General features: G+C 44.0%; 2 protein-coding genes across 3 annotated transcripts; one reads left to right on the plus strand and one right to left on the minus strand.

The window, feature by feature from the left end:
- The first annotated feature begins 8050 nt into the window (after positions 1–8050).
- Positions 8051–22416, plus strand: LOC115207948 (phosphatidylinositol 5-phosphate 4-kinase type-2 gamma). The gene is made up of 11 exons (XM_029775593.1): positions 8051–8773; positions 8866–9021; positions 9128–9225; positions 12574–12670; positions 13217–13366; positions 14725–14871; positions 15697–15735; positions 15874–15987; positions 16226–16499; positions 19470–19573; positions 19768–22416. Exons 2-11 carry the CDS (start codon positions 8872–8874, stop codon positions 19846–19848), a joined length of 1254 nt encoding a protein of 417 aa, XP_029631453.1. The 5' UTR covers positions 8051–8773; positions 8866–8871; the 3' UTR covers positions 19849–22416.
- Positions 22417–33306: 10890 nt separating this feature from the next.
- Positions 33307–118560, minus strand: LOC115207949 (arf-GAP with GTPase, ANK repeat and PH domain-containing protein 1). 2 transcript variants are annotated; one of them, XM_029775594.1, is made up of 19 exons: positions 82279–84992; positions 51623–51681; positions 51040–51127; positions 50675–50760; positions 50328–50469; positions 49588–49722; positions 49264–49385; positions 48870–49034; positions 48508–48594; positions 48201–48305; positions 46655–46820; positions 46193–46312; positions 45866–46003; positions 45383–45442; positions 43709–43860; positions 41338–41428; positions 39296–39518; positions 38640–38991; positions 33307–36998 (listed from the first exon to the last, which is right to left on the minus strand). In XM_029775594.1, the coding sequence occupies exons 1-19, from the start codon at positions 83456–83458 to the stop codon at positions 36768–36770; spliced, it is 3702 nt and encodes a 1233-aa protein (XP_029631454.1). In that variant the 5' UTR covers positions 83459–84992; the 3' UTR covers positions 33307–36767. The 2 variants fall into 2 exon arrangements, with proteins under 2 accessions (XP_029631454.1, XP_029631455.1); XM_029775595.1 differs by lacking the exons at positions 45383–45442; positions 82279–84992 and adding an exon at positions 118180–118560.
- Positions 118561–144179: the final 25619 nt, after the last annotated feature.

Below are 144179 nucleotides of genomic sequence, written 5' to 3' on the forward strand. Positions count from 1 at the left end.
CCTTCAGAGCTTTGACGACAGCCAACAGCTCCCGGTCCCCCACGTCATAGTTTTGCTCCGCCGGGCTGAGCTTCTTCGAGAAGAAGGCACAGGGGCGAAGCTTCAGTGGCGTACCCAAGCTCTGAGAGAGCACGGCTCCTATCCCAGCCTCGGACGCGTCCACTTCCACTATGAACGCCAAAGAGGGATCCGAATGGGCCAGCATGGGACAAGAGGTAAACAGAGCCCTCAGGTGACCAAAAGCCCTGTCCGCCTCAGCCGACCACTGCAAACGTACCGGGCCCCCCTTCAGCAGTAAGGTAATGGGAGCCGCTACCTGACCAAAACCCCAGATAAACCTCTGGTAGTAATTGGCAAACCCTAGGAACCACTGCACTTCCTATACCATGGTGGGAGTCGGCCAATTACGCAAGGCTGAAATGTGGTCACTCTCCATCTCCACCCCCGAGGTGGAAATGCGGTACCCTAGGAAGGGGACGGACTGCTGGAAGAACAGGCATTTCTCAGCCTTGACGTACAGGTCATGCTCCAACAGTCGACCAAGCACCCTGCGCACCAGGGACACATGCTCGGGGCGTGTAGCGGAGTATATCAGAATGTCATCAATATACAGCACTACACCTGCCCGTGCAGGTCCCTGAAAATCTCGTCTACAAAGGCTTGAAAGACTGATGGAGCATTCATCAACCCGTACGGCATGACGAGGTACTCATAATGCCCTGAGGTCGTACTGAACGCCGTCTTCCACTCGTCTCCCTCCCGGATACGCACCAGGTTGTAAGCACCCACCTGTAGCACGCGCTCCAGCAGGTATATCTCTCTGGTCACCCCTAAAGCCAACTCCTCCTTTGGTCGTCTCTCCTTCCAGTTCTCAGCTGCCAATGATTGGAACGAACTACAAAAATCTCTAAAACTGGAAACACTTATCTCCCTCACTAGCTTTAAGCACCAGCTGTCAGAGCAGCTCACAGATCTCTGCACCTGTACATAGCCCATCTTTAATTGAGCCCAAACTACTACCTTTTCCCCTACTGTATTTATTTATTTTATTTATTTTGCTCCTTTGCACCATATTATTTATATTTTAACTTTTAACTTTCTTCAAACTACAAATCTACCATTCCAGTGTTTTTTCTTGCCATACTTTATTTACTTTGCCGCCATGGCATTTTTTTGCCTTTACCTCCATTATCTCACATCATTTGCTCACATTGTATATAGTCTTATTTTTTTTCTACTGCATCATTGATTGTATGTTGTTTTACTCCATGTGTAACTCTGTGTTTTTGTATGTTGTCGAACTGCTTTGCTTTATCTTGGCCAGGTCGCAATTGTAAATGAGAACTTGTTCTCAACTTGCCTACCTGGTTAAATAAAGGTGAAATAAATAAAATAAAAAAGCACTCCTGAGATCTAGTTTGGTGAAGAAGCGCGCCCCGTGCATTAACTCAATCGCCGTGGCGATAAGAGGTAGCGGGTAACTGTATCTCACCGTGATCTGATTTAGGCCTCGGTAGTCAATATACGGGCGCAGACCTCCCTCCTTCTTCCTCACAAAAAAGAAACTCGAGGAGGCGGGTGAAGTGGAGGACCGAATGTACCCCTGACCCAGGGATTCGGAGACATATATTTCCATATGTCACATGTTTCCATATTCCATACATCTCCGCCTGTGAGAGGGGATACACGTGACTCCTGGGAAGTGAGGCGTCTACCAGGAGATTTATCGCACAATCGCCCCGTCGATGGGGTGGTAATTGAGTCGCCTTCTTTTTGGAGAAGGCGAGAGCCAAATCGGCATATTCAGGGGGAATGCGCACGGTGGAGACCTGGTCTGGACTTTCCACCGTAGTAGCACCAACGGAAACCCCTAAACACCTCCCCGAGCACTCTCGCGACCACCCCGTTAGAGCCCTCCGTTGCCAAGAAACAGTGGGGTCATGACAAGCTAACCAGGGTAGGGCTAGCACCACGGGAAACGCAGGAGAGTCAATGAGGAAGAGACTAATTCTCTCCTTGTGACCCCCCTGCGTCACCATACCCAGAGGAGCGGTGGCCTCCCTACTCAACCCTGACCCTAATGATCGACTGTCTAAGGCATGAACGGGGAAGGGCACAGCCACGGGAACAATGGGGATCCCTAATGTCGTGACAACACCCTTGTGAGAATGCTGTTCATTGACTACAGCTCAGCGTTAAACAACAATGGTGCCCTCCAAGTTCATCACTAAGCTAAGGAACTTGGGACTGAACACCTCCCTCTACAACTGGATCCTGGACTCCCTGACAGGACGCCACCAGGTGGTGAGGGTAGCCAACAACACATATGCCACACTGACCTTCAACAAGGGGGCCCTTCAGGGGTGCCTGCTTAGTCTCATCCTGTACTCCCTGTTCAAAGTTGACGATGAGAAAGCACTTGCAACTTGCAGACTTGTTTACGCTGATGTGCGTTTTTGTTGCCGTTTTTACTTTGCTACCTGACGGTTTTTACTTTTTCATTACCGTATATTTTTACTTTTTCCCTCACTCAACTTTTTTTTCATTCAACTTTCCTACCCCGGAGGTTTTATCTGGACATGGTTCGTCAGGACTTCAAACAGCCGAAGCTAAGTAACATTAACATGATGCCTTCTAATTGCAGTCGTTGTACTCATAATATACAGGAGAACGATCGCCTTACGGCAAGGATAGCTGTGCTGCAAGCCCAGCTTCAGACGCAATCGTTAGGCAAGGGTCATTTCAGTGTAGGAAAGGATGAAACAGCGTCCGTGCCACCAGCAAGTACAGATAGTAACGTTAGTATAAACCCCCTCGCACGGTCCCCGCAGCCGGACATCTTTCTCATGGCGTCTGGAGGGAAACGCTGTAGGAATGCTCAACCGGTGTCGCTTATTCAGCCGACAGAAACTTTCAACCGGTTCTCCCCGTTAAGCGAGTCGGAGTCGGAGGCCGAGACTTCTCTGGTCTCTGCTCCTCCCGTTGTGGGGTCTGAGACGCCGACGGCTCCCACCATTAGCTCTGACAAATTGAAAACCCTAGTCATTGGCGACTCCATTACCCGCAGTATTAGACTTAAAACTAATCATCCAGCGATCATACACTGTTTACCGGGGGGCAGGGCTACCGACGTTAAGGCTAATCTAAAGACGGTGCTGGCTAAAGCTAAAACTGGCGAGTGTAGAGAGTATAGAGATATTGTTATCCACGTCGGCACCAACGATGTTAGGATGAAACAGTCAGAGGTCACCAAGCGCAACATAGCTTCAGCGTGTAAATCAGCTAGAAAGATGTGTCGGCATCGATTAATTGTCTCTGGCCCCCTCCCAGTTAGGGGGAGTGATGAGCTCTACAGCAGAGTCTCACAACTCAATCGCTGGTTGAAAACTGTTTTCTGCCCCTCCCAAAAGATAGAATTTGTAGATAACTGGCCCTCTTTCTGGGATTCACCCACAAACAGGACCAAGCCTGGCCTGCTGAGGAGTGACGGACTCCATCCTAGCTGGAGGGGTGCTCTCATCTTATCTACAAACATAGACAGGGCTCTAACTCCTCTAGCTCCACAATGAAATAGGGTGCAGGCCAGGCAACAGGCTGTTAGCCAGCCTGCCAGCTTAGTGGAGTCTGCCACTAGCACAGTTAGCGTAGTCAGCTCAGCTTTCCCCATTGAGACCGTGTCTGTGCCTCGATCTAGGTTGGGCAAAATTAAAAATGGCGGTGTTCGCTTCAGTAATCTTACTAGTATAAAGACCTCCTCCATTCCTGCCATTATTGAAAGAGATTGTGATACTTCACATCTCAAAATTGGGTTACTTAATGTTAGATCCCTCACTTCCAAGGCAGTTATAGTCAATGAACTAATCACTGATCATAATCTTGATGTGATTGGCCTGACTGAAACATGGCTTAAGCCTGATGAATTTACTGTGTTAAATGAGGCCTCACCCCCTGGTTACACTAGTGACCATACCCCCCGTGCATCCGGCAAAGGCGGAGGTGTTGCTAACATTTACGATAGCAAATTTCAATTTACAAAAAAAAAAACAATGACGTTTTCGTCTTTTGAGCTTCTAGTCATGAAATCTATGCAGCCTACTCAATCACTTTTTATAGCTACTGTTTACAGGCCTCCTGGGCCATATGCAGTGTTCCTTACTGAGTTCCCTGAATTCCTATCGGATCTTGTAGTCATAGCAGATAATATTCAAATTTTTGGTGACTTTAACATTCACATGGAAAAGTCCACAGACCCACTCCAAAAGGCTTTCGGAGCCATCATCGACTCAGTGGGTTTTGTCCAACATGTCTCTGGACCTACTCACTGCCACAGTCATACTCTGGACCTAGTTTTGTCCCATGGAATAAATGTTGTGGATCTTAATGTTTTTCCTCATAATCCTGGATTATCGGACCACCATTTTATTGCGTTTACAATTGCAACAAATAATCTGCTCAGACCCCAACCAAGGAAGATTAAAAGTCGTGCTATAAATTCTCAGACAACCCAAAGATTCCTTGATGCCCTTCCAGACTCCCTCTGCCTACCCAAGGACGTCAGAGGACAAGAATCAGTTAACCACCTAACCGAGGAACTCAATTTAACCTTGCGCAATACCCTAGATGCAGTTGCACCCCTAAAAATTAAAAACATCTGTCATAAGAAACTAGCTCCCTGGTATACAGAAAATACACGAGCTCTGAAGCAAGCTTCCAGAAAATTGGAACGGAAATGGCGCCACACTAAACTGGAAGTCTTCCGACTAGCTTGGAAAGACAGTACCGTGCAGTATCGAAGAGCCCTCACTGCTGCACGATCATCCTATTTTTCCAACTTAATTGAGGAAAATAAGAACAATCCGAAATTTCTTTTTGACACTGTCGCAAAGCTAACTAAAAAGCAGCATTCGCAAATGGAGGATGGCTTTCACTTCAGCAGTAATAAATTTATGAACTTCTTTGAGGAAAAGATCATGATCATTAGAAAGCAAATTACGGACTCCTCTTTAAATCTGGGTATTCCTCCAGGGCTCCATTGTCCTGAGTCTGCACAACTCTGCCAGGACCTAGGATCAAGGGAGATACTAAAGTGTTTTAGTACTATATCTCTTGACATAATGATGAAAATAATCATGGCCTCCAAACCCTCAAGCTGCATACTGGACCCTATTCCAACTAAACTACTGAAAGAGCTGCTTCCTGTGCTTGGCCCTCCTATGTTGAACATAATAAACGGCTCTCTATCCACCGGATGTGTACCAAGCTCACTAAAAGTGGCAGTAATAAAGCCTCTCTTGAAAAAGCCGAATCTTGAACCAGAAATTATAAAAAACTATCGGCCTATATCGAATCTTCCATTCCTCTCAAAAATTTTAGAAAAAGTTGTTGCGCAGCAACTCACTGCCTTCCTGAAGACAAACAATGTATACGAAACGCTTCAGTCTGGTTTTAGACCCCATCATAGCACTGAGACTGCACTTGTGAAGGTGGTAAATGACCTTTTAATGACGTCAGACCGAGGCTCTGCATCTGTCCTCATGCTCCTAGATCTTAGTGCCGCTTTTGATACCATCGATCACCACATTCTTTTGGAGAGATTGGAAACCCAAATTGGTCTACATGGACAAGTTCTGGCCTGGTTTAGATCTTATCTGTCGGAAAGATATCAGTTTGTCTCTGTGAATGGTTCGTCCTCTGACAAATCAATTGTAAATTTCGGTGTTCCTCAAGGTTCCGTTCTAGGACCACTATTGTTTTCACTATATATTTTACCTCTTGGGGATGTCATTCGAAAACATAATGTTAAATTTCACTGCTATGCGGACGACACACAGCTGTACATTTCAATGAAACATGGTGAAGCCCCAAAATTGCCCTCGCTAGAAGCCTGTGTTTCAGACATAAGGAAGTGGATGGCTGCAAATTTTCTACTTTTAAACTCGGACAAAACAGAGATGCTTGTCCTAGGTCCCAAGAAACAAAGAGATCTTCTGTTGAATCTGACAATTAATCTGGATGGTTGTACAGTCGTCTCAAATAAAACTGTGAAGGACCTCGGCGTTACTCTGGACCCTGATCTCTCTTTTGAAGAACATATCAAGACTGCTTCAAGGACAGCTTTTTTCCATCTACGTAACATTGCAAAAATCAGAAACTTTCTGTCCAAAAATGACGCAGAAAAATTAATCCATGCTTTTGTTACTTCTAGGCTCGACTACTGCAATGCTCTACTTTCCGGCTACCCGGATAAAGCACTAAACAAACTTCAGTTAGTGCTAAATACGGCTGCTAGAATCCTGACTAGAACCAAAAAAATTTGATCATATTACTCCAGTGCTAGCCTCCCTACACTGGCTTCCTGTTAAGGCAAGGGCTGATTTCAAGGTTTTACTGCTAACCTACAAAGCATTACATGGGCTTGCTCCTACCTATCTTTCCGATTTGGTCCTGCCGTACATACCTACACGTACGCTACGGTCACAAGACGCAGGCCTCCTAATTGTCCCTAGAATTTCTAAGCAAACGGCTGGAGGTAGGGCTTTCTCCTATAGAGCTCCATTTTTATGGAATGGTCTGCCTACCCATGTGAGAGACGCAGACTCAGTCTCAACCTTTAAGTCTTTACTGAAGACTTATCTCTTCAGTAGGTCCTATGATTAAGTATAGTCTGGCCCAGGAGTGTGAAGGTGAACGGAAAGGCTGGAGCAACGAACCGCCCTTGCTGTCTCTGCCTTGTCGGTTCCCCTCTTCCCACTGGGATTTTCTGCCTCTAACCCTTTTACAGGGGCTGAGTCATTGACTTACTGGTGTTCTTCCATGCCGTCCATGGGAGGGGTGCGTCACTTGAGTAGGTTGAGCCACTGACGTGGTCTTCCTGTCTGGGTTGGCGCCCCCCCTTGGGTTGTGCCGTGGCGGAGATCTTTGTGGGCTATACTCGGCCTTGTCTTCGGACGGTAAGTTGGTGGTTGTAGATATCCCTCTAGTGGTGTGGGGGCTGTGCTTTGGCAAAGTGGGTGGGGTTATATCCTGCCTGTTTGGCCCTGTCCGGGGGTATCATCGGATGGGGCCACAGTGTCTTCTGATCCCTCCTGTCTCAGCCTCCAGTATTTATGCTGCAGTAGTTTATGTGTCGGGGGGCTAGGGTCAGTCTGTTACATCTGGAGTATTCTCTTGTCTTATCCGGTGTCCTGTGTGAATGTAAATATGCTCTCTCTAATTCTCTCTTCTCTCTTTCTTTCTCTCGGAGGACCTGAGCCCTAGGACCATGCCTCAGGACTACCTGGCATGATGACTCCTTGCTGTCCCCAGTCCACCTGGCCATGCTGCTGCTCCAGTTTCAACTGTTCTGCCTGCGGCTATGGAACCCTGACCTGTTCACCGGACGTGCTTGTTGCACCCTCGACAATTACTATGATTATTATTATTTGACCATGCTGGTCATTTACGAACATTTTAACATCTTGACCATGTTCTGTTATAATATCCACCCGGCACAGCCAGAAGAGGACTGGCCACCCCTCATAGCCTGGTTCCTCTCTAGGTTTCTTCCTAGGTTTTTGGCCTTTCTCAGGAGTTTTTCCTAGGGAGTTTTTCCCAGCCACCGTGCTTCTTTCACATGCATTGCTTGCTGTTTGGGGTTTTAGGCTGGGTTTCTGTACAGCACTTTGAGATTTCAGCTGATGTACGAAGGGCTATATAAATACATTTGATTTGATTTGATTTGATATAGGGAGGAGGGCAGTGTGGTGCCAGGACAACAACCTCTCCCTCAACGACAGCAAGACAAAGGAGCTGATTGTGGACTACAGGAAACGGAGGGCCCGAGCACGCCCCAGTTCACATCAACGGGGCTGCAGTGGAGCAGGTTGAGAGCTTCAAGTTCCTCGGTGTCCACATCACTAAGGATTTATAATGGTCCAAACACACCAACACAGTCACGAAGAGGGCACGACAACTCCTCATCCTCCTCAGAAGGCTCAAAAGGTTTGGCATGGGCCATCAGATCCTCAAATAACAAAGGAAAACAATTAAATAAAGGATAAAATAAAAAATATAAAATAAAAGTTATTGAGCTGTACCATGCATGACTGGCTGCATCACAGCTTGGCATCACTGGGAAGGAGCTCCCTGCCATCCAGGACCTCTATGCCAGGTGGTGTCAGAGGAAGGCCCTAAATAAAAAAATTAAAAAACTCCAGCGCCCAAGTCATAGACTACACCAAGTATGGAACCAACAGGGCCCTGAACAGCTTCAACCCCCAAGCAATAAGACTGCTAAATAGTTAAATAGTTAACCAAATATCCGTAGTGAGCCTTTTTGCAATAACTTTTTTTGACACATCAACTCGGTATAGCTACCCCTTGTATCCAAGTTATTGTTACTCATGGTGTATCTATTATTACATGTATTATTACTTGTTTTACTTTCTCTAGTTTCCTTCTCTCTGCATGGTTGGGAAGTTCCCGTAAAACATAAACTTTTTACTGTCAGTCCACACCTGTTGTTTACGAGGCATGTGACGAATAAAATTAGATTTGATGTTGCTGCATTTGTGGGCGGAGTGCGCGAGCGCTGAAATCGTTGCGCACCTGTCAACTGGACACTGGGTAGGTGATGCCAGATGATGGCGAGTGTCTTTAATGTGATCTGAGTTTGTTTTTCGGCGACTATTTGGGCAACAGAGTCACAAGGAAATAATTAAACCAGGGAGTCATTGAAGGAGTTTGTCGTGGCACCGTCACAAACTTGGGACCGAATAGCAACATCAAACCTAAGGTGAATTCATGTAAACAAAATCAATAACGATTTTTTGTTGTCCTCTGTTCTTCATTGCAACCAACTCAGACTGTTGTTTACTGTACTTTAAGCGCGCAATGGCTTCTCCGGGTGCCACTTCGAGCCCTTTGAGTATCCTGGCTCCCAAAACGAAGACAAAGAAGAAACATTTTGTACAGCAGAAAGTGGAGGTGTTCCGAGCCAGTGACCCTGTTCTAAGCGTCCTTATGTGGGGAGTCAATCACTCGGTACGTCGATTAAATCAGTGTTTTTGTTGTTGATGTTATTGTTGTTATTATTAGCATTATTATTATTGTGTGTGTTCTAACAGTGTAACGTATCCACTATATGCAGATTAATGACCTGGTCCAGGTGCCTGTCCCCGTCATGCTGCTTCCTGATGACTTCAAAGCCAATACCAAGATCAAAGTCAACAACCATCTCTTCAACAAGTAGGCTACTTTACTAGACTACATACAACTCCGTAAAAAATAGATATATTGATCCTTGCTCAAGTGGAGAGTTAATCATGTCATCTGATTATAAATCCCCTTGACTCAATTGTTCCAAATTTGTCACACAATCTCTGCCAGGGCTGGCTCTAGCCTTTTGTGGCCCAAAGCAAGATTTGGTGGTCCTTGTAGTTTTAAAGTTAATTTCCTTGAATTGTACACATTTTTCCATGGGGGTGTAGAGTAAATGGTGTTGTTTTAAAGGCCTAGTGCAATCAAAATTGTTATTTTACACACTGAGGTTAGAATAATACTGTGAAACTGAGAACATGATGATAATGGCCTATTAGTGTTTGAGAAGACCGGCTGAAATTTCAGCCTGTTTTGGTGGGATGGATTATTGGCCTTCCATTGTGACAGCACCATGTGGTAAATTAGTTAATAGACCAATAAGAGTTCCAAACCTCTCTGCCAATAATAGCTAATTTTCAGTTTCCCCCTCCCCACCCAGACCACTCCCAGACAGTCCTAGCAAAATTATTGCGTGAGAAATTCAAATAAAATCAAATTGTATTTGTCACATGGGCCAAATACAACAGGTGTAGACCTTACAGTGAAATGCTTACTTACAAACCCAAAACCAACAATGCAGTTTTAAGAAAATACCCCCCAAAAGTAAGAGATGAGAATAACAAATAATTAAAGAGCAGCAGTAAATAACAATAGCGGGGCTATATACAGGGGGCACCGTTACAGAGTCAATATGCACCGGTGGGGCACCGGTGTCGAGGTATTTGAGGTAATATGTACATGTAGGTAGAGTCTGTGTAGCCATTTGATTAGATGTTCAGGAGTCTTATGGCTTGGGGGTAGAAGCTGTTAAGAAGCCTCTTGGACCCAGACTTGGCGCTCGGGTACCGCTTGCCGTGCGTTAGCAGAGAGAACAGTCTATGACTAGGGTGGCTGGAGTCTTTGACAATTTTTAGGACTTTCCCCTGACACCGCCTGGTATAGAGGTCCTGGATGGGAGGAAGCTTGGCGCCGGTGATGTACTGGGCTGTACACACTACCCTCTGTAGAGCCTTGCGGGTCAGAGGCCGAGCAGTTGCCATACCAGGCAGTGATGCAACGATCAGGATGCTCTCGATGGCTTTTACTAAGAAGCTATTTTTGTCAATGTTTTAAATTAAAATTTAAAGAAAATCACAGTAAGGTACTTAATTGTTACCCAGAAATGATTTGATAGTGAGATAAAAAAAAAAAACTCCATCGGACCTTTTTCAAGGCAAGTTTTTACCCAATTATACACATTTTGCCATGGGGCAGAGAGAAAACATTGCAATTTTCTAACACATTTCATGCTGTTCCACTCATTTTGTCAAGGGGCAGAGAGCATACAATTGCAGTTACTGCTAATTTCCTGCAAATATACCTATTTTGCCATGGTGTGGAGATACATTTTTGCAAGTTTTAAAGCAAATTTCCTGCAATTCTACAAATGTTGTAGTGTCTTGTGCCATGTTATTATGATATCTGAGTGAAAATGACGAACAAAATCAATGGGAGCCCCCTGGAGCGTGTACTGCGTGCCCAGTCGGTATTCGGTCATAATTACTCCAAATGTAGATCGTCTAGCCAGCTAACTACCAGTCTAAAAATTGTTTGCGGACATGGCTAATTGAGTGACAGTCAGTGACTGACATAACAAGAGAAACTGCTGATGCACAACCAAATTTTGGAATTGCACACGGTTTATTCTACTATTCTTAGTAAGTTGAGACCCCGACTGAGTTCCAAAAAAAATTTGGTCAAGGGCCCCCGGTCGCAATGTGGACCTAAGGGACCGTTAATGTTGCTTATGCCTGGAACCGGCCCTGATCTCTGCCACAAACCAATTTTCTGTTCTTGCAATAATTGCATATTACAAGATAGGTTTGTCTATGTTTATCTGAATTTCAAAGGCGAGCACTACCTATGAAGCTGCATTCTGTGCAGAGATGTGAGAGGGAGTGTTTGTGGGAAACACTGCTACCCAAAGCATTGTTGAGAGCTTTGGAGCCTTGCAGGTTTTGTAAGAAGGAGGATTTACAGTAAAGTGCTCATACTATTCTAAAAGAGAAAGAAATGTCCTGTGTGTGGACCATAGCAGGGACTGTTTAATCTCTCAGTGCAGCTCAGCTCACACAAACACCATGACGCTCAATGGCTAAGTAGACAGCGCAATTAGACTCACGATGACATGTCCACTGAAAGGAATGTGAAAGGTATCGGACACAGAGAGAATGTGTGTGTGTGTGAGCCACACACAGAAGTGACAGAGATGAGTCTAATTAAAAAAAAAGTGTATTCTTGTATTTGTCAAAGGCCAGAGATTGGCTGCTCTGATGTCTCATTTTGTGTTGTTATTGTACAATGGGGTCCTGCATGTTTCCTAGGCAGAGACCGTAAACTGTATAAACCTCAATGAGATTTGGTAGATTTTTCCAATCCTTTAATCTGGTCAGGAATTCAGGCCCTGGTGAAGGATTGCTCCCACTTTACTTTGTTTGGATTCTTTTTAATTTGCACAAGAATGAGAAAGTCCTTTGAAATAATTTTGGAATGATAGGCACAGTGGTTCAGATATTGTAATATCAATCAGATGTCCTCAGAAATGCCTTCCTCTATTATTAATCCAATTATTATTGCAATGATATTTTTACAGTAGCCCTTGGACTGCAAAAGCTACTCAACCAAAATGGCCATTGCACGGTGGTGGTTGCAACAAGATAATTGATTTGAGCTTGTCCTCCGATTATTCTTCAATATACTATTCACCATATTAATCAGTTATTGAGCTCAGTTGTACAAGTTGCTCATTCCGATCCTTGTATTTACAGTCTGTTCTCTTCTCTGCTTTCCTCCGTAAGTTGTAGTACACAGCTGAAAGCACTTGGGAGAATGATTAGAAGCGTGTTGTCCCGTTTCTGAACAATGAAGTGTGAAATTCCTGCCTCAAGTAGGGAGAGGAGAGGGAAAGAGAGAGTGAGATGCAAAACAACATGCAGAATAGAGGCCAAATGATATCCATGTCCTCGTGGTTAATAGGTGTAGTGCATCAGGTCATTAAGTTGAAGTCTGGTTCTGGTGTTTCTCATGTTTGTCTACAAGATGTACAATTATAGTCCTAATGTTTGTGAATGTTAAATTCATATAGGCCTAACCTTATGAAATCCATAGAATTACAATGAGTAGAAGAGGCATTCCCATTCGTTCTACTTGTATGATCGGTAATCCCCAAAAAGAATATAAAGCTGTAATAAACATCAATAGTTACACTTTTGATCTCTATTATTTGTTTCTCTACAGAGAGAATCTTCCAGGACATTTCAAGTTCAAAGAGTATTGTCCACAGGTGTTCCGCAATCTCCGAGAGCGCTTTGGAATCGAGGATCTGGATTATCAGGTATGAATACCCACACACAGGCCAACATGGTGAGTCTTTATAAGCTCTGTGGCTTTGATGGCCTACTAGAAAGGGGGTAGGTCTGAATGGGGCAGTTTTAAATTTGCATGAGGTTGGCATAATATTTGCATGGATTGGTTGGTAGGTAAGGTCTGTGTGTTCACTGCATGTTCTCACATAGTGGTGTCTGTTCATTTTCATAGTCACAGGTTATGTTGCATTAATAGGGGCTCATGTGTGATTTGAGGAAGAGTTTCCATTCAAAGGTGATGGAATTTTACTGGTCCGATGCCCGTTTAATCAGTCATATCCCAATTTTCTTCTAAGAGATGCATCTACCATCTGTTTTGATGCTGTGTTAGAAAAACATTAACTCCACATTAATTTAGGTTAGTGTCATGAAAACATCTGTCAAAGTTAGATTTTGTGGTTAACCATCCCCTTTATGTACAGAGATGTTTTTGTTATAGAAAACATTTTACAAAGGAAAAGTTTTAAATATTATTGGTGGCTGTCTCCTATCTCCATATCACCTCTGATTCCCAGGTTTCTCTGGCACGCAGCCCTCCAGTGAAGGACGGGGATGGCCACGGAGTGGGGCTGCTGCTGACATCATACGATCGCACCCTGAAACTCAAACAGATCTCCAGTGAGGAAGTGGAGGACATGCACAACATCCTGTCTGAATATCACCAGGTAACAACACTGGCACCCTATTCCCATCTGGCAACCTATTCCCTTTAGTACACAACTGTGTAACAGTGAGAGTGCAAAGCTGGTCCTGGAGACTCTGGAGATGGGTGTTTAAGCTTTTGTTCCAACTTAGCATTAAAGTGATACTTCAGGATTTCAGCAATGAGGCCCTTTATCTACTCCCCCAGTCAGATGAACTCGTGGATACCATTTTTATGTCTTTGTGTCCAGTATGAAGAAAGTTGGATGTAGTTTTGGGAGCCAATGCTAACTAGCATTAGCACAATGACTGGAATTCTATGGGTGTCTGCTAGCATGCTGTACAGCTGATTCAATTAGTGATTATTTCAATCATCAAATGAAATGTATTTATAAAGCCCTTCTTACATTAGCTGATATCTCAAAAGTGCTGTACAGAAACCCAGCCTAAAACCCCAAACAGCAAGCAATGCAGGTGTAGAAGCACGGTGGCTAGGAAAAACTCCCTAGAAAGACCAGAACCTAGGAAGAAACCTAGAGAGGAACCAGGCTATGAGGGGTGGCCAGTCCGCTTCTGGCTGTGCCGGGTGGAGATTATAACAGAACATGGCCAAGATGTTCAAATGTTCATAGATGACCAGCAGGGTCAAATAATAATAATCACAGTGGTTGTCGAGGGTGCAACAGGTCAGCACCTCAAGAGTAAATGTCATTTGGCTTTTCATAGCCGATCATTCAGAGTATGTCTACCGTTCCTGCTGTCTCTTGAGAGTTGAAAACAGCAGGTTTTGGACAGGTAGCACATCCGGTGAACAGGTCAGGGTTCCATAGCCGCAGGCAGAACAGTTGAAACTGGAGCAGCAGCACGGCCAGGTGGACTGGGGACAGCAAGGAGTCATCAGGCCAGGTAGTCCTGAGGCATGGTCCTAGGGCTCAGGTCCTCCGAGAGAGAGAGAGAAAGAGAGAGAATTAGAGAGAGCATACTTAAATTCACACAGGACACCGGATAAGACAGGAGAAATACTCCAGATATAACAGACTGACCCTAGCCCCCCGACACATAAACTACTGCAGCATAAATACTGGAGGCTGAGACAGGAGGGGTCGGGAGACACTGTGGCCCCATCCGACGATACCCCCGGACAGGGCCAAACAGGCAGGATATAACCCCACCCACTTTGCCAAAGCACAGCCCTCACACCACTAGAGGGATATCATGTGTTTTAGTGCTGGGCTGGAACAATGCTCTGCACGTCCTGTACTGTAGTTGAGAAGCAATCTCATCTACAGATGCAGCATCACAATTAAATAAAATAACGGCATACTTTATTAAGCTCTTGATCACCTCACCCACATCGTCCCTGGTTCTCCCTCTCCGCCAGCACATAGTGACGTGTCACGGCAGCACGCTGCTGCCTCAGTTTCTGGCCATGTACCGGGTGACCGTGGAGAGTGAGGACACCTACCTCATTGTTATGAGGAACATGTTCAGCCACAGGCTCAACGTTCACAGGAAGTACGACCTCAAGGTATCAATCAATCAATCACATTATTTTATAAAATACCTTTTTGCATCAGCAGTAGTCACAAAGAAAGTCCTATACACTTTTTCAATACATCATGTTTAGGATATTTTGAGTGCAACCACATTTAGTTTTTTGAAATTATGTAACATCATTTAGCCCATATATTCAGGTCACTCATCACTGTTCTATGATGTTCCATGTTGTGGATATGAGGTATATTACTGGTTTGGGCTCAGGATAAAGTTAGTCTACTTACAATAATGTGGTTATATTGTGATTATGCTCTCACACAGACGGACCACTAGACGGTGTACTGGTGTCGTTACCCATTCTGTCCACAGTAGTTTTGCTCAGTTCCACCATAGATGTAATGGGGTTGGTTCTGAAAGGTACAGGGAAAGGAATAATGAATATAAACATATAGGCTACAATGACTATAGCAGAGTAACAAATGGGTCTGAATGAGCTTCAACACTGTAATGGCATAGAACTGGAATAGCTCAATATGAAGGGCTGTATATGATAATACATTGCAGTGATGAGCAATAGCAATCATAGCTAATAACTGTATATGATAATAGATATAGTCGGCTATTACAAAGTAAGGCACAACAACGACTGTAATCGACCAGTAGATGGTGAAGGTTATAACACAGTAACAAATAGATAGTAAATAGGAAACAAGTAAATGGCCACTAATAATTGCAGAGAGCCAGTCTCTGCGGTGTCAGCCAGACATAAACAAGTAACACAAGCTGGAAAATAGTCCTACAGCGCCCTCGGCAGGAAAATTGGAAGGTTTGTAAACAGAATGTGTTCTTTTATCAGGGGTCTCTGGTGTCCCGTGAAGCGAGTTTAAAGGAAAAGGTAAGATCATAGAAAAATCTCCAAATTGATTTATTTTCAAAAGTGAGTTGTGGGATATTTTGAAATTGATCAACACGTAGATCCAAATTGGTTCTCTTATTGACTTGCTCCCTCCCCTCTTTCTCATTGTGTTTTCAGGAGAAAGAGTTGCCCACGTACAAAGATGTGGACTTCAGGAATAACATGCAGAAGGTTTATGTGAGTGAGGAGGAGAAGGAGAGGATCATGGACAAGCTCAACAGAGACGTGGAGGTGAGTGTCCGAGACATGGCACAGCATCAGTTGCACAGCAGTACAATATGCATCAGTGCAGAGTGGCTGGCTGAGATGAATGCCCCAGTGTGGGTTGAGAGGGAGGAAAGATGAACAGACAAATGTGACTGAGCTGTTGTAAGTGGCTAACTGTACTGTACTATGTTTGTCTTTTCTTCTGTGTGTGTGTCTCTGTTTCCCTTTCTCTCTCTCTCTCTCGCTCTTTTTCTCTCTCCAGTTCCTGGTGCATCTGAGGATCATGGACTACAGCCTGCTGCTGGGGATCCACGATGTGGGCCGGACTGAGGAGGAGGAGATGGAGGAGGAGTCGTATGATGATTATGATGCGGAGGACGAGGAGGAGGAGGAGAACAGCCTGACTCCTGCTCCAGCTGTGGGCTCCTATGGCACCTCTCCCGAGGGCATCGCTGGCTACATGAACTCCTTTAAACCCCTGGGGCCCGGGGAGTTTGACCCTTATGTAGACGTCTACGCCATTCAGAGTGCTGTGGGTGAGTCCCCATAGATTTTTAGGCATATTGCTAGGATGACAATTTACATTCTAGTGTTCTATTTAGTTCTGAGCCCCAACAAGTGAATTTTGTAGCTGAACAGAACAATGATTCAAAGAGGAATGGTTTCTTTTTTGATGTCTTGGATGTTTTGTATGGTCATTGATGATTTAACTGTTGGATACATTGATATAAACGATGGTGTAACCGATGTGAAATGGCGAGTTAGTTAGCGGTGGTGCGCGCTAATAGCGTTTCAATCGGTGACGTCACTCGCTCTGAGACTTGAAGTAGGGTTTCTCCTTGCGTTGCAAGGGCCGCGGCTTTTGTGGCGCGATGGGTAACGATGCTTCGTGGGGTGTCAGTTGTTGATGTGTGCAAGGGTCCCTGGTTCGAGCCCGGGTTGGGGCAAAGAGAGGGACGGAACCTACACTGTTACAATGGCATTGTTGAATACTTGTTTCTGATTGTCTTGAAGGGCATATTTCCTTTTATACAAATGATGGTTCTAATGCTGATTAGTTAACCTCATTCTAGCCGGTGTCTATTCCATGAGTTACCACCGGCTACATCTATGACGTTAAATGCCTATTTATTCTGTTCCATCTGACTGCGCAATCCATTGTCTCATCAGCCCAGAAAGGCAATTTCTAAACTTGATCATCACTATAAAACGCATCTAGACATTACCTCACATTTCTTTTAGACTAACATTTAGTTTTCAACAGCGGACATTTGTATAAACCTTGTTGTCTGTCTCTTTGACATTTGCAACATTGTTTCAGTATTCAAATTCGATCTCCAGCCGTCCCATAGTAATGAATGTGTCGGGAAATTACAGACAGGCAGGCACTGTTTCTCAGCCAGTTGAAATCATGAATCAGCTGGCATCATTTTTATGGATGTATACAAAGAAATGTCAATTGAAAAAAGGTAAAAAGAAACAAAGTTTGCAGTCTTTCCAGCTTCAGTTTGAAGTGATTGTGTTAACTGTGTTGTTGGCTAGCTCCTCTGAACAACAGTGTCCTGATGAGAGAGCACATTTTCTATGTCAGGTGAAATCGCACCTCATTAGCTCATTCTTATGGATGTATCTAAATAAATGTCACTAGAAAACAGCTTAAACAAATGCAAATGCAGCTAATGTTGTTATTCTGGCTGCACATTTTGACGTGACTGTAAGTTGGCTAGCTAGCAAGCATGGGATAAGAACGTTGCCAGCCAGTATGGCAATAGAACATTTAGAACGAACGACTGGGTCGCGCCCATAGATACAGAACAAAAAGACTGAACGACTGGGTCGTGTCTCTGGAAACCGAACCGATAGAACGAACAACCAACCGGCTTGGGTAGCAACCCTAGATCTGTGTTGGGCCTATATCTTGTGGAAGGATGAAATAGTATGAATAAATTCATAAAAATTATGTTTTTAATGAAAATATGTCAATCATTATTTGAATATGTTGGTAATCCGTTGAATTAAAGTGATAATGCCCTCGAAGCTGGTGTTTAGAGGACATATTGCCAACTTTGTCTCGGGCCTAACAAAACTCGTGTCAATATCTCCTCCAAACACCGGCTTCTCGGGCATTATCACTTAAATAACACACAGTATATTTGCACGGTAGAATTCAGTGACTGTAGTTCATTCTTATGTTCTATGTTTGAGGTGCTTTTGAAAGCAAAAGTCGAATTGAAAACATTATTGGCCTTGTTGAATTAGATTTGAATAATAGCAAACTAGGAGTGATGGTTCGGTTAGCTAAACTAGCAAGTCTGTTTGGTTACTAACTACTGTCGCTATCTAGTAAACTTGCTAGCTACTTCACATTTCTAGCGGCAGGGTCATTCCTAATATGCGGTTCCTTTTCTGTCCCCAGGAAATATCAGTTCTTATTTAGTGTAAAATGTGGATTTCAAAAGGCTTTAAATATAAGGTCAGGTGTCCTTTACCTTAACACCAAAATATGGATCCTGAAAGGGAATTTTCTGCATTTGAAACACTTTTTGTCAGTGGATGTAGACATTTTTGCCATGTCTCCAGATGTTATGTATCGACTTCCACAAGAAATATAAGCCATAAAATATTTCTTCATTATTTTATAGTCCTAGTTAGTCTCTTTCATCAATAGTTTTTTTTCATGATTATTGTATTTATTATTTTATTAAAAATGTTCTGTGTGTCTCTATCACTTTCCACCCTGTTAGTTTGTTGTAATTCCCCATTTAAGAAATCGACCCCTTCCTACAATGGCACCACATTCAAGAAGTGTCATCATTTCTTTGGTGGGAAAACTATGGTGCAAACCTAGACAACTATAGTTGTATCTATTTTTCCATGTTTCATGTTGTTAGTCTGTATGTCCCACTCATAAATATCCACCCTGTTAGGCTAAATTATAGACAAAATATGTTTGATAGAGAAGTAAAAATCCTGTTCAAGTGTTCACCGTTAAGTGCCTAAGCTTGACCAATATGTTTTTCTGAAAGTCAAACGTAATTTTTCTGATAGAATACAAAACAAAAAGGTAAAATATATATATTTTTTCCTAAAGTTGAGGTCCAAATGCCACCGCATTGTAGGAATTGCCCGGCAAATGTGTTAAATTATAGCCATGGTATAAAAGGGATAATCAACTTGTGGCTCTATGCAGCTCCTTCCACGTCGTTCATTATTTTCCATAGAACGCATACACTATTGTTGATTACCCTTTAGACACAGTGATGATGAATAATGAACTTGTGGGCACAATCCTAACCTGAGATACCCATGACTTACTTACTTGATACTGCATCAATGTGTCAATGAGAGATTTGTGTGAAAATGTATCATGTGCATCCAAATCCAGTTAGGATTTGTCTCATGCTGTATTAAGCCGTATACAATACAGTAGCTACATGTATACCTCAGTCAGTAGGGGAGTGATGATCATCTATCCACTGTGTGATAGCCTTGTCTTGCTGCTGTAGGTGCACCCCAGAGGGAGGTGTACTTCATGGGTCTGATTGACGTCCTGACTCACTATGACACCAAGAAGAAAGCCGCTCATGCTGCCAAGACCGTCAAACACGGGGTGAGTGACACACTGATGTGTGCATGCCTGCAATAGAGTTGTGAGTATAAATTCTGAACTGTACTTTAGAACCTTTTAGGGGGTAGGAAATACCCACATTTTTCAATTGTTTTTCAAGATGTTTTCTATCTGAAAAGTTAGTTGTTGGTTTATCAATATCTGTATTTGACATGTTGTGTTTTTGTGATTCCTAGTCTGGAGCAGAAATCTCCACCGTTCACCCTGAGCAGTACGCCAAGAGGTTCCGTGAGTTCATTGCTAAGATCTTTGCTTAGCTTACCAGAAAACAGCTACATCTACAGTTCCATGGCTGACTCAATACGAAAAAACTCCCCATTTAGTACCTTGTTGTTACAATTCATTATCTAACAGATACTATATTTGATTCTAATATTTAACTACACTGCTTTTTGATTTCATGAATCAATTCAAGTAGATGATTTTGTATATAGATAACTACAGAGCAAATATACAGTATATTAATTAAGAAATATACTGTTTTTTAAAAGCTATTTATTTAATTGAAGTTAAAAAAGACTCTTGGTACTAGCTTTGCCACCTGTGGAACATGAGAGAAACAACATCGTCACATGCCTCGAGTTCTGGTTTTCTGGAATTTTGGAGACCTGGCAGAGTTCTATTCGCTGTGGAAGTCTGACAACAGAGTGCGTTTGAATGGCTTCCGTGATGATGGGAAGAGAGAGAGCATTGTCTTTGTGGCATGCTCTTCCAGCTGATTCTCTGACTGGATGGAGGCACAAAAGGACAGAGTGGCCGTAGCGATGGCTATTAATTTATGGACACACGCACTGGACTGGTATTTTAGAAAGACTGATCGATGTCCTTCTTTGCCTAGATTTCCATAAATCAAAACAAGGTGAAGAAATGCCTTTATTTATTTTCAAATCACTGATGTATCTTAATATATTGGGAGTGGCTCCTAATCCGTGAGCGGATCTTTTATTTCTGAGGCTCCGTATCCGTTAGTGCGTAAATTCTCGCAGTATGTCTCATTCATTTTCGCATGCCGAAACCAGATTAGATACAAGGCTAGTTAAATCAGAATTAAATGGCAAAAAGATGATAATCGCAATGTCACTAAGAAAAAACAAAACCACTACAATGTCAATGATTTTGTCATGTGTTCAGTACAATTTGCTTGATTTTGCGGACCCATGACTAAGGTTTATCGTCATTAGCTAGCTAACGTTAGCATGCTAGTGTTAGCTAGCAAGCTCTAGGCAAGTCCATTGGAAACTGATGCAACCCTGGTGGCTACATGGCTAGCTAGACGACCGGTGGTGACAGTGAGGTCCATATCAGAGTCAAGGCTCTAATAAGTGCCATCGTGCACAGAAAATACTGTTTGATGAGCTAGCTAAGTTAGCTAACAAGGTATACCTGTTATCATGTTAACTAGCTTTGCATGCATGGCAGGACCAGTGTTGTCCAAGATGGTAGATCGTCACTGGTGACGTGTCAACATTACAATCTATGGGACGCAAACATTCCTGCACATACACAGGTATCAGATAAAAATAAGAAATATTTCTCAATATATTGCATATTTAGTCCACAATTTCTCTGACATTTGCCTTGTAGTTCTTGCACAACAAAGAAGTAGAGACCGTTTTCAGGGACCTACCCAATCAAAACAAACAGTGAAATTATGGTTAGGGAGAAATCAACCATACGACCGCTACTCGGTGTCATTGTATTCCCACAGATCAAATTGATTTCAACAGTACTTAGAGTCCACTAACTTGCTGCACTGGTGTAAAATGTCACTATTGCACATGATTTGTATATTGACATATCTGGGACATTTTGGAGAACACTTATGGATCTGTTAGACACATACACACATCTATGTATTTTCTCTGTAAACGGATTTGCATTTCTTGGGTGAGGTGGGGCTAACTAAATGAGAAATGACAATCCAGGACAAATGGAAATACAGCCTGCTTTGTGATATCAAATGCCTTCTTACATTTTAAGATAGGGTATGCAACCAAGCACACATGAAACCATTCATGAAGACAAATGATTTGAAGTACGCACCTGCTGAGTTTAAACAATAAAGATTATTATAGATGCCCCAAAATAGATTGAATGGGCTTGTAATTCACACAGTACTGATGAAATATCAAGTGCATTTGATGTAAATATAGGTATACAAGGACATCTAGTGGTCAGCAGGTTTTTCATCCTCAGTCACTAGCTGTCATAATTGTGTATCCCTCCTTCACAAGCTTGATGTTTAATATGCAAAATAAAAAAATGATCTAGAAATGTGATGCACTAGCATGCAATGACGCAGATATTTACTTTGCAACATGTATTGTCATTGACTAAAACAAAATATAATTGTATGAGAAAGCGTAAAACTTCAATTAATAGCCCGGGTGTTTATTTTATTAAATCACTGAACACAACTGGCTTTTATTAGAGACATGCTTCTATTTGAGCCAGGCATCTATTTCCTTAATGCACACAGTTTTTGCAAATTTTCATAGTTAATTGTTTAATTCCAGCATTCACTTCCAGCATTTTAATCAATTTCTTAATTTCCTGCACTCTGTTGTCATTTACAAACGGTGTCACGTTTATTTTGTGTTAGTATGCCTCTTTAAATACAACTTTTTTTAAACTTGACAGAATTTTTCTCCACATTGCTGTGCATTTTCGGCAGTTCTTGCTTTCATCACTAGAGACGATTTCTAGGGTTCTGTGTTCCCAAAGTTGACTGTTTTTGTGCTTGCCAGTTAGCTAGCAGTTCTCAGCTGTTAGCAACCAATGGCTAGCAGTTTCTTTCTGGTGATAAAAACAGATGATTACCATCATTTCTTCGAGTCATTACTGAATTATTTAACGTAACGAATCAAACATTAAACCTCAAACAATTCATGGTAATCTCAAACAGGCAGTGGTGGAAAAAGTACCCAATTGTCAAACTTGGATAAAAGTAAAGATACCTTTTTAATAGAAAATGACTCAAGTGAAAGTCACCTAGTAAAATATTACTTGAGTAAAAGTCTAACAGTATTTGGTTTTAAATACACTTAATTATCAAAATTAAATATACTTAAGTATCAAAAGTTAAAGTATAAATCATTTCAAAATTCCTTCCTCACATTTTTTTATGCACACTCACGGATACGGAGCCTTAGAAATAAAAGATCCGCTCACGGATTAGGAACCACTCGCTAATATAATTTGTGCATATTAAATGTTTATTTAAATCTATGTTTGAGTTGATATCTACTAAATGATCTGTGTTACATTTTTGGAAGTTCTGTCTCCCATAAATCCAGATATCCTAATAGGCCTACAGTAAGGTGAGTCACAGTATCATATTTTATCAGAAATGGAATTTAAAGAATAGACATAGCAAATTCTCCAGTGTTAAATCAACACTGACCGTGTTAAATTTAACACTGGGCCCATGCCTACACGGGTCCATACTTTTCAGTGTTAAATTAACATTCATGGCCATTTAGCTAGCTTGCTGTTGCTAGCTAATGTCCTGGGAGAAACACTGTTTTTTAGGATTTTTTTTACCTGAAATGCATATTGTCCTTTTTTTGATGGATCTTTGTTAATTTTGAGTCATAGAAAATTGTGTATTCTCTACTTCGACAATTAATCCACAGATAAAAAGGGAAACCTAGTTTGTTTTCTTTGGTTAATCTCTTCTCGTTTATCTTCTTTGGATTTTATATGGCGGTTGGCAACCAAATTTAAGGTGCATTACCGCCACCAACTGGACTGGAGTGTGGACCTCGTTCATCTTTCAATCACCCCCATGGGTATATGCTCCTAAAAACTAATGAGTATATAAGAGAGGTGGTACTTGCAGCGCGTCAAACGTCTAAAATAGAGCGGGCTCATATAACCAAGTTCTATTTTAGCGCCTGGCTACGCAGATGCCCGCGAGCAGTTTGGATTCAATTATTGAATATGTGTAAATCACAGGGGGTTGGTGGCACCTTAATTGGGGAGAATGGGCTCATGGTAATGACGAGTGGAATGGTATCAAATACATCAGATGTTTTGATTCCATTTCCTCCGTTCCAGCCGTTATTATGAGCCATTCTTCTCTCAGCAGCCTCCTATGGTGTATATTTATTTTTGCAACGCTCGCGCACGTAACGTGGCCGGTTTGGTCAGCATGTAACACAGTGGCGTTAGGAATATTCTGGTTTACAGGCCACATCAGGCTTGCAAGTCATATTATGTTGGCTTGCAAAGTCATGTATACTGAACAAAATGCAACAATTTCAAATATTTTACTGAGTTACAGTTCATATAAGGAAATCATACAATTGAAATAGATTAGGACCTAATGAATTTATCTTTCACATGACAGGGCAGGGGTGCAGCCAGTGGGTGGGCCTGCAGGGCATAGGCCCACCCACTGGGGAGCCAGGCCCAGCCAATCAGAATTATTTATATTTTTACCCACAAAAGGGCTTTATTAGAGAAAGAAATACTCCTCAGTTTCATCAGCTGTCCGGGTGACCGGTCTCAGACAATCCTGCAGGTGAAGAAGTCAGATGTGGAGATCCTGGGCTGGCGTGGTAACACGTGGTCTGCGGTTGTGAGGCAGGTTGAACATACTGCCAAATTCTCTAAAACAACATTGGAGGTGGATTATGGTATATAAATTAACATTAAATTCTCTGGCAACAGCTCTGGTGGACATTCCTGCAGTCAGCATGCCAATTGCACGCTCCCTCAAAACTGTGGCATTGGGTTGTGTGACAAAACTGCAAATCTTTGTCCTTTTATTGCCCTAAGCACAAGGTGCACCTGTGTAATGATAATGTTGTTTAATCAGTTTCTTGATATGCCACACCTGTCAGGTGGATGGATTATCTTGGCAAAGGAGAAATGTTCACTAACAGGGATGTAAACAAATTTGTGCACAATTTGAGAAAAATAAGCTTTTTGTGCATATGGAAAAATTCGGGGATCTTTTATTTCAGCTTATGAAACATGGGACCAAGACTTTACATGTTGCGTTTATATTTTTGTTCAGTATGTAATTCCTTTTGGAATCCAGCCAGCGTTAGGACATCCAACAGTTGGAATTGTTTAATCACCTGCAATAAATCTAACTGATTGGATTAGTTTAGAAAAATAGGTTATTTATCTTTGTAGCGTAAGATTAATCAATCAATCAATGTGCATTCAAAAACACAAATATAAGAACAATCCTTAACATTTCCACCTGCAGCAGAGCATGCTGATAATGGTGGACGTGGTTTTGATGGGAACGTTATACTCTCCACAGAGTAAAACTGACACAATCACACTCACACTCAACACTGGTTATTAACACCAACACTGGGGTTATTTTACACCACTGAGTGTTAATTTCATATTTACAGAGTTTATTTAATTCCTGAGTCAACAATAGAAATGTTATACTGAAAAATAAACACTAGGTAACACTGGACAATATTCTGTGTAGAGGAAAATAGTAGTCTTGAACATCTGATATGGATGTCATTAACATGTTAATGCCTTCCAGTAAACCACCAAATCCCACACGGCAGGCAATCACAGTGCAATCTAATTAACAGTGTAACAGGCTGATTTACTACAGGGATAATAAGGATGGACAGACATTTCCTACCCAAAGCATTAACCACCCACGCGTAGTGTTGATTGGGGAGGCACCACTAAATAGATGGAATACAGACATTGAGCCATAAAAGCTTGCTTGGACAGAGAGTCAAACTGACTCACCATGTCCTTTTCCCAGATACCCCTCCCCTCTCAAGCTTCCTAGAACGATTTAATTATGTATTTGTGTGTGCCATGTAACCAGCGTCCCAATGCTTGCTTAGCAGCTTCGCTTTCTCGCTCAACTTGCCTCTCGACTGGGCTTGAACTAAGGTCGTCTGTCTCACAAACACTTTCTATTACATGTACATTGTTTTTGTGTGCTTTGACAGACATCACACAAACACCTTCATGGTATTTAGTCCTTCAGTGTAACATCCTTTAGAGGGGGGTATTTCCTTTAACATTCTCCTCAGAACAGCAGGCCTAGGGTCAGAGGTCACAGCTTTTTTTGACCTCGCCTTGTCTATCATAAATCTGCTGACACGTTTTCCTGTTGCACTAGGGAAGATCAACAAAATAAGTAGGTATGGGGAACAATGGGAATCGCTGAGTGGACACCGAGAGGTACACAGGGGTTTGAAAAGGTGAGGTGCTCTTTCTAAGAAAGAGATTGAAACAAATCCAAGATAAATATCCTCTGCGTCTGTGTGACCTGAGAGAGATATGGGATGAGAACTAACTTTGCTACTTTCTAACAAGCACTGTTTTAATTTCATTTATTTGCACCAAAGAAAACAAGTGAAAGACAAAAGAGTACAGATAAACTGGTCAAGATGGTGTGCAGGTGAGGTTGGAAACCCAAAAGGGCTTATATGAAAACCACACCACAAAAACCAATATACAAATATAAGTACAAATAAAGCTTGTTCAATCAGTTAAACAGAAAATGCCAATTATAAATATACATCATATACTCAGTATACTTTACAAGAAACAAGCACTGGTGTCTATCATTGTGCAAGCTTTATTGTAATTTAAAAAATGAAGTTTCAGCAGAAACTTGTTCTTGAAAAAAATCTGTATACTCTTTACGGTTGCTGTCAGTTTAAACTCTTAAAATAAAATGCTGTTTTGAAACTTCAGAATGCACTCTGTAAAACTGACACAATTTAATGGTTATAGATGTTAAGGTGGGAACATTATTTCAGGGGTTATAGAAGACAACAATAGAGGGCAGCAGTATTTGAACTGGGTTTGGCAGGATCTGAAATAGCCTAACATAGCTGTGGAATAATAGTAAGATGAGCAGTCTTCGAGTATCTTGTGGTGTTGGGCGAGACATACTGTAGCTGCTATGTACTGGATAAATTGGTTTGTGGATGTAAAACTTCCATAGCACTATGTCCTTCTCACGAAGACACCAGTAAAGACTCTGTAGAATTTCAAGATACTTCATCCATTATTTTCTAAAACTCAGTTGCAGTCTTGGTTAGGGTGACAGTCTTTGAAAACGCTAAGTATCTCCTCAACCCCTGATTCTTCCCTCTCAGCACAGTTCTCTTCTGAAAGCACTGTTAAAGGTCAACTTCCCCTTAGAACCAGCTTCTGATTTTGTGGCATCGATAAGAGTCAGAAACGTAAATTAAAGTGTAAGAATTGACTACAAAGTCCGTCTCGTCCAAAGCTGAGCTTTGTAAGTAAGTTTGTCATGACTTACTGAAGGGTTGGGTATGGATTACAATCATGCCCGCTGGCACAGTGCCAACTAACACGAGAGAAGCAGTTGTGCTGATTGCCCTCTATTCAATCATAGCAGTCAGATCTTCCAGACAGTGAGACAGACCTGCCCATTACGCAGTGCCTCAGACTTGGTTACATAAGACTATACGTCGCCCATGTTAAAATAACTCTAAGCTCTTTATGGAATGGCCACTTGCTGATGTGTTTGATAGCGTCAATCACTCGAGTCTGCCACTCTTTGGGGCAAAATTAGAATTGTGACGATCAGAGCAACTTGTCAGAATTGAGATATATCCCAAATTGTCAACATTCCAACACCCATTCATGAGCATCTTGTGTCCCCCCCCCCCACAACCTGTTTTGTAACAATTCCTTATGAAACATGGCCAGACAGATGCACACTCTGGTAATAGATAGTGAGAAAGTTCGAAAAACGAAAACGGCACTGAAGCACACACGTCACCACTCGCCAGTGTCTTGATAAGCTGATCGTGACCTGGCTGCTCAATGTCTCTGCTACCTACTACTTGCCATCTTTATTGACAAACACAGAGTAGCAGCAAGCAGGCATGTATTCAGTGATGACAGATGAACAGTACAACTTTGTAGATTGTGATTGACAATCAATCGTAGTATTTGCATGGATGAGATTAAGTGTTAATGATTTATGTAACTGAGGACTTATTTAATGACACAATGCTTAAGGGCCAAATTATTCATGTTTATATATACAGTGAGCTCCTAAAGTATTGGGACAGTGACACATTTAGTTTTGGCTCTGTATTTCAGCACTTTGGATTTGAAATGATACAATGACTATGGGGTTATAGAGCAGACTGTCAGCTTTAATCTGAGGGTATTTTCATCCATATCGGGTGAACCATTTAGAAATTACAGCACTTTTTGTACATAGTCTCCTCATTTTAGTGGACTAAAAGTATTGGGAGAAATTCACTTATGTGTATTAAAGTAGTCAGAAGTTTAGTATTTGGTCCCAAATTCATAGCACGCAATGATTACATCAAGCTTGTGATTTTATAAACTTGTTGGATGTTTCTTTTGGTTGTGTTTCAGATTATTTTGTGCCCAATAGAAATTAATGGTAAATAATGTATTGTCATTTTGGAGTCACTTTTATTGTAAATAAGAATATCATGTTTCTAAACACTTCTACATTAATGTGGATGCTACCATGATTACGTATAGTCCTGAATGAATTGTGACTAATGATGAGTGAGTTAGATGCACAAATAGTTTGATGCAAAGTTCGATGCACAAATATCATACCACCAAGACATGGTAACCTCTCACCAATACAATAACGGGAGGTTAGCATTTGGGGGGTATGATATTTGTGCATCTGTAACTTTCTTACTTATTATTCATGATTCATTCAGGACTATCCGTAATCATGGTTGCATCCACATTAATGTGGAGGTGTTAAGAAAAATTATATTCTTATTTACAATAAAAATGACACTACATTATTTGCCATTCATTTCCCAATACTTTTGGTCCCCTAAAGGGGGGGGGACTATGTACAGAAAGTGCTGTAATTTATAAATGGCTCACCCGATATGGATGAACATACCCTCAAATGAAAGCTGTCTGCTGTGTCACTGTCTCAATGCTTTTGGAGCGCACTGTATAATTGTTTTTTATGGAGGGTTTATTATGAGTTGACATGATCATTAGAAATGATTCAGGGCCCACGCAATGTCAGATAGGGACTGTTAATCCTGGGGTGAAAAATAAACCGTGGACTCCATATGTTCCATGCCTAAACTTGCAACTGTTGTAAAGTGTGTTGGATCTGTTTTGGTTCCCTGACCTCCCTGATTGAGGTGACATTGACCTTCAGTGACCTCTGACCCTCACCCTTCTATGATAGATTTTGGCTCTTGCTCACAACTCTCCTGGTAGTCTCAAGTCTTAATAATGATTTCATTTTAGCCCCTTTAGTTACATCATAATAATGAACTCAGGGTGGCTCAGTTATGTGCAAAAAAAAAGTATTTTCTTTTCTTTTTGGAGGCTTCTTTCCTCTGTCACGTTTTTATCTCCCCCTCTATGTTGGTCTGCTCATCCTCTTGCCAGAATGTCCCCCAAAACCCCTCCATCCCCTCCTCCCGCTCCAGCGAGGATATCCTGTCCTCCTCTAGCTGGGTGATGTTGACTCAGGGCTGGGGAAGTGGTTGTGGGGAAGGACTTTAACTGTGAGGCTCATGTCTGTACCAGCACAGTGGTCATTGTGGAACACACATAGCCAGTGCAGCCAGGACTGATCTCGCTCAGCTGCAGTGGATCCTATAGGTTCACCACTCTGCTCTCTCGCTCCTGATCTTGTCCTCTCATCACTGCTCAAGGTAAGCCTCCTGATGTGAAGTCCTCTCTTACTTTCATCTCTCAGGCTGCTTCCTAAAGGGCACCCTATTCACTGGCGGCAGGTAGCCTAGCGGTTAGTGTTGGACTAGTAACCGAAAGGTTGCAAGATCAAATCCCCGAGCTGACAAGGTAAAAATCTGTTCTGCCCCTGAACAAAGCAGTTTAACCACTGTTCCTAGGCAGTCATTGAAAATAATAATTTGTTCTTAACTGACTTGCCTAGTTAAATAAAGGAAATATATAAAAGATATTGCACTACTTTTGACTAGAGCCCAGGCTATGGACAAAAGTAGTGAACTATGTAGTGAATAGGGTTATTCTCATATAGGCTTATTTCTCATATAGGCTCTTTCCATATGGTCAGGTAATTATCCAGCCATTGTTACTTAGCTGTTAAACTTAAGTTTAGCTATGATATCCACAGCAATATCTATAGATTAGAAGTACCACAGATTTGCAGCATTGGATCAGTCAAGTCTCTGGTCTGACTTAATCTGGATCTAATGTTCTTCATGGGATTGTTTGATATGTGTAACAGTCAAGACCTCTTGTGATCCTTTAATATTCTTATACACTTCCTCTGATCCTCGCCCTGGGGAACACATGAATTCAGTCCATTCTGTAACTGCCTCATACCCAAAGTTCCGGGATGAGATATAGGAAAACATGGTTTAGAAATAAAATTGTCACATGCGTCAAATACAACAGGTGTAAACTTCACCGTGAAATGCTTACTTCCAATCCCTTTCCCAACAATGCAGAGTTAAAAAGTAAGACGTGCTAAAAAAATAGTAACACAATAAAATAACATGAATGAGGCTATATACAAGGAGTACTGGTACCGAGTCAATGTGCAGGTGTGCGAGGTAGTTGAGGTAATATGTACATGTAGGTAGGGGTAAAAGTGACTAGGCAATCAGGATAGATAATGGGTATTTGGAAAGGAATGTAATTTGGGATGAGTCCCGAGATGCGATCTAGCGCAAACATCCTTTTGTAATGACGTCCTCAGTGGGGTTTTGAACTTGGCTACAAATACACACAAAAGGTAATGTAACATCCTGTAGTTGTGGTCACCCCTGATGTTTGTCATAGAAATCCTTATGACACTGTATTTATTTCTGTTTTTTTCATCTGGATACACTACCGTTGTCCACCTACAGGTCATGGACGAGCACCCCACCTCCGCCTCAAACGACAACAACTACACAGATTCTGCCTGGTTCATCCATGAGTGCCATGTGGACCTGGACAACACCTCGAGGCGCGTGGCGCTCTTCCTGCTCTACCTGCTGTTCTTCATGGCTGGCCTCACGCTCAACTCCCTGGTGGTGTGGGTCAACTGGCACCAGACCTGGACTAAAGCATCCGCCAACTCCTGGACAGTCTGTGGTGCAACGTGGCATTGGTGGATGGAGCGAGACATGATGTCCCAGATGTGCTCAATTGGATTCAGGTCTGGGGAATGGGCGGGTCAGTCCATAGCATCAATGCCTTCCTCTTGCAGGAACTGCTGACACACTCCAGCCACATGAGGTCTAGCATTGTCTTGCATTAGGAGGAACCCAGGGCCAACCGCACCAGCATATGGTCTCACAAGGGGTCTGAGGATCTCATCTCGGTACCTAATGGCAGTCAGGCTACCTCTGGCGAGCACATGGAGGGCTGTGCTGCCCCCCAAAGAAATGCCACCCCACACCATGACTGACCCACCGCCAAACCGGTCATGCTGGAGGATGTTGCAGGCAGCAGAATGTTCTCCACGGCGTCTCCAGACTCTGTCACGTCTGTCACATGCTCAGTGTGAACCTGCTTTCATCTGTGAAGAGCACAGGGCGCCAGTGGCGAATTTGCCAATCTTGGTGTTCTCTGGCAAATGCCAAACGTCCTGCACGGTGTTGGGCTGTAAGCACAACCCCCACCTGTGGACGTCGGGCCCTCATACCACCCTCATGGAGTCTGTTTCTGACCGTTTGAGCAGACACATGCACATCTGGCACTACCTGAGCCACTTGTGTGGGTTGTAGACTCTGTCTCATGCTACCACTAGAGTGAAAGCACCACCAGCATTCAAAAGTGACCAAAACATCAGCCAGAAGCATAGGAACTGAGAAGTGGTCTGTGGTCACCACCTGCTGAACCACTCCTTTATTGGGGGTGTCTTGCTTATTGCCTATAATTTCCACCTGTTGTCTATTCCATTTGCACAACAGCATGTGAAATTTATTGTCAATCAGTGTTGCTTCCTAAGTAGACAGTTTGATTTCACAGAAGTGTGATTGACTTGGAGTTACATTGTGTTGTTTAAGTGTTCCCTTTATTTTTTTGAGCAGTATATATATATATATATATATATATATATATATTTATATTTGTTTAAATGCATCTATTTTATATGTATTTACAAAACAAATATAGGGTATTGGAAATGATGCAGACAATTACATTGATGGAAGCCACAATCTATCTGCAATATTAAAGCTGACCTACCCCCTTAAAAAAAGGTGCCTTGCACAAGGGCACATCGGCAGAATTTTACCTTGTCGGCTCTGGTATTTAAATAAGCAACCTTTCTGTTACTGTCCCAACACTCTAACCGCTAGGCTAACTTCCACCCTAGCTAGCGGTTGCTTCCTTTTCCTCTGCCACACACTTCCTGTTTTTCTTTATGTTAGGTTTCTTGTTGCCTTGATGAAGGGCCCCCCAGTGGCATGACATTTCCAGGAAGGGAATATCTTCCATGTCCTATGTCCATAAACACTGATCGAGGAATGCAGAGATGGTTTAAAGCACAGGTCAAGAAAGTGGTAACTAATTCAAAATGTGTCAAGTTTGGTTAGATTAATAATAATTGACAGCTTATTTTGACAGTCTTTCACTCAATGCTTTTTTCATACATTTTTTTCCTTTACATGTTTGGTTGTAAAATCGTAACCTCCTGCTATAATCTGTTAATTAACACTGTGTTGAACAAGCTACGGAACATACGTGATAAACCAGCTTCAGGATGTGGATATATAAAATACCAATTGTCTTCTTTTCTGTTAAATGTGTTGGTTTTCAATCACAGCCTCCTTGTTTTCACATATGAACAAACAAGTTATTAACCTCAAAATGAATGTCATGCACATTCTTCTCACAACCACGAGAAAATAAAGATGACAACTCTTAACTGTCAATAGTTTTGGTACAGGTCAGGTTTAGCATCAAAATAGACATTATACAAGACTACAAATTCCTACAAGCCATCTCTGACACCTATGCTAACAGGTATTGTGTCAATTTAAAACTTGCACAATACAGATCACAGAATTGTCAATTTAAAGAAATGTAACCAATATTTTTCATTACATTTAGCTAACAGATTGTTAATCCAGAGATTCTTACCTTTGCCTCGATTCGGCAGTCTCGTCCATATCATCATGGCATTTGTAGTTCTTTGTTCGCCACATTATCAGCTAATTAGCATTAAGATTTTTTTTGGGGTGGGGGGAGGGTAAATACAGTTGAATATATTGACAAGGCACCTTGTCCTGGAAAGATTTATAAGGTTATCAAAACGTCATGCCAGGGTAAGCCTACACAAAACACAGCCCTTATTTTAAGTGTTTCTAAAATCTCCTATGGGAAAAATGAATGGTGGAAAAACAATTGGATCCATTTCCTTGTTTGACCGGTAGGTTTTATGGGTATTATGACAAACACTGTGGTACTCTATAGGCCCTGTCAAAAGTAGTGCACTACATTGGGAAATGGGTTATTTGGGACGCAAACCAGGATTAATTAGCAGGTTTCTTTGGCTTGGCCTGAGCCGACACTACAGAACTCTTGAATGATCTCTCCTGCCTCACAATCTACATGCTGCCTCCCCATGGTCAACACTGGAAATGAGTGTTTCAGGTTCACTTGTTGATTTACCCCCCCCCCCCCACACACGCAATCTTGCATAGCAAAAAAACAATACATGTAGAGAGACAGATCCATGCCTCAGCTTTATATATCCCTTCATGTCAATTCATTCAAATGACAAAATACCCAGAATACAACATTTTTATTGTTGCTTTGTTGTATGCTGTTTTCACTTTCCTTTTTTTAAGCAGATAAAAGTTGCACATTAAAATATGAAATACTCCCCAAATATATAAATAAAACCACAGGTTTGACAGTAATTGTATTGACAGCTAACTTGAATGAGCCATGAATCATATACAGGAGTAGAAAAACACTGCGAAACAAAAGAGAAGCATACACAATTTACAGACAAATTTTCATTTTCAGTAAAAAAAAGAAAAGAGGTATGATCATACTGCAGTAGTTTGGTAAGTCCCAATATAAAAGCAACATGGTCCTTGTGGTGTTATGATAACGGTCTCTAATGTGGCCACTAGCAAACTTTTCATTATCAATACAAGGCAATTAATTTCCCTTCCTAATAATCCTTTTGTACAGTTGGAATAATAATCGAGAATGACGTCTTGAGTTTTGGTTTTGAACCCCTTTTTCTTTTGTGGGTGTGGCAGTGCACCAAAACATTCCCAATATTTGCAATACATTCAATCAAACTGGAAGGCATTTAATTTGTTTCACAATACAATGGTGTCTGGCAGTAACACTGTTGAGCTAAAATAGGACATAGAGCAACTGCCCTAGTGGGTGGGTGGGTGGGTCTCTCTCTCATTATTGAAACACGCATTATTCACACACATTACAAGTCTCCATCTTGGATCTCAAAGTGACGTCAGGGAGCTAGATAGCGGACTGCCAAATAAAAGAAATCGCCAAATCTGTCACAGTTTTGTATCTCTGAACAGCTAAGAGTAACCCCTGTGTGTATTAAACAATAACCTACCATACAAACTTCAGAACATACATTAACATTCTTGACCATGAAGTACTTCTCAATATTGATAGTATAGTAATAATGTCAATTTCATATGTCTTTCTATACAATTATTATTTTGACCTAAATTCTTAAAATACAAATCCTATATCTGTTGGACAGTATTTCTTTTGAATTTGATCTCAGCTGAGCATTGTTCAGTAACTGACCATTTTGTCTGACCGTGGTACAGTGGTCCTTTAAAAGTGGTCATTATAGTTCCAGCACTGGCCATTGCTGTTGGTCTTGACTCCACTGTTAAGTTTCTGTATGAGTAAGTACAATGTCATTCAGAAGATTCAATGAGCCCCCTCATACTCCTTTTATCATCATACTGAAGCATCTTTATAGATTTAGCTGCATTTTAAGTTAAGCTGCTCCACGTCGACCTAACCATCAAAGCACAGGAGAAATGTTCATAATGAATTTTAAACTGACATTCTCCGCTGTTGAGAGCGGAAACCATCTTCCTGTCTTCATACTATATAGTCTTATCATGGGACTTCAAGCATCCAGAGGTACAGAAGGGCGAGAAAGACACATCCATTGTCTCACACTGGTAATTCAATTATTGCAGTTCTGTACCTCTGGTTTGTTTTCTTCTCCCAACCCTGTGGTTTGAGAGATGTGATTGGGCATGAACCCAAGTCAGTATACAGGACAGGCCATCAATTTGGCCCCAGAGCTTGACATTACATTATCCCTGTCTGTCAGTCAGTCTGTGTTAGTGAGGCTCAGGGTACGGGGTACTGGTGAAGCAGTAGCACACCTTTTGGCAGGTTAAAAGGTCCAACAGAGCAGTGGTGAGGTGAGCCTGGAAGAGTATATATGATCAGCGCCATAGCGGGGACAAGGTACCCCACTGACTAGACCCGTCCCTCTCTTTCAAACATGCATGCACACACACAGAGCCAAGTTAGAGGGAGTTCTGCCTCCTGGCTTTACTGTGGTTAGTGATGTGTGGGTTGACTCATAACCTGCAGTCCCTGCAGTTTAGGGCAATTAAATATTGTGTGGCTGAAGGTCGGGCAGGCGGGTTGAATAAACAATGCATAAAAAAAATCCATAAATGTATAATTCTTGTGCAATTCATATCTATAGGCTACATTTAGTTTTTAGTTTTTTTTTAAATCTGGTGCTAGAGTGTAGCCTAAGTCTAAACTTTAGGGCCTAACTGTACACTCTCTGAATACACAGCAATCGTCAAAAGCTTTTGCGAACTTAAGCAGAAAAAGTTAACGTTGATCCACTGAGGCAAAAAGGACAATATTGGAGTTTAATTAAATAAGAGACAAGCTGCAAAATGGAGAGTTGAAAATAAATAGAAGGGCCAGAACAGTAGCCTGATGTTTGGGAAAGATTTGGTGAAGTGGTAAAAGAGGATGATAGCAGTGCCAACTATTATGTGTGATTTTGAGGCGCTATACAAATTTGACAGTCACAAGAGGAGGACTTCAAAATGGTACATCAAGGGAACTATAGGCTACTGTTCAGATGGGTTAAAGGCCCAGTACAGTCAAAAAACATGATTTGTGTTTTATATATTTCCACACTGAGGTTGGAATAATACTGTACAATTTAGAAAATTATGATACTGCCCTTTTAGTGTAAGAGCTGTTTGAAAAGACAGCCTGAAGTTTCAGCCTGTTTTGGTGGGAGGGAGTTTTGGCCTTCCATGGTGACATCATCATGTGGTAAATTAGTTAATAGACAAGAGTTCCAAACCTCTCTGCCAATAAGTGCACATTTTCTGTTTTCACCTCCCCACTCAAACCAGTCTTAGCTAAATTCTTCTTGAAAAATTGCTCTTTGCTAAGAAGTCAATTTTGTTTCTTTTTAACCATTTTAATTGAAAACAATAACACTAAAGTACTTCATTGTTATCCAGAAATGATTTGAAATACAGATACAAATGCTGCACTGGACCTTTAAATGGAATAGTATCCTGAAATATGCACACTGAATATATGTCTATAACCGCCTAATATAATATTAACTTGTGAAATTATACACCAAATGTACATTTTGACTGGAGTTTATTTCAGCATCTTGAGAGAATGAATGTGTGGTTAGGGACCGTCTGTAAAGTTCCTATCTTTATCAGCATCAGAAAAGCTGATAGTAGCCTATTTCAACCACATAAAATATGCATCCAAGCCGAACTGAAATGTTATCAGAAACATGTTGGGTAGTTTTTACAGCTTTTAACATTTTATATATTTGCGGGTTAGGGTCAGACCTCAGATTTTCACTTTATCACATATAGTCGGGCGGTGGCGGATGTTTTTTTTAGCAATTGCGGGCCGGTGTGGGTGAATAAACAGCTGACCCGTGCACCACTAAGGGTGGTGATGGTGTTGGCTGCTTGTTTATTCAGTCCTTCTGGTCTGGGACTACGTCCTGGTGTGACTTTATGGGTTCCTTTTAGAGGACACTGTGATGACACAGCCTCCCCCTTCAACTAGAGCTACCCTGGCATGCATATGGTCACAAACACACATGCACTACCCACACAACCTCTCTCTCTCACACGCATACACATATTGCATGTACTCACCCTTTTACACGTACATACACACTTACACTTTCACACAGTGCGCTCTAACCCCTGTCACATTAAGACACTGCTCTTCTGGAGCTGCGGCTGAGGCTGGCAGCGCTGCTCTTGCGCGAAAGACTGGGTGTCGTGGCGACTGAGAGGCTGGGTGTTGTGGCAACCGAGGGGGCCGGCTCGTTGGGGCAACCGTACTGCAGGAGGATGTCGGCACACTCTTGACTTCCAGCGAAACGCGCCAACGTGAGGGCCGTCTGCCCCTGGGCGTCCCGACACCTCACATCACTGCCATACTGCAACCAGGGAGAGAGAGGGGGGAGGAGGGAGAATGAGAGCGGGCAATAAGATTCTGCTGAAATTTGTAGTGGATAAAAAAAAACATGTACAGTGCATTCGGAAAGTATTTAGACCCCTTGACTTTTTCCACATTTTGTTACGTTACAGCCTTGTTCTAAAATGGATTTAAAAAAAATCCTCAACCTACACACAATACACCACAATGACAAAGCAAAAACAGGTTTTTACGTTTGCAAATATTTCTAAATATTTGGTATGACGCTACAAGCTTGGCACATCTGTATTTTTGGGAGTTTCTCCCATTCTTCTCTGCAGATCCTCTCAAGCTCTGTCAGGTTGGATGGGGAGCGTCGCTGCACAGCTATTTTTCGGTCTCTCGAGATGTTCGATCAGGTTCAAGTCCGGGCTCTAGCTAGGGCACTCAAGGACCCTTCTCCCCCAATTGCTCAGTTTGGCCGGGCAGCCAGCTCTAGGAAGAGTCTTGGTGGTTCCAAACTTTTTCCATTTAAGAATGATGGAGGCCACTGTGTTCTTGGGGACCTTCAATGCTGCAGACATTTTTTTGTACCCTTCCCAAGATCTGTGCCTCGACAATCCTGTCTCAGAGCTCTACGGACAATTCCTTCAAACTCAAGACTTGGTTTTTGCTCTGACATACACATGTCCAATCAATTGAATTTACCCTAGGTGGACTCCAGTCAAGTTGTAGAAACATCTCAAGGATGATCAATGGAAACCGGATGCACCTGAGCTCAATTCCAAGTCTCATAGCAAAGGGTCTGAATACTTATGGAAATAAGGTATTTCTGTTTGATTTTTAATACATTTACTAACATTTCTAACAACCTGTTTTCCCTTGTCATTACGGGGCAGTGTGTGTAGATTGTCATTACGGGGCAGTGTGTGTAGATTGTCATTACGGGGCAGTGTGTGTAGATTGATGATGTAGATTATTTTAGAATAAGGCTGTAACGTAACAAAATGTGGAAAAGGGGAAGGGGTCTGAATATTTTACAAAAAATAGCTATACAGTGCATTCGGGAAGTGTCACACTACTACACCCAAGTCATAGACTGTTCTCTCTGCTACCGCACAGCAAGCGATACCGATGCATCAAGTCTGGAACCAACAGGACCCTGAACAGTTTATACCCCCAAGCAATAAGACTGCTAAGTACTGTAGTTAGTCCGGGTAGCTATTGGTTAATTATTTAACTAACTACATTGACCCTTTCTGCACCAACTCTTTTGACTCATTACATACACTGCTGCTACTGTTTATTATCTATCCTGTTGCCTAGTCACATTATCCCTACCTATATGTACATATCTACCTCAACTACCTCGTACCCCTACACATGGACTCGGTACTGGTACCCCGTGTATAAGTTATCATTACTCATTGTGTAATTATCTTTCTATGATTTCTCTATTATATTTCTTCATTATTTTACTCTGCTTTGTTGGGAAGGGCTTGAAAGCATTTCACTGTTAGTCTATATCTGTTATTTACAAAGCATGTGACAAAACATTTTATTTGACATTTCTGCCATTCTTTGGCTGTAGTGTCATGAGTGGATGAATGACAAAAAAATGGAAAAGAAGGATGAAGAGACTAAAGGAGGGACGTTCTCTCACCCAGACCAGCAACTGGGTCATGACCACGTCGGCGAGCTGGCAGGCGGCATGCAGCGCTGAGTGGGGTGGCAGGGGGGATCCCCCCATGGGAGAGCTGGGGAATGCAGCAGGGGGCTGAGGAGAGAGGTGACCCCCTGGGCGGAGTGGGGCGTTAATGTCATCCTTGGTGCTGTGGGCCAGGAGGAGGAGCAGGCGGGGGAGGTCCCTCTCCATCACGGCCACCAGCAGACGGGCCGACAGCGTGTTGACTTCTGTCCCCTGGCTGGGGGACATGGAGGGGGAGGGCGGGACCAGCGGAGCCACAAACAGCCTCTGCTCATACTTGGCCCGGATCCACGATTCCCGCTCCTCTCTGGGACCAGTCAGACACAGTTACAGAGGCACACACACACAGTTACCAAGGGAACAGAGTGTGTGAACAGGCATGTGTATGTAGTCAGAATCTACACACACTACTAGTTCTACTTTCACATTTCTACGACTATTAGCTCTAACACTTCTATCAATGCAACTCTTCTACAATAACAATAACTAATACTGCAACTGCAGTCCAGCAAACTTGCCACTTATTCACACGTTAAGTGTCCCCTTCCCCTGTCCTGTCCTCTGTTTCTCAGTGTCTATCCCATGTCCTCCAGTATCCCTAGTCCTCCTACCGGGTGGCATCGGGTGTGGGTTTCCGGCGGCCGAGTGTGCGTCCCTCCCAGATGCTGTTGGCCAGGTGGTTGCCAATGGCGCCCAGCACCAGGGTGAGTTCTCTGGGCAGGTCGTCCAGGTCCAGAGAGCGGACACGGGACAGATGGGTGCCCAGGTTCCTGTGGATCCCTGAACACTCAATGCAAATAAGAGCCCCCAGGTTCAGACTGGCCCATGTTGGGTCTGAGAGAGGGGAGACAGCAGGGTCTGGGATCACACTAAATAGTAGACTAAAACGTGTACAGTTTTAGTCCGGCCTGAAACTGCATGCATAGGATAAACAGAGATGGGATTAGATTACTGGTATTACAATGCATTTCTATTCTGGGTTGTAACTACATGAGTAGGATTTACACTGGAGAAAGAGTGGAAGGATATGGAGAACAGTGTTGGGGTCAATTTCAATTTTTGTCACCTCAAAAAGTGAACCAAACTCTATTTAAAATGTCCATTGTTCCATTGAAGAGAACTGGAATGAAATGACTGGAATTTAAATGGAATTGACCCCAACCCTGATGGAGAAAGGTTCCACCCCCACTGAAAGCCAAGCTCAATGAGATCACCCGGCTAGCACATTTGATTCTATGGAAGTTGTGGGAATGTATGTTTTTGGTTTCACATTGGTTGTGGGAACAAAGCCATTCGTTTCCTGACCAGTAAAACTGAAAGAATTTTAAACGTTCTGAGAACAGAAGTGAACCTTTTCTGGGAATAATTATTTTCAGGTTGCAGGGATGTTCTGAGAATGTTGAACTATAGTTCCTTAAGTTTTCCTGGGAGGTTTTATTAACACCCTGAGAACTGAAATTCTAGGTTATTCAGAGGTTTTTGAATAACTTCACTGAATTCAATAAGACTTTTAATAACACTAATAGCTTATTTTGGGTTAACTTTTTTGAACTCCAAGTGTAGATAGGACACATGGAAATTAATTTCTTTAGGCATTAATAATGCAAACACATGTATTTTTTTTATTGTGACACGGCATAATCTTATGTTCTCTATCCATGGAATTAGTCCACGTTTTGTTACGCATACAAAGCTGTTCATTTTAGACTATTCAAACAGACCCCATTTAAAAAGAAACAAGCACTCATTAAGGTCAAGTGTGGCCAATTAGTGGGTGCGTCGACCACACCTGAACACTTAACAAGATTGAGGACAGAGTTTTGTTGATGTTAAGGATGGAATGTATACTTTTTAAATAGCATTCTTAGAACATTCTCTGAACGTTAGTAAAGTTTTCTTGTGGTTTTTAATGGAAAGTTTTCTTAACATTCTCAGAACTGAATATATGTTTTTAAATCATATTCTTAGAAGGTTGTCTGAACATTACAAAAGTTAGTTTTTATGGTTAACGTTCTTGGAACAATTTGAGAACATGACTTTAAATAGCACCAAGAGAAAACCTGTAGGAAACGTTATGCTTTAGTACTGAAATTCCCACAGAAGAACGTTGTTTCTAAACGTTCTTGGAACAATTTAAGAACATAACTTTAAATTGAACCATGTGGAAACCTGTAGGAAACATTATGCTTTAGTACTGAAATTCCCACAGAAGAACATTGCTTCTTAATATTCTCTGAACTATTTGAGAACATTCCCAATGTCAAACCAGTTGGAGAAAGTTCCTAGAACATTATCAAAATTAAATGTAACCATGTTTGAACTTTTAGGAATTCTGTTATATTAATGAAATACCAAGACAATGTTTTTTGTCAAGTTTCTTAAATGTGCTGAGAATTTTCCAAAGCCAAGCAACTATCCTGCACCATTCCCAGAAAGTTGTGGGAAGGTTGTATGCAAAATAACCATTGGCCAACCACCCTCTCGCCAAGCTCTAAGAAACATATGGTCCTCAGAACGTTATGCGCTAGCTGGACAGTAAGATGGATGAGAAAGCAGAAAAAGCAGTAGAGCACGAAAGGGAAGAGAAATTGAATAAACAGAAAGAGAGCTGCAAAGTGAGATACAACCAACAGTAATGAATGAGTTGACTAACTAGGTGCTTCACAGTCCACACAGAGGCTGTTGCCCTTGGCGTTACGGATAGCCTGCAGCGCCACAGCTTCACTCTGGCTGTTCTTACGAGCCTGTGGAACACACACACAATTAGTCTCTCCTTAGTAATAGCTGGTTTCCAAGACAAACACTCTGCCAGATGCAGATATTTTCTTGTAATGCGTGTGTGGGTGTGAGTGCATGTGTATGTGCCTGTGTGTCTCTGTGTCTGCGTCTCTGTGTACGCGCGGACAACAACCATCCGAGCCACTGCCTGTTCACCCCGCTACCATCCAGAAGGCGAGGCCAGTACATGCGCATCAAAGCTGGGACCGAGAGACTGAAAAACAGCTTCTATCTCAAGGCCATCAGACTGTTAAACAGCCATCACTAGCACAGAGAGGCTGCTGCCTACATAGAGACTTGAAATAATTTGCTACTTTAATAAGTGGATCACTAGTTACTTAATAATGCTACTTTAATAATGTTTACATATGTTGTATTACTCATCTCATATGTACAGGGGGGAGAACAAGTATTTGATACACTGCCGATTTTGCAGGTTTTCCTACTTACAAAGCATGTAGAGGTCTGTAATTTTTATCATAGGTACACTTCAACTGTGAGAGACGGAATCTTAAACAAAAATCCAGAAAATCACATTGTATGATTTTTAAGTAATTAATTAGCATTTTATTGCAAGACATAAGTATTTGATACATCAGAAAAGCAGAACTTAATATTTGGTACAGAAACCTTTGTATGCAATTACAGAGATCATACGTTTCCTGTAGTTCTTGACCAGGTTTGCACACACTGCAGCAGGGATTTTGGCCCACTCCTCCATACAGACCTTCTCCAGATCCTTCAGGTTTCGGGGCTGTCGCTGGGCAATACAGACTTTCAGCTCCCTCCAAAGATTTTCTATTGGGTTCAGGTCTGGAGACTGGCTAGGCCACTCCAGGACCTTGAGATGCTTCTTACGGAGCCACTCCTTAGTTTCCCTGGCTGTGTGTTTCGGGTCGTTGTCATGCTGGAAGACCCAGCCACGACCCATCTTCAATGCTCTTACTGAGGGAAGGAGGTTGTTGGCCAAGATCTCGCGATACATGGCCCCATCCATCCTCCCCTCAATACGGTGCAGTCGTCCTGTCCCCTTTGCAGAAAAGCATCCCCAAAGAATGATGTTTCCACCTCCATGCTTCACGGCTGGGATGGTGTTCTTGGGGTTGTACTCATCCTTCTTCCTCCAAACACGGCGAGTGGAGTTTAGACCAAAAAGCTCTATTTTTGTCTCATCAGACCACATGACCTTCTCCCATTCCTCCTCTGGATCATCCAGATGGTCATTGGCAAACTTCAGACGGGCCTGGACATGCGCTGGCTTGAGCAGGGGGACCTCGCGTCCGGTGCAGGATTTTAATCCATGACGGCGTAGTGTGTTACTAATGGTTTTCTTTGAGACTGTGGTCCCAGCTCACTTCAGGTCATTGACCAGGTCCTGCCGTGTAGTTCTGTGCTGATCCCTCACCTTCCTCATGATCATTGATGCCCCACAAGGTGAGATCTTGCATGGAGCCCCAGACCGAGGGTGATTGACTGTCATCTTGAACTTCTTCCATTTTCTAATAATTGCGCCAACAGTTGTTGCCTTCTCACCAAGCTGCTTGCCTATTGTCCTGTAGCCCATCCCAGCCTTGTGCAGGTCTACAATTGTATCCCTGATGTCCTTACACAGCTCTCTGGTCTTGGCCATTGTGGAGAGGTTGGAGTCTGTTTGATTGAGTGTGTGGACAGGTGTCTTTTATACAGGTAACGAGTTCAAACAGGTGCAGTTAATACAGGTAATGAGTGGAGAACAGGAGGGCTTCTTAAAGAAAAACTAACAGGTCTGTGAGAGCAGGAATTCTTACTGGTTGGTAGGTGATCAAATACTTATGTCATGCAATAAAATGCAAATTAATGACTTAAAAATCATACAATGTGATTTTCTGGATTCCGTCTCTCACAGTTGAAGTGTACCTATGATAAAAATGACAGACCTCTACATGCTTTGTAAGCAGGAAAACCTGCAAAATCGGCAGTGTATCAAATACTTGTTCTCCCCACTGTATATACAGTTTTTTATACCATCTATTGCATCTTGCCTATGCCGCTCAGTCATTGCTCATCCATATATTTATATGTATATATTCTTATTCCATTCCTTTACTTAGATGTGTATTAGGTAGTTGTTGTGGTATTTTTCGATTACATGTTAGATATTGCTGCACTGTCGGAACTAGAAGCACAAGCATTTCGCTACACTTGCAATAACATCTGCTAACCATGTGTATGTGATTTGATTTGTGTGTGTACGTCTGCATCCTTGCCTTGTTCTTGCTGCTCTCACACAGCTGCAGGCTGGCCAGGATCTGGCTCTCAATGGCCGTCACCCAGGCGTCCCTTTCCTCCACACTCTGGGCCTCAAAGTGCCACGTCTGGCCCGTGCTTGACACGATAAGGAAGTCAAAGTTATCCTCGTCTGATAACAGAACACAGACAATATATAGGCTTGTATTAGAGACAGGCAAAACATGATAAATAGGGCGCTGAGTTGACTATATGACCTGGTCCAATTAGGCCTGAGGTCAGGTTAAACTCATGGCCCTAATGACAAATTACCATACAGTGGATTCAGAGGGTTTCTTCCTCCATCACAATGATGATTGGTGGTGGATCGCCAAACAGCACTTATCTGCTAAGTAGACATCGGCATGCATTATTGCATTGCTGTCATGGTGGACAAATGAAGATGCATAGAGTATATGGAGAGAAGACTATTACTGAATGGAGATAGGCGCTTTCTCTTAGAGAGACTCAAGAGCAGTGTTAATTTCGTCAACAATAACTATGATGAAAAATACTCATCAACAGCCTATTTTTCCTAACTAAACTATGACGATAACGAGATGAGATGCCCTGGGGGGAAAAACGACAACTATTACAAATTACTTTTCATTTTATTGACGAAAATGTGACAAGACGAGAATTCCACCTGAGACTAATGTACATTTCATTTGAAGCTCCTTTTCATCTGTTTTGTCCAATCACAAGCTTGCATGCAGAATATTTCATGCAATCCTCTCATTGGCAGAATTGTCATCTTTCAGTTGTGCGGTCTGATTGAGCTGATCTGTTCGGCACTCCCGCACTGATCCCAGGCGGTCTCCTTCAATCACTCGTCAATCTTTTGAACTGATGCGAAGCCAGGACATTTGACTTGTAACTGACCTCAACTAGAAACAATGTTTACCCTCTCTCTTACATTCACATAGGCTCTATTTTTCCATGTGCACTGTTATTCATTCCTCTGTGTTGCCGTTCCCGCACCGCGGTCCGCAAATACGAGTTGTGTTTGCTTGCTTTTTTCCTATGGGAAAAAAACGAATGCTATTTGTTGAATATTAGGAGTACAGTAATACTTCTGCCATTTTTGTAAAGCTCAAACTATTTGATTGTTTAACCTGTAGCCAAGGCTGTATAGCCTATATGGTTAATTATGGCTGGCATTGGTTACAATCTGCCACAATATCAATGTTGCCAGCTAAGGTATACGAGGGCATAGTTGGACAACGCTATCTTAATGTGCACATGATGAAAGTACAAGGTAGCCTGAATATTCATTATTTAATAGATACAAATACAATGACTTATATAACTTAAATGTCTGTGACTAAAACTAGACTAAATTTGTCCAGAGTTTTAGTCGACTGATAATAACTAAAACTAACGATGAAATTACTCAAATGTGACTAAGACTAAAATCTATTTTAAGACTAAGACAAACTAAATCTAAAATAGCTGCCAAAATGAACACTGCTCAAAAGAGAACTCAATAAGGTGCTCTGCATCTTAAAAGCAGACACAGTGACAAGAGAAATTGACAAACAGAAAAGCAGGCAGCAGGACAGACATACAAGACGGATGGACAGACGGAAGGACAGAGACATGCAGACAGGATGAAAAGCAGGGCTGACAGACAGACAGAAACACACCCTCATTACCTGTCTTGTTTATGTTTCTTAAGCTACCAAAGCTTTTTAGTTTCCACATTTTGCGCTTTGCTACAGGGTATGAGATTAGCAGATCAGACGTCCCAGGAAAGCAGAGGGGAGAGAGAGAGAATGAAGGAGCACAGGAGAAAAGGAGGAGGAGAGAAAAGGGATAACGGCAGATATTTTGCAGAAAATAAGTAGACATTTTCAAGCAGGAGGGCAATAACAGATGAGAGCGATGTTTTTCTTTAGACATCTGTTCAGTATTGACCCATTCCTGATTCACTTTCAAATTTAGTTTCAAGTTTATCCACAAACAAAGTCTACACAAAGTCTAAAATTCCTCAACAAAGATTTGAACAGGAGGATGCAATGTTCAGATATAAATGTAATGTGTAGAACACATTCTATTGAATCTCATACAGTTCTATCTGCAATGTTTTGAATGTTTTACCTCACTAAACCCTGAATACACTACTGTTGGAAGCTTACCATCTGCTTGGCCAATTGCTGTGTCTCCTTTCAGGTTCATGCTCTTCTTCTTGCGATGCTTCTTCCTGTCAACCATCGGGGAGGCGGGGCCTGTGTCTTTAGAGGAGGAGGGGTTGGACACACCCTCGATGGCAGTGTCTGCCACAGGCACACAAGCACAGGAAATAAGTTTGTGTCATATGGTATAACAGTACAAAAAAACTCACGGGGTACGTGAATCTAGTGGAGAATCATATTCACAATAACTCAAATAAGAGTACACTAGAGGAGCAAGCAAATTCAAAATAAATAAACAAAGTCCACAGAGGACGAGGGGGGTGTACGTACCCACACTTTGGGCCTTGTAGGAGACAGTAGAGGGACAGCGCTGCACCCCTCTGCACCCCTCTGACAACCCTCCTCCCGCCCCCTCCTCTACCGGCAGGAGGTTACTGCCACTACCAGGGACTATGGGGGAGAGAGAAATGCGTTTAAAAGAAATATTACATAAAGACACTCATGACAATTCAGAGATCAAAGCAAATAATGTAGATCACTCAAAAAGTTGTCAAGTACTTATTTCTGTTCTATTACATAAGTGCAATGTTTTTTTACATCCCAAATCTGGTGAGAGATGGATGAAAGAAAATGTCTGAAGAAGAGTAAGTTACAGGGAGAATGATGGCAAAACAGTGAGACACCAAGATGGATAGAGAGAATATGCTCTAGATTAGATTCAGAGAGAAGGAGAATGAAAGGGGAGAGAGAGTGATAAAGAGAGAGTGGCTGTCCTTTTGGGGCCCCTTTTACCTGCACTGGCCCCCTCAGGCCCCTGTACGTCTTTGACCAGGCCGTTGAGGCCGGGCGGAGGGCCACAGGAAGGGACGGCACCAGCGCGGGGCGGGCGTTTCCCTGGCACCTTCACAGTCACCCGCAGCATGTCCATTTCCTTCCCATGGGCATTCTGCATGTATTCCTGCCAGGTCAGGGGGAAAGGTCAACCATTACAGAAAATATATAGTGGTATTGTAGCATGGTCCAATCCGTTCTGGGATTCAATACAGTGTTCAGCAGGTTATACAAGGGTCGTTCCACAAATTGGCTGCCTTTTGAGCAGTGTAACTTGGTGGGGGGAAAAAACATTTTGTTTCACCTAGTTTTTACATTCTGTCATAAAGGGCACATGTTCAACTTAATAAAAATAAACACTAAGGAGGTTAAATAAATAAAAAATAAGTACAAGCAAAGTAACAGGGTTGACCATAACACGGTTGACGATTTCATCTTAAATCAGCCATGAATCCTTTTGTGACAAGCTTGTTGTGTGCAACAGGGAGGGGCAATTGAATGCAAGCTTCCCCCCAAAAAATATATTGTTAAAACATTTCTAGTCTGTCTATCTATGGGTAACAGGGTTGATGTGTTACGCTCAACCCACTCAGTTATCCTCCGCAAAACATCAGAAAATGGCCACAAATAGTAGAACCAGCTCACCTGCTTTTACACTAGGGTTTGACTAGAAGTTGTTCAATGTTTGTTTTGAAAAGAATTATTAAAAAGGAATAGTTTGACCATATTAAAACGAGAGTTTAGTTCACATAACAGGGTTGACCTTAAAATTAGGGAAATGTAGTTTTTTTTACCTTAAAATGAATAACTAAATCACATTAAATAAATAATAATCACCAGAAATTACTATGAAAGCAACATAACAACTAGGGTTTTACAATGATGGTGAGAACTTGGGGACATTTTGGGATTAAGTGGGTTAACATCTTCCTAGAAGTCAAAGAGGGTGCACAGAGGAACACGTCAAAATGTGGTCCCATGTGGCTCAGTTGGTAGAGCATGGTGTTTGCAACGCCAGGGTTGTGGGTTCGATTCCCGCGGGGGACCAGTACAGGGGGAAAAAACTATGAAATGAAATGTATGCATTCACTACTGTAAATCGCTCTGGATAAGAGTGTCTGCTAAATGACTAAAATGTACATGTAAAATGCTGTCTTTATTCATATAAAAAAATAAAATGGCAAATCATTGAATATAAAAGGCTTTTAAAATGAAATATTTGTACTTATCAATGGCACACATTTTGTGGAACGACCCACAAACCATACCTCTTTAGCCAACTCTGGAATTCATTATCCAACCATACTCAAAAGTCCCTGTCATAGAGCCCAGAGTTTTTCCTTTCAGGTCATGTGGTCAAAAAGACAAACTCCATTTCTCAATCTAAGGAAGCTCTATCATAAATGTGTGTCTCTAATCAGCTACGGTATATGTAAGGTTATTAGGGATGTGTCCATACAAACAGCTAGACTATAGTGTAGCACTGTGTGTCAGTGCGTTGACTCACGTTGACGCTGGAGTGATAGGAGAGCATGCCGTTGTTGGACAGCGTGACGTATTTCTTCTTCCATTCCTTGTTGAGGGAGTTGCCACTGCGCTTCAGCAGGATGCTCTGGTGGAGGAGAGGAGACAAGGATAACATTCTTTATCTGTTCTTTGTTATCGTTCGTCACCCTTATGCCAAAAGAGCCTAGAAATTCTCAAAGGTAAGTTGAATCCCTCTCGTAGCTCCATGACGTTAGTCTGTGGTGAGCTCCTAAAGACTGCTGTGAGTTCCCCTCTACACAGCTCCTACAGGATGTACGGTCACCCACCTGCTTAATGGGGATGGAGCGTCCAATGCCCAGGTCTCCTGTCTTACTGTCTGTACTCCTCCTCTCCGAGTCACTGCCCCTATGGCCCTGTAAACAGGGCACAGGACAAACGACAACAATTAACAGGAGAAAACAGAGTGAGAGAGATTGAGAGAAATATACAGACAGAGAGTGAAGAAAAAGGCTAAGGAGAAGGACTATAATCCATGAACAGAGCTAACAAGAGTACATTTCAAAGAAAGCACAGGGTCCCTGAGAGGGTTATGGATTGGTCGATGAGGAAACTAAAGTCAGTAAATGTGAAAGTGTGTGTGTGGGGGGGTGGGCGCCTGCGTGTGTATACACGTTGGTGGGTATGTTACCGTGAAGCGGGGGCCGGTGCGTCGCCGGGATGCGCTGCGGACAGACCCTGGGGTGGCGCTGCCCAGCCTCTCCCCCCCTACTGCCCCACCGATCTCTTTATGACTGATCACTGGGGTGGAGGGCAGAGAGGACGAGTAGTCACTACTCTGACCACCATTACTGGCCTGAGAGAGACAGAAAGAGTGGCAGACAAATTTGAAGAGAGAGAGTGAGAGATTACAGAGAGCAAAAAAATGCTGTCTAAAGATCTGAAAAAAATATGGAAACAAAATCTATATATCTGATTAGACACTGATCTGAACACTACCAGTCCAACATTATTAACATCCTATTGATTTGGGCCAGTGCCTCATCTCCAGTATGGAGGACTAGAGGCCAAAGTTGCTGCTGTACCTGCCCAGGAAAGACTCCTGACACTGGGGTAGAGCCTCCAGAGTGACTGGGAGAGTTGGGCAGGGATTTACAGGAGGCCACTAGAGCTGCCTGCTTCTTCACTGCCATGATCTTGTGGGCAGCTGTGGTAGAGAGAGAGAGAGGACAAATACAAACACTACTCGTCAGACAGTCATCTTTCTAGATCCTCCTATAGATGAATATGAAATTCATTTAATTGGTTGATTCAGTCAAATTCCAAGTTAAGCAGCAACATTGTACTGAAAGAACTGAAAAGGAGCAGTGTATGTGTGTGTGTGTGTGTGCCCGCACGCATGTCCTCACCCTCGGTGAAGACGCGGTTGACGTTGAGGCCGTAGGTAGCGCAGGTCTCGTAGTAGGTACAGCGCCTCACGTCTGAACACAGCTGTCTGGCCCTGGCGTCCTCTATCACCCGAGGGTTGGTGCTGGTGATTTTATCTGGAGGAAGGAGGAACTACATCAACACTACATTCCAAGGGCCTTCCGAGTGGTGCAGTGGTATACGGCACTGCATCGCTGTGTCACTAGAGATCCTGGTTCGAGTCCAGGCTCTGTCGCTGCTGGCCGTGACCGGGAGACCCATGGGGCGGTGCACAATTGGCCCAGTGTCGTTAGGGGAGGGTTTGGCCGACAGGGATGTTCTTGTCCCATCGTGCACTAGCGACTCTTGTGACGGGCCGGGTGCAGTGCATGCTGACCAGGTCGCCAGGTGTACGGTGTTTCCTCCGACACATTGGTGCGGCTGGCTTCCGGGTTAAGCGGGCAGTGCGGCTTGGCTGGGTTGTGTTTTGGAGGATGCACGGCTCTCAACCTTGGCCTCTCCCGAGTCCGTATGGGAGTTGCAGCGATGGGACAATTGGATACCAGAAAAAGGGGTAAAAATGTTTTTTTTTTAATAACCCCACTACATTCCAAGTTACATCAACACTACACCCCATTGGGAAACAACATCAACACTACATCTCATTGGAAACCTTCATAAACCCATATAGACTCCACATGATGCTATCTTTAGAATAACATGGGTATGAGTGGGGTCTGACCTTGAGTGCCCACGACTATGAAGGGGATCTCAGCGATGTTGCGGTGAGAGCCCAGCTCGCTGTAGTTCCTGTACACTTCCTGGAAACTGGCCTCATTTTCCAGACTGAAGACCAGGATGACCCCGTCCACCCAGTTAGCCATCTGAAGGGGAGGGGGTGAGACGGCAGGGGAGGATAGGAGAGGGGAAAAGAGGAAGACAAATGGGGAGAGAAGGGGTGAAATAGAGAGAGTCCAAGGAGAACGTATAGGTTCATATCACTGTGTCAGAGTGAACACCTGTCAACTCTATGTGTTTTAAAGGAGACTCACTACTCATCAGTCTGTAGTCAGTAAAGCCTCCACCTACCTGTGCATCTGGGGGTCCTGTCTCCTCCCTGATCAGCAACATGTGACTGTTACCATCAACCAGCACCTCCTTCTTATACCTGCCCTCTGAGAGACAGAGAGAGCAAGAGAGAGAGAGTGAGTGAGCGTGAGAGAGTGCGAGAGAGAGAGAGGCCAAGATCGTTACAAGAAGCCCTTTGTGTTAGTAGTATTGTCTATACAGGAATCCATAGATCTAAATATGAATTTGAGATGGATACATTTTCCACACCCATCCCTCAGCTATTTGCCAAAACACTGGCGGGGTGTACGATATGCTGTTGTTTGAATTGCCGATTGCCCCTTTAAGTACACAGTATGTCTGTGTGGAGATGATGTCAAACTCACCATCTGGGTTCTCCAGGGGGAGGTAGCTCCCGGTCATGTGTCTGTGGACCAAGGCTGACTTTCCACTGCGGAGACCTCCCAACACCCCCTGGACACACACACACACACACACACACACACGTTTACCCCACTTTTTCAGAGTGACATGTTTGCCCTACTCTTCTACAACTACCACTATTTACATCATCATAGCATACTTAACCAATAAGGCATGTGTGGGTGTGGTATATGGCCGATATACCACGGTTAAGGGCTGTTCTTACGCACGACGCAATGCAGACGGCCTGGGTACAGCCCTTAGCTGTGGTATATTGGCCATATACCACAAACCCCTGAGGTGCCTTATTGCTATTATAAAACTGGTTACTAACGTAATTAGAGCAGTAAAAATAAATGTTTTGTCATACCCGTGGTATACGGTCTGATATACCATGGCTGTCAGCCAACCAGCATTCAGGGCTCAAACCACTCAGTTTATAAAGTACATTATAATACACTGTTACTGTCTCTGTTGAAGCCAAGACTACACGTATTACCTATTCTACTGGAATGACTACAATAATGATAACAACACCACTCTCACCAGACGGAGCTCTTGGACGGTTCGACTGAAGGTCCATTCTTGACTGTTAGTGCACGCCGCTGTATACAGAAAAAGAGAGAGGAAGAGATATATATATATATATATAAACTCAGCAAAAAAAGAAGTGTCCTCACACTGTCAACTGCGTTTATTTTCAGCAAACTTAACATGTGTAAATATTTGTATGAACATAAGATTCAACAACTGAGACATAAAATGAACAAGTTCCACAGACATGTGACTAACAGAAATGGAATAATGTGTCCCTGAACAAAGGGGGGGTCAAAATCAAAAGTAAAAGTCAGTATCTGATGTGGCCACCAGCTGCATTACTGCAGTGCATCTCCTCCTCATTGACTGCACCAGATTTGCCAGTTCTTGCTGTGAGATGTTACCCCACCGCTTCCACTAAGGCACCTGCAAGATCCCGGACATTTCTGGGGGGAACGTCCCCAGCCCTCACCCTCCGATCCACCGGTCCCAGATGTGCTCAATGGGATTGAGATCCGGGCTCTTCACTGGCCATGGCAGAACACTGACATTCCTGTCTTGCAGGAAATCACGCACAGAACGAGCAGTATGGCTGGTGGCATTGTCATGCTGGAGGGTCATGTCAGGATGAGCCTGCAGGAAGGGTACCACATGAGGGAGGAGGATGTCTTCCCTGTAACACACAGCGTTGAGATTGCCTGCAATGACAACAACCTCAGTCCGATGATGCTGTGACACACCATGACGGACCCTCCACCTCCAAATCGATCCCGCTCCAGAGTACAGGCCTCGGTGTAACGCTCATTCCTTCGATGATAAACGCCAATCCGACCATTACCCCTGGTGAGACAAAACCGCGACTCGTCAGTGAAGAGCACTTTTTTGCCAGTCCTGTCTGGTCCAGCGACGGTGGGTTGCCAGTGATGTCTGGTGAGGACCTGCCTTACAACAGGCCTACAGGCCCTCAGTCCAGCCTCTCTCAGCTTATTGAGAACTGTCTGAGCACTGATAGAGAGAGGGATTGTGCGTTCCTGGTGTAACTCGGGCAGTTGTTGTTGCCATCCTGTACCTGTCCCGCAGGTGTGATGTTCGGATGTACCGAACCTGTGCAGGTGTTCTGCCACTGCGAGGACGATCAGCTGTCCATCCTGTCTCCCTGTAGCGCTGTCTTAGGTGTCTCACAGTAGGGACATTGCAATTTATTGCCCTGGACACATCTGCAGTCCTCATGCCTCCTTGCAGCATGCCTAAGGCACGTTCACACAGATGAGCAGGGACCCTGGGCATCTTTCTTTTGGTGTTTTTCAGAGTCAGTAGAACAGCCTCTTTAGTGTCCTAAGTTTTCATAACTGTGACCTTATTTGCCTACCGTCTGGAAGCTGTTAGTGTCATAACGCCCGTTCCACAGGTGCATGTTCATGAATTGTTTATGGTTCATTTAACAAGCATGGGAAACAGTATTTAAACCCTTTACAAGGAAGATCTGTGAAGTTATTTGGATTTCTACAAATTATCTTTGAAAGACAGGGTCCTGAAAAAGGGACGTTTCTTTTTTGCTGAGTTTATATAGAGAAAGAGAGAGAAAGAAAGTGAGACTGTCTGCCTCCTGCCTAAAGCCTGCTTAGAGGAGGGGAGACTTTCAAAGTCACCAGCCGTCGCGCATCACAGCACTCTGAAGCTGTGAGGTGTGCCGCGCCGTTCCGAGTGGCCAATGCCGCCACTGCAGTGTGTGTGCCCCCATACGTGCCCTGTCGCAGGTCCAGATGGCACAGAATATAGAGTTAGGAGAGGAAGGGAAGGAGAGAGGGAGTGAGAGAATGAGGTAGAGCTGCAAAGGAGGAGTGCAAATTAATTGCACAGGCTCAGTGGGGCTGCAGTGGTGAGGCTCAAGTTCATTAGCAGCTCTGTGGATGGAACCCAGAGCTAGCGTGCCAGTTTATATATATGTGTGTGTGTGTGTGTGTGTGTGTGTGTGTGTGTGTGTGTGTGTGTGTGTGTGTGTGTGTGTGTGTGTGTGTGTGTGTGATGAGCGTGTATGTGAGATGATTAACAAACAACCTCCATCCAAAATTCCAATACAAGCCTCAGTTTTCACCTTATTTTTGAAAGCCCCCCCCCAAAAAAGGGGGTGTACTGTAGAGAGAGAGAGAGAGAGAGAGAGAGAGAGATCATTTCTGTGTTCACAGCGGAATGAAAACAAGGATATCCCCCAAGCATCCTGATTCCTAGGTAACTGTTTCACTGCATTTCCCAGAGGTGTCCAATAATATATGAGAAGCACAGAAAGGGGTCTTCCCAACAGCTGACTGCCAATGAGTAGTCATCTGTTGCTTTGTAGACTTTTCTCAAAGTCACATAATCTTCTATTTGTACACTACTGCAAAAGCCCTCACACAGAAAAGAGCGAGATGGAGAGCCACGGTGGACACACTTTGTTACCAAAGGGTCCAAGAGGATTAAGTCAAGTCACACTACTGCATAGCAGAGAGGAAGAGGACTAGTAGATACTGTCACATCCTTAAAGTAGCTGCCAATGTCATTCCTCATAGTGACATAGCCAATCAATAAGAGTGCATTTGTTCAGATGTGGACCTGAAGACTAATGGCCATGCAGTATGCAGTAGAGCAGACATGTAGAATGAATGTGACAATCCTTAACATGGATTTGTGTCAATCTCAAATGGCACCCCTATTCCCTATGTAGTGCACACATTTTAAAACAGGACCCATAGGGTATAGGGAGCCAGTTGGGAGGCAGACAAGGTTTTGAGATGGGTTGAGGGTCGTACATGTACCAGTGTGCACTCCAGGACGAGACTAGCTACCTTTGTGCACTAGACACCCCAAGGCCAGACTGTCTGTACCAGAGACCCAGGCTGCCTCCCAAATGGCACCCTGTTCAAAAGTAGTGCAGGGAATAGGGTGCCATTTGGAACATAGCCCCACACAACACAGGCACTTAAACACATGTCAAAATACTAAAGAAGACTGGAGCGATGGATGGGAAATAAAAACATTAACAAGCCGATTCTGCAATGCACACACGCACGCACGCAAGCATACACCGTGTTTAACAGTCCCTCTATCCAGAGAACCGATTCCTGATTTGGGCAACAGGCAGCATCATACACAAACGGCCACACAAACGATGACACCGACTCAATCAAAAGGGTCTTTGGAGGTCTGAGTAAAGCAGTGTTGAAGTCAAATCCAGTCAGACAGTGTGATCCCTCATACACTGAATCCTTTCTCTCTGGACACACACCACCATTGAGGGAGTCTCCACAGGCACACATTATATAGTGCCTGTCCTTTGCTGTGCGCACCGGCCACACCTGGTAACACAGCCACCACCACTTCCTTCCACTCTCGCTCTCAGGGGAGATGAAAATCCCTTACCCCCTTTCTTTCAGTCTGCGTATCAGTTTCTCCCTCTCTCCACCCCCCCCTTAATTCTAACCCTCCCTTCTCTCTCCAGCGTCACCGACCAAATAGCGTCTTGTCGCTTGCTGTTGCCATGGCAACCCTTCTTTCATAAATTGCCTGGGTCTTCGCACAACAAACGCTACCATACATACAGCGGTGTGAACACATTCATACAATTGTAACTGAGACACATTCAAACATAGGCTACACATACTAGAGCCCACATAAAACACTGAAAATGCTGAAAAATAAATGATTGACACTCACCAGGTTTCCATCCAACCTTTTTATGTGAGTAAAGTACATGTTGGATACAAAATGTCATAACAAGCCTGATGGATATATAAAGGTGAAGCATCCGCTTGGCGTTTCCACTCACTACCAAATATGGTAGTGAGAGGAAGCCCATGGCCGGCAGTGGGACAAGATGGAACCAGATTAATTTTAGCGGACATTCTGCAAATTTTCAAATCAATAAAACATTTGCTCTCAATACAGTTTTCTGTTACCACAACTAGAATCTGCTATGAACAGAGTGAACTAAGTTTTGTATACTTTACAATTCGTAAAAGTGTTTAAAAAAAAGCGTTCTGTAGGAGTGCAAAGGCGAATTTAGTTATTGCACACGCGCACTTCAGAGTAGGCGTTCCCTAACGAAAATATGCAGATAGATGCTAGAACTCGCCAATAGGATCTTGCTAGTGTGTGCTTGGCTCTGCCCACATCCTTGCTTGTTCTGCCCGCTATGACTAATTTGTTCAAATTGGAAACGACAGGCAGTGGTCTATCTTGGTTTAGTTATACATCTTTGTAATCGTTTTGTTTCGTTAAAATGAATTACGTGAGAAATGTTGGTGGAAACGCTTTTATGCGCAAATATTGATTTAATAACCATCATATGGAAGTAGACTTGGAGTCACGCGATGACATGTTGTGTGGTCCTCCCAATACGACTAGTCGTGAAAGCATACAGTGTATTAGACTACAGATGAAGTAAATTATGATGAACTTCACAGGGTGGTGAAAGTGCAGTGATGAGCTTGATGCTCCTATTCTGGTGACATGATCATCGCTGCTTGGCTACCGCTTGACAAATGCAAATAATATCACTTTTTCTGTCCATAATAATCTCATAATGTAGGTTATACACACACTGCATCTGCGAGCTGTTGGCTAGAGCGCACGTGGCACACTCGCTATTAAACGCAACATTGTTTTGTTGAGAAAAAACATCAGTACAGTTGAAAATGCGATGGAAACCAATCTCACTTCTCATCTCCCACAGGCTTTTATCTGCAACAATTGAATATGATGGAAACACATATCTTCTGGGAAAATGCACATATTGTTTTTATTGCAGATTTTAGAATATTCGCATGAAAATCTGTCGCCAATTGGATGGAAACCTAGCTAATGTTGAGGGCTGAAATGCTTCAATGTCAACAACATTTTTGTATCGATGATATGGATATTATTATTTACTGAGTTAACAAAATATAATTCCAAAATTGAACATAGCCCAAAATTAAAAAATACATTTTCATTAATGGAATTAATTTAAAGGGAATGGGGGATACCTAGTCAGTTGTACAACCGAATCAGAGAGGTCCATGTCTTCAGTGCCCGGGGAACAGTTGATTATCTGCCTTGCTCAGGGGCTGAACGACAAATTTTACATTGTCAGCTCAAGGATTCGATCCAGCAACCTTTCAGTTAATGGCCCAACGCTCGAACCACTAGGCTACCTTTACAGTGGCTTGCGAAAGTATTCACCCCCTTGGCATTTTTATTATTTTGTTACAACCTGGAATTAAAATTGATTTTTGGGGGGGTTATATCATTTGATTTACACAACACTTTGAAGATGCAAAATATTTTCTCTTGTGAAACAAACAAGAAATAAGACAAAAAAACAGAAAACTTGAGCGTGCATAACTATTCACCCCTCCAAAGTCAATACTTTGTAGAGCCACCTTTGCAGCAATTATAGCTGCAAGTCTCCTGGAGTATGTCTCTATAAACTTGGCACATCTAGCCACTGGGATTTTTGCCCATTCTTCAAGGCAAAACTGCTCCAGCTCCTTCAAATTGAATGGGTTCTGCTGGTGTACAGCAATCTGTAAGTCATACCACAGATTCTCAATTGGATTGAGGTCTGGGCTTTGACTCTGCCATTCCAAGACATTTAAATGTTTCCCCTTAAACCACTCGAGGGTTGCTTTAGCAGTATGTATAGGGTCATTGTCCTTCTGGAAGGTGAACCGCCATCCCAGTCTCAAATCTCTGGAAGACTGAAACAGGTTTTCCTCAAGAATTTCCCTTTATTTAGTGCCATCTATCATTCCTTCAATTCTGACCAGTTTCCCAGTCCCTGCCGATGAAAAACATCCCCACAGCTTGATGCTGCCACCACCATGCTTCACTGTGTGGATGGTGTTCTCGCGTGATGAGAGGTGTTGGGTTTGCGCCAGACATAGCGTTTTCATTGATGGCTAAAAAGCTAAATTTTAGTCTCATCTGACCAGAGTACCTTCTTCCATATGTTTGGGGAGTCTCCCACATGCCTTTTGGCAAACACCAAACGTGTTTGCTTCTTTTTTTCTTTAAGCAATGGCTTTTTTCTGGCCACTCTTCCGTAAAGCCTAGCTCTGTGGAATGTACGGCTTAAAGTGGTCCTATGGACAGATACTCCAATCTCCGCTGTGGAGCTTTGCAGTGCCTATAGGGTTATCTTTGGTCTCCTTGTTGCCTCTCTGATTAATGCCCTCCTTGCCTGGTCCATGTGTCTTGGTGCGTGGCCCTCTCTTGGCAGATTTGTTGTGGTGCCATATTCTTTAAAATAAAATGTTAGAAACAGATTAAAATGGTGCTCTGTGGGATGTTCAAAGTTTCAGATATTTTTTTTATAACCCAACCCTGATCTTTACTTCTCCACAACTTTGTCCCTGTCCTGTTTGGAGAGCTCCTTGGTCTTCATGGTGCCGCTTGCTTAGTGGTGCCCGTTGCTTAGTGGTGTTGCAGACTCTGGGGCCTTTCAGAACAGGTGTATATATACTGAGATCATGTGACACTTAGATTGCACACAGGTGGACTTTATTTAACTAATTATGTGACTTCTGAAGGTAATTGGTTGCACCAGATCTTATTTATGCGCTTCGTAGCAAAGGGGGTGAATACATATGCACACACCAGTTTTCTGTTTGTTATTTTTTTGAAACGTAGTAACTTTTTCCTTTCACTTCACCAGTTTGGACTATTTTGTGTATGTCCATTACATGAAATCCAAATAAAAATCAATTTAAATGACAGGTTGTAATGCAACACAATAGGAAAAATGCCAAGGAGGGTGAATACTTTTGCAAAGCACTGTACTTCAACTATAATTGACACCATCTGAAATAAAATAGAAATGCCCTGCAAAATGTAAATAGATTTCAGCTATTTTTCACCCAATTGTAATGTGGAGTCATTGAGTGAATGGGGTCTATTTGGACTTTGATTGACTCTGCAAGCAGAGCAGGAAGTTACTCCTTCTGTCCCAAATCCCTCACCCCCTGCCCCCTCACTCCTCCTCCTATCCATCCCTCAGAAGAACACAGCTCTGTGTACTCCCATGCTTAATTATTCATGCGCCACTTACTCCTGACAATTTATTCAGCACTTACACCAATCTTACACATTCCTTAAATCGGTCTACAATAGCACATTCGCAAAATATAGTGAAATCTGAATATGTTATTACATTGGGCTTTATCACATTTTCTTGTGACTCCTTGGAGTTAGAGAAATTTAGGCCAAGTAGGTTTTCATTTGCAGAACCATCACTCTTGGGAGTAGGTGAAGCATATGCAGGTTGTCCTCTCCCTTATTTAACCTCTTTCATGCCTAACACCCTAACGCTCATTTTACTGTGCTCCCGAGTGGTGTTGCGGTCTAAGGCACTCAGTGCTAAAGGCTTCACTACAGTCCCTGGTTTCGAATCCAGGCTGTATCATTGATAACAATGGCGCCGGAGAAGGAGGCTGACGTTTTACATGTCCATAAACCGATTGTGATTTTTGTTAGTTTATTTGCGTTGTTTGTAACTTATTTTTTAACTTATTTTGTACATAATGTCTCTTATGATCGAAAATAACTTCTGGACATCAGGACTGCAATTACTCACCACGGACTGACAGAATCCTTTTTTTCCTTTAACAGGCTGACGAGCCCAACGGGAATGATATACTTCTTTCTCGGGAACAGGGCCAGATCCCCGTGATTTGCGTGAAGAGGCGGAGAAAAAGGGGCCAGAGGGCGGGCTGCCTTCTGAGAATTCGTAGGAGATCGAATAAACCTCCACTTCCTTCCATTATGCTAGCAAAAGTGCAATCTTTGGAGAATAAAATAGATGACCTACGCATCCTACAATCAAATCAAAGTTTATTTGTCACATGCGCCGAATACAACAGTGAAATGCTTACTTACAGGCTCTAACCAATAGTGCAAAAAAGGTATTAGGTGAACAATAGGTAAGTAAAGAAATAAAAACAACAGTGAAAAACAGTAGCGAGGCTATATACAGTAGCGAGGCTATAAAAGTAGCGAGGCTACATACAGACACCGGTTAGTCAGGCTGATTGAGGTAGTATGTACATGTAGATATGGTTAAAGTGACTATGCATATATGATGAACAGAGAGTAGCAGTAGCATAAAGAGGGGTTGGCGGGTGGTGGGTGGCGGGACACAATGCAGATAGCCCGGTAAGCCAATATGCGGGAGCACTGGTTGGTCGGGCCAACGGAGGTAGTAAGTACATATGTACATGAATGTATAGTTAAAGTGACTATGCATATATGATAAACAGAGAGTAGCAGCAGAGTAAAAGAGGGGTTGGGGGGGGGCACACAATGCAAATAGTCCGGGTAGCCATTTCATTACCTGTTCAGGAGTCTTATGGCTTGGGGGTAAAAACTGTTGAGAAGACTTTTTTTGGCACTCCGGTACCGCTTGCCATGTGGTAGTAGAGAGAACAGTCTATGACTGGGGTGGCTGGGGTCTTTGACAATTTTTAGGGCCTTCCTCTGACACTGCCTGGTGTAGAGGTCCTGGATGGCAAGCAGCTTAGCCCCAGTGATATACTGGGCCGTACGCACTACCCTCTGTAGTGCCTTGCGGTCGGAGGCCGAGCAATTGCCGTAGCAGGCAGTGATGCAACCAGTCAGGATGCTCTCGATGTTGCAGCTGTAGAACCGTTTGAGGATCTCAGGACCCATGCCAAATCTTTTTAGTTTCCTGAGGGGGAATAGGCTTTGTCGTGCCCTCTTCACGACTGTCTTGGTGTGTTTGGACCATTCTAGTTTGTTGGTGAAGTGGACACCAAGGAACTTGAAGCTCTCAACCTGCTTCACTACAGCCCCGTCGATGAGAATGGGGGCGTGCTCGGTCCTCTTTTTCCTGTAGCCCACAATCATCTCCTTAGTCTTGGTTACGTTGAGGGATAGATTGTTATTCTGGCACCACCCGGCCAGGTCTCTGACCTCCTCCCTATAGGCTGTCTCGTCGTTGTCGGTGATCAGGCCTACCGCTGTTCTGTCATCTGCAAACTTAATGATCTAAGCTTGATGCCCTCAATCTCACACAAATTATCAATGAACCTACCAGGTACAACCCCAAATCCGTAAACACGGGCACCCTCATAGATATCATCCTAACCAACCTGCCCTCCAACTACACCTCTGCTGTCTTCAACCAGGATCTCAGCGATCACTGCCTCATTGCCTGCGTCTGTAATGGGTCTGTGGTCAAACGACCACCCCCCATCACTGTCAAACACTCCCTAAAACACTTCAGCAAGCAGGGCCTTTCTAATCGACCTGGCCCGGGTATCCTGGAAGGATATTTACCTCATTCCGTCAGTAGAGGATGCCTGTTTATTCTTTAAAACTGCTTTCCTCACCATCTTAAATAAGCATGCCCCATTATTTTTTTTTAACCAGGAACAGACATAGCCCTTGGTTCACTCCAGACCTGACTGCCCTTGACCAGCACAAAAACATCCTGTGGCGTACTGCATTAGCATCGAATAGCCCCCGCGATATGTAACTTTTCAGGGACGTTAGGAACCAATATACACAGGCAGTTAGGAAAGTAAAGGCTAGCTTTTTCAAACAGAAATTTGCATCCTGTAGCAGAAACTCCAAAAAGTTCTGGGACACTAAAGTCCATGGAGAATAACAGCACCTCCTCCCAGCTGCCCACTGCACTGAGGCTAGGAAACACTGTCACCACCAATAAATCCATGATAATTGAGAATTTCAATAAGCATTTATCTACGGCTGGCCAAGCTTTCCACCTGGCTACCCCTACCCAGGTCAACAGCCCTGCACCCCCCACAGCAGCTTGCCCAAGCCTCCCCCATTTCTCCTTCACCCAAATCCAGATAGCTGATGTTCTGAAAGAGCTGCAAAATCTGGACCTCTACAAATCAGCCGGGCTAGACAATCTGGACCCTCTCTTTCTAAAATTATCCGCCGAAATTGTTGCAACCCTTATTACTAGCCTGTTCAACCTCCCTTTCGTATCGTCTGAGATCCCCAAAGATTGGAAAGCTGCAGCGGTCATCCCCTTCTTCAAAGGGGGAGACACTCTAGACCCAAAACTGCTGCAGACTATCTATCCTACCCTGCCTTTCTAAGGTTTTCGAAAGCCAAGTTAACAAACAGATAACCGACCATTTCGAATCCCCCCGTACTTTCTCCGCTATACAATCTGGTTTCCGAGCTGGTCATGGGTGCACCTCAGCCACGCTCAAGGTCCTAAACGATATCATAACTGCCATCGATAAGAGACATTACTGTGCAGCTGTATTCATCAACCTGGCCAAGGCTTTCGACTCTGTCAATCACCGGATTCGTATCGGCAGACTCATTAGCCTTGGTTTCTCAAATGACTGCCTCGCCTGGTTCACCAACTACTTCTCAGACAGAGTTCAGTGTGTCAAATCGGAGGGCCTGTTGTCCGGATCTCTGGCAGTCTCTATTGGGGTGTCACAGGGTTCAATTCTCGGGCCGACTCTCTTCTCTGTATACATCAATGATGATGTCGCTCTTGCTGCTGGTGATTATCTGATCCACCTCTACGCAGACGACACCATTCTGTTGTCATGACATTGCCCTCTTTGGGTACAGCGAGCACCATCCCCCTCTCCTTCTCTATACTCCTTACACCAGGCTCTGCCAGAGAGGTCGTAAATTCCTAGAGGAGAATCTTCCTCAAGGCCAGACAGTATATAGAGAGAGTGAGTTTCATAGAGAGAACAGAACTTGAGGTCCGAACAATATTCATGTTCTGGAGAATGTATAAAAGATCAGTGATGTAACGAGCTACTAACTGGCCCATTTGGTACAATTTTGTGAAACTCATGAGAGACATTACCATAACCCTGTTTATACAATAGTCTCAGTTATGAGGCTTGCATCTAATTGTTGTATAAAATGAATGAGTAAAGATGAAACTATTTGTGAAATTATGTAATGTGATTTTAGAAGGAACTCCGATTCCCTTTGGAGTTTAACTAAATCAGAGGACTGGCCCCTGAGCACAGGCAGGACCCGGCGTCATGGGACAGCCCTTTTCTATGTTCCGAATAAAAACCCCACCTGGGTTTCCCCACTTCAGACCAGACTAGCTCGATTTCCATGAGAGGGCTAAGGTTTCAGACCAGACCATAAAACCTGAGTATAAGCTAAGGTTGTAATGGTTGTTGAAACTCTAAGACTATCGATAGAATAATAACAAATCTTTGATACTAATTACTAGTCTGCAGCTAGGAATTCGGTATCATTGAACGTGAAGACCGACAACCGCCGACATGAATGAATGTTACTCTGAATTATCCATTCTAACCACGGCAGAGAGAGAGAGGGCGGACAAACTCTCCAACAGAAACAAACTTTTCAACAGAGATCCCGACGACACACTGAGCGTAAATATATTGATTGATTGCAATTATTCCCGAATGAGTGAGCGTTCATGTGCAAAGGATTAGCATTTCAATTGTTATAATTATCAACTTTGTAGTGTCTCAGTCGACCCCCACTTCCCTTTTGTCCACCAAGCCGCGATGCCGGTTTAGCCCACTAGGGCACATTCCTCTATCATTTCCTTGTAACCATAACTACTGTTTGTTATGCATTTCTGTGAATTAATTAGTTAGTAAATAAAGGATTTAAGACAATTGATGTATGGATGACTCATAGTGAAGACTGGGTTCGTGCAGATAACCAACAATTTATGACGTTTGGAATGAGACTAACGTGAGATAAATAATAATTCATTAATTCGAAGACTAATTGATCAGATATTAAAATATCTGAAAGTTATATTAGGAAAATTATAACTTTGTAATCTGAATATTTTCCTTGGTGCCCCGACTTCCTAGTTAATTACAGTCACATGATTAATGAGTTTAATCGCGTAATAATAATTACAGAGTTATTTGATAAATAAGTCTTCAGTTTTAATGATGCCAAAGACATGACACTGTATACTTCTGGCCCTCTTTGGACACTGTGCTAACTAACCTCCAGACGAGCTTCAATGCCATATAACTCTCCTTCCGGGGCCTCCAACTGCTCTTAAATGCAAGTTAAACTAAATGCATGCTCTTCAACTGATCGCTGCCTGCACCTGCCCGCCCGTCCAGCATCACTACTCTGGACGGTTCTGACTTAGAATATGTGGACAACTACAAATACCTAGGTGTCTGGTTAGACTGTAAACTCTCTTTCCAGACTCACAATAAGCATCTCCAATCCAAAATTAAATCTAGAATCGGCTTTCTATTTCGCAACAAAGCATCCTTCACTCATGCTGCCAAACATACCCTCGTAAAACTGACTATCCTACCAATCCTTGACTTCGGCGATGTCATTTACAAAATAGCCTCCAACACTCTACTCAGCAAATTGGATGCAGTCTATCACAGTGCCATGCGTTGTCACCAAAGCCCCATATACTACCCACCACTGCAACCTGTGTGGTCTCGTTGGCTGGCCCTCGCTTCATATTCATTGCCAAACCCCACTGGCTCCAGGTCATCTATAAGTCTTTGCTAGGTAAAGCCCCGCCTTATCTCAGCTCACTGGTCACCATAGCAGCACCCAGCCGTAGCACACGCTCCAGCAGGTATATTTCACTGGTCACCCCCAAAGCCAATTCCTCTTTTGGCCACCTTTCCTTCCAGTTCTCTGCTGCCAATGACTGGAACAAACTGCAAAAATCACTGAAGCTGGAGACTCTTATCTCCCTCACTAACTTTAGCACCAGCTATCAGAGCAGCTCACTGCACCTGTACATAGCCCATCTGTAAATTACCCATCCAACTACCTCATCCCCATACTGTTATTTATTTATTTTGCTCCTTTGCACCACAGTATCTCTACTTGCACATTCATCTTCTGCACATCTATCACTCCAGTGTTTAATTGCTATATTGTAATTATTTCAACACTATGGCCTATTTATTGCCTTACCTGACTTATCCTACCTCATTTGCATATACTCTATACAGACTTTTTCTATTGTATTATTGACTGTATGTTTGTTTATTCCATGTGTAACTCTGTGTTGTTGTTTGTGTCACACTGCTTTGCTTTATCTTGTCCAGGTCGCAGTTGTAAATGAGAACTTGTTCTCAACTAGCCTACCTAGAGATTAAAGATTAAACTACCAACGGGACATTCAAAACTGTAATATCTTAAGCTTCACAGAGTCGTGGCTGAAGACACTATCAACATACAGCTAGCTGGTTATACGCTGTACCGGCAGGATAGAACATTGACTCTGTACCGATACCCCCCTGTATACAGTCTCGCTATTGTTATTTTACTGCTGGTCTTTAGTTACTTGTTACTTTTATTTCTTATTCTTATCCATATTTTTTTTAACTCCATTGTTGGTTAGGGGCTCGTAAGTCAGCATTTCACTGTAAGGTCAACATCAACTGTTCAGAGGAGACTCTGTGAATCTGGCCTTCATGGTCGAATTGCTGCAAAGAAACCACTACTAAAGGACACCAATAATAAGAGACTTGCGTGGGCCAAGAAACACAAGAAATGGACATTAGACTGGTGGAAATCTGTCCTTTCTTCTTTCGTCTGATGAGTCCAAATATTAGATTTTTGGTTCCAACCGCCGTGTCTTTGTAAGACGCAGAGTAGGTGAACAGATGGTTCCCACCATGAAGCATGGAGGAGGACTTGTAATGGTGTGGGGGTGCTTGCTGGTGACACTGTCAGTGATTTATTTAGAATTCAAGGCACACTTAACCAGCAAGGCTACCACAGGATTCTGCAGTGATATACCATCCCATCTGGTGTGCGCTTGGTGGGACTATCATTTATTTTTCAATAGGACAATGCTATTTGACCAAGAAGGAGAGTGCTGCATCAGATGACCTGGCCTCCACAATCACCTGACCTCAACCCAATTGAGATGATTTGGGATGAGTTGGACCGCAGAGTGAAGGAAAAGCAGAAAACAATTGCTCACCGTATGTGGGAACTCCTTCAAGACTGTTGGAAAAGCATTCCAGGTGAAGCTGGTTGAGAGAATGCCAAGAGTGTGCATAGCCGTCATCAAGGTAAAGGGTGGCTACTTTGAAGAATCTCAAAAATATGTTGCTATGTTTAACACTTTTTTGGTTATTACATGTGGGTTTTTTCATAGTTTTGATGTCTTCACTATTATTCTACAATGTAGAAAATAGTAAAAATAAAGAAAAAACCTTGAATTAGTAGGTGCGTCCAAACTTTTGACTTGTACTGTATTTATATATATTTTAGGGGGTAGACAAGCTTCAATATTGCAGATAGATTGTTGTTTCCATCAATGTAATTGTCTGCCTCATTTCCAATCCCCATATTGTTTTTGTAAAAATATACATAAATTGCATATTTTTATTTATTTTTTCCTTTATTATTTTCCCCTAACCCTACCATCCCTCCCCTAATTGGAGTAAACTAATGGACGACAACCCTTAGGTGTCACGTCCTGACCATAGAAAGCTGTTATTTTCTATGGTAGAGTAGGTCAGGGCATGAAAGGTTTTTTTTCTAGTTCCGTTTTTCTATGTTGTTATGTTCTAGTTTTGTATTTCTATGTTGGGTTTTGTTTGGGATGATCTCCAATTAGAGGCAGCTGGTCATCGTTGTCTCTAATTGGAGATCATACTTAAGTAGGTGTTTTTCCCACCTGGGTTTGTGGGAGATTGTCTTTGAGTTAGTGTATGTTTCACCTCTGCGTCACGATTTGTTGTTTTTGTTCAGTCAGTTTATTTTGTATGTATTGCAAAGTTTCACAGTTCAATAAAATATGTGGAATGATAATCACGCTGCACTTTGGTCCGCTTCATCCTACGACAACCGTGACATTAGGCTTCTACTTCCAGCTTATACATACTATATACATTTCTCAAACACAGTACATTAGTTATCTTTTGTTTGTTTTAGTCCCATCCTTCAGCTCCTTTTAACCCCTCCCATCTATCTCTGAAAACCATCCAGTTTTGATTTCATATTTTTCAACTGTGCTGTGATGTTTCACAAAGGTTCTGAACATTTCTATTCTCATAGATTCTACATATCATAAATTAAAGATAAACATTTTTGCTAATATTATTATATTGTTGATCGATTGACTGACTTTTTAAAAATCACCCAGCAGTGCCATTTGCTAGCTCCAAGTAGATGTTGTAATTAATCAGCCTTTCCTGAACCTGTGACCAAAAACAAGCTACATGTGGACAGTACCAAAACAAATTATCTAATGATTGTTTCTTTGCAGCAAAATCTGCAGAGCTGGGATGGTTGTAAACCCCATATAGCGCATTCGGAAAGTATTCAGACCCCTTCCCCACATTTTATTACGTTACAGTCTTATTCTAAAATGGATTAAATGAAACAAATATACTCAATCTACACACAATACCCCATTATGACGAAGTGAAAACATTTTTTAGACAGTTTTGCTAATTTATATATTTTTTTTCAAAACGGATACCTTCTTTAAATAAGCATTCAGACCCTTTTCTATGAGACTAGAAATTGAGCTCAGGTGCATCCTATTTCCATGTATCATCCCTGAGATGTTTCTACAATTTGGTTGGAGTCCACCTGTGGTAAATTCAATTGATTGGATGTGATTTCAAAAAGGCACACGCCTGTCTATATAAAAAGGTCCCAAAGTTGACAGTGCATGTCAGAGCAAAAAGAAAGCCATGAGGTCGAAGTAATTGTCCGTAGAGCTCCGAGACAGGATTGTGTCGAGGCACAGATCTGGGGAAGGGTACCAAAACATTTCTGCAGCATTGAAGGTCCCCAAGAACACATTGGCCTCCATCATTCTTAAATGGAAGAAGTGTGGAACCACCAAGACTCTTCCTAGAACTGGCCGGTTGGCCAAACTGAGCAATTCGGGGAGAACGGCCATGGTCAGGGAGGTGACCGAGAACCCGATGGTCACTCTGACAGAGCTCTAGAGTTTATCGTGGAGATGGGAGAACCTTCCAGAAGGACAACAATCTCTGTAGCACTCCACCAATCAGGCCTTTATGGTAGAGTGACCAGACGGAAGCCACTCCTCAGTAAAAAGGCACAACAGCCCGCTTGGAGTTTGCCAAAAAAGCACCTAAAGGACTCTCAGACCATAGAAACAAGATTCGCTGGTCTGATGAAACCAAGATTGAACTCTTTGGCCTGAATGCCAAGCGTCACATCTGGAAGAAACCTGTCACTATTCCTACAGTGAAGCATGGTGGTGGCAGCATCATGTTGTGGGGATGTTTTTCAGCGGCAGGGACTGGGAGACTAGTCAGGATAAAGGGAAAAATGAACGGAGAAAATTACAGAGAGATCCTTGATGAAAACCTGCCCCAGAGCACTCAGGACCTTACCTTCCAACAGGTTCACCTTCCAACAGGACAACGAACCTAAGCACACAGCCAATACAACACAGGAGTGGCTTCGGGACAAGTCCCTGAATGTCCTTGTGTGGCCTTAGCCAGAGCCCGGATTTGAACCCGATGGAACATCTCTGGAGAGACCTTAAAATAGCTGTGCTCCCCATCCAACCTGACAGAGCTTGAGAGGATCTGCAGAGAAGAATGGGAGAAACTCCCCAAATACAGGTATGCCAAGCTTGTAGCGTCATACCCAAGAAGACTCGAGGCTGTAATCGCTGCCAAAGGTGCTTCAACAAAATACTGAGTAAAGGGTCTGAGTACTTATGTAAATATTATATTTCCGTTTTTTTATTGCTAAGACATTTGCAAAAATGTCTAAAAACCTGTTTTTGCTTCGTCATTATAGGGTATTGTGTGTAGATTGAGGAGGGGAAAAAACTATTTAATCAATTTTACAATAAGGCTGTAAAGTAACGAATTGTAGAAAAGGTCAAGGAGTCTGAATACTTTCATAATTTTGTATAATTTTAATTGAAAAACTAAGTTGAGTCCAGCTTTGTTTTGTGTATCAATTCATAAACCATGTGCCATGGAATTAGTACATCGCAAATCTCTTCCCAACTATTTTGCAATCTATTTGGCACAGCTGTCAATTTGTTGGTCCTTAAATGAAACCAAGACACTTTTTTAATCCATCACAATTTTCTTTAGCCATCTCTGGTCTTTAATGCTGTGCCGACACACAAGTTCCTTACTTTCACCCCTTTCCACCTGCCTCCTTTTGTGTGGTTATGCTGCAATAAGTTAGTTGTAATTTTGAGTAGAGCAGACATTTCCATGTATTTGTGTTAGCTGCATGTGTGACATAACTCCACTGGTCCTATTTATGATCTAATTTACAAAGATGATACATTTGTCAAATATTCTTTCCCAATTATATTTACTTTTAAAAAAATAAATTATTTGATTTGAGTTTAACTAACCATAATATTTGTTGTAATATTTGTTTTGTCTTTTCTGGCGGATTAAATTGAAATTAGGGACAAATGACATTATTAAACACGGGGTGAGACATTCTTACTAATTTGCTAGAGAACCAGTTCGGATTTAAGTATAACTTTTGTAAGATTGAAGCCTTTAGTGAGAGGTCTAATGCTTTAATATTTAATAATTTCTGTCCTCCGACTTCATATTCATTATATAAATAGGCCCGTTTAATTTTGTCTGGCATGCCGTTCCAGATAAAATTGAATATCTTTTGCTCAAATAATTTTAAAATACAAGTCGCTAGGTGTAGGCAAGGCCATAAGCAAATAGGTAAACTGGGATAAGACTAAATAGTTAATCAGGGTGATTTTTTTCACAGACAGGTATTTTCCTTTCCACGGTAGCAAGATCTTCTCTATTTGTGTCAACTTTCTATTATAATGTATTGTAGTGAGATCATTTATTTATTTCAGGATATGAATATCGAAAACACCGATTAATGTCCACTTCACCATCAGATCATTTTATTGGTAAACTAAACAGTAATGTAAAAGTAAAAAAAATGTGTGATCCAATACGTAATATAGTACACTTATTATAATTTGGTTGTAATCCAGAGAGGTTAGAAAAGTTGTTCTAGATCATTTTGAGGCTATGGAGGGATCCAAATTGTGGATTTAAAAGAAAACATGAATCATCAGTGTACAGTCGTGGCCAAAAGTTTTGAGAATGACACAAATATTAATTTCCACAAAGTTTGCTGCTTCAGTGTCTTTAGATCATTTTGTCAGATGTTACTATGGAATTCTGAAGTATAATTACAAGCATTTCACAAGTGTCAAAGGCTTTTATTGACAATTACATGAAGTTGATGCAAAGAGTCAATATTTGCAGTGTTGACCCTTCTTTTTCAAGACCTCTGCAATCCGCCCTGGCATGCTGTCAATTAACTTCTGGGCCACATCCTGACTGATGGCAGCCCATTCTTGCATAATCAATGCTTGGAGTTTGTCAGAATTTGTGGGTTTTTGTTTGTCCACCCACCTCTTGAGGATTGACCACAAGTTCTCAATGGGATTAAGGTCTGGGGAGTTTCCTGGCCATGGACACAAAATATCGATGTTTTGTTCCCCGAGCCACTTAGTTATCACTTTTGCCCTATGGCAAGGTGCTCCATCATGCTGGAAATAGCATTGTTCGCCACCAAACTGTTCCTGGATGGTTGGGAGAAGTTGCTCCCGGAGGATGTGTTGGTACCATTCTTTATTCATGGCTGTGTTCTTAGGCAAATTTGTGAGTGAGCCCACTCCCTTGGCTGAGAAGCAACCCCACGCATGAATGGTCTCAGGATGCTTTACTGTTGGCATGACACAGGACTGATGGTAGCGCTCACCTTGTCTTCTCCGGACAAGCTTTTTTCCAGATGCCCCAAACAATCGGAAAGGGGATTCATCAGAGAAAATGACTTTACCCCAGTCCTCAGCAGTCCAATCCCTGTACCTTTTGCAGAATATGAGTCTGTCCCTGATGTTTTTCCTGGAGAGAAGTGGCTTCTTTGCTGCCCTTCTTGACACCAGGCCATCCTCCAAAAGTCTTCGCCTCACTGTGCGTGCAGATGCACTCACCTGCCTGCTGCCATTCCTGAGCAAGCTCTGTACTGGTGGTGCCTTGATCCCGCAGCTGAATCAACTTTAGGAGACGGTCCTGGCGCTTGCTGGACTTTCTTGGGTGCCCTGAAGAATTCTTCACAACAATTGAACCGCTCTCCTTGAAGTTCTTGATGATCCGATAAATGGTTGATTTAGGTGCAATCTTACTGGCAGCAATATCCTTGCCTGTGAAGCCCTTTTTGTGCATCGCAATGATGACGGCACGTGTTTCCTTGCAGGTAACCATGGTTGACAGAGGAAGAACAATGATTCCAAGCACCACCCTCCTTTTGAAGCTTCCATTCTGTTATTCAAACTCAATCAGCATGACAAAGTGATCTCCAGCCTTGTCAACACTCACACCTGTGTTAACGAGAGAATCACTGACATGTCAGCTGGTCCTTTTGTGGCAGGGCTGAAATGCAGTGGAAATGTTTTTTGGGGATTCAGTTCATTTGCATGGCAAAGAGGGACTTTGCAATTAATTGCAATTCATCTGATCACTCTTTATAAACATTCTGGAGTATATGCAAATTGCCATCATACAAACTGAGGCAGCAGACTTAGTGAAAATCTATATGTGTGTCATTCTCAAAACTTTTGGCCACGACTGTACAATAACGCCTTTTTGTTTTTAAGCCCTGGATTTCCAAGCCCTTGATATTATTGTTCGATTTGATTTTAATAACTAACATTTCAATGACCATAATAAATATATATATGCCAATAGTGGACAAGCTTGTTTTACTCCAACAGTTTGATTCCTTCAGAGAAGTAGACATTATTTACACCTAGGGTTACTATACATAACTTTAACCCATTTTATAAGAGACTCTCCAGAATTTAAATACTCCAGGCATTTATATATAAATTCCAGTCGTAATTCATCGAATGCCTTTTCAAAGTCAGCTATGAATACCAGGACTGGTTTCCCAGATTTTTCATGGTGTTCTATTGTTTCCAGTACTTGTCTTATATTATCTCCATTTTATCATACATGTAAAAAACCTGTCTGATTAGGATGAATAATATCAGACAATACCTTTTTAATTCTATGCACTTTGCTAGAAGTTTTGCATCACAACACTGAAGGCTGTAACGTAACAAAATGTGGAAAAAGTTGAGGGGTCTGAATACTTTCCCAAATGCACTGTATGTCTATGGCCACAATGCAACAAGCTGTATATTTGGAATGCATGCTGCCCAAATTGCAGCCTTCCTGACTTTAGGCAACCGGTAACTGTCAAAATAAAACGAAACACTTAAGCAAACGATAGACGCAAAGCATATGTTATGTTACTTGCCTAGTTAAATAAAGGTTAAATAAAAATGGTGTGAGGTGCATTTTCCTGACATGGTTTAGGTCCACTTGTAGAATCTATGCCAAGGTGCATTGAAACGGTTCTGGCAGCTCATAGTTGTCCAACATCCTTTAAAAGACACTTTATGTTGGTGTTTCCTTTATTTGGCTTACCATGCTAAAAAATAACTGCTAAGACCAGCATAAATTTAAAGCTGGTCTATGCTGGTAAGTGCTTGTCGGATTCTGATTCTGCTGACCGACAAAGGCTGGTCTGCCAGCATAACCAGCAAGACCAACATTGTCTTGCTGGTTATGCTGGCAGACCAGCCATCATTATGTTCTTCGCTGGTGACGAGCCTTTGTTGTCTTTTCACTGGTGACTAACCTTCGTTGTGTTGTTGAATGCCAAGAGTGTACAAAGCTGTCATCAAGGCAAAGGGTGGCTACTTGGAAGAATCTCAAATATATTTTGATTTGTTTAACACTTTTTTGGTTACTAGATTATTCCATGTGTTATTTCATAGTTTTGATGTCTTCACTATTATTCTACAATGTAGAAAATAATAAAAATAAAGAAAAACCCTGGAATGAGTAGATGTGTCCAAACTTTTGACTGTTACTGCATATATTTTATATTTTTTAACATAGCTGCGGAAAACTCAGAGGTAAAAAAAAAAACGGGGTAAAATAAGGTATTTTTTTATAACACCCTCCAGTTGGAACGAGTGCAAACAAAACAATACTCATCTCAAAAACGGCAAAACGTGCAGTCAAAATAAATAGTGAGCCAGGGCAACACACTGCCTAAACACAAAACACAAACCTTACTAACTGCCCATCCTTGAAAGACAATCAGCAACCAAGTTGTCCTTACCACAGACATGTCTGATATCAAGGGGAAACTGCTGCAATATCCTTAGTAACTTTCTTCTTGTTCTAGTGGCTGCACATTCTCGTTCTTGTTGTTTGGCTGCAAGCTCTTGTTCTTGTTGTTTGTCTGTACGCTCATCTTGTCTTTCCCTGTGCTCTAACTCATTTCTGTTGTTCAAATCTCTAATTGTTGTTGCTCCAACTTCGCCTTTAGTTCTAACTTCCTTAGTTGCACGTCTACGGGATGTACTCCGATTGGTCAACATTCTTAAATGTGTATTTTTCCATATATAGACATACCCTATGTGTTTTAATAAAGTCAACTATATGCATTGAGCTTGTCTGATGCTTTAAGCTTATGGTTTGATTAATAAACAAATGCCTCAAGAGGGCGCCAGAGATCTAGATAACTAGAAGAAGAAAAACCTTAACCTGACCCAACTATTCTCCACCCGCTCCCCCATATTCTGCCATTATTCTTCTGAAGTTGCCGGTAATAGGCTACATGAGGAGTCAGCAACCTTTCTCATGTGGAATGCCAATTCATCTTACCATTTCAACCAATCTGCATGCCAGTTATGGTTTTCATATGCACATTTGTGAAACAGTTTAATTTAATTTATAATTATGTCGTCATATCTCAAAATCATTCTAAATTCTATCCAATTCAAAATGAAAATTATACAAACCTAAAAAGTAACTTCTGTTGCCATTGCCAACTATGTAAAAATAGTCTACATAAAGCCAACAAATAAAAACTTTGCAGCCTGCAGGTAGAAAATATCCTGACAAAAATAAATATCCTATAAATCACATTGGCTACACATGGCCTGTCTGCAACAAACTTGAAACATTGTATCTATTAAGTTGGGTCCAGCCCAAAGCTTGTTCTAGCGAACTTGCAACATTGTATAAAATATTCTGGGACCTCAGAGTTTCCCATGCCAGTGAGCTCGGGACAGACACAGCTGTAGGCTATTTGCGCAAGGAATAAGAAGCAGTACTTGATTTGGGCAGGAGCTCACCGGAGTTGAGTACCGACACCTCAAATGTTCTACTGCTTTAGCTCCTGTTCCTCTTAGAGAATATTAGCTCGAAAGTATTGTGGAGCTCCTGCACCTAAATATAAAACAGTACCAGCACCCAAAATGAGTACGGGAAACTATTTCAGTCCAAGTCAAGCACTGATAAGAAGTAATCAGGTAGGCCTATTTTGTTCCCACTGGATCAGAGCATGACATTTCCCCCTTTCACGCTGAGTGGTTATCGAAAGGGAGAGAGCTGTAAAGATTTTTCTGAATACATTGAGGAACTATTGTAATTTTCAATGGATGTAAAAACAGACAGTTTGATGTGAAGAAAACATTACTTCGAGAAGCTACACAGGTCATTAGTAGTGGTGCGTTAAGTCAATCAGAAATACTATCAGATCCCCAAATGGGCACATTTATATGCCTACATTTGAGCGCAGGCCAGGTAGCCTATAGGCCTACTTTTATGCGTGCGCGTCCTTCCTCAACACTGACAGGAGCGCTCAAAACAAAAGACAATGACTAAATTGACAATGTGTCGACTCTGACAATGAGAACGGGAAGACTGGAATAATATTATTGAATTCATTAAAATAAATTACCTTTGAAATTATTGGAATAAACGGTAAATATACTACTGATGAAATATGTAATGGAGAATTGATATACCCTAACAATCAAACGCAAACAATTCACACAATGAAATTATGAAACAATGAAGGTGCACAATTGGCGCGCATTCTGGAGAGGGAAGTGCATTGTGTATCTGGGCACATGGTCATTCCGAAGTCTGCATTGGCCTCAGCGGAAGTCAGGGCATTCCTACTTCTTGCACTTCGTGGAACAGTGCAGAGCTGTTGCCAAGGAAGTGAGTTTGGGGGCGGGACATCCCCACCTACCGTCAACCAATCATGTCAATGCAGAGCTATAAAGAGCCCTCCACATTGTTACAAAATTTGGAAGGCGCATGGCGATGCGATACAGAGCTCAATTTGGCCTCTGCATGCATCTGGAGGCTCCGCAATTGCTTCACACCCTCCATATGTAGCCTCTGACCACAATTTTGGATCAAGCATACATTAGCTTTTAGTCTAGGCCTCCACAATGGATTAGTTCACTGAGATGGGTGCAAATTTATTTTTGTAACTGCTTGACTAAAACGATCTTGGTCGACCAACAGCCTAACGACCAAACAATCGACCAGTCGACTAACTAGGGTCAGCCCTAATTACACCATGTACCCAAATATGCTTATGACCCCCACCAGTACATTGCCCAAACCCCACCCACATTTCACAGTGATGTTCTGATTGTACCTTCCATTAACAATATTCACAATTATTCTAGATTATCCACACACCCTAAAAGGAACCGACCAGTACCATGTGAGTTCCTATGTATATCACTGAAGGTACCTTTGGCCCTTTTGTACCCCAGGGAACAACACTGTACCCTAACCATACCGTAATTTTAGAGTGTGGCTGTACAGTGCATTTTGAAAGTATTCAGACCCCTTGACTTTTTCCACATTTTGTTACATTACAACCAGAGGAACTCTGGAGCCCTTTCAGAGTGACCAACCGGGTTCTTGGTCACCACCCCAACGAAGGCCCTTCTCCCCCGATTGCTCAGTTTGGCAGGGCAGCCAACTCTAGGAAGAGTCTTGGTGCTTCCACTGTGTTCTTGGGGACCTTCAATGCTGCAGAAATTGTTGTACTCCTCCAAGGCTATGGAGAAGTACATCCAGGAGGTGCTCCAGCAGGGTTTCATTCGCACGTCAGTCTCCCCTGCGTCTGCAGGCTTCTTCTTCGTGGCCAAGAAGGACGAGGGTTGCGCCCGTGCATCGATTACAGAAATCTGAATTCCATCACCACGAAGTACCGCTACCCTCTCCCGTTGGTGCCGGCGATGATCAAACAACTCAGCGGGGTCCGTTTTTTTATCAAGTTGGACCTGCGGAGTGACTACAATTTGATCCACATCCTGGAAGGGGATGAATGGAAGACGGCCTTCAGCGCAATGTCTGGTCACTACAAATACTTGGTGATGCCTTTTGGACTAGCCAATTCTCCTTCAATGTTCCAGGCATTCGTCCATGAGAGGCATGCTTGGACGCCAGGTGGTCGTGTATATCGATGACATCCTGGTCTACTCGGTTACATTGGGAGATCACATCGATAACATCCGAGTAGTCCTGGAATGCCTCCTGTCCAACCACCTGTATGTCAAAGTGGAGAAGTGCCAATTCCATCAGGAGGATGTCTCCTTTTTGGGTTACCAGATCAGCCCGCAAAGAGTCATGATGGATGAGAAGAAGGTGCATGCTGTCAGGTCATGGCCAGTCCCAACCACCATAAACATTTTTGGGGATTTGCTAACTTCTACCGCCGATTCATTAAGAACTTTAGCTCGATTGCCTCTCCTCTCACTTCTCTCCTCAAGGGTGGTCCCCGGGAAGTTGGGGTGTAATCCTGCAGCTGACGAAGCCTTCCGCCTACTGAAGGGATGTTTCACCTCCACCCCATTGCTCTAACATCCAGATCCTACTCTGCCCTTCGTGGTGGAGGTAGATTCTTCAGTACGGTACCAGTCAAAAGTTTGGACACAGCTACTCATTCAAAAGGTTTTTCTATATTTTTTACAGTGTAGAATATTAGCGAACAAAAATATGAAATAACACATTTTTTAAATGTATTTTTATTGAACCTTTATTTAACTAGGCAAGTCAGTTAAGAACAAATTCTTATTTACAATGACGGCCTACCCCAGGCCAAACCCTAACAACGCTTATACGCTACCCTATGGGACTCCCAATCATGGCCGGTTGTGATACAGCCTGGAATTGAACCAGGGTCTGTTGTGACACATCTAGGACACCAAAACTATGAAATAACACAAATGGAATCATGTAGTAACCAAAAAAAGTGTTAAACAAATCAAACTATACTTTATATTAGAGATTCTTCAGAGTAGCCTTCCTTTGCCTTGATGACAGCTTTGCACACTCTTGGCTTTCTCTCAACCAGCTTCATGAGGTAGTCACCTGGAATGCATTTCAATTAAAATGAGTGCCTTATTAAAAGTTCATTTGTGGAATTTCTTTCCTTCTTAATGCGTTTGAGACAATCAGTTGTGTTGTGACAAGGTAGGGGTGGTATACAGAAGATAGCCCTATATGGTAAAATACCAAGTCTATATTATGGCAAGAACAGCTCAAATAAGCAAAGAGAGATGACAGTCCATCATTACTTTAAGACATCAAGGTCAGTCAATCCGGGAGATTTCAAGTTTCCTCAAGTGCAGTCGCAAAAAAACATCTCATGAGGACCGCCACGGGAAAGAAGACCCAGAGTTACCTCTGCTGCAGAGGATAAGTTCATTAGAGTTACCAGCCTCAGAAATTGCAGTCCAAATAAAATGGTTCACAGAGTTCAAGTAAGAGACACATCTCAACATCAACTGTTCAGAGGAGACTGCGTGAATCAGGCCTTCATTGTTGAATTGCTACAAAGAAACCACTACTAAAGGACACCAATAATAGGAAGAGACTTGCTTGGGCCAAGAAACATGAGCAATGAACATTAGAGCGGTAGAAATCTGTCCTTTAGTCTGATGAGTCCAAATTTGAGATTATTGGTTCTAACCGCTATGTCTTTGTGAGACGCGTAGTAGGTGAATGGATTATCTCTGCATGTGTGGTTCCCACCGTGAGGCTTGGAGGAGGAGGTGTGATGGTGTGGGGGTGCTTTGCTGGTGACAATGCATGTGATTTATTTAGAATTCAAGGCACACTTAACCTGTTGGGGCTAGGGGGCAGTATTTGCACGGCCGGATAAAAAACGTACCCGATTTAAACTGGTTACTACTCTTGCCCAGAAACGAAAATATGCATATAATTAGTAGATTTGGATAGAAAACATTCTAAAGTTTCTAAAACAGTTTGAATGGTGTCTGTGAGTATAACAGAACTCATATGGCAGGCCAAAACCTGAGAAGATTCCATACAGGAAGTGCCCTGTCTGACAATTTGTTGTCCTTCAGTTGCATCTCTATCGAAAATACAGCATCTCTGCTGTAACGTGACATTTTCTAAGGCTTCCATTGGCTATCAGAAGGCGCCAGAAAGTGTAATGGGGTGTCTGCTGTCTCTGGGCGAAGAACAGCAGGAGAAGTTGTGAGTGGTCAGCCTGGGAACAGTGACACTGGAGATGCGCGTTCATGAGAATTCCCCCCAAAATTATTTCAGCCTTTGAATGAACACAACGTCGCCCGGTTGGAATATTATCGCTATTTTACGAGAAAAATAGCATAAAAATTGATTTTAAACAGCGTTTGACATGCTTCGAAGTAAGGTAATGGAATATTTTGACATTTTTTGTCACGAAATATGCTCGCGCGTCACCCTTCGGATAGTGACCTGAATGCACGAACAAAACGGAGGTATTTGGATATAACTATGGATTATTTGGAACCAAAACAACATTTGTTGTTGAAGTAGAAGTCCTGGGAGTGCATTCTGACGAAGAACAGCAAAGGTAATCCAATTTTTCTAATAGTAATTCTGAGTTTGGTGAGGGCCAAACTTGGTGGGTGTCAAAATAGCTAGCCGTGATGGCCGGGCTATGTACTCAGAATATTGCAAAATGTGCTTTCGCCAAAAAGCTATTTTAAAATCTGACACTACGATTGCATCTGTATCTATAATTCTTAAAATAATTGTTATGAATTTTGTGAACGTTAATCATGAGTAATTTAGTAAATTCAACGGAAGTTCACCGGAAGTGTTTTTTGATATAAATATGAACTTGATTGAACAAAACATGCATGTATTGTATAACATAATGTCCTAGGAGTGTCATCTGATGAAGATCATCAAAGGTTAGTGCTGCATTTAGCTGTGGTTTTGGTTTTTGTGACATATATGCTTGCTTTGAAAATGGCTGTGTGATTATTTTTGGCAGGGTACTCTCCTGACATAATCTAATGTTTTGCTTTCGCTGTAAAGCCTTTTTGAAATCGGACAATGTGGTTAGATTAACGAGAGTCTTGTCTTTAAAATGGTGTAAAATAGTCATATGTTTGAGAGATTGAAGTTATAGCATTTTTGAGGTATTTGTATTTCGCGCCACATGATTCCACTGGCTGTTGAATAGGTTAACCTCCAGCATGGCAGGTTAACCTCCAGCATGGCTACCACAGCATTCTGCAGCGATATGCCATCACATCTGGTTTGCGCTTAGTGGGACTATCATTTGTTTTTCAACAGGACAATGACCTAACACACCTCCAGGCTGTGTAAGGGCTATTTGACCAAGAAGGAGAGTGATGGTGCTGCCTCAGATGACTTGGCCTCCACAATCACCTGACCTCAACCCAATTAAGATGATTTAGGATGAGTTGGACCGCAGAATGAAGGAAAATCAGCATATGCTCAGCGTATGTGGAAACTCTTTCAAGACTGTTGGAAAAGCATTCCTCATGAAGCTGGTTGAGAATGCCAAGATTGTGCAAAGCTGTCATCAAGGCAAAGGGTGGCTACTTTGAAGAATCTAAAAAATTATATTTGGATTTGTTTAACACTTTTTTGCTTACTACATGATTCCATATGGGTTATTTCATAGTTGTAATGTCTTCACTATTATTCAACAATGTAGAAAATAGTAAAAAATAAAGAAAAACCCTTGAATGAGTAGGTGTCCCCAAACTTTTGACTGGTACTATAGGTTTGGGAGCTGTCCGGTCCCAACGTCAAAGCAATCCACATAAATAGTATCCATGTGCATATTACTCTAAAGCTGTCTCCTGCAGAGAGGAACTATGATGTTGGCGATTGGGAGTTCCTGGCAGTGAAGTTTGCATTAGAGGTGTGGAGACAGTGGTTGGAGGGAGCCCAGGACCCATTTCTTATCCTCACCAACCATCGGAACCTGGAGTACATACGGACAGTAAGGCGACTTGGAACCCGAGCCAAGACAGGTGGTCCTTTTCTTCACCAGATTCGATTTCATGCTGACATATCACCCAGGTAAAAAAAAACATCAAAGCCGATGCCCTGTCCTGTCTCTACGATTCGGGAGATGTTCCTGTCTTGAGTGCACCCATAACTCCACCCTCTCGAGTTGTAGCCCCCGTGCTCTGGGACGTAGACATTCGCCAACCCACACCTGCTACCTGTCTTCCTGAACACACCTACGTTCCCATGGGGATAAGCGATTGGCTGTTGACCTGGGCGCACACAGCGGTCATCGCTGGACATCCAGGTATCACCTGCACCATTCAGTCCATCTCTGGAAAGTACTGATGGCCCACCTTGGCGCAGGACGTCACTTGTTATGTCAACTCCTGTTCCGTATGTGCCCAATCCAAATCCCCTTCGGAACTCTCCAGCACGGAAACTAATTCCCTGTCCCGTGCCTCAGCATCCCTGGTCTTATCTGTCCATTGATTTTGTCACTGATCTCCCCTCTTCTGATGGTTTTACCACCATTTTTGTGATAGTGGACAGATTATCTAAATCATGCCATTTCATCCCTCTCTCTGGTCTCCCTACCACTATCCAGGTCGCTGAGGCAGTGTTCCAGCAGGTCTTCCAGCACTGTGGCCTTCCAGAGGATATCATCTCCGATTGTGGCCCTCTATTCACATCACGTGTATGGAAGGCCTTCATCGAGATGCTGGGGCTCACGGTTAGCCTCACTTCCGGTTACCAGCCTCATCTAACGGGCAGGTGGAGAGGATGAACCAGAAGCTGGGGAGATTCCTGAGGAGCCATTATCAGGACCGGTAGGGGGAGTGGCGCTGATTCCTTCCCTGGGCTGAATATGCCCAGAATTCATTGCGACACTCCTCCACCGGGCTGACCTCCTTCCAGTGTGTTCTGGGTTACCAGCCAGCCCTGGCTCCGTGGACTCAGAGCCAGACCGAAGCTCCTGCGGTGGACGAGTGGTTCAGGCGCGCAGAAGGGGTATGGAACGATTTCCATGTGAGACTCCAGCACACCTTCCACTGTCAGAAAGAGCAGGCGGATTGCCACCGCAGAGAGGCGCCTCCCTGGTGATCGCGTCGGGCTCTCCAACAGGAACCTTCCGCTCCGCCTGCCCTGTAAGAAGCTGAGTCCTCGGTTTGTGGGGCCGTTCAAGGTCCTCTGGATGGTCAATGAGGTAATTTACAGATGACAACTCCCCACTCACTACTGAATCTCACCATCTTTTCATGTTTCCCTCCTCAGGCCTGTGGTTCCTGGTCCTCTGGCTGATGCAGTCCCCCACGACACCCCTCCGCCTCCCTTGGACATCGAGGGGAGCCCCGACCTATGCAGTCAGATCCCTCATGGAGTCCCGATGTCGTGGGGGTCGGCTCCAGTACCTGGTGGACAGAGGGGTACGTTCCAAAGGAGCAGTGTCGGGTTCCGTTGGATGACGTTCTAGATCTCAACATCATCCAAGATTTCCACCTTCGCAGTCCGGACCGGCCGGCTCCTCACCCTCGGGGCCGTCCCCCTGGCCAGTGTCGTCCTGCGGGGGTTCTGTTACGTCTACTGCTGCTTTCCTGCTCTGGCGCTCGACGTCACCGGTCTACTAATCACCGGTCCTGGCAACCTATCTTTACGCACACCTGCGCCCTATCGTCAGTCACACCTGGACTTCATTACTTTCCATTTATCTAGCACACTGTTTTGTAAGTCATCAGGTAGTATTGTTTGTGTTTCCATGTGAGACACTTCTCTTGTTTTGTATCGTTCCATGTCCATTAAACTCACTAACTGCACCTGCTTCCTGACTCCGTGTCTACGTTACAGCAACAAGATGTGGAAAAAGTCAAGGGGTCTGAATACTTTCTGAATGCACTGTATGTTCTTGGTAATAAAGATGTACAATATCACTCTCACTCCTGACAAAGAACACCTCAAGAACCTTTGTTTTTTAGAGTGTATGCTGGTCCAGCATAGTCTAGTTGGTCAAGCTGGTCTGCAAAACCACGCCCCTATTGCGGTTAGATTATTTTCAATTGTTTGTTTCAATATCTATGTTTTTGCATTACATTGTTTAATTAATTTAGATTTTTCTACACAAATAACACATTTTTCTAAACTTTTCTAAAAACACAACAAAGGTTGGTCACCAGCAAAAACACAACCAAGGTTGGTCACCAGCAAAAACACAAAGAAGGTTGGTCACCAGCCTATGCTGGACTATGCTGTTTTTTTCAGCAGGGTAGCCCAAGGCTATATACTGTACTGTGGAATAGCAATGCAATCGACATCACTCTTGTTTGGAGAAGGGTATGGGGTTTAAATCTTATATTAACCAATGTTACAGGCAAAAAATCGTGTAAACCATTGGAGTAAGATGGTAGCCTGCTGCATCCACTAGTGAAAAATCTGAAATGAAATGGAAAATGCAGCTAGACCTGGTTGGGGTGAACTATGGGGAGGTGGATGTGGGCGATATCTTACCTTCCTCCTCACTAGAACCCCTCTGTACGGGTGTGTAAATAGGGGGCGTTGTGTTGGAGCTGGGAGGCGCAGGCGTACTCTTTGTGAAGATCCCACTGATGAACTTGAGCATCTTGCGGTCGCGGGTGCGCTGGGTGGTTCCCCCCTGACCCTGGCCCTTGCCATCCTTCCCCTTCTTCAGGTCCTCAGAGAGAGAGTGCAGGTCACTGTTGTCCAGGGTACGGCTCTTGCCCTTCCTTGCCGGCTTGGACACCTGGGTGGTGGGTTGAGCTGGCAGGGAGGTGGAGCCTGTCTTCAGCCTGTCCCCTTGGGGGCTTTCCCTGGTCACCACGCCTGTAAACCCTCCCCCCACTGGGACCCCCTGGTGAAGGAGGGTGGTCCTGCCGTCACTGTCTGCCCAGGATGCTCGGTAAGGCCCTAGGGCGGCCGCAGCACCTGTCATAGGCGACCGATCTCCTATACGGTTGTCTTTGCGGTCCAGACTCTTGGCAGATGGAGGCATACTCTGATCGGCTTCCCTCAACTCCCGCCGGCTTATAGCCCCACCCCCGGCATGTGACCTCATCAGGACCTCGGGTCGATGGGTAAACCTGGGCGGGACAGTGATGGGCACGCTGCCCCGGCAGAGGGTGCTGCTTGGGTCGCCCATCACCTCCTCGCCCCTTGGAAACAGCATGGGTGGCTCCCTGTAGAGTTCTGTTTTAGGACGGATTCCCTCTCTCCTCAGCCCTGCCTCTGTGGGGACACCTGACACCCCTGCAAGCCCCTTCACTTGGTCTTTCACGTTCTTCGGTAAGAGGGGAGACTCCTTGCTCTTAATCCCCAATGTGATATCTTTCGAGGAGCCTGGCCCACGACTCTCTTTCTCCCTCACCTCAGGCTTCCCCCTCTCCTGAACAGGCCCCCCAAAGCTGATGTCCTCCTGCTCATCTTCCTCCATTTCTGTGTCCCCCTCTCCCTCCCCCACGGCACACGAGTGTCCTCCCTCATCCTCAGTGGTCCTGCTCAGCTCCTCATCCTCCTCATACCCAGGGCCCCCCACACCTCCTCTCCCCAGGGCAAGGGCCAGCTGTGGCTGGGGCCCAGTGTCCCCTCCATCACCCCCTACCGCCTCGACCTTGACTAGGGTGAGGGAGATGAGGTAGGTGGTGCGCCTCGGTAGGGTGCCTGTTTGGCTCATAGGGGCGGCAGGCTGGCAGAAAAGGAGGCAGACCGACCTCAGAGCAGCGGCAGAGCCCTCACTCTGACCCAGACAGACCCGCAGGGAACAGGCATGGCAACCCACAGCTGGAGGCTTCACCAGAGAGACAACAGCCAGACCAGAAAACAGTCAGACGGTACTGTCAAACTAACTGGCGTAGGGATACGTCTGATGTGGGTGAATGGTAACTTTGTCAAGAGGTGGTAGGAGTCTTGCTGGCTTGCTTCTTCAGGATTCTGAACCCATGATACGAAAACTCAAGAGTCAGCACAAGTGAGACAGAGTGAATCAGTCTAAGCTACCTGGAATTAGCGGAGCATACTTAACAAGGCTGAGTTACTTAAATCTAGAGTGTACTTTTTATTTGAATCCTTCCTGTAATCCCCTTGTCACCTTCTCTTTGCTGATCACTGGTATCCTCCACGGGTTCATTCACAATCCTCTCTTTCTTTTCCCCTTTCTCTCTCAATATGAAAGATTAATTCTACAGCCCGAAGCCAGGGATCTGAGATTGCTTTCCTCGATCTTGATGTTTGAGACTGGGTAGTCTGGAATTATGCAAGAGTCAACAAATGAGCCTGGTCCATTTTTCCAACAAGACTGAACTACGTAGTTCCCCACTCCACAAAATCACACAAGATGAAATGCCTCAAGTCAGTCTTCAGCCTGTAAGCTTCTCTTCAGATAATTTCTTCACTCCCAGTGAAGGATATCCATTGTATGCTTCAGAATCTTCATATTCCCATTACATTTGATTGGTTGACAAAAAAATAAAAAAAAATAATGTCGCACCGTCACAGACACCAAAGGGTATGTATCGTGGTAAAGACAAACCAGACAACACAGTAAACAACAGCTTAAGCAGACCCAGCACAGAAAAACAGGTTTGAATGTAAATACGAGAACAAAAATCCATATGGAAATCATTCACGTGTTGCAAAGCATGTGGTGGCGAGAGTCTCCTTCCGACTGCATGTGAGGCAAAGACACACTAATGTCATGCATGAATCACGTATGCACGTTGTGCGGATCAATGAAAGGCAGGCTGCAAACATCTGTTGTAATTCCCACAGTAAAAGAGAAGCAGAGATGGTGGCCAGATAGGCAGAACGCAGTCACTGTTCCTCTGCCTGTAACCCTCTTCTGTACAGTTGGTTCCTTCCCGCCCTTCAGTCACTGCATCCTCTCCTCTGAGTGTCTTAGGCAATTAGCAAGTCAATAAAATGTGTCTGTGAGGCAGAGAGCAAGCCCACCGGCTCAGCTTAGCCCCCCCTCTCATCAGAGCCACTGTGCCTGCTAGCCTCTCCGATAGCCCGTCGCTACCACAGCTCCAGCCCCAGCTCCAGGCAGGCAGACAGACGGTCTGAGTGGAAGGGTGAGGATGATGCGTCCAGTGAGAGATGCCTGTCCTCGGTCAAGCACTCACGTTCTGTGGCTCGTGTCGGATCAGACAAAACCAAGACAAAAACCTCTGCCTCCTCCTACCCATCACTTGCTCTCTCTCTCTCTCTCTCGCTCTGTTCTTCTTAAGGCAATCTCCTGGCAGTTCCCGCTCTCCCTCTCTCTCGCTCTTCTTCTCTCCCCCTCCCCTTCAGGAAAGAGGGAGCGAGCGATGATGCAATGGTGGAAGAAAAGTGATGAAAAAATCCACAGACGTCATACTGATGAATGAAAGGAGAGAGCGAGGGAGGAAAGGGAGAGAGAGAGGAGGAAAGGATAAAAATGAACAGGAGAGTGTGAGGGGGAGGGTATAACCGTCAAATTAAATAAGGTGGTTTGAAAACAAACTGAATGGGTGATGATAAATCTTGGGGCACAGAAAAGGGAGGGGATGTGAGGATGAGAGAGGGGATCCGAACAGAAAGGAGGGTAGCTAAAGGTGGAGAGGAATGCAGGAGAGAAGGGAAGGAAAAAAAGGAGCTGGAAAAAGGTGGACGACGAGAGGGGAGACGGCTCTATCTATCCTCTCCCCTTTCTCTCTCCTTGGCAGTCACAATAGCTCCATCTCCCTCCAGAACGGCTCCCTTCACCCCCCTTTTAAAAATCAGCAAGGATTGGGGTAGCAACAGCTTATTCACCACCTCCCTCCTTCCACCGCCCTCATCTCTCATCTCTCCCGCTCTCTCTCTAAGCTGCTGATACTGTGTCTGTCCCTGTGTGTGTGTGTTTTTTGGTTTTACTATCCTTGTGGGGACCATAAGTCCTCACAAGGAGAGTAAAACAAAGACAAATCTGACAAGCTGGGACATTTTGCTACTCCCCATATGGAAAAATACAATTTTAGGCTTAGGGGTTAGGTTTACAATTAGGGTTAGAATTAGGGTTAGGGAAAATAGGATTTTGAATGGGAGTCAATTGTTTGGTCCCCACAATGATAGTAAAACAAACATGTGTATTTGTGTGTCATAGACATTGAATGAGGAGAGGTTATGCTCCCTCTTTCTTCATCATTAGTTCATTATTGACTCACACAATAAAGAGAAACCATGAATGAGTCCAATATTAGAAACTAACACGTTATCATAATTATCCCAATAATGTTTGAACCATGTTTTCTGTTGCTACCATGTTGTTGTCATGTTGCTGCCATGCTATGTTGTCTCTCTCTTTATGTAGTGTCGTGGTGTCGCTCTTGTCGAGATCTGTGTTTTGTCCAATTTTTGTTGTTGTTGTAATTCCAGCACCTGTCCCCGTAGGCCTTTTGGTAGGCCATCATTGTAAATAAGAATTTGTTCTTAATTGACTTGCCTAGTTAAATACATTTTAAAAAACAAATTTAGCCCATAATATACTTGCATGACTTAATGATACATGCCACGTGTGTAAATGTATGTGGCTGTATGTTGTGTGTGCTCACACTGGGGGGCTTCATTGTGTGTATAGGTATGTGTTACCCACCTGTGTCTCTTGTTTAATTGGCTGAAATCTGTGAAGGAAGAACACTCAGAGTATGATGAATCATGTCCCCTCTAAACTGAAATTATAATGTGTCACTCACTGTGACACATACACAGACAGTTGCTTATAGATACATACACACTATCTGCTCCTTAGAGATTATTTACACTGACTACCCACACATCCAACTTTTACACACAAACTCTCACACACACACAAACGCTGCTGTTCTATTATATACTATTTATGCCACTGCATGACCATGTAACTACCCACTTTGTATTTGTAAATACAATGTAATACAGTCCATTTTTACGATGCATACTATCTCTCTTATTACTTCTTTTACTTGACTTTGACTTTTTCAGGGCTCTAAAGTGCCCACATGCGACAAAATGTTTTGCTGTTCGACCTGTACTTTTATTTTGGAAGCACAGGCTGATAAATTGTTTACAAATCATAACCAACTTTCCCTCAGAACTGTTCTGATGTTTTCTGTCAGCTAAGTAATGGCATTAGCTAGCAAGAACAGCAACAATGAAATGCGGCGGAATTTAAGCTTTCTTTAACAAAAAAAATGTAATTATTAAATGATCAACCACGACCAGGAGATGATGAGGACAATGTTAAAGACGCTGTTACCAATCCACTTCCTCAGAATAAAAAGAGCTACACGTTTGGAGAGGGACTAGCCCAATTATGTACTATTAGATTTTAATTGTATTTATGAGAGGTATTGACATGTTGAATGCACCGAGCTGTCCGTCTAAACTACTGGCACACAGCTCGGACACCCATGCATACCCCACAAGACATGCCACAAGAGGACTCTTCACAGGCCACAAGTCCAGAATAGACTATGGGAGGCACACAGTACTACATAGAGCCATGACTACATGGAACTCTATTCCACATCAAGTAACTGACGCAAGCAGTAGAATGACATTTAAAAAAACAGATAAAAAAACACCTTATGGAACAGCAGGGACTGTGAAGCAACACAAACATTGGCACAGAACATGCATACACACACACTGATTTACTACTATAAATATGTGGTAGTGGTGGAGTAGGGGCCTGAGGGCACACAGTGTGTTGTGAAATCTGTGAATGTATTGTAATGTTTTAAAATTGTATAAACTGCCTTAATTTTGTTAGACCCCAGGAAGAGTAGTTGCTGCTTTGGCAGAAGCTAATGGGGATCCATAATTAATACAAATACTCTTAAGGAGCCTAACGTTACGGTCACGTCTACTCCCGCTCCCCGGCACACGACGTCGCCGGTCTAGTAACCCATCATTACGCACACCTGCGCCTCATCATTAGGCACATCTGGACTTCATTACTTCCCTGATTCCTCTCCCTTTATCTTGCACTCTGTTGTTATCACCCATCAGGCAGTATTGTTTCTGTGTTCATGTTCAGACACTACGCTTGTTTGTTTATTCACTCTACGTTCGTTCTTATTAAACTCACCAACTGCACCTGCTTCCTGACTCCCTGCGTCTTCGTTACAGAATACTGCCTCACAAAATGGAAGCAGCAGCCAACCAAGATATCTCCCAGATGGTCGGCGAATAGGGAGACCTACTTCGCCAACACCACACGTTCTTCAACGTCTAGATCTTCCTCAAGGGGCAGAGGATCCTCTATCATGAGTCGACCCAGTGCCCCCACAACCAAGAGGTCCAAGGTTTCCACGGTTATTTCCCTGCTGACCGGGCGGGCGTTGGAGTGGGCTATGGCCGTCTGAGGAGGCGAGGAGGAACTGGGTTCCTATGATAGGTTCTTTGCTCTATTCAGAGGACTATTCGATAATCCACTGGAGGGCAGAGAGGGGGTGAGCGCCTACTCCAACTACGGCAGGAGGGCCAGACCACTACGGAGTACACCCTCACCTTCTGTACAGTGTCAGCATCCAGAGGATGAAATGAGCTGGCACTCTGCACCTTATTCAGAAGAGGATTGCACGAAGAGGTCCAGACTGACTTGGCATGCCTAGATGACACCCTCTCATTAGACACACACCGCGATGGCCATCCGTCTGGATAACCTCCTTCAGGATGGTCGAGACCCCCATCAACTCTCCCTCCTTCATTGACAGTTCTGAGTCAGAGCGTAACAGCCACTCAATGTTAGTGATGGCTGTTTAACAGTCTGATGGCCTTGAGATAGAAGCTGTTTTTCAGTCTCTCGGTCCCCGCTTTGATGCACCTGTACTGACCTTGCCTTCTGGATGATAGCGGGGTGAACAAGCAGTGGCTCGGGTGGTTGTTGTCCATGATGATATTTTTGGCCTTCCTGTGACATTGGGTGGTGTAGGTGACCTGGAGGGCAGGTAGTTAGCTCCCGGTGATGCGTTGTGCAGACCTCACTACCCTCTGGAGAGCCTTACGGTTGTGGGCGGAGCAGCTGCCGTACCAGGCGGTGATACAGCCCGACAGGATGCTCTCGATTGTGCATCTGTAGAAGTTATTGAGTGTTTTTGGTGACAAGCCGAATTTCTTCAGCCTCCTGAGGTTGAAGAGGCGGTGCTGTGCCTTCTTCACCACGCTGTCTGTGTGGGTGGACCATTTCAGTTTGTCCATGATGTGAACGCCGAGGAACTTAAAACTCTCCACCCTCTCCACTACTGTCCCGTCAATGTAGATAGGGGGCTGCTCCCTCTGCTGTTTCCTGAAGTCCACGATCATCTCCTTTGTTTTGTTGATGTTGAATGTGAGGTTATTTTCCTGACACCACACTCCGAGGGCCCTCACCTCCTCCCTGTAGGCCGTCTCGTCGTTGTTGGTAATCAAGCCTACCACTGTAGAGTCGTCTGCAAACTTGATGATTGAGTTGGATGCGTGCATGGCCACACAGTCGTGGGTGAACAGGGAGTACAGGAGAGGGCTGAGAACGCACCCTTGTGGGGACCCAGTGTTGAGGATCAGCGGGGTGGAGATGTTGTTACCTACCTTCACCACCTGGGGGCGGCCCGTCAGGAAGTCCAGGACCCAGTTGCACAGGGCGGGGTGGAGACCCAGGGTCTCGAGCTTAATGACGAGTTTGGAGGGTACTATGGTGTTAAATGCTGAGCTGTAATCGATGAACAGCATTCTTACATAGGTATTCCTCTTATCCAGATGGGTTAGGGCAGTGTTCAGTGTGATGGCGATTGCGATTGCGTCGTCTGTGGACCTATTGGGTCGGTAAGCAAATTGGAGTGGGTCTAGGGTGTCAGGTAGCGTGGAGGTGATATGGTCCTTGACTAGTCTCTCAAAGCACTTCATGATGATGGAAGTGAGTGCTACAGGGCGGTAGTCATTTACCTCAGTTACCTTAGCTTTCTTGGGAACAGGAACAATGGTGGCCCTCTTGAAGCATGTGGGGACAGCAGACTGGGATAAGGATTGATTGAATATGTCTGTAAACACACCAGCCAGCTGGTCTGCGCATGCTCTGAGGACTCGGCCGGGAATGCCGTCTGGGCCTGCAGCCTTGCGAGGGTTGACACTTTTAAATGTTTTACTCACGTTGGCTACAGTGAAGGAGAGCCCACAGGTTTTGGTAACGGGCCGTGTCAGTGGCGCTGTATTGTCCTCAAAGCGAGCAAAAAAGCAGTTTAAACCCGCACCCGTACACAAAGTCATACTTGGCCTCGTGTGGCTCCAACACCACGACCCCACAACTTCCTGGTCGAGGATGGAGATCACTGACTGACTGGGCACGCCGCCCCTTGTCTGGTATGCATTTTTGTAAATAACAACTGGTGCACGATATCTAAGGAAGTCTCGAGCTATTACTCGCCTGAGGTAGAGTATCTCATGATCAACTGTAGACTACACTACCTACCTAGAGAGTTTATCTGTATTTCTCATAGCTGTTTATACATACCACCACAGTCAGAGCTGGCACTAAGACAGCATTGAATGAGCTGTATTCCGCCATAAGCAAACAAGAAAACGCTCACCCGGAGGCGGCGCTGCTAGTAGCCGGGGACTTTAATGCAGGGAAACTTAAATCGGTCTTACCAAATTTCTATCAGCATGTTAAATGCACAACAAGAGGGGAAAAAATATATTTAAAAAAAATTAATAAACTCTGGACCACCTTTACTCCACACACAGAGACGGATTCAAAGCTCTCCATCTTGCAAATCTGACCATAATTCTATCCTGATTCCTGCTTACAAGCAGAAATTAAAGCAGGAAGCACCAGTGACTAGATCAATTAAAAAAGTGGTCAGATGAAGCAGATGCTAAGCTACAGGACTGTTTTGCTAGCACAGATTGGAGTATGTTCCGGGATTCCTCCGATGGCATTGAGGAGTACACCACAATAGTCAATGGCTTCATCAACAAGTGCATCGATGACATCGTCCCCACAGTGACCGTACGTATATACCCCAACCAGAAGCCATGGATTACAGGCAACATCCGCACTAGCTAAAGGCTAGAGCTGCCGCTTTCAAGGAGCGGGACTCTAACCCGAAGAAATCCTGCTATGCCCTCCGACGAACCATCAAACAGGCAAAGTGTCAATACAGGACTAAGATCGAATCATACTACACCGGCTCTGACCAACTGGCAAGTGTCTTCACTGACATTTTCAACCTCTCCCTGTCCGAGTCTGTAATACCAACATGTTTTAAGCAGTCCACCATAGTGCCTGTGCCCAAGAACACTAAAGGTAACCTGTCTAAACGACTACCGACCCGAAGCATTCACATCTGTAGCCATGAAGTGCTTCGAATGGCTGGTCATGGCTCACATCAACACCATTATCCCAGAAATTCTAGACCCACTCCAATTTGCATACGGCCCCAACAGATGATGCAATCTCTATTGCACTCCACACTGCCCTTTTCCACCTGGACAAAAGGAACAACTATGTGAGAGTGCTATTCATTGACTACAGCTCAGCGTTCAACACCATAGTGCCCTCAAAGCTCATCAATATGCTAAGGACCCTGGAACTAAACACCTCCCTCTGCAAATTGATCCTGGACTTCTTGACGGGCCGCCCCCAGGTGGTAAGGGTAGGTAACAACGCATCCGCCACGCTGATCCACAACACAGGCGCCTCTCAGGGGTGCGTGCTCAGTCCCCTCCTGTACTCCCTATTCACTCATGACTGCACGGGGAGGCACAACTCCAACACCATCATTAAGTTTGCCGATGACACAACAGTGGTAGGCCTGATCACCAACAACGACGATGACACAGCCTATACGGAGGAAGTCATAGACCTGGCCATGTGGTGCCAGGACAACAACCTCTCCCTCAACGTGATCAAGACTAAGGAGATGATCGTGGACTACAGGAAAAAGAGGACCGAGTACGCCCCCATTCTCATCGACGGGGCTGCAGTGGAGCAGGTTGAGAGCTTCAAGTTCCTTGGTGTCCACATCACCAACAAATGAACATGGTCCAAGCACACCCGAAGACAGTCGTGAAGAGGGCACAACAAAACTTATTGCCCCTCAGGAGACTGAAAAGATTCTACAAAAGGTTCTACAGTTGCACCATCGAGAGCATCCTGACTGGTTGCATCACTGCCTGGTATGGCAACTACTCGGCTTCCGACCGCAAGGCACTACAGAGGGTAGTGCGAACGGCCCAGTACATCACTGGGGCCAAGCTTTCTGCCATCCAGGACCTCTATATCAGGCAGTGTCAGAGGAAGGCCCTAAAAGTTGTCAAAGACTCAAGCAACCCTAGTCAGACTGTTCGCTCTGCTACTGCACGGCAAGCGGTACCGGAGCGCCAAGTCTAGGTCCAAGAGGCTTCTAAACAGCTTCTACCCCCAAGCCATAAGACTCCTGAACTCCAAATGGCTACCCAGACTATTTGCATTGCCCCCCCCTTTTACAACACTGCTACTCTCTGTTGTTATCATCTATGCATATTCATTTTAATAACTCTACCTACATGTACATATTACCTCTAACTAACCGGTGCCCCCGCACATTGGCTCTGTACCAGTACCCCCCCCTGTATATAGTCTGACTATTGTTATTTTACTGCTGCTCTTAAATTACTTGTTACTTTTATTTCTTATTTTTATCCATATTTTTTTAACTGCATTGTTGGTTTGGGGCTCGTAAGTAAGCATTTCACTGTAATACCTGTTGTATTCGGCGCATGTGACTAATAACATTTGATTTGATGTTGGAAGACCTGCTTTCTCTTACCCTGTGGTTCCACGTCGATTAAGATTCTTGTGGTTGCCCTCCAGGCCAACATCTCAGAGGTTTACCAGGATCTCCAGGAGGTTTTCGCCAAGACCCACTCCACCGGTCTCCCTCATTGCTCTTTGGGACTGTGCCATCGACTTGCTTACAGACTCTGCGCATCAAAGCTGATGCCCTGTCCTGTCTCCACGATTTGGGAGAGGTTCCTGTCCTGAGTGCGCCCATCATACTGCCCTCCCGAATCGCTGCCCCTGTGCTTTGGGACATAGACGTGGATATCCGCCAGGCTCTGGAGAGGGAACCCGCGCCTGCTACCTGTCCTCCGGTGCACACCTACGTTCTCATGGAGGTAAGGGATCGGCTATTGACCTGGGTGCACACATACCTGGGTGTCTAGCGGCAAGGGATCTCCAGCACCACTCAATCCATCTCCGTTAAGTACTGGTGGCCCACCTTGGTGCAGGACGTCGCCCGCTACGTCAACTCCTGCTCCATATGTGCCCAAACTAAATCTCCCCGGCACACTCCAGCAGGGAAACTCCTTTCCCTCTCCTCAGCGGCCTTGGTCCCATCTGTCCATAGATTTTGTTACTTATATTCCCCCGTCTTATGGTTTCACCACTGTTATGGTTGTTGTGGACAGATTCTCCAAATCCTGCCATTTTATCCCTCTCTGATCTCCCTACTGCTCTCCAGGTCGCTGAGGAACTGTTCCAGCAGGTCTTCTGGCACTATGGCCTTCTGGAGGACATTGTCTCTGACCGTGGTCCCAAATTCACGTCGTGGGTATGGAGACGGGCAGGTGGAGAGGACCAACCAGGAGCTGGGGATATTCCTGAGGAGTCACTGTCAGGACCAGCAGGGGGAGTGGGCCTGGTTCCATCCTTGGGCGTCCTGGGGTACCAGCCGGCCCTGGCCCCCTGGACCCCGATCCAGACCGTAGCCCCTGTGGTGGACTAGTGGTTCCGGCGCACAGAGGTGGCTTTGGACGCTACCCACGTGAGGCTTCAATGCACCATCTGCCACCAGAAGGAGCAGGCGGACCGCCACCGCAGTGAAGAAACAATATTCCATCCTGATGATCGCTTCTGGTTCTCCACCTGTAACCTCCCGCTCTGCCTGACCTGCTACATCTGAGCCCCTGGTATGTGGGGCCATTCAAAGTCCTCCAGAGGGTCAATGAGGTAACTTACCGATTACAACACCCCAGTAACTAACGGATCTCCCCCTCTTCACGTTTCTCTCCTCAGGCCAGTGGTTCCTGGTCCCCTGGCTGATGCCATCCAGTACCTGGTGGACTGGGAGGGGTACGGTCCAGAGGAGCGGTGTTGGGTTTCGGTGGACGACATTCTAGATCCCAATAGCATCAGAGATTTCTACTTTCGCCGTCTGGACCGGCCCGCTCCGTGGGAAGTCCTCCTGGCCGGCGTCATCCTGTAGCTGAGGGACCATACAGATAATTGTATGTTTGGGGTATAGAGGTAGTCATTAAAAAATAAACACTATTATTGCACACAGAGGGAGTCTTTTGTGACTTGTTATTAAGCAAATGTTTACTCCTGAACGTATTTAGACTTGCCATAACAAAGGGGTTGAATACTTATTGACTCAAGACATTTGAGCTTTTCATTTTTAAATAATTTGTAAAAATGTCTAAAAACATAATTCCACTTTGACATTACTGGGTATAGGCCAGTGACACAAATGTAGGATGCAACACAACAAAATGTGGAAAAAGTCAAGGGGTGTGAATACTTTGAAGGGATTATATACATACAGTACTAGTCAAAAGTTTGGACACATCTATTCATTCAAGGATTTTTCTTTATTTTTATATATTGTAGAATAATAGTGAAGACATAAAAACTATGAAATAATACAAATGGAATCATGTAGTAACCAAAAAGTGTTAAATCAAAATATATTTTATATTCTTCAAAGTAGCCACCCTTTGCCTTGATGACAGCTTAGCACTCTTGGCATTCTCTCAACCAGATTTACCTGGAATGCTTTTCCAACAGTCTTGGAGTTCCCACATTTGCTGAGCACTTGTTGGCTGCTTTTCCTTCACTCAGCGGTCCAACTCATCCCAAACCATCTCAATTGAGTTGAGGTCGGGTGATTGTGGAGGCCAGGTCATCTGATGCAGCACTCCATCACTCTCCTTGGTCAAATAGCCCTTACACAGCCTGGAGGTGTGTTGGGTCATTGTCCTGTTGAAAAACAAATGATACTGCCACTAAGACCAAACCAGATGTGATGGTGTCACAGAAGTCTTCATGAATGGACCAAGGCGCAGCAGGTATGTGAATACTCATGGTTATTTATTACCAAAAAAAGGAGTAGAGCATCCACTTGAAAAACCCAATGACGGTGACAACAGTAGCAGTTTTACAGGCTATACACGCAGTGTAAAAACACATTTCCCCACAACCCCAAAGACAAACACACACACCTATATAGGACTTCCAATCAAAGGCAACTATACACACCTGCCTTCAATTGGAAGTCCCAATCATCAACCCAACATATACAAACACAAACCTGCCACGTCCTGACCCCAAAACTAAAACACTAGCTCCATCTGCTGGTCAGGACGTGACAGTACCCCCCCTCAAGGTGCAGTCCCCGGAATGCACCTACCAACAGAAAAACACCAACAAAAAACCCATAAACAAAAACCCCTAAACAATAAGGGAGGGAAGGGAGGGTGGCTGCCGTCACCGACGGCGCTGTGCTACACCCTCCCTCCCCAACCCACCTATCCTGGAGGTGGCTCCGGTTCTGGCCGTTCCAGGCAGTCGGGCCACTCTGGCAGTTCGGGGCAGTCTGGCCAGTCTGGCAGCTCGGGGCAGTCTGGCAGCTCGGGGCAGTCTGGCAGCTCGGGGAAGTCCGGGCAGTCCGGCAGCTCGGGACAGTCCGGGCAGTCCGGCAGCTCGGGACAGTCCGGGCAGTCCGGCAGCTCGGGGCAGCCCGGCCACTCCGGCAGCTCGGGGCAGCCCGGCCACTCCGGCAGCTCGGGGCAGCCCGGCCACTCCGGCAGCTCGGGGCAGCCCGGCCACTCCGGCAGCTCGGGGCAGCCCGGCCACTCCGGCAGGTCGGGGCAGCCCGGCCACTCCGGCAGCTCGGGGCAGCCCGGCCACTCCGGCAGCTCGGGGCAGCCCGGCCACTCCGGCAGCTCGGGGCAGCCCGGCCACTCCGGCAGCTCGGGGCAGCCCGGCCACTCCGGCAGTTCGGGGCAGTCCGGCCACTCCGGCAGTTCAAGGCAGTCCGGCCACTCCGGCAGTTCAGCGCAGTCCGGCCACTCCGGCAGTTCAGCGCAGTCTGGCCACTCCGGCAGTTCAGCGCAGTCTGGCCACTCCGGCGACTGTTGACTGGCGGGCAGCTCCGACGACTGTTGACTGGCGGGCAGCTCTGACGACTGTTGACTGGCGGGCAGCTCTGACGACTGTTGACTGGCGGGCAGCTCCGACGACTGTTGACTGGCGGGCAGCTCCGACAACTGTTGACTGGCGGGCAGCTCTGACGACTGTTGACTGTCGGGCAGCTCTGGTGATGGTTGACTGGCGGGCAGCTCCGACGACTGTTGACTGGCGGGCAGCTCCGACGGCTGTTGACTGGCGGGCAGCTCCGACGACTGTTGACTGGCGGGCAGCTCCGACGACTGTTGACTGGCGGGCAGCTCCGTCACACAGCCCTTGTGCCCCCCCCTAAAAAATATTGGGGGTGCCTCTCGGTCTCCCAGTCCTTGCCAGCCTTCTTCCGCTGCTTGGTCCTGTGAAGGTGGGGAATTTTGTCACAGAATAAGTCATACTCTTCGGCGAATATGTCGTATGGGAGAGAGAAGGACCAAGGCGCAGCGGAAGTGTGGATACTCATATTTTATTTCCCCAACAAAAAGGAGTAAAGCATCCACCGGAAAACAAAAACCCACGACAACAGCAGCAGCAACAGTTTGCAGGCTTAAAAAACGCAGTGCAAAACACATTTCCCCACAACCCCAAAGACAAACACACACACCTATATAGGACTTCCAATCAAAGGCAACTATACACACCTGCCTTCAATTGGAAGTCCCAATCATCAACCCAACATATACAAAAACAAACCTGCCACGTCCTGACCCCAAAACTAAAACACTAGCTCCATCTGCTGGTCAGGACGTGACAGATGGCATATCGCTGCAGAATGCTGTGGTAGCCATGCTGGTTAAGTGTTGCTTTAATTCTAAATAAATCATAGACAGTGTCACTAGCAAGCACCTCCTCCTCCATGCTTCACGGTGGGAACCACACATGCAGAGATCATCCGTTCACCAACTCTGCGTCTCACAAAGACACGGCGGTTGGAACCAAAAATCTAAAATTTGGACTCATCAGACCAGAAGGACAGATTTTCACCGGTCTAATGTCCATTGCTCATGTTTCTTGGCCCAAGCAGGTCTCATCTTATTGGTGTACTTTAGTAGTGGTTTCTTTGCAGCAATTCGACCATGAAGGCCTGATTCACGTAGTCTCCTCTGAACAGTTGATGTTGAGATGTGTCTGTTACTTGAAATCTGTGAAGCATTTATCTGGGCTGCAATTTCTGAGGCTGGTAACTCTAATGAACTTATCCTCTGCAGCAGGAGATAACTCTGGGTCATCCTTTCCTGTGGCGGTCCTCATGAGAGCCAGTGTCATCATCGCGCTTGATGGTTTTTGCAACTGCACTTGAAGAAACTTTCAAAGTTCTTGAAATTTTCTGGATTGACTGAGCTTCATGTCTTGAAGTAATGATGGACTGTCGTTTCTCTTTGCTTATTTGAGCTTTTCTTGCCATAATATGGACTTGGTATTTTACCAAATAGGGCTATCTTCTGTATACCATCACACACACGCGTTACAAGACAAGTGATTGGCTCAAACACATTAGGAATAAAATAAATTCCACAAATTGCTTAACAAGGCACTCATGTTAATTGAAATGCATTCCAGGTGACTACTTCATGAAGCTGGTTGAGAGAATGCCAAGAGTGTGCAAAGCTGTCATCAAGGCAAAGGGTGGCTACTTTGAAGAATCTCAAATATATTTTGATTTGTTTTAACACTTTTTTGGTTACTACATGATTCCATCATTCCATCATAGTTTTGATGTCTTCACTATTATTCTACAATGTAGAAAATAGTAAAAATAAAGAAAAACCCTGGAATGAGTAGGTGTGTCCAAACTTTTGACTGGTACTGTATGTTTGCTGTTACACTTTTCAAAACAATCAATGTTCTGTTTAGTATGTTATTTGTCCAAAACGAATTACCTATGTAAATATGTCATTTGCAGTAAAAATAATATAAATAAATCAAATGTCTGGTGATCCTTACTTTTTGAAGTTAGGAGCACCAGTGCTACCAATTAAAAAAGTGAATTATTTATATTGTTATTATTGACTGATGTACTGCATTGTTGCGGGAGCTAGCACATAATAATTTCGCTGCACATTTTATACCTGCTGTATACTGTGCATTTGAAAATGTAAAATTTGACACACACACACACACACACACACACACACACACACACACACACACGTGGTTCTGTTGAGTGTAAGGTACAGTACTTGAATGGTAAAGCATGCAAAAAACTATTTGTTAACAAAATAGATCAAAAATCCATTGAACACAACAATCAAGTGCAAACTGCACATCAAAGTTCAAAGAACTCATGAGACAAACAATCCAAACATTCCACTGAGGGGTGACGAAGCCATTGTTGTCATTCTTCTTTTATGCTGTTGTGACATTTATCAAGGCAACCACCAAGAAAGACTGCATTCCCTTTCCACTGGGGACCACGGCCCTGTGCCTTCCAACACACCATCTGCATAACTAAAATGCTGCTCTGGAGAGCCACACCACCACTCTAGTTTTGCTAATCTGATAGTTGACATGTTCTGCTTTCTGGTGTAATCGCCGGCACCAGAGTACATTCATTTTGGCCTGAGGTGTGACCTCTTTCTTAAAGGGACACATTTATATTTCTCCAGTTCTGGAATGGAGGCTAGGCCCGGCTGTGTGACAAGGGCATTATGTGATCCTTCCATAGAGGAATTAAATCAACATTTAGCCTCCCCGGCCACATCATAATGACGATTAACATCCTCCTCCCATAAAGGGTGTGGGCGGTGTGTGTGTGTGTGTGTGTATGCAATGTTAAGTAGACAGGGGGTTGGGTGGGACTTAGGAGACCCCTATGCAGGCAATCAGAAATTGGGCACATGCACATACAGAACTAATAACACTTGACTCGTCCGCAATACAAATGGAATAATGGAAAACACATAAATGAGTGTGTAGAAATTATGTGCATACACGCCTTACACACAGACACTGCAGAATGAAACACACACACACACACACACACAGAGAGAGAGAGAGAGGGTGAGTGGGTTCAGAAATCGAATCAGAGCTCTTGAGAGAAGATCCGGGGTGTTTCAAATTGTCCTAATTGCCTAGTAACAGCAAAATATGAGATCTGCAATAACACAAAGAACGCAACTAGATGAGACTGACAAGTCTGCATCTGAATGATTAGGACTGGAGATAAGGATATCATCTAACTGCCACACCAGTGGAGAGAAGCCAGGTGGTGTGATGCAGTGAGCTGTGATCTCGGTCTCTTCCTCTGTGTCTCATAGAGATGGTGTTGAAGGTGAATAGTGTCCCTAACGAGGAGTGATACCTGCTGTGAGGAAAGGCTAACTGACAACACAAGGTGGAGGGACAGAAAAGATGAGATAGGATAGACGTTAGACGGGGGGCGGGAGAGCATTTTTGAGGTGCTTGATTTAGGTTAAGTCCAGGGAGTGGTACTTGAGGAGACACTGTAAAAGTGTGTGATAAAATAAACATTGTGGGAGTAAGGCGAATTTTGAATTGTAAATTAAGTAGAGTACAGGGGAGGGAGAAAGCTGTACCAGTACATGCTATGTCTGTCTCCTTGAGGAAGGAAGTGGCTTTGCAGAGAGACAGAGGAAATAGGGCCAACGATGACGAGTCTCGCTGCCATGAAAACGTCTCAAGGGGCACGCTATTGGTAACCACAACGTGCATAAATGCACAATCAACCTGATTGCTCATTATATTGTCACGATTGTTAGTTCAGGGCATAGAGGTTTGTTTGACGTTAGATTCAGATACAATATTTGAATAGTAAATCCAACAACATCCTCTACCACATTTACAGTTTTACAGTTAGTAGAATTAAAGTAAACACGGGACTGGTACAGTTGAAGTCGGAAATTTGCATTCACCTTAGCCAAATACATTTAAACTCAGTTTTTCACAATTCCTGACATTTAATCCTAGTAAAAATTCCCTGTCTTAGGTGGCATCTTAGGTGGCACTTTATTTTAAGAATGTGAAATGTCAGAATAATAGTAGAGAGAATTATTTATTTCAGCATTAATTTCTTTCATCACATTCCCAGTCTGTCAGAAGTTTGCATACACTCAATTAGTATTTGGTAGCATTGCCATAAAATTGTTTAACTTGGGTCAAACGTTTTGTGTAGCCTTCCACAAGCTCCCCACAATAAGTTGGGTGAATTTTGGCCCATTCCTCCTGACAGAGCTGGTGTAATGGAGTCAGGTTTGTAGGCCTCCTTGCTCATACACGCTTTTTCAGTTCTGCCCACAAATTTTCTATAGGATTGAGGTCAGGGCTTTGTGATGGCCACTCCAATACCTTGACTTTGTTGTCCTTAAGCCATTTTGCCACAACTTTGGAAGTATGCATGGGGTCATTGTCCATTTGGAAGACCCATTTGTGACCAAGCTTTAACTTCCTGGGTGATGTCTTGAGATGTTGCTTCAATATATCTACATAATTGTCCTCCCTCATGATGCCATCTATTTTGTGAAGTGCACCAGTCCTTCCTGCAGCAAAGCACCCCAACAACATGATGCTGCCACCCCCGTGCTTCACGGTTGGGATGGTGTCTTCAGCTTGCAAGCCTCCCCCTTATTCCTCCAAACATAACGATGGTCATTATGGCCAAAAAGTTCTATTTTTGTTTCATCAGACCAGATGACATTTCTCCAAAAAGTACAATCTTTGTCACCATGTGCAGTTGCATGGCGGTGGCTATGTGCAAAGGGTGGTTATTTGAAGAATCTCAAATATATTTTGATTTGTTTAACACTTGTTTGGTTACTACATGATTCCATAAGTGTTATTTCATGGTGTTGATGTCTTCACTATTACTCTACAATGTAGAAAATAGTAAAAATAAAGAAAAATCCTTGAATGTGTAGGTGTTCTAAAACTTTTGACCGGTAGTGTGTGCTGTTTTACGGGATCCTGACTAATTCTGTTAAATGTGAGTGTATGTATGTATATATAACAGAATTAGTCTGGAGCCCATAAAACAGCGCCATCTTTCATAACATACAGCATTGCGGTATGTATCGTCCAATCGCAGAGCGGATACAAATCACGTGGTCTGTTAATGTTGCATCTAGACGTTCCGCTAGAACGGAAGAGCGTTGCGCGAAATACAAAAACCTCAAAAATGCAATAATTTCAATTTTTCAAACATACGACTATTTTACACCATTTTAAAGATAAGACTCTCGTTAATCTAACCACATTGTCCGATTTCAAAAAGGCTTTACAGCGAAAGCAAAACATTAGATTATGTTAGGAGAGTACATATCCAAAAATAATCACACAGCCATTTTCCAAGCAAGCATATATGTCACAAAAACCCAAAACACAGCTAAATGAAGCACTAACCTTTGACGATCTTCATCAGATGACACTCCTAGGACATTATGTTATATAATACATAGATGTTTTGTTCAATCAAGTTCATATTTATATCAAAAAACAGCGTTTTACATTGGCGTGTGATGCTCAGAAAATGTATTCCCACCGAAAACTTCCGGTGAATTTACTAAATTGCTCATCATAAACGTTGACAAAATACATAACAATTATTTAAAAAATTATAGATACAGAACTCCTTTGTGCAATCGCTATGTCAGATTTTAAAATAGCTTTTCGGCGTAAGCACATTTTGCAATATTCTGAGTACATAGCTCAGCCATCACGATGAGCTATTCAGACACCCACCAAGTTCGGGGCTCACTAAACTCAGAATTAGTATTAGAAAAATTGGATTACCTTTGCTGATCTTCGTCAGAATGCACTCCCAAGACTACTACTTCCACAAGAAATGTTGTTTTTGTTCCAAATAATCCATAGTTATGTCCAAATACCTCCGTTTTGTTCGTGCGTTCAGGTCACTATCCAAAGGTTAACGCGCGAGCGCAATTCGAGACAAAAAAATCGAAATATTCCATTACCGTACTTAGAAGCATGTCAAACGCTGTTTAAAATCTATTTTTATAGTATTTTTCTCGTAAAATAGAGATAATATTCCAACCGGACAATAGTGTATTCATTCAAAGAGGAAAAGAAAAAACAGCGTGGTCGCGTGAAAGCGCATATCCAATCTCTTTGTCACCAGGCAGACCACTGAGAAACTGAGCTACTATACTCTGCCCAGAGACAGGAGACGCCTCAATCCGCTTTCTGAAGGCTTTAGAGAGCCAATGGAAGCCTTAGAAAGTGCTACGTAACCCCACAGATACTGTAGTTTCGATAGAGAATCAAAAGAAGAACTACAAATTCTCAGACAGGCCACTTCCTGCTTGGAATTTTCTCAGGTTTTTGCCTGCCATATGAGTTCTGTTATACTCACAGACACCATTCAAACAGTTTTAGAAACTTCAGAGTGTTTTCTATCCAAATCTACTAATAATATGCATATTCTCGTTTCTGGGAAAGAGTAGTAACCACTTTAAATCAATAACGTTTTTTCATCCGGCCGTGAAAATACTGCCCCCTATCCCAAAGAAGTTAACGAACACACGATGTCAATCGATAGCTGCCTTATCGTCCAATCACAGAGCAGATACAAGTCACAAGTCATGTGATCTGCTAACAGATCACGTGACTTGTATCTGCTCTGTGATTGGACAATACAGACCGCGAGGCTCATGGTTAGCTTTGGTTTTGGTGCTCGATTTCTCAACACAAAGGTTGAAACATTCATAACCGACAGGCACTACATCAACATAGAATTGTTTTGCAATCTTGGTCTAAGTTACACAGCAATATTGCAATGAAATCACCACGGATTTTGAGGATTGAGAATCCACATCTGGAACCCCTGGTTGCAGTCCTATTCTAAAATCTTTGTCTGAATGCAACATATTGAAATGTAATTAGGGTCCCCTGGGAAACACTGACCAACACTTTAGTTCCTACCCTGTCATAACTCCTACCTGGCTTTTTCATTTGCTGTCATGCCAAACAACAATACCATAGAATTAGAATAATCATTATATGTCTATGCTTCCAACAGTTCACCCAAGTGTTGATCTATATTGCAAGTCAAATTGCAATATTTGGTTTGAAATCTTAATTATATTTTTTTGCCCACATTGTGCAGCCCTACTAACCTGAAAACTTTACCACTATATCCTAACATTTGGTGGCACAGAAAGAAAGGAAAATGTATATATTATTCACTAGATGTGTTTCAAAAGTAAGTTGAATTCATATAGGCACAATGTAGGCTACATCTCAATCAATTAAAACATTTATTTTTCTTGTGGTCTTACATTTTATGTGGGGCTCCTAACTTTTCTAAGTAAGGAGCACCAGTGCTACCAATGAAGCATGTTAATTTAGAACCCTGCACACAGAAGGTAGCAATAAAAGTTGCAAAGACATACTGTAGATGATGCTAGATATGAGGTGTTGTCTGCATTACTTGAAGGAACATGAATGTCTGTCAACACCTCTGCAAATAGCGTTACATCTCTCTCTCTCTCAATCCGTTTGCTCTCATGTTAGTCTGAAAAAAGAAAGGCTAGTATGTATTGCTCTATGACTACTGGGTGTGCACAGGAGTGAAGCATTTTGGGTGAAGGTAAGCTAAGCAGTGAGATGGGATATAGGAATTACACTTTCTCAGCAGAAGTGAGGAGACAATGAGATAAAGAGAGAATTAGTGTTCAGACAAGCCTGGGTCCTTCGATTTCTCTTAGTCAAAATAGCATCCCTCAAGGATGAACTATAAATAGAGCGTATCAGTTGATTCTTTGAAGCTGCGCTTCAAGTTCCTAACAGATATTGATAAAGCGTAACAACTACACGTCTCAATGCTTCATATTTATGATATATTGTATGAGCATCCATATGAGGGTATGACTATTGGGCGTGCATATTGCGTATGCATTTGACTGTATAATATAAATCTATACTTCCTTCCTTCCCTTTCGGTCAGTTTCTTCCTTAAGTCGATTTAATGGCTCGTCTGTGAATTTTTTTTTGAAAATGTCTAAAACACCATTTTCCACCACCATGCTAGGGTGGCTAATGCTACTTCCTGATGTTGCGGTGGGAGTTCAGCCGTGGTAAACAACATCACACGATGTGCAACATCTAGAAGATGTCAGAAAATGGTGATGGAAAATGTTGTTTTATTAAGACAGTACGCATATTTTCTGTGTTCTTTTCCACCGACGAGCCATTAAATCGAGTTAAGGAGGAAACTGACGCTTTTGCAGCCTGAATGGAGGATATTTTATGTATGAGCCGGTCCATGGGGAACACAATCATATTGCCGGCTGAATAAATTGAAGTCATGCCGCGTTCAAAACAACTGGGAACTCGGAAATCTCAGACTTCCAACTTCAGTGCGTTCAAGACAACTGGGAACTTTTTTGCTTTGAGTGGGAAAAATTGTTTTGAACGGTCATTCAACAAACTCGGAATTCCAAATTGGAAACTCAAGCATCTTTCTAGAGGGCCTACTTTCTGACCTGAAGATCACTGACGTCATGATTTGACCTTGGTACTTTCAAGACAACTGGGAACTCCATCAGACATTAAAGATGCACTATGCAGAAATCGCTCTGCCATTTTATAGTTAGCCTTATTTCAGTTTGTGACAAAACAAGCTAGTGTAGAGAATCATTATACCATCTAAACCACAGTGAAATACCTTTTCCATAACCAAAATTATTGTATTTTCAGCTGTTTGAAGCTGGTGTACAAAGCCGAAAATAAAAGACGCAAAAACAAAACTTAAAAACGGGAAGCATAGCAATAGCGCAAATAGAACAGATATACCGCTTCTTAGACTTGCTTTCAATGAGAATAACAAAACTACAACCAGTGCTTGACTTGGACTGAAATTGGTTCCGGTACTCATTATTTGGGTGCTGGCACTGTTTATATTTAGGTGCAGGAGCTCAACAATAATTTTTAGATAATATTCTATAAGAGGAACAGGAGCTATAGCAGTAGAAAATTTGAGGTCCCAGTACTCAGCTCCGGTGAGCTCCTGTCCAAGTCAAGCAATGTCTATAACTCACATTTCTATGTGAATTTTGTTGATTGACCATAAAGTTACATATTGCAGCTTTAAAGTCAGATGTAAGACGACCAACGACATAAAAGGAATAATAGCGTCTGGTTGGGCTATCCTTGGATTTGAGTTTAGTCGGTTAGGCCAGTGGTTCCTAAACTGTGGGGCGAGGGGTAGGCAGGGGGGGGGTGCGGGGGTCGTCCCAAGAGAATTCTCTCCAGTTATAGTCACAGCCGTGTATATTCCTCCTCAAGCCAATACCACTACGGCCCTCAAGGAACTACACTGGACTTTGTGCAAACTGGAAACCGCATTTATTGTAGCTGGGGATTTTAATTTAAAGCAAATTTGTGGAAAATGCTACCGAATTTCTATCAACACATTGCCTGTAGTACTCGCACTTCTAAAACTCTACCATTGTTACTCTCCCTTCCGGGATGGCGCAAAGGCCTTCCACCGCCCTCTATTAGGAAAATCAGATCACGACTCCATTCTGCTCCTCCCTTCCTATAGGCAGAAGCTCAAACAGGAATTACCCGTGCTAAGGTCTATTCAAAGCTGGTCTGACCAATCGGAATTCATGCTTCAAGATTGTTTTGACCACGCGGACTGAGATATGCTCCGGGGTGCCTCTGAAAATAACATTGACGTATACACGGACACAGTGACTGAGTTCATCAGGAAGTGTTTAGGTGATGTTGCTCCCACTGTGACTATGAAAACCTACCCAAACCATAAAGCCGTGGACAGATGGCAGCATTCGCGCAAAACTGAAAGCGCAAACCACCGCATTTAACCACTGCAAGATTACTGGGAATATGGTTGAATACAAAGTGTAGTTATTCCCCCCGTAAGGTAATCAAACAGGAAAAATGTCAGTAGAGACAAAGTGGAGTCGCAATTCAAAGGCTCAGACACGAGACATATGTAGCAGGGTCTACAGACAATTACGGACTACGAAGGGAAAACCAGCCACGTCGCAGACACCAAGGTCTTGCTCCCGGAAAACCTAAACACCTTTTTTGCATGCTTTGAGGATAACACAGTGCTACCGACGCAGCTCGCTCCCAAGGACTGTGGGCTCTCGTTCTCCATGGCCGACATGAGTAATACATTTAAACGTGTTAACACTCTGGAGTGTTTATGGACATATTCAATCTCTCCCGATCCCAGTCGGATGTCCCCACTTGCTTTAAAATGTCCACCATCGTTCCTGTACCCAATAAAGCCAAGGTAACTGAACTAAATAACTATCGCCCGGGAGCACTCACTTCGGTCATCATGAAGTACTTTGAGAGGCTAGTTAAGGATCACATCACCTCCACCTCAAAACATAGACCCACTTCAATTTGCATACCGCCTCAATAGATCCACAGACGATGCAATTGCCATGCAATTGCCACACTGCCCTATCCCACCTGGACAAGAGAAATACCTACAGTTGAAGTCGGAAGTTTACATACACTTAAGTTGGAGTCATTATAACTTGTTTTTCGACCACTCCACACATTTCTTGTTAACAAACTATAGTTTTGGGAAGTCGGTGAGGACATCTACTTTGTGCATGACACAAGTCATTTTTCCAAAAATTGTTTACAGACAGATTATTTCACTTATAATTCACTGTATCACAATTCCAGTGGGTCAGATGTTTACATACACTAAGTTGACTGTGCCTTTAAACAGCTTGGAAATTCCAGAAAATTATGACATGGCTTTAGAAGCTTCTGATAGGCTAATTGACATAATTTGAGTCAATTGGAAGTGTACCTGTGGATGTATTTCAAGGCCTACCTTCGAACTCAGTGCCTCTTTACTTGACATCATGAGAAAATCAAAAGAAATCAGCCAAGACCTCAGAAAAAACATTGTAGACCTCCACAAGTCTGGTTCATCCTTGGGAGCAATTTCCAAATGCCTGAAGGTACCACATTCATCTGTACAAACAATAGTACGCAAGTATAAACACCATGGGACCACGCAGCCATCATACCGCTCAGGAAGGAGACGCGTTCTGTCTCCTAGAGATGAACGTACTTTGGTGCGAAAAGTGCAAATCAACCCCAGAACAACAGCAAATGACCTTGTGAAGATGCTGGAGGAAACAGGTACAAAAGTATCTATATCCACAGTAAAACGAGTCCTATATCGCCATAACCTGAAAAGCCGCTCAGCAAGGAAGAAGCCACTGCTCCAAAACCGCCATAAAAAGCCAGACTACAGTTTGCAACTGCACATGGGGACAAAGATCATACTTTTTGGAGAAATGTCCTCTGGTCTGATGAAACAAAAATAGAACTGTTTGGCCATAATGACCATCGTTATGTTTGGAGGAAAAAGGGTGACGCTTGCAAACCGAAGAACACCACCCCAACTGTGAAGGACGGGGGAAGCAGCATCATGTTGTGGGGGTGATTTGCTGCAGGAGGGACTGGTGCACTTCACAAAATAGATGGCATCATGAGGGAGGGCAATTATGTGGATATATTGAAGCAACATCTCAAGACATCAGTCAGGAAGTTAAAGCTTGGTCGCAAATGGGTCTTCCAAATGGACAATGACCCCAAGCATACTTCCAAAGTTGTGGCAAAATGGCTTAAGGACAACAAAGTCAAAGTATTGGAGTGGCCATCACAAAGCCCTGACCTCAATCCTGTAGAAAATATGTGGGCAGAACTGAAAAAGTGTGTTCAAGCAAGGAGGTCTACAAACCTGATTCAGTTACAACAGCTCTGTCAGGAGGTATGGGCCAAAATTCACCCAACTTACTGTGGGAAGCTTGTGGAAGGCTACCCAAAATGTTTGACCCAAGTTAAACAATTTAAAGGCAATGCTACCAAATACTAATTGAGTGTATGTAAACTTCTGACAGACTGGGAATGTGATGAAAGAAATGAATGCTGAAATAAATAATTCTCTCTACTATTATTCTAACATTTCACATTCTTAAAATAAAATGGTGATCCTAACTGACCTAAGACAGGGAATTTTTACTAGGATTAAATGTCAGGAATTGTGAAAAACTGAGTTTAAATGTATTTTGCTAAGGTGTATGTAAACTTCCGACTTCAACTGTATGTAAGATTGCTGTTCATTCACTATAGCTCAGCATTCAACAGCATAGCACCCTCCAAGCTCATCATTCAGACCCACGGGGCCCTGGGTCTGAACCCCACTGTGCAACTGGTTCCTGCACTTCCTGACAGGCCGCCACCAGGTGGTGAAGGTAGGAAACAACACCTCCCTACGCTGATCCTCAACACAGGGGCCCCAGAAGGGTGCGTGCTCAGCCCCCTCCTGTACTCCCTGTTCACCCATGACTGCGTGGCCACACACGCCTCCAACTCAATCATCAAGTTTGCAGACGACATAATAGGTAGTATGCCTGATTACCAACAATGACGAGAAAGCCTAGAGGGAGTAGATGAGGGCCCTCGTGGAGTGCTGCCAGGAAAATAACCTCTCCCTCAACAAAACGAAAGAGATGTTTGTGGACTTCGGGAGACGGCAGAGGGAGCACACCAACATCCACAGGACCGCAGTAGAGAAGGTGAAAAGCTTCAAGTTCCTCGGCGTACACATCACTGACAATCTGAAATGGTCTACACACACACAGACAGCGTGGTGAAGAAGGTACAACAGCGCCTCTTCAACCTCAGGAGGCTGAATAAATTTGTCTTGGCCCCTAAGACCCTCACAAACTTTTAAAGATGCACAATTGAGAGCATCCTGTCGGGCTGTATCACTGCCTGGTACAGCAACTGCATCACCCACAACCGTAGGCCTCTCCAGAGGGTGGTACAGTCTGCCCAACGGATCACCGGGGACACACTGCCTGCCATCCAGGACACCTACAGCACCCGATGTCACAGGAAGGCTAAAAAGATCATCAAGGGGGGGGGGCTAAATTAGTAAATAATGGTTACTTCTCAGAAATTATTGAGCTTTTAAGAGGAGTAAAACAATGGCCAATGAAATGCTAGCTATTTAAAATGTATCCAACAAGATAATCAATGGTTAAGAAATCCAGGGCATAAAAACATAAGTGTCAATGTATGCTGATGACTCTAGTCTGCAATCAGGATCCCTGCACAGTCTCATTGAAAATCTTGATCACTTTTCTAGCCTCTCTGGATTAAAATCGAATTATTACAAGTGTACCATATTACGTATTGGATTGTTTAAAAAAAGAGTGTTTACACTACCTTGTAGTTTACCAATAAAATGGGTAAGTATGTGAATACTTGGTAGTCACATCTCAAAAAATATAAATAAACTTACCACAATCAATTTCAATAGAAAGTTAACAAAAATAGATAAGATTCTACAACCACGGAGAGGTAAATACTAGTCTATTTATGGAAAAATCACATTGATTAACTCTTTGTTCCTATCACAGTTTACTTACTTACTAATGGCACTGCCTACTCCAGACGACTCGTTTTTTTAATTCATATGAGCAAAAAATATTTAATTTTATTTGGAATGCTAAGCCAGACAAAATTAAACGTTCCTATTTATATAATGAATGTGAGTTTGGAGGGCAAAAATTATTAAATATTATAGCTTTAAAACCTCTCACTAAAAGCTTCACGCATACATAAGTTATACTTAAACCCAAAATGGTTCTCCAGTAATTATCAAGAAAGGCTCATCCTTTGTAAAAAAAATTGCCTTTATACAGATTACAACTTCTCATTTCCGACGAATTGAAAATGAAATTTTGTTTAAAGTATTGCCTTTTCTTAAAAAAGTAATTCAAAGCTGGTTACAATTTCAGTTTTATCCTCCAGAAAAGATAGAACAAATATTACAACATATGTTATGGTTAAACTCAAATATACTGATTAATAAATAAAAAATCTTTATGGATTTTTAACATTTTTATTGTATTATATTTATTAATAATATTATGAATAGAAACGGAGGAGTTGTCACATATGCAACTATCAAAAATATATGGGAATATCTGCTCAAACCAAATTTACAACCAACTGATTGCAGCATTACCACAAAACTGGAGGAGGCAAGTGGAAAAGGGAGAAGGTAGGGAACTTGTTTGCCTGCCATATATTAAAAGACACAAATTGTCTGAAAGGAACTGGCATAAATAGAAAAACATACCAGTTTCATTTGAGGACAAAAATGTTAAACAGCTGTGCCATACTGTAAGGTGTGCGTACTGGCGGCAGAGAAGTCAGACGCAGGAGAGCAAAAACTGTGTTTCCAACGGCGCAGTTTAATAATAAAAACCCACCGGAAAACAGAACAATAAATAAATGGGTACAAAACCCGACGCACACCAGACATAACGTGCACAAGCACTTACAATAAACAATACCGGACAAGGACATGGGGGGAACAGAGGGTTAAATACACAACATGTAATTGATGGAATTGAAACCAGGTGTGTGGGAAGACAAGACAAAACAAATGGAAAATTAGAGGTGGATCGGCGATGGCTAGAAGACCGGTGACGTCGACCGCCGAACGTCGCCCGAACAAGGAGAGGGACTGACTTCGGAGGAAGTCGTGATACATACAGGTAGCAAAATAAATGGGAAGAGATATTCGATGTACCAATTCCATGACACATGGTTTATGAACTGGTACAAAAAAACACTAGATTCAACACTTCAAGTGTTTCAATATAAATTATTATCTAAAAATTCTTGCCACCAACAGAATTCTATATATGGGGCATACAACAATCTCAGCTCTGTAGATTTTGCTGAGAAGAGACAGAATCAATAGAAAATGTATTCTGGTATTGCCCCTATGTAGCTTGTTTCTGGTCACAGGTTCAGGAATGGTAAAAAAAAAAAAGAAGTCACAACATGCACGTAAAATTAACCTTACAAATAGCAGTGTTGGGCGATTTGGAAAGAATAGTCAGTCAATAAATAATATAATAATACTCGTAGGAAAGGTTTTCATCTATAGCTCACAATCTGTGGATACTATATGATTAGAATGGTTAAAAAAATTATGGAAAACATCACAGCTAAATTGAAAAATATATGGAACATGGAAACCTATGGTGATAGGTGGGATGGGCTGAGAGTGGCTGAGGGTTGGGATTAAAGAACTTATGTTTGGTAATGTATTATTATGTGACTGCTTTATATAAAAGTACCATGTATGTAAAAGTGTACGTAAAATGTGTATGTAAAATTAGATTTGATACCTATTTATACTTGTCAGAAATGTCCAGATCAACTAGACCAGGTTTCTCCGATCAAATAGCCTAACCTAAATGGCACTAAATCAAATTTGATAAAAATGCTGTCATGTTAACAGAACACCATATCCTAAAAGCAGGACAGGTCAAAGTAAAATAGACAATACGGAATGGACAATCACAACTGTTGTGTAGGAGTTTCACCCCATTGTCATGATCAGTTGTTTAAAGTTGATCATAGCGAAAAATAAAATACTTCTGCATTTCCCGCTGTGTAAACACATTGCAAATAGGCTCACGATAACTCCTGATAAAGTTGGGTAAATTATATTGTAACGACCCGGTATTGTGTTCTGTGTTCGTGGGTGTGTTATGGTTCCCATGGCTACTAGCAGGGGTTGAATGTGTCAGGACAGAGGGAAAGGGTGGGGGGTATGATGGGTAATCCCGCGGGATTTGGAAATGCATAAATAGGGATTACTGTCTCATCTCTTTCTCTCTTTCTGTTCGGGCCTTGATCTCTTCTTATGGGGGTGACCCTTAACCCGACATGGTGTAATTGTGTACGTTCGGTATTTAGCGGCGTGGGCTGTGGCCACAACAATAGCCCAGTTTAGGAATAAACCTGTGTTCTAACCTGCACACCTGAAGTCCGTCTCTTTTCCTTTTATGACCCAGCCGGGTCATTACATTGGTGTCAGAAGTGCTTTCGAACTACGGGATCGAGAATAGGCGAGTTAGCTGTTCAGTATAGGCCGGGTTGGATTTAGCGTAACTCGCATCTACGGTCATGATGCTTGGGGCGAGGCAGAAAATTAAGGAAGAGTCGGACAAAGTGTCCGTTGTGGGCTCGGGGGTACCCGGTCGGGAGGGTCGGGCGGCGACAGCCATAGATGAGCTGGAGAGCCACATGGCGGGAGTTAAATTGTCAGTCAGCAAGATGGCAGAACTGGCGGGTTTTCCTTCACTCCGCTCGAGAGCAGACGTCACGGCGACGGGGATATCGACGTCACCGGGTGCGGAAATGGCGGGGCCTGCGTATGTAAACAGAGATGGCGGCGGCCTATTGCCATTAGCCACGGTAGCGGCTAAACTACCAAAGTTCAATGGACAAGGTAAATGGGAAGTTTTTTTCACTCAATTCGAGTTGTTGGCTGCAGCCGGGAGGTGGTCTGACGAGACGAAAGCGTTACAGCTTGCCCTGAGCCTGGCAGAGGAGGCGTCGGAATGCCTGTTAACGCTAGCCCCGGACGAGAGGGGCGACTACGGTGCGCTAGTGGAGGCATTGGGGGGCCGTTTCGGCAGCGACGCGCAGCCCAACATGCTGCGGATTGAACTGAGTAACAAAAAGAGACTTCAGGGGGAATCATTAAAGGCGTTGGCAAGTGGTATTCTGAGCCTGACCAGGCGGGCTTATGCAACTATGCCGATTGGGGTGCAAGACGAGCTGGCACGGGACAGTTTTATTAGAGCGCTCTCTTCCACCGAACTGGGTAAGCATGTTCAGATGGCGGACCCACCATCTCTGCGGGCTGCAGTGGAGATAGCCAGGAAGAGGGAGCTGATCTGGGGGGAGGGAGTGAGAGTGGAAGTCGCCAGTCAACCAGAGGTGAGAGCAGCGGTGGCTGGGGTGCCAGGGGTCACGAAACCAGAGTGGGCCGACGAGTTGTGCGGGCTAGTCAAGACTGCTTCGCTTGTCATGGAGAGGGGCTCCAGGCAGCGTCGCAGTGTCAGCTCAACTCCTATTGTATGCTGGGGTTGTGGCCAGCCTGGCCACATTCAGCGGGAGTGTGGCAGATTACCCCGTCACCAGGGAAACGACGGCGGGTTCTCGCGCAGGGGGCAGCGCGGACCCACCCCCCCGCCCCCAAACCCACTGTAAGCAAAAGAGGTACCCAGCAGCGCAGACAAGAGGGTGGGGACCTGCTCCCCCAGGGTGTAGCTGCCGCCGTGTTTCCTAGTCCGGTAGTTGTGGTGGGACGTACCACCGTTGGGGACTTCTGTAATGTCATCGTCAAGGTGGAGGGGGTGGAATGTTTGGCCCTGGTCGACACGGGCTCTACAGTAACCCTGGTGAGACCAGACATACTACCTGTTGGGGTGCGGGTGGAGCCGACCCTTGTCCAGCTACGGACTGTCACGGGGGAGCTAGCCCCCATGTTAGGGAAGTGTCAGCTATCTGTGACTGTGGGGGGGAGAACTGTGGGGTGTCCGGCATGGGTAGCAGCGGTGCAGGACCCCTGTATACTGGGAATGGACTTTTTGAAAAACTGTGGGGCTCAGTTGGACTTAGCGTCGGGCACTTTGAGGCTGTCGGGGGGGCCCACAGTGGGAATGTCGACTTCGGGAGGGCCAGCAGGGGGCAGGGCTGTCCCTCCGTCTTCCTCCAAGCTTGCAGAAACTCCACCGGTCATCCCGGCTGCTCCCTTGGTCGTTGTGCCATTCCAGCAGCTGTCTCCGGCGGCGACGGCCTTCACTCCCCATCATGGTGCAAGCACAGGCAGCTCAGTAGCCCAAAACACACTGGCTCCTTCACCCCATCAGCCCGACGGGGGGAAGGAGGAAGCTATAGACGCCGTTGAGGCTGTGTGGCTGAAGAACTGTCAGGGTCTGGATGAGGGACAACAGAGACAGTTAAAGCAGCTGCTGTTGGACTTTAAAGATAGCTTCGCTTGGGGGGAAGATGAGGTAGGACAAACGCACCTAGTTCAGCACGAAATAGACACTGGGGACGCCCGACCCATTAAAATTCGGCCCCGTCGTATTCCCCTTGCCAGGAGGGAAGCAGCAGACACAGCTATTGTTGACATGTTGCGGGCTGATTTCATTGAGCCATCAGATAGCCCATGGTCCGCGCCGGTCGTCATGGTGCCTAAGAAAGGGGGTAAACTTAGGTTTTGTGTTGACTACAGGGGCCTAAATTCTATCACCACTAAAGACTCTTATCCCCTACCGAGGATTGATGAGTCGCTAGACCACGTGAGAGGGTCCTCGTGGTTCTCCTCCCTTGATCTGCGCAGTGGCTACTGGCAGGTGCCCCTCTCGCCAGGGGCACGTGAAAAAACGGCCTTCTCCACAGATAGGGGCCATTGGCAGTTCAAGGTGCTGTGCTTCGGGCTCTGTAATGCTCCTGCCACCTTTGAGAGGCTCATGGACAGAGTGCTGGCGGGGGTTCCGAGAGACGAGTGTGTTGTGTACCTAGACGACATATTGGTGCACGGCACATCGTTTGAGGGGGCACTGGGGGCAATTCGGCGAGTGTTGGAGAGGATCTCGGGGGCAGGGCTAAAATTGCATCCGGGAAAGTGCCATTTTATGCAAAGGGAGGTGGCGTTCCTGGGGCATCAGCTGGGTGGTGAGGGCATCAGTACGATGCCAGACAAGGTAGAGGCTGTGAGGGGGTGGCCAGTTCCAGGGGGGAAAAAAGAGGTTAAGAGCTTCCTGGGGCTGGCATCCTACTATCGTAGGTTTGTGAAGGGGTTTGCGGGGGTGGCGGCTCCTTTGAACCACCTTCTCAAGGAGGACACTGTTTTTCAGTGGACCGAAGAGCACCAGCGGGCGTTTGAGGCCCTCAAACGTGCCCTGATGGAGGCTCCTGTCCTGGCCTCACCAGACCCGAACCGTCCGTTCATCCTGGACACCGACGCAAGCAATGAGGGTTTGGGGGCTGTGCTGGCTCAGCGTGGTCCTGATGGGGAACACGTAGTAGCTTATTACAGCAGAACTTTTGATAAGGCTGAGAAACGCTACTGCGTGACAAGGAGAGAGCTTTTGGCTGTCGTGGCAGCAGTACGCCATTTCAAGTACTACCTGGGGGGCCTGCCGTTTGTGGTCCGGACGGATCACTCCGCCCTGCAGTGGCTTCTCTCCTTCAAGGAGCCAGAGGGTCAGATTGCCCGCTGGCTGGAGGAGCTGCAACCCTACGACTTCCAGGTGGAGCACAGAGCCGGCCTTCGCCACAGCAATGCAGACGCCTTGTCCCGCCGCCCGTGTGCTGAGGATGGCTGTGGGTACTGCGCCAAACGGGTGGAGCGAGAGAGAGAACTGTGCAGGGAGGAGGGAGTCACCGCCACGGTGAGTCAGCTGAGGGTGACAGAGTGCCGAGAGCTTGAGGCTGTGGACGTTGGGGAGTGGAGGCGTCGCCAGGAGGAGGACACAGAGCTGCGTCCTGTGCTGCGGTGGGTGGAAGAGAGAAGACGACCGCCGTGGGGGGAAGTAGCCCCTCTATCACCAGTCACCAAGGGTCTGTGGGCTAAATTCACAGTCCTTAGAGTGGCTGAGGGAGTCCTCCAGAGGGGGTGGAAAAAGCCAGCGACTGGAGAAATTACGTGGCAGGTAGTGGTGCCCAAAAGGCTGCAGGGGAGCGTGTTACAGCAGCTTCACGGGGGAGTTGGCGCAGGGCATTTTGGGGTCTCCAAAACGTTAAAGCGCGTGCGTAAAGGCTTCTATTGGGCCAGGCACAGGAGGGATGTTGAGGACTTTTGTAGGCAGTGCGACGAGTGTGCTGCTAAAAAAGGACCTCCAGGTCAGTCACACGCCCTCCTACAACAATTCCCAGTAGGGGAGCCCATGGAGAGACTGGGGGTAGACATAGTGGGGCCGTTTCCAACCACAGACAGCGGTAACAGGTGGATTCTAACCGCTATGGACTACTTCACCAAGTGGCCGGAGGCTTACGCTCTCCCAGACCAGGAGGCAGCGACAGTAGCTGATGCGTTGGTGGGGGGAATAATCAGTCGGTTTGGGGTGCCACAGTCTATTCACAGCGACCAGGGGAGAAACTTCGAGTCACGGGTGTTCTCAGAGTTGTGTAGACGGTTAGGCGCGGAGAAGACGCGCACTACGCCACTTCACCCCCAGAGTGATGGGCTGGTGGAAAGATTTAACAGAACGTTAGCACAGCAGCTGGCCATCGTTACCTCAAAACACCAGAGAGATTGGGACACCCACTTACCGTTTATTCTTATGGCATGTAGGTCGGCTGTTCAAGAATCGACTGCGTGCTCCCCAGCGCTACTAATGTTAGGTCGTGAGTTGCGCACCCCAGCCGAACTGACGTTTGGTCACCCTCCTGATAATGACGACGGGGTTTTGCCTGGCCCGAACTATGTGTGTCGTCTGCAGAACCGGTTAGAAGCGGCTCACACCTTCGCAAGAGAGCAACTCGAGAACGCAGGGGTCCGCCAAAAGCGCCACTACGACTCGCGCGCTAGGGGGAGGCACTTTGGAGCGGGAGAATGTGTGTGGCTTCACAACCCCACGCGCAAGAAGGGGCGGTGCCCAAAGCTGGACAGTGCATGGGTGGGGCCGTGTCTGGTGATAGAGAGAGTGGGGGAGGTGACGTACCGGGTGGAGGTCCCCCCACGGAGCAGGAAGGTGGTGGTCCACCGGGACCGATTGGCACCCTACAGAGGGAGGAAAACGATAGGAAATGGGAGTGAGGTCTCTGATGTGAGCCCACGGGAACAGTCTAACGAGGAGACTCTAGCGCAACCTGAGCCTGGGATGGGGGCTGCTTCTTCAGAGGGCGCTGGAAATGACATTGGGGCAGATGAGTGTTCTGGGGGTTCACCGGTGAGAGCCACGGGGAGGCCCAAGAGACTGATGCGACCTCCGGGTCGTTTTAAGGATTTTGTTGTGTAACCCTAGGGGCTAGGGTTTAGAAAGGGGGGGGCTATGTAACGACCCGGTATTGTGTTCTGTGTTCGTGGGTGTGTTATGGTTCCCATGGCTACTAGCAGGGGTTGAATGTGTCAGGACAGAGGGAAAGGGTGGGGGGTATGATGGGTAATCCCGCGGGATTTGGAAATGCATAAATAGGGATTACTGTCTCATCTCTTTCTCTCTTTCTGTTCGGGCCTTGATCTCTTCTTATGGGGGTGACCCTTAACCCGACATGGTGTAATTGTGTACGTTCGGTATTTAGCGGCGTGGGCTGTGGCCACAACAATAGCCCAGTTTAGGAATAAACCTGTGTTCTAACCTGCACACCTGAAGTCCGTCTCTTTTCCTTTTATGACCCAGCCGGGTCATTACAATATTAAATAACCAAATTGATTAGTCACAGGAATTAAGACTAATAAAGCCAATGCAATGGCCTGTTTTACAAATGGTGGGCCTATAACATGGATTAGCATTGATAAAATTCCATTGTGGCAGACATGGTAGGCTATACCCAAGTATGCACGAGCCAACGTCTTTTTTTGGTCCTGTCCGGATATCGTTTATTGGTGTTTTATAAACGGTAGGCAACAAAACATTGATGGGCATTCATAAAATTCAATTTCAGACAACACTGTAGGCTACACCTCAGTAAGCATGTACCGATGCCTACACCTTTTGGACGTCTTTTTTTGTTGCAGTTCCGTACCGGCGTTGATTTCCACCGACATTGGTTTTTGTTCCGGTCCAGACCAAATCTGAACCAATCAGACGTCTATTTTTGGTTCAGATTTTGTCCTGTCTGACCAGCCTTGATTCGGCCCAAACATAGACGTCTACAAATGACTTATTTTCAACTTTTATTCAGAACCGAAAATGAACCCGATTTCAACATCTGGAAAATATGTACTTTCAACGTCCTGAAAATATGCCTTTTCAACATCCTGAAAAATAAGTATTTTAAACATACGGAAAATAGATTTTCACCTTTCATTCAGAACGTAAATTGATCTTAACTTAAACGTCTGAAAAAGACACGTTTTAGAAGTCATTTCAAGTAATTTTGCTTACTGGGACTATTTTAGTTTTGCTGGGGGCGCAGGACGTTCTCCAGTGCTTGAAGGGGGACCCGAGTGAAAATGTTTGGGAACCCTTGGACTAGGCTAAAGGGACATATATAGCCTATCAAGTTGCCAGCACTTTGAAATTACGTTTTAAAGTGGTGTATTTTAATTACAGGTAGGCTATCATTTGATTTGAATGAAAATGCGCCCACTATTTGTAGGTTGTCAGGACAACTCCTTGCATGATAAACGGTTGGGAGCCAAAGGCAGGCCATGGGGCTAGGCCTATTGAATTGCTTACCTTGGATGCTGTGAAGGTGAACGTTTAAACCAGAGCGAAGCTGTAGGTCGTCTACTCTCTCCAACTGCTTAAAAAGTTTGGCAAAGTTGTTCTTTACAGTTTCATGGCGCCGTACCTCGGTCCGAATTGCATTGGAAAGCGCTAACTTGTTGCTGCTGTTCATATTGACACCTGTCTCTGGTGAATACATGCGCGAGATTGACATTCGTTATCCATCTGCGCGCACTTCTCCAAACAGTTCAACCAAAGCTAATCGAACCTATGTATACAGTTTAAGAGCTTCTTTCTGCAAAGTAGCCTACATCATCAATCAAAAAATACTTTATTCATTTGAGCAAATTTCTTGTTCCGTTTGTGCCTGACAACGTCTACTTCCTTGTTTTAAAGAGCTGCAAGAAGAATGCTGATGAGTCGGTCTCGTTTTGTCCTCTGAAAAAATATGACACCTCATAGAGACAGTGTTTCCCACTGGCCACAGACGTCAGTTCAACGTCTAATTTTGATGTACATTTGGTTGAGTAGTGAAATCCCCCCCCCTCCCCCCCAAAATCACTATGTCATTGGACTTAGTTAAAATCTGGGTGAAAAAAATACGAAATGTCTTTGTTGTTGACTTTTTGCCAATCCAATCTGTTTTCCACGTTGATTCAACATCATCACTTATTTTGGGGGTTTTAAATTACGTGGAAACAACTTTGATTCAACCAGTCTTTTCACAGCGGGTTGTGTGTGTTTTTGTAGCAATACAAGTGAAGTACACCCTACATTTATTTGGACATTGAAGTGAAAAGTTTCATTTGTCTCAATACTCCAGAATGATGGATTTGAGATCAAATGTTTTATATTAGGAGAAAGTACAGAATGTCACCTTTTATTTGAGGGTATTTTCATACATATCCGATTCAGTGTTTAGAAACTAATGCGCTTTATATACTGTATCTAGTCCACCAATTTGAAGGTGTTATAGGCAATTATACAAATTCACTATTCCAACCTTTCAATGATTACATCAAGCATGTGACTACAAACTTGTTGGATGCATTTGCAGTTTGTTTTGGTTGTGTTTAGAATTATTTTGGGCGTAATATAAATGAATCTTAAATAATTTTTACGGTAAATAAGAATAGGATATGTTTCTGAACACTTACATTTTACACCCCATGACAAAATGTATAGAGTTGCAGGAAATAAGCTTTAAGAGGTGTGTAAACAGTTTTTGTCATGAACAGTCATGGCCGGCCAACTCATTAGGCAGGATTAGGCGGGTTCTTATGGCGGCAGATCGACGAGGGTGGCATTTTCTGAACTAAACTGGCCAAGACGCACCTCAAACAACAACACCTAAAACCTCACTTAATTCTGCCCAAAAACAATGAACATTTTTCTCAACCAGTGGCATATGGGCTTTTTAGGTGAGTGCTGATGTCACCCTTTGATACACAGTGCCCACTTTGTCAAGGCAGAGGCGCAAAATATTTTGCTTGTCCCTTCCCAGCGCGCCTCTGCAGGGTGCGCTGGGAATGAGGGGACCCCGATGTATGATATTTATGCCTCTGTAACTTTCTCAATCATCATTATTCCCGATTCATTCATGATTACCTGTAATCATGGTAGCGTCCACATAAATCTAGAAGTGTTCAAAAACATATTCTATTCTTATTTACTGTAACGCCCTGGCCATAGAGAGGGTTTTTTTTGTTCTTTATTTTGGTTAGGCCAGGGTGTTACATTGGGTGGGCGTTCTATGTTCTTTTTCTATGTTTTTGTATTTCTTTGTTTTGGGCCGTGTGTGGCTCCCAATCAGGCACAGCTGAAGTTCGTTGTTGTTGATTGGGAGTCACACATAAGTGCATGTTTTTCCGTTGGGGTTTTGTGGGTAATTGTTTCTGTCATTGTGTTTCACCTGACAGGACTGTTTGGCTGTCGGTTTTCCTTGTTTTTGTTTGTATTGTGTTCTTCCTTAATTAAATATGATGAACACTACCTCCGCTGTGTTTTGGTCCACTCTCTACGATGACAGTCGTGACAGAATTACCCACCAAACAAGGACCAAGCAGCGGAGGAAGGAGCAGCACCAGGAGAGCAGCATGATGGACTCATGGACGTGGGAACAAATACTGGACGGAGAGGGCCCATGGACTCAGGCTGGGGAGTATCGCCTCCCGCAGTGGGAGATCGAAGCGGCGAGAGCGGAGAGGCGATGGTATGAGGAGAGAGAGCGCAACAGGCACTAGAGGCAGCCCCAAGATTATTTTGGGGGGGGACACACGGGACAGTCGGCGGTGCCGAGGTCGGAACCAGAGCCAGTCGGGTTGACGTTGGAGGTGAGCGAAGGGTGCAAAGCAGAGACAGTGAAGGAGTTGATGGGGAGATTGGAGGAGAGAGAGATGAGAGACCTGCTGGTTTGGTGCATAAGGCACGGCATTCGCCCTACGGAGCGTGTCAGTGAATTGATGTCACCTGAGTCAGTTCTCCATACTCGTCCTGAGGTGCGTGCTGGCCGTCTGTTGAAGACTGTGCCTGCGCCCAGAAACAGGCCTCCTGCATGTCTTCCCAGCCCTGCACGTCCTGTGCCTACGCCCAGAAACAGGCCTCCTGCATGTCTTCCCATCCTGGTTAAGCCTGTGCCTCCTCCTCGGACCAGGCCTCCAGTGGGTCTCCCCATCCTGGTCAGTCCTGTGCCTCCTCCTAGGACCAGGCCACCAGTGGGTCTCCCCATCCTGGTTTGTCCTGTGCCTGCTCCACAGACCAGGCCTCCAGTGGGTCTCCCCATCCTGGTCTGTCCTGTGCCTGCTCCACGGACCAGGCCTCCAGTGGGTCTCCCCATCCTGGTCAGTCCTGTGCCTCCTCCTAGGACCAGGCCACCAGTGGGTCTCTCCATCCTGGTCCGTCCGGTGCCACGTCCCAGGACTAGGCCTCCAGAGTGGCCCGCCTGTTCGGAGCTGCCAGAGTGGCCCGCCTGTTCGGAGCTGCCAGAGTGGCCCGCCTGTTCGGAGCTGCCAGAGTGGCCCGCCTGTTCGGAGCTGCCAGAGTGGCCGCCTGTTCGGAGCTGCCAGAGTGGCCCGCCTGTTCGGAGCTGCCAGAGTGGCCCGCCTGTTCGGAGCTGCCAGAGTGGCCCGCCTGTTCGGAGCTGCCAGAGTGGCCCGCCTGTTCGGAGCTGCCAGAGTGGCCCGCCTGTTCGGAGCTGCCAGAGTGGCCCGCCTGTTCGGAGCTGCCAGAGTGGCCCGCCTGTCCGGATCTGCCAGAGTGGCCCGCCTGTCCGGATCTGCCAGAGTGGCCCGCCGGTCCGGATCTGCCAGAGTGGCCCGCCGGTCCGGATCTGCCAGAGTGGCCCGCCGGTCCGGATCTGCCAGAGTGGCCCGCCGGTCCGGATCTGCCAGAGTGGCCCGCCGGTCCGGATCTGCCAGAGTGGCCCGCCGGTCCGGATCTGCCAGAGTGGCCCGCCTGTCCGGATCTGCCAGAATGGCCCGTCTGTCCGGATCTGCCATCGCCGCCCGCCAGCCGGGCGCAGCAATCGCCGCCCGCCAGCCGGGCGCAGCCAGGGTCATCCGCCAGTCAGGCGCAGCAAGGGTCGCCCGCCAGCCGGGCGCAGCCATCGCCGCCCGCCAGCCGGGCGCAGCAAGGGACACCTGCCAGCCGGGCGCAGCCATCGCCGCCCGCCAGCCGGGCGCAGCCAGGGTCGCCCGCCAGCCAGGCGAAGTCAGGGTCGCCCACCAGGGTGTTTTTGTATTTCTTTGTTTTGGGCCGTGTGTGGCTCCCAATCAGGCACAGCTGAAATTCGTTGGTGTTGATTGGGAGTCACACATAAGTGCATGTTTTTCCGTTGGGGTTTTGTGGGTAATTGTTTCTGTCATTGTGTTTCACCTGACAGGACTGTTTGGCTGTCGGTTTTCCTTGTTTTTGTTTGTATTGTGTTCTTCCTTAATTAAATATGATGAACACTAACTCCGCTGCGTTTTGGTCCACTCTCTACGACGACAGTCATGACATTTACAATAAAAGTGTCTCCAAAATGACACAATACATTATTTACCATAAATTTCTATTGGGCGCAACATAACCCGACTGACAACCAAAACAAACTGCAAATCCATCCAGCAAGTTTGTAGAGTCACAAGCTTGATGTAGTCATTGCGTGCTAGGAATATGGGCCCACAAATGTAACTTTTGACTAAATTGAATACACAGTAAGTGAATTTGTCCAAATACAGTGAACCCTTTGGAATTACCTGGATTTCGCTTTTAGCAAAATATTCTGTGGACAGATTAAACTAAAGTTGCGTTGTTTGGAAGGAACACTATGTGTGGAGAAAAAAAGTCACAGCACAGAAACATCAAAACCTCATCCCAATGGTAAAATATGGATGGAGCGAGCATCATGGTTTGGGGCTGCTTTGTTGCCTCAGGGCCTGGACAGCTTGTGATCATCAACGGAAAAATGAATTACCAAGTTTTATCAAGACATTTTGCTTGAGAATGTAAGGCTATCTGTCCGCGAATTGAAGCTCAACATAAGTTGGGTGATTCAACAGGACAACGACCAAAAACATAGACGTAAATCAACAACAGAAGAAAATACACCTTCTGGAGTGGCCAAGTCTGAGTCCTGACTTCAACCCGATTTAAAATGCTGTGGCGTGACCTCAAGAGCGGTTCACACCAGACATCCTAAGAATATTGCTGAACTGAAACAGTTTTGTAAAGATGAATGGTCCTCCTGACAGTTGTGCAGGTCTGATCCGCAACTACAGAAAACATTTGGTTGAGTTATTGCTGCCAAAGGAGGGTCAACCAGTTATTAAATCCAAGGGTTCACATACTTTTTCCACCCTACACTGTGAATGTTTATATGCTGTGTTCAATAAAGACATGAGAACATATAATTGTTTGTGTGTTATTAGTTTAAGCAGACTTTGTCTATTGTTGTGACTTAGAATTTGATCTGATCTTCATCTATGACCAATTTATGCAGAAATCCAGGTAATTACAAAGGGTTCACATACTTTTTCCACCCTACACTGTGAATGTTTATATGCTGTGTTCAATAAAGACATGAGAACATATAATTGTTTGTGTGTTATTAGTTTAAGCAGACTTTGTCTATTGTTGTGACTTAGAATTTGATCTGATCTTCATCTATGACCAATTTATGCAGAAATCCAGGTAATTACAAAGGGTTCACATACTTTTTCTTGCCGCTGTACTTATGATACTGTAACGGCTGTCGGGAGAGAGAGTAGACCAAGGCGCAGCAGAGTTAGTGTCCATCATTGAATTTAATAACAGAAAGAACACTATACAAAAGAAAACAAGAAAACCGACAGCCAAACAGTCCTGTCAGGTGCAAAACACTAAACAGCAACAATTACCCACAAAACCCCAACGGAAAAATAGGCACTTATGTGTGACTCCCAATCAGCAACAACACTCTACAGCTGTGCCTGATTGGAAGCCCCACGGCCAAAATCAATGAAACAAACCAACATAGAAAAATGCACATAGAACGCCCACCCAATGTAACACCCTGGCCTAACCAAAATAAAGAACAAAAACCCCTCTCTATGGCCAGGGCGTTACAGATACCTTGAAATGGGGGACTAGATACATAAAGTGCTTTCATTTATACACGGTAAAGCAGCAGTGGTGTAAAAATACTTGAAAGTCGTTTTTTGGGGGTATCTGTACTTTACTATTTATATTTTTGGCAACTTTACTTCACTACATTCCTAAAGAAAATGATGTACTTTTTACTTTATGTATATTTAATATTTCATTTTTAATACATTTACAAACATTTCTAAAAACCTGTTTTTGCTGTCATTATGAGGTATTGTGTGTAGATGAGATTTTTTAAAATGTATTATCCATTTTAGAATAAGGCTGTAACGTAACAAAATGTGGAAAAAGTCAAGGGGTCTGAAATACTTTCCGAATGCACTGTATCTATGAATTTAAGTGGTTACATTTCTCCAGGCCCATTTTTCAGCTTATTACAAAAGCAGAGACGGGGTGGCACTTTGTTATTGTTTCAGTTAAGTATTTTAGCTTTAACTGCTGCTAATTTACACATTTTTATTTTACATTTACGTCATTTAGCAGACGCTCTTATCCAGAGCGACTTACAAATTGGTGCATTCACCTTATGATATCCAGTGGAACAACCACTTTACAATAGTGCATCTAAATATTTTGGGGGGGGGGGGGGGTTAGAAGGATTACTTTATCCTATCCCAGGTATTCCTTAAAGAGGTGGGGTTTCAGGTGTCTCCGGAAGGTGGTGATTGACTCCGCTGTCCTGGCGTCGTGAGGGAGCTTGTTCCACCATTGGGGTGCCAGAGCAGCGAACAGTTTTGACTGGGCTGAGCGGGAACTGTGCTTCCTCAGAGGTAGGGAGGCGAGCAGGCCAGAGGTGGATGAACGCAGTGCCCTTGTTTGGGTGTAGGGCCTGATCAGAGCCTGAAGGTACGGAGGTGCCGTTCCCCTCACAGCTCCGTAGGCAAGCACCATGCTGTGTTCATAACATGGGAAGGTGGTCTTACCACAAATGACTGGGGAAAATCCAGCCCTCCAACGTAATTACTAGTGGGAAACTTGTTTATCATCCCTGATGTCCCATTCAAGACAACTCAGAAACTCTGAATCTTTGAGTAAAAACGTGCATATGTTTTTTGCATACTGTCACGGGCGTTGTAAGGATTGGACCAAGGTGCAGCGGGAACGTGTATACTCATCTTCTTTATTTATTGAAAAGAAGGAAAAAACTAAAGAAACACGTATACAAAACAACGAATGACACTAAACAGTCCTGTCAGGTGCACAGACACAAAACAGGAGACAACTACCCACAAACCCCCATAGCACAATACCCCTATACATAGGACCTTCAATCAGAGGCAATGAGGAACAGCTGCCTCCAATTCAAGGTCAATCAACAAACCCTAAACATAGAAGTAGAAAAACTAGACTGAACATAGAAAAACACTAACCTAGAATATAGACCAAAAACCCCAGAACACTCTAAACAAACACCCCTCTTACATAATAACATAACCCAACAAACCCCGAAACACTCTAAACAAACACCCCCTGCCACGTCCTGACCAAACTACAATAACAAATAACCCTTTTACTGGTTAGGATGTGACAGTACCCCCCCCTGCACCTAAAACAACAAAACAAAACCTAATCCAATAACTCTAAACACAAACAAAAAATTATTGCCAACTAAAGGGAGGGAAGGGAGGGTGGCCACCGTCACCGACGGTTCTTGAGCTACACCCCCCCTCCCCAACCCACCTACTATGGAGGTGGATCAGGCTCCGGCCTAGGTCCCCAACCTAACCTGTCCACCCCTGCTGAAGGCTCCGGGCTAAGATGCGTCGCTGGAGACCTCGGGCTGATGTGTGACTCTGGGAGCTCCGGACTGGAAGGCGACTCTGGCTGCGCCGATTCCGGACTGGAGGGCGACTCTGGCTGCGCCGATTCCAGACTGGAGGGCGACTCTGGCTGCGCCGATTCCGGACAATAACGAATAACCCCTTTACTGGTCAGGATGTGACACATACAGCATCCTATTGGTTGATTCTGATTATTTCCACGTGGGGAACTAGGCCCTCATCTTTCTACCACGACTTTTCAAGTCGAAAATTTCAGAGTTTCCGAGTTGTCTGCCAACTTCTCCCAGATGCTGAACTCTGAGGGAATTATCTCGATAACAGCATTTTTGCCACTTAAATGCAACAAAACATGTACGTTTTTTTTAAAACACTATAATTTGTTTACAAGCATGATAGCTGTACTTTAAGTTTATTGCAGCGTTCACATGCTGAATTATTGGAAGCTCCTAGTTCCCAGTGGTAAATTTCACTTGTACGACCCTCCAAGTAGAAATTACAAGTGGGAAACTCAGAGAAAATGTTTTTACCTGAGTTGCCGAGCTGTGATAAATACCAAAAATAATAATATATACACAATGAGTAACGATAACTTGGCTATATACAAGGGGTACCAGTACTGAGTCGATGTGCAGGGGTGCGAGGTAAGAGGTAAATATGTACAAATACTGTAACTAGGAATAAAGTGACAGATAGTAAAGCGTAGCAGCAGCGTATGTGATGAGTAAAAACAGTTAGTGCAAAAAGGGTCAATGCATATAGTCCAGGTAGCTATTTGGTTTACTATTTCAAACTAACTTTTTAGCAGTCTTATGGCTTGGGGGTAGAAACTTTTCAGGGTCCTGTTGGTTCCAGACTTGGTATATCAGTACCGCTTGCTGTGCGGTAGCAGAGAGAACAGTCTATGACTTGGGTGGCTGGAGTCTTTGACAATTTTTAGGGCCTTCCTCTGACACTGCCTGGTATAGAGGTCCTGGATGGCAGGAAGCTTGGCCCCAGTGATGTACTGGGCCGTACGCACTACCCTCTGTAGCGTCTTACGGTCAGATGCCGAGCAGTTGCCATACCAGGCAGTGATGCAACTAGTCAGGATGCGCTCGATGGTGCAATTGTAGAACTTTTTGAGAATCTGAGAGGGCACAGGCCCTCTTCACAACTGTGTTGGTGTGTTTGGAACATGATAGTGATGTGGACACTGAGGAACTTGAAGCTCTCGACCCGCTCCACTACAGCCGTGTCGATATGAATGGGGTTGTGCTCTGCCCTCCATTTCCTGTAGTCCACAATCAGCTCCTTTGTCTGCTGATGTTGAGAGAGAGGTTGTTGTCCTGGTACCACACTGCCAGGTCTCTGTCCTCTTCCCTATAGACAGTCTCATTGTCATCTGAGATCAGGCCTACCACCGTCATGTCGTCTGCAAACCTAATGATGGTCTTGGAGTCGTGCGCGGCCATGCAGTCGTGAGGTGAACAGGGAGCACAGGAGGGGGACTAAGCACGCACCCTTGAGGGGCCCCCATGTTGAGAGTCAGTGTGGCGGATTTGTTGTTGCCTATCTTCACCACCTGGGGGCATCCTTTCAGGAAGTCCAGGATCCAGTTGCAGAAGGAGGTGTTCAGTCCCAGGGTCCTTAGCTAGGTGATGAGTTTTGAGGGCACCATGGTATTTAACGCTGAGCTGTGGTCAATGAACAGCATTCTCATGTAGGTGTTTCTTTTGTCCAAGTGGGAAAGGGCAAGGTGGAGTGCAATAGTGATTGCGTCATCTGTGGATCTGTTGGGGCGGTATGCGAGTTGGAGTGGCTCCAGGCTGTCTGGGATGATGGTGTTGATGTGAGCCACGACCAGCCTTTCAAAGCATTTCATGGCTATAGATGTGAGTGCTATAGTCATTTAGACACGTTACATCTGCGTTCTTGGGCACAGGGACTATGGTGGTCTGCTTTAAACATGAACATGAAGGTATTACAGACTGGGTCAGGGAGAGGTTGACAAGGTCAGTGAAGACACTTGCCAGCTGGTCAGCGCATGCTCCAAGTACACGTACTGGTGATGCTTCTGGCCCTGCGGCCTTGTGAATGTTAACCTGTTTAAAGATCTTAATCACATCGGCTACAGAGAGCGTGATTACACAGTCGTCTGGAACAGCTGATGCTCTCACGCATGGCTCAGTGTGCTTCGAAGCAAGGCATTTAGTATCACTGGGCAGCTCTCGGTTTGGTTTCCCATTGCAATCTGTGACAGTTTGTAAGCCCATGCCATATCCAACGACAGTCAGAGCTGGTGTAGTAGGATTCGAGCTTAGTCCTGTATTGATGCTTGCCTGTTTGATGGTTCATCGACGCACTTATTAATGAAGCTAGTCTTGTTTTTACTAAGTCTTGTAACTTAGTATCTGCCTTATTGGACCGCTTCCGTTTTGAGTGTGTCACTGATACTTGCTGTTTGAGTTTTTGCTTGTAAGCTGGAATCAGGAGGATAGAGTTGTGGTCAGATTTTTCAAATGAAGGGAGAGCTTTGTATGTGTCTGTAGTAAAGGTGATTTTGAGTTTTTTCGCTTTTAGTTGCACAGGAGATAAGGTAACAGAAATTAGGTAAGACGAATTTCAGTTTTCCTGCATTAAAATCACTGGCCACTAGGAGCGCCAGCCTCTGGATGAGCACTATACAGCTTGTTGAGTGCGGTCTTAGTGCCAGCATCGGTTTGTGGTGGTAAATAGACAGCTACGAAAAATAAATAGTGGTAAATTGTATGGTCTACAGCCCTCAAACTCAACTCTGGATCTCAAATTCAGTGCCACAGCATTTTTTAATTGTTCCCATCTAATCAGGGACTGATTTATACCTGGGACACCAGTTGTGTGCAATTAATTATCAGGTAAACCAGAAAACCGGCAGGCTCCCGACCTCGTAGTGTAAGAGTTAAATACCCCTAGTATAAAGCTTATCATTATGAATACTAACTCAATGTAGCTAGTTTGACCATATTGTCAATGTTAAGCAAGCTAGCTAACTGTATTAAGCTAGCTTACAATTTCCCAGTTTCCCATGAGGAAGTGAAGCCAGCATATGGTTGACACAGCTTGTTTGACATTAGCCAATCAGCGTTTCTCAACCAGTTCAAAGCACGTGACTGCATTCAACTAATTTTACGACTTTCCAACTGGTAATTACCATCTTCCTACTTGGTTATGAATGCAGCATTAGCTACAACTTCAGAGTCCGTTGGAAAAGATCAGATTGAGCAAAGTGAGGTGTGCAATCATTGATCTACAAATCATATTCCCTGACAAATAATAGGTTTTGTGCGATTTAAGATTCGCAGAGCTATGGCTCCCCTGTCTCAGGCAATCCCCCAGCCATGCACACACACACACACAACCAGACATTGATTCTGTAACGGCCGTCGTATGAAGTGGACCAAGGCGCAGCGGGTTGAGTGCTCATTTTAAACTTTTATTGAACACCAAATAAAGAAAACGAACGAACGAACAGTAATGCAGGCTACACACAGCAGTGCAAAAACAACTTCCCACAAATCCCATCAACTAAACATAGAAATAGAAAGACTAGACTACAACATAGAAATATACTAACAGAACATTAACCAAAACCCCGGAACACTCTAAACAAACACCCCTCTACATAAACACATATCCCAACAAACCCCGAACCACATAAAACAAACACCCCCTGCCACGTCCTGACCAAACTACAATAACAAATAACCCCTTTACTGGTCAGAAAGTGACAGATTCATTGATTGGAGACAGCTTGTGTCAATTACAGAACATTTCCGAGGATTTTCTACCTGCAGCAACACTGGTGGGTAATGCTGGAAAACGGTAAATGCACAGTGCCTCCATTTCCACACCAAAAAGCAGGGCCTAATGATATGTGAGTCAGTTAAAAAGTCCAATGCAGCCATTTTTATCTCAATATCTAATAATTTCCAGGTGACAATGAAGTACATTACTGTGATTGTTTTAAAGAAACAAAAATACTTTTTTAGCAAAGAGAAATTTCTCAAGCAAGAATTTAGCTAGGACTGTCTGGGAGTGGTTTGAGTGTGGAGGGGAAAATTAGCCGTTATAGAGTACCACAGTATGAGTCATAACTATTAAACCTAACAGTCAAACAAGGAAATGGTTCCAATCGTTTTTCAACCATTCATTTTTTTCATAGGGGATTTAAAATAAGGGCTGTGTTTCGTGTAGGCTTACCCTGGTGTGACATTTTGATAACCGTGTAAATCTCTCTTGGACAAGGTGACTTTTCTCAATACATTTGTCTGTATTTACCACCCCAAATGAAATGCAAATTAGCAGCTAATGTGGCTATCATAAAGAACTACAAATGCCATGATGACTGGCCAAGACTGACAAACCGAGGTGAAGGTAAGAATCTCTGGATTAACTATCTAAATTTAGTAATTAGTAAATTGTCAAAATGTCTTTAAATTGACCATTCGGTGAACTGTCTTTTAATTAATTAATTGACACAATACCTGTTAGCAAAGGTGTCAGCTAGAGATGATGTGCAGGGGCTTGCAGGGATTTGTAGTCTTGCATGATGTCTACTTTGCATTTTCAAATCTGAGAGTAAATAGAGCCGAATATATTGATAAAAGTCACCTTGTCCAAGAGAGATTTACATGGTTATCAAAATGTCAAGGGAGAGCAAGCCTACATGAAGCACAGCCCTTACTTCAATAGTGTTCTTAAAAAACTATTGGAACCCTTTCCCTGTTTGACTGCTAGGTTTTCTGGGTATTATGACACCTCCACTGTGGGGCTCAATAAGCAGAGATGTTTGGAACTCTCTTTTGTATTGGTCTATTAACTAATTTACCGCCTGGTGTTGTCACAAGGCAGGCCAAAAATCCCTCCCACCAAAACAGGTGAAATTTCAGGCGGTGATATCAAACAGCTCCTACACTAAAATGGCATTATCAAAACGGCTTCAATTTATCGGTGCGTGGACTCTACAAGGTGTCAAAAAGTTCCATGCTGGCTCATGTTGACTCCAATGCTTCCCACAGTTGTGTCACATTGGCAGGATGTCCTTTGGGTGGTGGACCATTGTTGATACACACAGGAAACTGTTGCGCGTGAAAACCCCAGCAGCGTTGCAGTTCTTGACACAAACCCTGGCACCTACTGTACTACCATACCCCGTTCAAAGGCACTTAAATATTTTCTCTTGCCCATTCACCCTCTGAATGGCACACATACACAATCCATGTCGCAAGGCTTAAAAATCCTCCACTTCATCAACACTGATTTGAAGTAGTTTTAACGAGTGACATCAATAAGAGAACATTGCTTTCACCTGGATTCACCTGGTCAGTCTACAGTGCATTCGGAGAGTATTCAGACCCCTTAACTTTTTCCACATTTTGATACATTACAGCCATATTCTAAAATGTATTAAATTGTTATTTTTCCTCATCAATCTACACACAATACTCCATAATGACAAAGCAAAAACAGGTTTTAGACATGTACAGTTGAAGTCAGAAGTTTACACACACCTTAGCCAAATACATTTAAACTCAGTTTCACAATTCCTGACATTTAATCCTAGTAAAGACTGACTGTCTTAGGTCAGTTAGGATCACAACTTTATTTTAAGAACGTGAAATGTCAGAATAATAGTACAGTGATTTATTTCAGCTTTTATTTATTTCATCACATTCCCAGTGGGTCAGAAGTTTACATACGCTCAGTTAGTATTTGGTAGCATTGCCTTTAAATGGTTTAACTTGGGTCAAACGTTTCGGGTAGCCTTCCACAAGCTTCCCACAATAAGTTGGGTGAATTTTGGCCCATTCCTCCTGACAGAGCTGGTGTAACTGAGTCAGGTTTGTAGGCCTCCTTGCTCGCACACGCTTTTTCAGTTCTGCCCAAAAACATTTTCTATAGGATTGAGGTCAGGGCTTTGTGATGGCCACTCCAATACCTTGACTTTGTTGTCCTTAAGCCATTTTGCCACAACTTTGGAAGTATGCTTGGGGTCATTGTCCATTTGGTAGACCCATTTGTGACCAAGCTTTAACTCCCTGACTGATGTCTTGAGATGTTGCTTCAATATATCCACATAATTGTCCTCCCTCATGATGCCATCTATTTTGTGAAGTGCACCAGTCCCTCCTGTAGCAAAGCACCACACAACATGATGCTGCCACCCCCGTGCTTCACGGCTGGGATGGTGTTCTTCGGCTTGCAAGCCTCCCCCTTTTTCTTCCAAACATTTCTATTTTTGTTTCATCAGACCAGATGACATTTCTCCAAAAAGTACGATCTTTGTCCCCATGTGCAGTTGCAAACCGTAGTCTGGCTTTTTATGGCGGTTTTGGAGCAGTGGCTTCTTCCTTGCTGAGCGGCCTTTCGGGTTATGTCGATATAGGACTCGTTTTACTGTGGATATAGATACTTTTGTACCTGTTTCCTCCAGCATCTTCACAAGGTCCTTTGCTGTTGTTCTGGGATTGATTTGCACTTTTAGCACCAAAGTACGTTCATCTCTAGGAGACAGAACGCGTCTTCTTCCTGAGCGGTATGACGGCTGCGTGGTCCCATGGTGTTTATACTTGCGCACCATTGTTTGTACAGCTGAACGTGATACCTTCAGGCTTTTGGAAATTGCTCCCAAGAATGAACCAGACTTGTGGAGGTCTACAATGTTTTTTCTGAGGTCTTGGCTGATTTCTTTTGATTTCCCCATGATGTCAAGCAAAGAGGCAGTGAGTTTGACGGTAGGCCTTGAAATACATCCACAGGTACACCTCCAATTGACTCAAATGTTGTCAATTAGCCTATCAGAAGCTTCAAAAGCTAAAATGATATCCTTTTCTGGAATTTTCCAGCTGTTTAAAGGCACAGTCAACTTAGTGTATGTAAACATCTGACCCACTGGAATTGTGATACAGTGAATTATAAGTGAAATATACTGTCTGTAAACAATTGTTGGAAAAATGACTTGTGTCATGCACAAAGTAGATGTCCTAACCGACTTGCCAAAACTATAGTTTGTTAACAAGAAATTTGTGGAGTGGTTGAAAAACAAGTTTTAATTACTCCAACCTAAGTGTATGTAAACTTCCGACTTCAACTGTGTGTGTGTATATATGTGTGTATATATATATATTTTTTTTTCAAGTTTTACAAAATGTACATCAATGTAAATAGAAACATTTCCCATATCCCAACCTTCCTTCCTTCCTGGTTTCAGACCCTTTACTCAGTACTTTGTTGAAGCACCTTTGGCAGTAGTTACAGCCTTGTGTCTTCTTGTGTATGGCGCTACAAGCTTGGCACACCTGTATTTGGGGAGTTTTTCCCATTCTTCTCTGCAGATCCTCTGCACAACTATTTTCAGGTCTCTCCAGAGATTGGGTTCAAGTCTAGGCTCTGGCTGGGCCACTCAAGGACATTCAGAGACTTGTCCCGAAGCCACTCCTGCCATGTCTTGGCTGTGTGCTTAGGGTTGTTGTCCTGTTGGAAGGTGAACCACCTCATTCTGAGGTCCTGAGCGCTCTGGAGCATGTTTCATCAAGGATATCTCTGTACTTTGCTCCGTTCATCTTTCCATCGATCATGATTAGTCACCCAGTCCCTGCTTCTGAAAAACGGCACAATGCTACCATCACCATAGGGATGGTGCCAGGTTTCCTCCAGATGTGACGCTTGGCATTTAGGCCAAAGAGGAGTTCAATCAAATTGTATTGGTCACATACACATCTTTAGCAGATGTTATTGCGAGGTGTAGCGAAATGCTTGTGTTCCTAGCTCCAACAGTGCAGTAGTATCTAACAGTGCAGTAGTATCTAAAAACAATTCACAACAATACACACATCTAAAAGTGAAAGAATGGAATTAAAAAATATATAAACATTAGATAGAGCAATGTCGGAGTGGCATTGACTAAAATACAGTAGAATAGAATACAGTATATACATATGAGATGAGTAAAGCAGTACGTAAACATTCTTTCAGATCAGTGTCCCTTCCACGGGACGGTTGAGCTAATGTAGGCTAATGCGATTAGCATTTGGTTGTAAGTAACAAGAACATTTCTCAGGACTTAGACATATCTGATATTGGCAGAAAGCTTAAATTCTTGTCAATCTAACTGCACTGTCCAATTTAGAGTAGCTATTAGAGTGAAAGAATACCATGTTATTGTTTGAGGAGAGTGTACAATTTTGAACATAAAAAGTTATTAATAAACAAATTACGCACATTTGGGCAGTCTTGATACAAGATTTTGAAAAGAAACGCAATGGTTCATTGGGTCAGTCTAAAACTTTGTACATACACTGCTGTCATCTCGTAGCCAACATCTAAATTGCACCTGGGCTGGAATAATACATTATGGCCTTTCTCTTGCATTTCAAAGATGACGGTACAAAAAAATACAAAAGAAAAAAATATATATATTTGTGTTATCTTTTATTGTGTTATATTTTCCTACATTCCTTTCACATTTCCACAAACATCAAAGTGTTTCCTTTCAAATGGTACCAATAATATGCAGATCCTTGCTTCAGGACCTGAGCTACAGGCAGTTAGATTTGGGTATGTCATTTTAGGCGAAAATGGAAAAAAAGGAGTGGATCCTTAAGAGGTGACTAGTGTTCCCTTATTAAAGTGGCCAGTGATTCCAAGTCTATGTATATACGCAACAGCCTCTAAGGTGCAGGGTTGCGTAACCAGGTGGAAGCCGGCTAGTGATGGCTATTTAACAGACTGATGGCCTTGAGATAGAAGCTGTTTTTCAATCTCTCAGTCCCAGCTTTGATGCACCTGTACTGAACTCGCCTTCTGGATGATAGCAGGGTGAACAGGCTGTGGCTCTGGTGGTTGATGATCTTTTTGGCCTTCCTGTGACATCGGGTGCTGTGGGTGTCCTGGAGTGGAGGTAGTTTGCCCCCGGTGATGCGTTGGGCAGACCACACCAACCTCTGGAGAGCCCTACGGTTGTTGGCAGTGCAGTTGTCGTACCAGGCGTTGATACTCTCAATTGTGCATCTGTAAAAGTTTGAGGGTTTTAGAGGCCAAGCCAAATATCATCAGCCTGTTGAGGTTGAAGAGGCACTGTTATGCCTTCTTCACCACACTGTCTGTGTTGGTGGGCCATTCCAGATCGTCATTGATGTGTACGCTGAGGAACTTGACGCTTTCCACCTTCTCCACTGCTGTCCCATCGATGATGTTAGGGGCGTGCTCTCTCTGCTGTTTCCTGAAGTCCCAGATCAGCTTCTTTGTTTTGTTGACGTTGAGTGAGATCTTATTTTCCTGGCACCACTCTCCCAGGATTTCATCAGATCAGAGAATCTTGTTTCTCATGGTCTGAGTGTCCTTTAGGTGCTTTTCGTCAAACTCCAAGCGGGCTGTCATGTGCCTTACTGAGAAATGGCTTCCGTCTGGCCACTCTACCATAAAGGCCTGATTGGTGGAGTGCTGCAGAGATGGTTGTCCTTTTGGAAGGTTCTCCCATCTCCACAGAGGAACTCTGGAGCTCTGTCAGAGTGACCATCGGGTTCTTGGTCAGGGAGGTGACCAAGAACCCGATGGTCACTCTGACAGAGCTCCAGAGTTCCCCCGATTGCTCAGCTCTAGGAAAAGTCTTGGTGGTTCCAAACTTCTTCCATTTAAGAATGATGGAGGCCACTGTGTTCTTGGGGTCCTTCAATGCTGCAGAAATGTTTTGGTACCCTTCCCCAGATCTGTGCCTCAACACAATCCTGTCTCGGAGCTCTACAGACAATTCCTTCGACCTCATGGCTAGGTTTTTGTTCTGACATGCACTGTCAACTGTGGGACCTTTTATATAGACAGGTGTGTGCCTTTCCAAATCATGTCCAATCAATTGAATTTACCACATGTGGTTGTTGAAACATCTCAAGGATGATCAATGAAAGCAGGATGCACCTGAGCTCAATTTCGAGTCTCATAGCAAAGGGTCTGGATACTTATGTAAACAAGGTATTTCTGTTTTTCATTTGTAATAAATGTGCAAACATTTCTAAAAACCTGTTTGTATATTGATTAGGAAAAAAGGTAATTTAATCCATGTTAGAGTAAGGCTGTAACGTAACAAAATTGGAAAAAGTCAAGTGGTCTGAATACTTTCCGAATGCATTGTACACTATGAACACAATAAGTGGGTGGTAGCCTAGTGGTTAAGAGTGTTGGGCCAGTAATCGAAACGTCGCTAGTTCAAATCCCAAGCCGACTGTGAAAAATCGGTCTGTGCCCTTGAGCGAGGCACTTTTCCCTAATTGCTTCTGTAAGTTGTCTACTAAAATGTAAACAAATAGCTAAATTATGCATATCAGAGAGTGCAATGTGCAGTTCTGGGATGATAATGCAGCATGAATAGTGGAAAGTCCATGGATGGAGAGGACCAGGTGGAAAGTTTGGTGAGGCCATGCCACAGGGGAAGAAATGGTTCAGGTGGCAGGAGGTTTTGGGGCTGAAGGGGTCGGCGATTATCTTTCCTGCACGCTTCCTTGCCCTGAAGTCATGCAGGACCTCAGTGGAGAGCAGGTGGCAGCCAATGACCTTCTCAGCAGACCCGACAATCCGTTGCAGTGAGGATGGACTTGATGATGGTCGTTTAGAACTGTATCAGTAGTACACATAGCATTCAAAGGAGGACTGAGGACAAAACAACACCATGCATTCACCAAACATTGTACTGGGGAAAACAGATTTGTTTCATAGAAATTGTCTGATTGGGAACTACCATCGTCTATCAATTACAGAATCTCAAATGAATAAACTGGTCACTGAGTGTATGGCTGTGTGGTTTTCCCTTGCCTTGTGTTTTGCTGTCTCTGCCATTCTGCAGCATTCCTGTCGCTGTCCTCAACTGTGTATGTTTAGTCTCCAACCCTGGTGACGCTGTTGAACGCTACCTGGGGGTTGATGTGCAATGACACGCGGGAGGTGGTGACCATGCTGAACACCATCCAGGAAGTGGTGACCTACTGAACACCACCCAGAGCCAGGAGCAGTTCAACGAGAACGTGAAGCTCTGTCAAGCAGTGAGGGATACACACACACACACACACACACACCAGTATGTCACTCACCTCGTGTTTAATGGTCTTGGTCCAGGGAAGAGTTCCATCTTTTCTAGGCAGATTTCCTGTATCAAACTAAATACTTTGTTCATTTTCAAAGTCCATTAAGAAAGCATGTGTGGTTTCTGACCCTAAAATGTCCCTGCTCTCTCTGTTCTTAGCCTTTTTAAAGTCCTTTCTCTCTGCATGTGGTTTTAGACAATCTGGTTACTCTCTGCCCTCAACAACTCTCCCCACCCGTCTTAACGTCTTAACCTTAACCGTTATGGGGCAAAGAGCAAAACCAGCACTGCACTGTCATGGGTAAAAATAAAGTAGATTTCAATATCCATTTGTATGTTGTTTTTTTTACCTTTATTTAACTAGGCAAGTCAGTTAAGAACAAATTCTTATTTTCAATGACAACACACTGTTCCTAGGTTAACTGCCTTGTTCAGGGGCAGAATGACAGATTTTTACCTTGTCAGCTCGGGGATTCGATCTTGCAACCTTTCGGTTACTAATCCAAGGCTCTAACCACTAGGCTACCTGCCACCCCATATGTATGTAATGTAGACTGTAATCTTATGGTTGGCCTTTTGCTCATTATGCAATTGTAGTTGTATGCGTGGTCTTCCTGGCTTTATGTTATTGAAGGCTTTCTTTCTCCGTGTGCGTTGGTGTTGTCCTGTAAGTTGACCGGTCCCTTTTTTAACTGTGGGGACATGATGCTACAGCATGTTGCTGAGGTCCTGAAGATCCTGGGTGGAGGTGGACTCTTCAGCTTCACAGAGGTCAGGAAATACCCAAACTCCCTACAAGCAATAACACACAACACTCACTCATCCATAAATGCTCATATAGGTCAATACTACCACCTCATATCAGCATTCACGTACATACACGCACACACACACAGTTCTCATGACTATTGTTCTGTTTCAGATCTTGGGTGTGTGGTTGGTGGCCTGTTACAGGAACCTAGAAGAAGAGTCAGTAACCGAAATGTTGCTGGATCAAATCCCAGAGCTGACAAGGTAAAAATCTGTCAATCTGCCTGAGCAAGGCCGTTAACCCACTGTTCCCCAGGTGCCAATGATGTGGATGTTGATTAAGGCAGCCGCCCGCACCTCTCTGATTCAGAGGGGTTGGGTTAAATGCAGAAGACACATTTCAGTTGAATGCATTCAGTTGTACAACTGACTAGGCATCACGTTTTCCCTTCCCCATTCCTATAGAAGCTGAGAGTGAAGAGGCCCACAATGTAACGCAAGCATTATATAGACATACACCAGGGCACCAAACATACAAACAAAATACAACATCGAAGATACATGTACACACAATGTGCCAGTATGAAAATAAAAACACACTCACAGCCTGATGCTTCTGGTACCTTCTGGTTATTACATGTGAAGTCATACAAACTCACATCGTGCTGCACACACACACTAGAAAGCCCTGGGAAAGAGAAGGCAATGTTGGTCTGTACAGTTTCTTGTCTCATGTATGATAGGATGGTTCCACAGCTGTCTAACTCCATATAACTGTACTGTATGTCAGTGTTTCTCAACTTATGGTCTGTGCAGCACCTGCATTGCTTCCTGGGATAATGCTGACCGCTCCTTCAGACGCTATATGAATTCAATCTGTTCTCATTGGATTTTTTTAATCAACACAGTTCTCCAAAGAGGTATATCTGGGTTTATATTTACCAGGCACCAAATGGAAGAAAACAGACTGAAGCAGGGAGGGACTACCTGAACCTTTCCAATAAAAAACAGTTGTTTTTATTATCTGTTGCAAAACATTTTTCTGCTATGGGTACTAATGAATATGACCCTGTACTTGTTTGTCCCTGGGACCAAACTGGTTGAGAACCACCCCAGTTTGAGCCCCTTAGCCCTCTGTCTGTCTGATGAGGGTAGATCAGAAACAGAACCCTGAGCACCAACTACCAGCATTGCACTGTGTGTGGTGACATACAGAGAATATTTATTTTTACAAAGAACAATCTCTTAAATTATAAGAGGTTTTGTCTATGCCACAGAAAGTGTTGCAGTTGTGCTGATTTTACAGCGAGGGGAAAAAAGTATTTGATCCCCTGTTGATTTTGTACGTTTGCCCACTGACAAAGAAATTATCAGTCAATAATTTTAATGGTAGGTTTATTTGAAAAGTGAGAGACAGAATAACAACAAAAAAATCCTGAAACCGCATGTCAAAAATGTTATAAATTGATTTGCATTTTAATGAGGGAAATAAGTATTTGACCCCCTCTCAATCAGAAAGATTTCTGGCTTCCAGGTGTTTTTAATACAGGTAATGAGCTGAGATTAGGAGCACACTCTTGAAGGGAGTGCTCCTAATCTCAGTTTGTTACCTGTATAAAAGACCCGTGTCCACAGAAGCAATCAATCAATCAGATTCCAAACTCTCCAACATGGCCAAGACCAAAGAGCTCTCCAAGGATGTCAGGGACAAGATTGTAGACCTACACAAGGCTGGAATGGGCTACAAGACCATCGCCAAGCAGCTTGGTGAGAAGGTGACAACATTTGGTGCGATTATTCGCAAATGGAAGAAACACAAAAGAACTGTCAAACTTCAGTTGAAGGCATTCAACAGAAGACAAACTTCAGTTGAAGGCATTCAGTTGTACAACTGACCCTTTCCTTTCCATAGTTGTCACACATTCCTTAATTTAACAATAATAGATAAGTATATTAAATGGGTAGAAGTTTTCCCAACTTACTTGGTGGACACGATTAGGGTAGCTAAAATATTAGGTCCAGATATTATCCCTAGAGTTGGTTTACTAGGATCTATTTATTTAAACAATGGATTACATTTCAGCTAATCAGGTAGACCATATAGAAATGCCAGAGCTAGGGAGACCAGAACAGGTAGACATAGAAGTTGAAGATATACTAGCAGAACACATGAGAACTGTTTGTTAACCAAACCCGTATGTCCAAGATGTTGTGTCCAACAGGTGAATTACAGGAGAAGGTGATTCACTCAATCCAACCAGGAGACTGGGTGTGAATCCAGTCCCTGAGGAGAATAGACTGGAAGCAGCCCCGTTGGGAAGGCCCGTACCAGGTTCTGTTAACCACCGCCTTTGCCATTAGAATAGCTGAGAGAGTCACTTGGGTCCACGTTACCCACTGCAAAAAGGTATGTACACATACAAACACTGCTGATCACACACACAGAGTTAGGAGAAGAACCGAGTACCAACAGGGTCCGGGGGTTACCTCCTTAACGAAGATTCCCTATCCCGACCGTTCATCACTGTGGGTGCTCCTAGAAGTGTGAGTATGGGGGGGTACCTAGCAGACCGACTAAGGGCAGGAGAGGGATGGCGGTTTTTGGGAATATTAGGGACTCTGAGCTGCATCATAGTCTTGGTAATCTTTCTGATACATTCAGATCCACCACCTTCCGGTACTGATTATATGGCGCTGTTATCATTGATAAGAAGTAAAAGACAAACAATATAAAATACTGACCATCAAGGACGAGTTACTTACAGAATAAGGAGTCAAAGAAGGTCAATATGTAGGATCTAAGGTAAACATTAAACAATTCCCTCGGAAAGCAAATAACTTCACAGGGATTGGGTTGGCCAGATTGAAGTACTTGGCCAACCCACCTCGGTTCACTTTAACTCCTGATGTGTACAAGTGTTATAGATACAAGAATGGTACCAAGAACTTTGGTAAATCTAATGGCTGCAATCGTTATTGTGACTGACTTAGGTTTGGAAGTACAGGAGAAAATTCTTAACCTCACAGCACCTATAACTGATGTATGGTGGGCTCGTACCAGCAAAGGACGCATACGATAGAAACTACACAAAGGGTGGTTAGGAACGTGCGCCCCGGTGTTATTGGTCCAACCAGCTCGAGTTGGTCATCAGAGGCCAGTTATAGGAGGCCAAAGTAGGCACAGGAGGAGGTTTGACCAGGATGGGAGTAGCCCGGTCTAGATGGATGCTATTGGCATCCCCAGGGAAGTTCCAGATGAATACAAAGCTATGAATCAAATAAGTGAAGGATTTACCACTATGTTCTTTTGGTGGTTGACAATAAATAAAAATGTGGATTGGATTAATTACATCTATTATAATCAACAGAGATTCATGAATGAAACCGGGGTTGCAGTAAAGGGGTTCTCTGACCAATTATCCGCCACCTCCCTCATGACCTAGCAAAATAGGCTGGCTCTCGATATGTTATTGGCAGAAAAGGGCGGGGTATGTAGAATGATTGGGGTTCATTGCTGTACGTTTATTCCTAATAATACAGTTCCAGATGGATCAGTGACCAAGGCCCTGGCCGGTTTAACCACATTAGCTCATGAGTTAGCAGAGAACTCTGAGGTGGATACTTCCCTGACAGGGTGGTTCGATAGCATGTTTGGGAAATTGAAACATATTGTAAGTACAGTATTGTGGGCTGCTTTCACCTGTATGAGTGTGTTGGTGTTGTGTGGATGCTGATTGGTCCCATGTGTGAGAGGTTTAATCACCAGAACTCTAGAGAGATTGATGATGCAACAGATGGTGAGATATGGACCGATTCCGAGCTTCGACCAGTGGGATGAAGAATACAGGCCTCCAGGCCTAGGAGATGGCTCCGTTTCTTTTGACTACGAGGAGTCAATGTCAGATGAGACCATCTTCAATGTTTAGACAGACTGTTCCTTTAATGAAGATTATAATGAAAATCCTAAAAAGAAGAGTTATAATTGGATATAGGCCTAGAACAGTCATTCATGAGTATCGGATGTAAATACATGTATTGGTTTTGTTTATTCTTGTATGACATTTATGATTCCATATGGAGTTTGATGTATCAGTGTGTATTATTTGGTCATTAAGGGTGGATTGATATGGGAATGATATGCTTAAAGGTAATGATTAAAGGATTCCACCCTGAAACGTAACTATTAGTGATTATTAGTTTATGTAGCATGTATAATGAATGATTAAAGTACTAAACATAAGTCCAATAAGGTTTGGTAGAGACAGGTGAGGGATAGAAATGTGTGTGTGTGTGTGTGTGTGTGTGTGTCTAAGAAAATACAGAGAACAATTCAACTGTGTTTGACCCGACCTGGCTAGAACTCTGAGAAACTTATGATAGGGCAGGGAGTCCTTTCAAGGTTCCTCTAATCTCGGGGGAATGGAACTGTCGGCTTGGTAGTGATAAACAGTGGATACAACTCACCTGTTTGTGTGTATGTACAGTGGGGGGAAAAAGTATTTGATCCCCTGCTGATTTTGTATGTTTTCCCACTGACAAAGAAATGATCAGTCTATAATTTTAATGTTAGGTTTATTGGAACAGTGAGAGACAGAATAACAACAAAAATATCGAGAAAAACGCATGTCAAAAATGTTATCAATTGATTTGCATTTTAATGAGGGAAATAAGTATTTGACCCCCTCTCAATCAGAAAGATTTCTGGCTTCCAGGTGTTTTTTATACAGGTAACGAACTGAGATTAGGAGCACACTCTTAAAGGGAGTGCTCCTAACCGCAGCTTGATGCCTGAATGAAAGACACCTGTCCACAGAAGCAATCAATCAGATTCCAAACTCTCCACCATGGCCAAGACCAAAGAGCTCTCCAAGGATGTCAGGGACAAGATTGTAGACCTACACAAGGCTGGAATGGGCTACAAGACCATCGCCAAGCAGCTTGGTGAGAAGGTGACAACATTTAGTGAGATTATTCGCAAATGGAAGAAACACAAAAGAACTGTCAATATCCCTCGGCCTGGGGCTCCATGCAAGATCTCACCTCGTGGAGTTGCAATGATCATGAGAACGGTGAGGAATCAGCCCAGAACGGGAGGATCTTGTCAATGATCTCAAGGCAGCTGGGACCATAGTCACCAAGAAAACAATTGGTAACACACTACGCCGTGAAGGACTGAAATGCTGCAGCGCCCGCAAGGTCCCCCTGCTCAAGAATACATATACATGCCCGTCTGAAGTTTGCCAATGAACATCTGAATGATTCAGAGGACAACTGGTGAAAGTGTTGTGGTCAGATGAGACCAAAATGGAGCTCTTTGGCATCAACTCAACTCGCCGTGTTTGGAGGAGGAGGAATGCTGCCTATGACCCCAAGAACACCATCTCCACCGTCAAACATGCTTTGGGGGTGTTTTTCTGCTAAGGGGACAGGACAATTTCACCGCATCATTTGACGGGGCCATGTACTGTCAAATCTTGGGTGAGAACCTCCTTCCCTCAGCAAGGGCATTGAAAATGGGTCGTGGATGGGTATTCCAGCATGACAATGACCCAAAACACACAGCCAAGGCAATAAAGGAGTGGCTCAAGAAGAAGCACATTAAGGTCCTGGAGTAGCCTAGCCAGTCTCCAGACCTTAATCCCATAGAAAATCTGTGGAGGGAGCTGAAGGTTCGAGTTGCCAAACGTCAGCCTCAAAACCTTAACCTCTTTCATCTAGACGTTCCGCTAGCGGAACACCTGCTCCAATATCCAATGATAGGCGTGGTGCGAATTACAAATTCCTCAAAAATCCCAAAACTTCAATTTTTCAAACATATGACTATTTTACACCATTTTAAAGACAAGACTCTCCTTTATCTAACCACACTGTCCGATTTCAAAAAGGCTTTACAGCGAAAGCAAAACATTAGATTATGTCAGCAGAGTACCCAGCCAGAAATAATCAGACACCCATTTTTCAAGCTAGCATATAATGTCACAAAAAACAAAACCACAGCTAAATGCAGCACTAACCTTTGATCTTCATCAGATGACACTCCTAGGACATTATGTTATACAATACATGCATGTTTTGTTCAATCAAGTTCATATTTATATCAAAAAACAGCTTTTTACATTAGCATGTGACGTTCAGAACTAGCATTCCCACCGAACACTTCCGGTGAATTTACTAAATTACTCACAATAAACGTTCACAAAAAACATAAATTATTTTAAGAATTATAGATACAGAACTCCTTTATGCAATCGCTATGTCCGATTTTAAAATAGCTTTTCGGTGAAAGCACATTTTGCAATATTCTGAGTAGATAGCCTGGCCATCATGGCTAGCTATTTTGACACCCACCAAGTTTGGTACTCACCAAACTCCGATTTACTATAATAAAAATGGGATTACCTTTGCTGTTCTTCGTCAGAATGCACTCCCAGGACTTCTACTTCAATAAAAAATGTTGGTGTGGTTCCAAATAATCCATAGTTATATCCAAATAGCGGCGTTTTGTTGTGCGTTCAAGACACTATCCGAAGGGTGATGAAGGGTTACGCGCCCGACGCGTTTCGTGACAAAAAAATTCTAAATATTCCATTACCATACTTCGAAGCATGTCAACCGCTGTTTAAAATCTATTTTTATGCGATTTTTCGCGTAAAAAAAAGCGATAATATTCCGACCGGGAAACCCTGTTTTCGTTCAAAGACTAATAAAATTAAATAAAAAACATGGTGTCGCCTCGTGCATGCGCCCGTCTCATTGTTCTCTGA

The sequence above is a fragment of the Salmo trutta genome, chromosome 14 (assembly GCF_901001165.1).
Source record: "Salmo trutta chromosome 14, fSalTru1.1, whole genome shotgun sequence".
NCBI lineage: Eukaryota > Metazoa > Chordata > Actinopteri > Salmoniformes > Salmonidae > Salmo > Salmo trutta.

Coding starts and splice junctions, on each gene's coding strand:
- LOC115207948 (XM_029775593.1), top strand. CDS start 8,872: ATGGCTTCTCCGGGTGCCACTTCGAGCCCTTTGAGTATCCTGGCTCCC. Junction 12,671..13,216: donor TCGAGGATCTGGATTATCAG/GTATGAATACCC, acceptor TCTGATTCCCAG/GTTTCTCTGGCACGCAGCCC. Junction 15,988..16,225: donor AGCTCAACAGAGACGTGGAG/GTGAGTGTCCGA, acceptor TTCTCTCTCCAG/TTCCTGGTGCATCTGAGGAT.
- LOC115207949 (XM_029775594.1), bottom strand. CDS start 83,458: ATGAGCCAAACAGGCACCCTACCGAGGCGCACCACCTACCTCATCTCC. Junction 50,470..50,674: donor CAGGACCCCCAGATGCACAG/GTAGGTGGAGGC, acceptor CCTCCCCTTCAG/ATGGCTAACTGGGTGGACGG. Junction 46,313..46,654: donor GCCTGAGGGGGCCAGTGCAG/GTAAAAGGGGCC, acceptor TCTCCCCCATAG/TCCCTGGTAGTGGCAGTAAC.